The 116,821-nt window shown below is 47.3% G+C and overlaps 40 protein-coding genes, 1 long non-coding RNA gene and 1 other non-coding gene across 58 annotated transcripts in view; 17 read left to right on the top strand and 25 right to left on the bottom strand.

The window, feature by feature from the left end:
• The first annotated feature begins 8,395 nt into the window (after positions 1 to 8,395).
• On the top strand, positions 8,396 to 10,278 carry LOC9636893 (heptahelical transmembrane protein ADIPOR1). The gene is made up of 3 exons (XM_024679413.1): positions 8,396 to 9,133; positions 9,261 to 9,492; positions 9,562 to 10,278. The coding sequence occupies exons 1-3, from the start codon at positions 8,778 to 8,780 to the stop codon at positions 10,204 to 10,206; spliced, it is 1,233 nt and encodes a 410-aa protein (XP_024535181.1). The 5' UTR covers positions 8,396 to 8,777; the 3' UTR covers positions 10,207 to 10,278.
• On the bottom strand, positions 10,184 to 11,606 carry LOC9636892. 4 transcript variants are annotated; one of them, XM_024679418.1, is made up of 4 exons: positions 11,367 to 11,606; positions 10,426 to 11,312; positions 10,341 to 10,362; positions 10,184 to 10,279 (listed from the first exon to the last, which is right to left on the bottom strand). In XM_024679418.1, exons 1-2 carry the CDS (start codon positions 11,574 to 11,576, stop codon positions 10,497 to 10,499), a joined length of 1,026 nt encoding a protein of 341 aa, XP_024535186.1. In that variant the 5' UTR covers positions 11,577 to 11,606; the 3' UTR covers positions 10,184 to 10,279; positions 10,341 to 10,362; positions 10,426 to 10,496. The 4 variants fall into 4 exon arrangements, with proteins under 4 accessions (XP_024535186.1, XP_024535187.1, XP_024535185.1 ...); XM_024679419.1 differs by lacking the exon at positions 10,341 to 10,362 and having other exon boundaries at positions 10,199 to 10,279; XM_024679417.1 differs by lacking the exon at positions 10,341 to 10,362 and having other exon boundaries at positions 10,230 to 10,340.
• LOC112347873 (soluble starch synthase 1, chloroplastic/amyloplastic-like) lies at positions 11,591 to 14,588 on the bottom strand. 2 transcript variants are annotated; one of them, XM_024679411.1, is made up of 15 exons: positions 14,046 to 14,588; positions 13,635 to 13,993; positions 13,499 to 13,576; positions 13,303 to 13,427; positions 13,161 to 13,242; positions 12,927 to 13,100; positions 12,794 to 12,875; positions 12,650 to 12,741; positions 12,537 to 12,599; positions 12,381 to 12,470; positions 12,200 to 12,324; positions 12,026 to 12,134; positions 11,915 to 11,970; positions 11,822 to 11,861; positions 11,591 to 11,759 (listed from the first exon to the last, which is right to left on the bottom strand). In XM_024679411.1, the coding sequence occupies exons 1-15, from the start codon at positions 14,413 to 14,415 to the stop codon at positions 11,601 to 11,603; spliced, it is 2,004 nt and encodes a 667-aa protein (XP_024535179.1). In that variant the 5' UTR covers positions 14,416 to 14,588; the 3' UTR covers positions 11,591 to 11,600. The 2 variants fall into 2 exon arrangements, with proteins under 2 accessions (XP_024535179.1, XP_024535180.1); XM_024679412.1 differs by having other exon boundaries at positions 14,052 to 14,588.
• A 10-nt stretch (positions 14,589 to 14,598) lies between these two features.
• Positions 14,599 to 17,948, bottom strand: LOC9637425. 3 transcript variants are annotated; one of them, XM_024679409.1, is made up of 13 exons: positions 16,734 to 17,948; positions 16,442 to 16,558; positions 16,242 to 16,374; positions 16,095 to 16,191; positions 15,987 to 16,030; positions 15,780 to 15,936; positions 15,620 to 15,718; positions 15,478 to 15,561; positions 15,327 to 15,428; positions 15,192 to 15,239; positions 15,017 to 15,142; positions 14,867 to 14,959; positions 14,599 to 14,804 (listed from the first exon to the last, which is right to left on the bottom strand). In XM_024679409.1, the coding sequence occupies exons 1-13, from the start codon at positions 17,833 to 17,835 to the stop codon at positions 14,655 to 14,657; spliced, it is 2,352 nt and encodes a 783-aa protein (XP_024535177.1). In that variant the 5' UTR covers positions 17,836 to 17,948; the 3' UTR covers positions 14,599 to 14,654. The 3 variants fall into 3 exon arrangements, 2 of the variants coding, with proteins under 2 accessions (XP_024535177.1, XP_024535176.1); XR_002992885.1 differs by having other exon boundaries at positions 14,867 to 15,142; positions 15,192 to 15,254; XM_024679408.1 differs by having other exon boundaries at positions 14,867 to 15,142.
• A 1,015-nt stretch (positions 17,949 to 18,963) lies between these two features.
• LOC9637424 (30S ribosomal protein S17) lies at positions 18,964 to 19,888 on the top strand. Its single transcript, XM_002974811.2, has 2 exons — positions 18,964 to 19,442; positions 19,511 to 19,888. The coding sequence occupies exons 1-2, from the start codon at positions 19,005 to 19,007 to the stop codon at positions 19,541 to 19,543; spliced, it is 471 nt and encodes a 156-aa protein (XP_002974857.2). The 5' UTR covers positions 18,964 to 19,004; the 3' UTR covers positions 19,544 to 19,888.
• A 710-nt stretch (positions 19,889 to 20,598) lies between these two features.
• Positions 20,599 to 23,131, top strand: LOC9636891. The gene is made up of 7 exons (XM_002974810.2): positions 20,599 to 21,653; positions 21,716 to 21,802; positions 21,849 to 22,148; positions 22,207 to 22,368; positions 22,421 to 22,474; positions 22,531 to 22,677; positions 22,728 to 23,131. The coding sequence occupies exons 1-7, from the start codon at positions 21,420 to 21,422 to the stop codon at positions 23,103 to 23,105; spliced, it is 1,362 nt and encodes a 453-aa protein (XP_002974856.1). The 5' UTR covers positions 20,599 to 21,419; the 3' UTR covers positions 23,106 to 23,131.
• A 371-nt stretch (positions 23,132 to 23,502) lies between these two features.
• Positions 23,503 to 24,863, bottom strand: LOC9637423 (nitrile-specifier protein 5). Its single transcript, XM_002974612.2, has 3 exons — positions 24,719 to 24,863; positions 24,311 to 24,651; positions 23,503 to 24,255 (listed from the first exon to the last, which is right to left on the bottom strand). Exons 1-3 carry the CDS (start codon positions 24,746 to 24,748, stop codon positions 23,661 to 23,663), a joined length of 966 nt encoding a protein of 321 aa, XP_002974658.1. The 5' UTR covers positions 24,749 to 24,863; the 3' UTR covers positions 23,503 to 23,660.
• Positions 24,864 to 24,991: 128 nt separating this feature from the next.
• LOC9636890 lies at positions 24,992 to 25,865 on the top strand. Its single transcript, XM_002974809.2, has 2 exons — positions 24,992 to 25,086; positions 25,155 to 25,865. Exons 1-2 carry the CDS (start codon positions 25,006 to 25,008, stop codon positions 25,671 to 25,673), a joined length of 600 nt encoding a protein of 199 aa, XP_002974855.2. The 5' UTR covers positions 24,992 to 25,005; the 3' UTR covers positions 25,674 to 25,865.
• Positions 25,866 to 25,910: 45 nt separating this feature from the next.
• Positions 25,911 to 26,596, bottom strand: LOC9637422. The gene is made up of 2 exons (XM_002974611.2): positions 26,537 to 26,596; positions 25,911 to 26,459 (listed from the first exon to the last, which is right to left on the bottom strand). Exon 2 carries the CDS (start codon positions 26,439 to 26,441, stop codon positions 25,929 to 25,931), a length of 513 nt encoding a protein of 170 aa, XP_002974657.2. The 5' UTR covers positions 26,442 to 26,459; positions 26,537 to 26,596; the 3' UTR covers positions 25,911 to 25,928.
• A 66-nt stretch (positions 26,597 to 26,662) lies between these two features.
• Positions 26,663 to 26,735, bottom strand: TRNAA-CGC. The gene has a single exon. It is a non-coding gene; the product is annotated as a tRNA-Ala (tRNA).
• Positions 26,736 to 27,143: 408 nt separating this feature from the next.
• Positions 27,144 to 29,472, top strand: LOC9637421 (putative glucose-6-phosphate 1-epimerase). 2 transcript variants are annotated; one of them, XM_002974808.2, is made up of 9 exons: positions 27,144 to 27,472; positions 27,567 to 27,672; positions 27,782 to 27,856; positions 27,940 to 27,996; positions 28,056 to 28,228; positions 28,311 to 28,451; positions 28,500 to 28,602; positions 28,662 to 28,761; positions 28,869 to 29,472. In XM_002974808.2, exons 2-9 carry the CDS (start codon positions 27,595 to 27,597, stop codon positions 29,081 to 29,083), a joined length of 942 nt encoding a protein of 313 aa, XP_002974854.1. In that variant the 5' UTR covers positions 27,144 to 27,472; positions 27,567 to 27,594; the 3' UTR covers positions 29,084 to 29,472. The 2 variants fall into 2 exon arrangements, with proteins under 2 accessions (XP_002974854.1, XP_024535189.1); XM_024679421.1 differs by having other exon boundaries at positions 27,922 to 27,996.
• LOC9636889 (UDP-galactose/UDP-glucose transporter 5B) lies at positions 29,466 to 31,098 on the top strand. The gene is made up of 11 exons (XM_002974807.2): positions 29,466 to 29,597; positions 29,655 to 29,768; positions 29,834 to 29,926; positions 29,976 to 30,041; positions 30,100 to 30,198; positions 30,258 to 30,334; positions 30,391 to 30,503; positions 30,563 to 30,651; positions 30,699 to 30,785; positions 30,840 to 30,908; positions 30,973 to 31,098. The coding sequence occupies exons 1-11, from the start codon at positions 29,505 to 29,507 to the stop codon at positions 31,096 to 31,098; spliced, it is 1,026 nt and encodes a 341-aa protein (XP_002974853.2). The 5' UTR covers positions 29,466 to 29,504.
• Positions 30,739 to 34,633, bottom strand: LOC9637420. The gene is made up of 19 exons (XM_024679410.1): positions 34,189 to 34,633; positions 33,964 to 34,022; positions 33,825 to 33,906; positions 33,713 to 33,780; positions 33,594 to 33,663; positions 33,464 to 33,545; positions 33,344 to 33,408; positions 32,546 to 33,289; positions 32,438 to 32,500; positions 32,344 to 32,390; positions 32,237 to 32,285; positions 32,108 to 32,187; positions 31,944 to 32,060; positions 31,797 to 31,878; positions 31,630 to 31,740; positions 31,506 to 31,571; positions 31,326 to 31,451; positions 30,959 to 31,272; positions 30,739 to 30,886 (listed from the first exon to the last, which is right to left on the bottom strand). Exons 1-18 carry the CDS (start codon positions 34,588 to 34,590, stop codon positions 31,186 to 31,188), a joined length of 2,400 nt encoding a protein of 799 aa, XP_024535178.1. The 5' UTR covers positions 34,591 to 34,633; the 3' UTR covers positions 30,739 to 30,886; positions 30,959 to 31,185.
• A 1-nt stretch (position 34,634) lies between these two features.
• On the top strand, positions 34,635 to 36,256 carry LOC9636888 (trihelix transcription factor GT-3a). Its single transcript, XM_024679415.1, has 4 exons — positions 34,635 to 34,888; positions 34,961 to 35,494; positions 35,553 to 36,055; positions 36,140 to 36,256. Exons 1-3 carry the CDS (start codon positions 34,685 to 34,687, stop codon positions 36,033 to 36,035), a joined length of 1,221 nt encoding a protein of 406 aa, XP_024535183.1. The 5' UTR covers positions 34,635 to 34,684; the 3' UTR covers positions 36,036 to 36,055; positions 36,140 to 36,256.
• On the bottom strand, positions 36,042 to 37,808 carry LOC9636887 (trihelix transcription factor GT-3a). Its single transcript, XM_024679416.1, has 2 exons — positions 37,292 to 37,808; positions 36,042 to 37,013 (listed from the first exon to the last, which is right to left on the bottom strand). Exons 1-2 carry the CDS (start codon positions 37,634 to 37,636, stop codon positions 36,327 to 36,329), a joined length of 1,032 nt encoding a protein of 343 aa, XP_024535184.1. The 5' UTR covers positions 37,637 to 37,808; the 3' UTR covers positions 36,042 to 36,326.
• Positions 37,809 to 37,998: 190 nt separating this feature from the next.
• Positions 37,999 to 39,161, bottom strand: LOC9636886 (DNA-binding protein DDB_G0278111). Of its 2 annotated transcripts, none has more exons than XM_002974608.2 (7): positions 39,049 to 39,161; positions 38,891 to 38,959; positions 38,790 to 38,833; positions 38,633 to 38,697; positions 38,432 to 38,523; positions 38,302 to 38,373; positions 37,999 to 38,217 (listed from the first exon to the last, which is right to left on the bottom strand). In XM_002974608.2, exons 1-7 carry the CDS (start codon positions 39,049 to 39,051, stop codon positions 38,182 to 38,184), a joined length of 381 nt encoding a protein of 126 aa, XP_002974654.1. In that variant the 5' UTR covers positions 39,052 to 39,161; the 3' UTR covers positions 37,999 to 38,181. The 2 variants fall into 2 exon arrangements, with proteins under 2 accessions (XP_002974654.1, XP_024535190.1); XM_024679422.1 differs by having other exon boundaries at positions 38,891 to 38,981; positions 39,049 to 39,117.
• Positions 39,162 to 39,204: 43 nt separating this feature from the next.
• LOC9636885 lies at positions 39,205 to 40,458 on the bottom strand. Its single transcript, XM_002974607.2, has 2 exons — positions 40,076 to 40,458; positions 39,205 to 39,609 (listed from the first exon to the last, which is right to left on the bottom strand). Exons 1-2 carry the CDS (start codon positions 40,183 to 40,185, stop codon positions 39,405 to 39,407), a joined length of 315 nt encoding a protein of 104 aa, XP_002974653.1. The 5' UTR covers positions 40,186 to 40,458; the 3' UTR covers positions 39,205 to 39,404.
• Positions 40,459 to 40,596: 138 nt separating this feature from the next.
• Positions 40,597 to 42,573, bottom strand: LOC112347872 (N-acetylglucosaminyl-phosphatidylinositol de-N-acetylase-like). 5 transcript variants are annotated; one of them, XM_024679403.1, is made up of 12 exons: positions 42,374 to 42,573; positions 42,239 to 42,312; positions 42,121 to 42,185; positions 41,983 to 42,027; positions 41,824 to 41,904; positions 41,702 to 41,769; positions 41,582 to 41,639; positions 41,341 to 41,501; positions 41,199 to 41,253; positions 41,057 to 41,145; positions 40,793 to 40,958; positions 40,597 to 40,728 (listed from the first exon to the last, which is right to left on the bottom strand). In XM_024679403.1, the coding sequence occupies exons 1-12, from the start codon at positions 42,559 to 42,561 to the stop codon at positions 40,618 to 40,620; spliced, it is 1,161 nt and encodes a 386-aa protein (XP_024535171.1). In that variant the 5' UTR covers positions 42,562 to 42,573; the 3' UTR covers positions 40,597 to 40,617. The 5 variants fall into 5 exon arrangements, with proteins under 5 accessions (XP_024535171.1, XP_024535173.1, XP_024535172.1 ...); XM_024679405.1 differs by having other exon boundaries at positions 40,816 to 40,958; XM_024679404.1 differs by having other exon boundaries at positions 41,057 to 41,142.
• Positions 42,574 to 42,591: 18 nt separating this feature from the next.
• Positions 42,592 to 42,985, bottom strand: LOC9637419 (costars family protein WS02710_H03). Its single transcript, XM_002974606.2, has 2 exons — positions 42,845 to 42,985; positions 42,592 to 42,785 (listed from the first exon to the last, which is right to left on the bottom strand). Exons 1-2 carry the CDS (start codon positions 42,923 to 42,925, stop codon positions 42,612 to 42,614), a joined length of 255 nt encoding a protein of 84 aa, XP_002974652.2. The 5' UTR covers positions 42,926 to 42,985; the 3' UTR covers positions 42,592 to 42,611.
• Positions 42,986 to 66,596: 23,611 nt separating this feature from the next.
• On the bottom strand, positions 66,597 to 68,738 carry LOC9636883 (ALA-interacting subunit 3). Its single transcript, XM_002974605.2, has 9 exons — positions 68,591 to 68,738; positions 68,466 to 68,524; positions 68,261 to 68,335; positions 68,087 to 68,206; positions 67,919 to 67,989; positions 67,548 to 67,869; positions 67,179 to 67,468; positions 67,040 to 67,127; positions 66,597 to 66,980 (listed from the first exon to the last, which is right to left on the bottom strand). Exons 1-9 carry the CDS (start codon positions 68,691 to 68,693, stop codon positions 66,954 to 66,956), a joined length of 1,155 nt encoding a protein of 384 aa, XP_002974651.2. The 5' UTR covers positions 68,694 to 68,738; the 3' UTR covers positions 66,597 to 66,953.
• Positions 68,739 to 68,829: 91 nt separating this feature from the next.
• LOC112347903 lies at positions 68,830 to 70,314 on the bottom strand. The gene is made up of 8 exons (XM_024679570.1): positions 70,216 to 70,314; positions 70,074 to 70,157; positions 69,903 to 70,008; positions 69,649 to 69,807; positions 69,517 to 69,592; positions 69,147 to 69,457; positions 69,012 to 69,092; positions 68,830 to 68,953 (listed from the first exon to the last, which is right to left on the bottom strand). Exons 1-8 carry the CDS (start codon positions 70,276 to 70,278, stop codon positions 68,922 to 68,924), a joined length of 912 nt encoding a protein of 303 aa, XP_024535338.1. The 5' UTR covers positions 70,279 to 70,314; the 3' UTR covers positions 68,830 to 68,921.
• Positions 70,315 to 70,330: 16 nt separating this feature from the next.
• LOC9636882 (tRNA (guanine-N(7)-)-methyltransferase) lies at positions 70,331 to 71,164 on the bottom strand. The gene has a single exon (XM_002974604.2). The coding sequence runs from the start codon at positions 71,153 to 71,155 to the stop codon at positions 70,394 to 70,396; it is 762 nt and encodes a 253-aa protein (XP_002974650.1). The 5' UTR covers positions 71,156 to 71,164; the 3' UTR covers positions 70,331 to 70,393.
• A 9-nt stretch (positions 71,165 to 71,173) lies between these two features.
• On the top strand, positions 71,174 to 71,870 carry LOC112347902. The gene is made up of 4 exons (XM_024679568.1): positions 71,174 to 71,284; positions 71,335 to 71,467; positions 71,524 to 71,594; positions 71,650 to 71,870. The coding sequence occupies exons 1-4, from the start codon at positions 71,204 to 71,206 to the stop codon at positions 71,794 to 71,796; spliced, it is 432 nt and encodes a 143-aa protein (XP_024535336.1). The 5' UTR covers positions 71,174 to 71,203; the 3' UTR covers positions 71,797 to 71,870.
• Positions 71,784 to 74,134, bottom strand: LOC9636881 (protein misato homolog 1). Its single transcript, XM_024679567.1, has 9 exons — positions 74,037 to 74,134; positions 73,655 to 73,756; positions 73,545 to 73,590; positions 73,406 to 73,487; positions 73,032 to 73,356; positions 72,750 to 72,981; positions 72,489 to 72,695; positions 72,314 to 72,424; positions 71,784 to 72,264 (listed from the first exon to the last, which is right to left on the bottom strand). The coding sequence occupies exons 1-9, from the start codon at positions 74,106 to 74,108 to the stop codon at positions 71,840 to 71,842; spliced, it is 1,602 nt and encodes a 533-aa protein (XP_024535335.1). The 5' UTR covers positions 74,109 to 74,134; the 3' UTR covers positions 71,784 to 71,839.
• A 53-nt stretch (positions 74,135 to 74,187) lies between these two features.
• Positions 74,188 to 76,463, bottom strand: LOC9636880 (fatty acyl-CoA reductase 2). The gene is made up of 10 exons (XM_024679638.1): positions 76,224 to 76,463; positions 76,062 to 76,165; positions 75,801 to 76,000; positions 75,642 to 75,742; positions 75,375 to 75,591; positions 75,113 to 75,274; positions 74,978 to 75,059; positions 74,648 to 74,917; positions 74,451 to 74,578; positions 74,188 to 74,402 (listed from the first exon to the last, which is right to left on the bottom strand). Exons 1-10 carry the CDS (start codon positions 76,369 to 76,371, stop codon positions 74,234 to 74,236), a joined length of 1,581 nt encoding a protein of 526 aa, XP_024535406.1. The 5' UTR covers positions 76,372 to 76,463; the 3' UTR covers positions 74,188 to 74,233.
• Positions 76,464 to 79,488: 3,025 nt separating this feature from the next.
• LOC9636879 lies at positions 79,489 to 83,881 on the bottom strand. Of its 2 annotated transcripts, XM_024679427.1 has the most exons (16): positions 83,583 to 83,881; positions 83,245 to 83,510; positions 82,961 to 83,186; positions 82,639 to 82,887; positions 82,463 to 82,578; positions 82,318 to 82,410; positions 82,172 to 82,259; positions 81,892 to 82,118; positions 81,647 to 81,831; positions 81,388 to 81,587; positions 80,997 to 81,332; positions 80,835 to 80,936; positions 80,470 to 80,767; positions 80,245 to 80,393; positions 79,908 to 80,192; positions 79,489 to 79,860 (listed from the first exon to the last, which is right to left on the bottom strand). In XM_024679427.1, the coding sequence occupies exons 2-16, from the start codon at positions 83,496 to 83,498 to the stop codon at positions 79,702 to 79,704; spliced, it is 2,967 nt and encodes a 988-aa protein (XP_024535195.1). In that variant the 5' UTR covers positions 83,499 to 83,510; positions 83,583 to 83,881; the 3' UTR covers positions 79,489 to 79,701. The 2 variants fall into 2 exon arrangements, with proteins under 2 accessions (XP_024535195.1, XP_024535194.1); XM_024679426.1 differs by having other exon boundaries at positions 83,245 to 83,881.
• Positions 83,882 to 83,945: 64 nt separating this feature from the next.
• On the bottom strand, positions 83,946 to 86,511 carry LOC9636878 (transmembrane 9 superfamily member 2). Its single transcript, XM_002974600.2, has 9 exons — positions 86,159 to 86,511; positions 85,877 to 86,099; positions 85,414 to 85,808; positions 85,274 to 85,360; positions 85,020 to 85,221; positions 84,787 to 84,951; positions 84,611 to 84,727; positions 84,348 to 84,550; positions 83,946 to 84,286 (listed from the first exon to the last, which is right to left on the bottom strand). The coding sequence occupies exons 1-9, from the start codon at positions 86,332 to 86,334 to the stop codon at positions 84,067 to 84,069; spliced, it is 1,788 nt and encodes a 595-aa protein (XP_002974646.2). The 5' UTR covers positions 86,335 to 86,511; the 3' UTR covers positions 83,946 to 84,066.
• A 43-nt stretch (positions 86,512 to 86,554) lies between these two features.
• Positions 86,555 to 88,322, bottom strand: LOC9637417 (serine/threonine-protein phosphatase 1 regulatory subunit 10). The gene is made up of 6 exons (XM_002974599.2): positions 88,217 to 88,322; positions 88,087 to 88,152; positions 87,904 to 88,033; positions 87,732 to 87,843; positions 87,040 to 87,670; positions 86,555 to 86,980 (listed from the first exon to the last, which is right to left on the bottom strand). Exons 1-6 carry the CDS (start codon positions 88,284 to 88,286, stop codon positions 86,628 to 86,630), a joined length of 1,362 nt encoding a protein of 453 aa, XP_002974645.1. The 5' UTR covers positions 88,287 to 88,322; the 3' UTR covers positions 86,555 to 86,627.
• A 171-nt stretch (positions 88,323 to 88,493) lies between these two features.
• On the top strand, positions 88,494 to 90,986 carry LOC9636877 (MDIS1-interacting receptor like kinase 2). The gene is made up of 2 exons (XM_002974803.2): positions 88,494 to 89,621; positions 89,684 to 90,986. Exons 1-2 carry the CDS (start codon positions 89,123 to 89,125, stop codon positions 90,895 to 90,897), a joined length of 1,713 nt encoding a protein of 570 aa, XP_002974849.1. The 5' UTR covers positions 88,494 to 89,122; the 3' UTR covers positions 90,898 to 90,986.
• A 159-nt stretch (positions 90,987 to 91,145) lies between these two features.
• LOC9636875 (intersectin-1) lies at positions 91,146 to 95,187 on the bottom strand. The gene is made up of 13 exons (XM_002974597.2): positions 94,990 to 95,187; positions 93,947 to 94,868; positions 93,640 to 93,897; positions 93,384 to 93,583; positions 93,257 to 93,331; positions 93,127 to 93,198; positions 92,977 to 93,075; positions 92,743 to 92,926; positions 92,629 to 92,694; positions 92,326 to 92,578; positions 92,210 to 92,273; positions 91,583 to 92,155; positions 91,146 to 91,514 (listed from the first exon to the last, which is right to left on the bottom strand). Exons 1-12 carry the CDS (start codon positions 95,107 to 95,109, stop codon positions 91,814 to 91,816), a joined length of 2,655 nt encoding a protein of 884 aa, XP_002974643.2. The 5' UTR covers positions 95,110 to 95,187; the 3' UTR covers positions 91,146 to 91,514; positions 91,583 to 91,813.
• On the bottom strand, positions 91,257 to 91,702 carry LOC9636876 (biogenesis of lysosome-related organelles complex 1 subunit 2). Its single transcript, XM_002974598.2, has 2 exons — positions 91,583 to 91,702; positions 91,257 to 91,514 (listed from the first exon to the last, which is right to left on the bottom strand). Exons 1-2 carry the CDS (start codon positions 91,700 to 91,702, stop codon positions 91,257 to 91,259), a joined length of 378 nt encoding a protein of 125 aa, XP_002974644.1.
• Positions 95,188 to 95,220: 33 nt separating the features above from the next.
• On the bottom strand, positions 95,221 to 96,925 carry LOC9636874 (probable 2-oxoglutarate-dependent dioxygenase ANS). Its single transcript, XM_002974596.2, has 4 exons — positions 96,220 to 96,925; positions 95,734 to 95,983; positions 95,579 to 95,656; positions 95,221 to 95,520 (listed from the first exon to the last, which is right to left on the bottom strand). Exons 1-4 carry the CDS (start codon positions 96,768 to 96,770, stop codon positions 95,278 to 95,280), a joined length of 1,122 nt encoding a protein of 373 aa, XP_002974642.2. The 5' UTR covers positions 96,771 to 96,925; the 3' UTR covers positions 95,221 to 95,277.
• On the top strand, positions 95,743 to 96,355 carry LOC112347879. Its single transcript, XR_002992886.1, has 4 exons — positions 95,743 to 95,856; positions 95,905 to 96,008; positions 96,088 to 96,166; positions 96,242 to 96,355. It is a non-coding gene; the product is annotated as an uncharacterized LOC112347879 (long non-coding RNA).
• A 1,088-nt stretch (positions 96,926 to 98,013) lies between the features above and the next one.
• LOC9637415 (cytochrome P450 704B1) lies at positions 98,014 to 100,974 on the top strand. Its single transcript, XM_002974802.2, has 7 exons — positions 98,014 to 98,172; positions 98,251 to 98,941; positions 98,994 to 99,209; positions 99,267 to 99,551; positions 99,645 to 100,016; positions 100,143 to 100,346; positions 100,637 to 100,974. The coding sequence occupies exons 2-7, from the start codon at positions 98,594 to 98,596 to the stop codon at positions 100,811 to 100,813; spliced, it is 1,602 nt and encodes a 533-aa protein (XP_002974848.2). The 5' UTR covers positions 98,014 to 98,172; positions 98,251 to 98,593; the 3' UTR covers positions 100,814 to 100,974.
• Positions 100,975 to 101,005: 31 nt separating this feature from the next.
• LOC112347878 (EC protein homolog) lies at positions 101,006 to 101,579 on the top strand. The gene is made up of 3 exons (XM_024679441.1): positions 101,006 to 101,115; positions 101,190 to 101,240; positions 101,369 to 101,579. Exons 1-3 carry the CDS (start codon positions 101,036 to 101,038, stop codon positions 101,520 to 101,522), a joined length of 285 nt encoding a protein of 94 aa, XP_024535209.1. The 5' UTR covers positions 101,006 to 101,035; the 3' UTR covers positions 101,523 to 101,579.
• Positions 101,580 to 102,506: 927 nt separating this feature from the next.
• LOC9636873 (cytochrome P450 704B1) lies at positions 102,507 to 104,547 on the top strand. The gene is made up of 6 exons (XM_024679477.1): positions 102,507 to 102,894; positions 102,942 to 103,157; positions 103,228 to 103,515; positions 103,570 to 103,917; positions 103,964 to 104,173; positions 104,229 to 104,547. The coding sequence occupies exons 1-6, from the start codon at positions 102,601 to 102,603 to the stop codon at positions 104,403 to 104,405; spliced, it is 1,533 nt and encodes a 510-aa protein (XP_024535245.1). The 5' UTR covers positions 102,507 to 102,600; the 3' UTR covers positions 104,406 to 104,547.
• A 1,335-nt stretch (positions 104,548 to 105,882) lies between these two features.
• Positions 105,883 to 107,830, bottom strand: LOC9636871 (cytochrome P450 704B1). The gene is made up of 6 exons (XM_024679723.1): positions 107,501 to 107,830; positions 107,238 to 107,453; positions 106,894 to 107,181; positions 106,493 to 106,840; positions 106,230 to 106,439; positions 105,883 to 106,174 (listed from the first exon to the last, which is right to left on the bottom strand). The coding sequence occupies exons 1-6, from the start codon at positions 107,780 to 107,782 to the stop codon at positions 105,998 to 106,000; spliced, it is 1,521 nt and encodes a 506-aa protein (XP_024535491.1). The 5' UTR covers positions 107,783 to 107,830; the 3' UTR covers positions 105,883 to 105,997.
• Positions 107,831 to 107,950: 120 nt separating this feature from the next.
• On the bottom strand, positions 107,951 to 109,500 carry LOC9637414 (dolichyl-phosphate beta-glucosyltransferase ALG5D). Its single transcript, XM_002974592.2, has 8 exons — positions 109,404 to 109,500; positions 109,283 to 109,332; positions 109,170 to 109,221; positions 109,019 to 109,125; positions 108,803 to 108,968; positions 108,593 to 108,745; positions 108,367 to 108,515; positions 107,951 to 108,315 (listed from the first exon to the last, which is right to left on the bottom strand). Exons 1-8 carry the CDS (start codon positions 109,440 to 109,442, stop codon positions 108,132 to 108,134), a joined length of 900 nt encoding a protein of 299 aa, XP_002974638.1. The 5' UTR covers positions 109,443 to 109,500; the 3' UTR covers positions 107,951 to 108,131.
• A 116-nt stretch (positions 109,501 to 109,616) lies between these two features.
• On the top strand, positions 109,617 to 111,703 carry LOC9637413 (probable protein phosphatase 2C 55). Its single transcript, XM_002974800.2, has 5 exons — positions 109,617 to 109,752; positions 109,840 to 110,640; positions 110,708 to 111,032; positions 111,091 to 111,237; positions 111,294 to 111,703. Exons 2-5 carry the CDS (start codon positions 109,898 to 109,900, stop codon positions 111,582 to 111,584), a joined length of 1,506 nt encoding a protein of 501 aa, XP_002974846.2. The 5' UTR covers positions 109,617 to 109,752; positions 109,840 to 109,897; the 3' UTR covers positions 111,585 to 111,703.
• Positions 111,704 to 111,735: 32 nt separating this feature from the next.
• Positions 111,736 to 114,860, top strand: LOC112347897 (pentatricopeptide repeat-containing protein At3g09040, mitochondrial-like). 4 transcript variants are annotated; one of them, XM_024679528.1, is made up of 4 exons: positions 111,736 to 113,584; positions 113,642 to 113,804; positions 113,860 to 113,975; positions 114,032 to 114,140. In XM_024679528.1, exons 1-3 carry the CDS (start codon positions 111,810 to 111,812, stop codon positions 113,929 to 113,931), a joined length of 2,010 nt encoding a protein of 669 aa, XP_024535296.1. In that variant the 5' UTR covers positions 111,736 to 111,809; the 3' UTR covers positions 113,932 to 113,975; positions 114,032 to 114,140. The 4 variants fall into 4 exon arrangements, with proteins under 4 accessions (XP_024535296.1, XP_024535294.1, XP_024535295.1 ...); XM_024679526.1 differs by having other exon boundaries at positions 113,642 to 113,975; positions 114,032 to 114,860; XM_024679527.1 differs by having other exon boundaries at positions 113,860 to 114,042.
• On the top strand, positions 114,316 to 115,746 carry LOC112347971 (pentatricopeptide repeat-containing protein At4g02750-like). Its single transcript, XM_024679781.1, has one exon. The coding sequence runs from the start codon at positions 114,316 to 114,318 to the stop codon at positions 115,744 to 115,746; it is 1,431 nt and encodes a 476-aa protein (XP_024535549.1).
• A 390-nt stretch (positions 115,747 to 116,136) lies between these two features.
• LOC9637412 (lipase) overlaps positions 116,137 to 116,821 on the top strand; it is a 2,152-nt gene continuing 1,467 nt past the window's right edge. Inside the window, exons 1-2 of the mRNA XM_024679529.1 lie at positions 116,137 to 116,585; positions 116,696 to 116,790. Of these exons, the coding sequence (XP_024535297.1) occupies positions 116,208 to 116,585; positions 116,696 to 116,790 (473 nt within the window). The 5' untranslated portion in view covers positions 116,137 to 116,207. The remainder of the gene's footprint in view (positions 116,586 to 116,695; positions 116,791 to 116,821) is intronic.

Here is a 116,821-nt window from a genome sequence, read left to right as displayed (position 1 = left end):
ATGCAAACACTAATCTATTGATGTATTTTATAAACTTTATTTATGGAAATCAAATCCAAATGATAATTGACATAAGAGTTATATATACCATGATATCCAAAGAATTTATTAAATTGTTAGGCTTGAAAGATGAGTAAATGTCTCTCATGTAGTTTCAATTTACAAAAGGTGGATAAGTAGCCAAAAAATTTATGAATAGTGTACTAATAAATATATCAAAGTGGAAAGAAAAATTGAATTTAATTGTGTTAAAAATACCAAACTTTTAGATGGTGTTTAGTATGGATTTCTTTAACAAATATATCCTTAGAATATATTTGTTGAGTGGATTTAAATAGAGTTGAATCACATTGAGGTTAAAAGGTTATTCTCATATATCCTTTTAGTTGCAAATCACTCATTTAGAAATTAAAATACTAGGTTCTTGATTACAAAAGCAACTAAAAGAACATTTAAAAAAATATGTAAAATCTTTTAGGTTTAAATTCAAATAAGCATATGTTATAAAGTTGTTGTCAAGGAATCAAGATACTTTTTTAACAAATTTACCACCAAGGTTTTCTCTTAACTATAAAGTTAATCATTACATTGAGATTGTTTTAGATTCTAAATCACATACAAAGGTTCCATATTATTTACACATCAAGAAAATGGTTAAACTTAAAAAGCAACTCATGAAGGTTATTGCCAAAAGTTATATATGCATTTTTTACCTATTTGACTAACTCTTAAAGGTTAAGTACTTTATTTGACCTGATTTACAATCCAAGTATCATCAAATATGGATTATAGATCAAGATGTGGAAAAAATAACCTTTAAAATTCATTATAGATCCTATAATATAGCATATATGATCATGGGATAAAATTTTTGATATATTGTTGTTGTGGATCCTTGAGAACCTTAGTGGATAAATGGGGATAACTAAAGGTAAATAATTGTTTCTTTTCCAATTGGCTTAAGAGGAGAGAGATATGTTGAGATAAATGTGGTATTAGAGAAAATATAATATACCTTTAAATATGATATATTTATACCCCTAAAATTAAAATCATATGTATTGGCCATTCATGAGTACGTCCTTTGTTTTGTAAAGCATCCATAGACGAAGATATCCACTGTGGGATTGCAATATAGGTGGATAATTGATTGCTTCACATAGAATAATTGGTTTATATAATAGAAAGGTTGGTAGATTTAGTATGGCTTAGTAATAATCAATAAAAACATTAACACTTTGAAAAGGGGGGTGAGTGTAGCATATATAATCTTGAGATGAGATTCAAACATATTGTTATTCTAAGCAATTACCCCTTTTTCTAATTGGCTTTAGAGGAAAGAAACTCCCCACCTCCATCCCAAAGAGAAAGCCTAATCCCTTAAAAAGGGGTGAGGACCATTAAGCTTTATCATATTTAAGTGGGGTAATATTCCACTTAAGTTGGGAGCATTGTAGGTTTTCCCTTTTAGAAATAGGAATTGCTTTTAATCACTTATTTGAAGAGTATCTTTAGCACTCATGAAGTTCATGTTTACTCCCACCCAAGTACTAACCTTTAGTTAGTCTCAACCCTAACTCAATTTAAAAGCATCACTAAAAAATTCTTTCAAAACTAAGTTTATAACTTTATATTATACTTTTGGAACCTTTTGCAACACCCTTTCCGCCCCTTCTGCCCCCCCCCCCCTCTCTATAGTACTTTAACTATGACACTTTGGTGAGTTGGTTCTTTATAATTATATCAACGACAAACACACATAACACTAAAGCATACATACCTGCATAAAGTTCATTGAAATAATAGAGTACCTAACCCAACCAACTTGACCATCTCGAACTTCCTAAATAGTCTGAATAACCAAATTAAGTTGAAAAACACTTCTCAATCAATAATCTCATTTATTTATAATTTTGTTTCCTTAGGGCTTTGTCAAATCTTTGAGTTGAGCAACATAAGTATCATATATATGAACTTGAATAAGCTGTATTGAAAAACAAACACAAAATGATAGGGTGACATATTTATATGCAAAACTACTTGCAAGAGTACAATATTATCCTTAAATTAGATTACTGTTGCAAGTTAATATTGGGATTGTTTTAACAAGTTCATTATTCATAATTCCATTGCTATTATAAAAGCATGAAAAAACAGAAGTAAAAAAAGAAAGAGTTGTAAGGAAAAATGAAAAAGAAAAAGTAACAATATATAAAAAATGAAAAAACTAACAACCACCAAAAAAAGAAGAGAGAAAAAGAAGTAACTAATTTTTTCTTTTTAAATTAAAGCAACAAAGAAGAAAAAATTGAAAGTTAAAGAGTAAAGGAATAGGAAGTAATGAAGATAAAACTTAAGAAAGAAGCTAAAAGAAAGAATAATTCTTAAAATTTCCAATGCTAAGTTTATGATTCATTTAGTATTTTTTAATATGAACTTAAGCCTTTTACTTTAGTTCTAAAACTTGCAAAACTATGCCATCTTATTAGAATGGAATTTTTTTATTACTTACTATGATAATATAAGTAATTGAGAAAATGATATAGTGTTTGATATTACAAAGTTGTACTACATTTAGCATTAAGCATTGTTATATTTATTTATCAAAACTAATTTAAATGCAATATTTGTTGAAATAATATGTTGCAGACTAAAGAAATTTTGGAAAAAATAATTATGATAAAATTAAATCCATAGATAATGCTGGATTTAATTGATATAAATAAAAATAATATATAAACTTATTTAGTTTATTTATATCCTAAACCTTTTAAATTGTTTTATAAGAAATATTTGAAATTTTTATATTTGTTAAATTATTATTTTATGGAGTGCCATCAATTATTGTAAGTATAAACATAAGTTCACAATCAAGAGATTATGTTTGAATTTCATAGTAAAATTAAATTGCAATGTAAAATAGAGATGGATGATTATAAATGAGGTGTAATTGTAAATGTTTTTCTTTATAAAATTAAAAACTATTTAAAAAACAAAAAAACATTTATATATTTATACTTAAATCATTTGCTCCTATAAACTTTTGCATACATAGAAACCGTTTACTAATTTAGAAGATGCAGTGATGTCATACTCTGACATAATAAATTTAGTGAATAATTTTTTACTAAATAAAATTTTAGTGAATAATTTAATAAATAATTGTTTGATGATTTAGGTGGATTATTTGTCATTCATTCTTATGAATGTGTGGGACTGATTAACTAAATTAAATTCACATAAATCCATAATAAGACTTTTGTAACATTATGTTTTATTTCTCCATAAATAAATATTATAAAATTTATTTCATTTTGTGGGAAAGTTTTCCAAGAGAAATATTATATAAACTACTTAAACTATATCATATTTATTTTTAAAGAAAGTGATTGTTCTTAATAAAAACTTTTATTACTTCATATCAACTTTGTTAATTTTGTCCTTAATTTTAAAATTTGAATAAATAAATCAACAAATTTTAAAAATTGTGAAAATTAAAGCAGCAAATTGTGACTGGTTGTGGAACATCTACTATTGGATATAAACGTGATTTGAAGACATGGGAAATGCTTCGTGATGAATGTGCTAGTTTCCTTGACTCATGCAAGACATTATCTGCAGCTAAAGTTGCTCACGCTCGAGTCAAGCCCTTCCTCAAGCCCAACGATGTTTTCATGCACAACAAGCTGATCAAAATGTATGCGGAGTGCAAGGGAGCTGTTGAGGCACTCCAAATCTTCAATGCCATCCAACACAAGAATTCCTTCTCTTGGGAGTTCATGTTGTTGGCATACACACGCAGCGGCCATCTAGACCATGCTAAGAGATTCTTTGGTGCAATCCCAGAGCCGAGCTTGATCGCGTGGAACATTTTGGTCGTCGCGCTTACCCAAACAGGGAATTTGCTCGATGCCAAAGCAGTTTTTGACAAAATGCCCGAGAGGGATTTGATCTCGTGGGCGAGCCTAGTTATTTTACAGGCCAAGCACGGGCTTCTTGAAGAAGCCAGCGAAACGTTTTCCAAGATGCCAGAAAAGAATCTGGCATCTTGGACGGCCGTTCTCTTGGCATATGCCCAACAAGGATATATAGAGGAAGCTAGAGCAATCTTTGACGATATTCCCCAGCGTGACCTAGTAACATGGACTGCCATTCTAGCTGCATATTCTCAAAACAAAGACTTTGAGGAGGCCAAAGAAATTTTTGATGAGATGCCAGAGAGGGATTTGCCAGCATGGAACGCCATGCTAACAGCATATGCCCACAACGGGCATCTTGAAGATGCAAAAGGGATATTTTGTGAGATGCCACTCAGAAACATAGTGTCGTGGACTATGATGGTCACTGCGCTTGGTCAAAACGGGGACGTCGACGACGCCAAATCTACATTTGATTCTATGCCACAATGGAATCTCTTTACATGGAATGCGCTTCTTACAGCATATGCCCAAAACAGTCTTCTCGATGATGCCGAGCGAGTGTTTCACGACATGCCTGTACATAATCTGGTATCTCAAACTTCTATGGTATCGGCATATGCTGGGCAAGGCGACATGTCCCAGGCTAGGAAACATTTTGACAGCATGCCGGAAAGGAACCTTCTCTCGTGGAACTCACTTCTTTTCGGATATGCCCAGGTAGGGAATATTTCTCATGCCAAGCAAGTGTTCGACCAGATGCCTCAAAGGGACGTGATTTCGTGCACGGCTATGCTTTCCGCATATTCGTTAAACAATGACGTAAAGCTAGCAAAGGAAACCTTTGAGAAAATGCTCAGATGGAATTTAGTGTCCTTGAACATTATGCTGTCCGCATATACCCAAGCTGGGCAATTGGAAAATGCCAAGTGCTTGTTTGATTCTCTCCCCCAAAGAAATGTGGTATCCTGGGATACGATGCTGGCGGCATATTCTCAGGCCGGGTATCTGGAAGAGGCCCAGAGGATGTTCGATTCCATGCCCCAACACATCCAGGTCTCTTGGAACACGCTCCTTTCCTCGTTTACTCACTGTGGCCTTCTAGAGCGAGCACTCATCCTTCTCTATGAGATGCCGGAGCGCGATTCGATCACTTGGAACACCATGATCGTTGCATTCGCGCTGAGAGGAAATCTCCCGCGAGCTTGCAAGATCTTCAATGGAATGGAAGAGCAAAGCCTTGCGTCATGGAGCGCAATGCTGGTTGGATACTCGCACAGTGGAAATCTCTCCCAGGCAATCGACCTGAGCGACGAGATGAAGATCAGGGGCGTACCTTTCGACGAATCTTGCTTCGTGTCTCTCCTAGTTGCTTGCAGCCGCGCTGGGAAGCCAGATCTTGGGAAGTCCTACTTCTCAGCCATGGCGGCGGATTTCGATCTCCAGGCCGGGAAGCAACACTACAGCTGCCTGATCGATCTGCTGGGCCGATCGGGGCACCTGGAAGAATCGCTGGAGCTGGTGTCGCGAATGCCATTCGTGCCCGATCTGGTGGATTGGAGGAGCCTGCTCGCTGCTTGCCGGAGCCATTGCGATCGAGCGAGTGGATCTCGCGTGCTGGAACAAATGCTGGAAATTTGCCCTCGCGACTCCTCCGCCTACGTGCTCCTCTCGAACACCATCAAAGGCGGGATGGAATTGGCGCGAGATTTAAATTAGCGGTAAAAACCTGTTGAGTAAAAAGGATTTTTCACCTGGATTCGTGCAATCACGTTTTGGCATTGTCTCGAGATCTTGACGTCCATCTACCACCGGATCGCGGCTTTTTTGAAGGATATTCGTGGCCGAGCTGGCAGCATCCTAGCCACGAGCAAATGATCACTGTGCATTGGTCCACGTGTCTCTCGTACAGGCTTTTCACATTCTTACGAGGCATTGGGGTTTAGATAGCTCGCTCATTCCAGGGGAGGAGGAAGATCGATCCACAATCGCCATGGCTGCTGGGACTGGGCCATTCGAGGAGATCATCGACGGCGGCGTCTACAAGTACTACGCGGATGGCGAGTGGAGGACATCGTCGTCGGGCAAATCGGTCACGATTTACAACCCCTCCACCCGGGAGGCGCAGTACAAGGTCCAAGGTGGGATTATGGCTCTTGCTGGTGAGAATTTCGGTCGATCTGTGTGGGATCTCGCGCAGCATGCACGCAAGAAGAGGTAAACAAGGCGATTGACAGCGCCAAGGCGGCGCAAAAGCTGTGGGCAAAGGTACCGCTGTGGAAGCGCGCGGAGGCGCTCCACAAGGCGGCGGCGCTGCTCAAGGAGCTCAAGGATCCCATCGCCGAGTGCCTGGTGAAGGAAATCGCCAAGCCTGCCAAGGATGCGGTCTCGGAGGTATGAATCTATACTACTTTTACCTTTGTTTTTTGCTGGATCTCGTGGTACACATTTGTTTATATGAATACCATCCACATTGTTTTCGTGGCTACAGGTGGTTCGATCTGGAGATCTCATTTCATACACCGCGGAAGAGGGTGTGAGGATTTTGGCGGAGGGCAAGTTTCTAGTCTCTGACAGTTTCCCGGGCAATGACAGGACTAAGTTATGTCTCACTTCAAAGGTGGGAAATAGCTTTTTTTTCTTCCTTTGTTGTGTACTTATATGTTTAACTGGCAGATCCCTCTTGGAGTTGTCCTGGCCATCCCTCCATTTAATTATCCGGTGAATCTCGCAGTGTCTAAGATCGCTCCCGCTTTGATCGCTGGAAATGCTATCGTGCTGAAGCCGCCCACGCAAGGGGCTGTTGCCGGCTTGCACACCGTGCAATGCTTCCATCGAGCTGGATTCCCGAAGGGCTTGATAAGCTGTATAACAGGAAAGGGCTCGGAAATAGGCGACTTTTTAACAATGCATCCTGGGGTCCATTGTATAAGGTATGTCTTTGATACTGTCTTCGTGGTCTGGACTGAACGGTGTTCTTTTTTGTGTAAAGCTTTACAGGTGGTGACACTGGTATCGCCATTTCCAAAAAAGCCGGGATGATTCCACTCCAGATGGAGCTCGGTGGAAAAGATGCTTGCATTGTTCTAGATGATGCTGACATTGATCTTGCTGCTGCTAACGTTGTGAAAGGCGGCTTCTCTTACAGGTGTTCTTGACGTCGTCGACTTGTTTTTTACTAACTTTTTAACTCTCTGGCAGTGGCCAACGTTGTACCGCTGTGAAAGTAGTGCTCGTCATGGAATCCGTGGCCGACGATCTTGTCTCCAAGGTGAATGCGAAGATTGCAAAGCTGAAAGTAGGTGCGCCTGAAGATGACTGCGACATTACTGCTGTGGTGACCGAATCGTCTGCGAACTTTATCGAAGGACTCGTGAAGGATGCAAAAGAAAAGGGTGCAACGTTCTGTCAGGTTTGTTTGCATCTCTCCTTACCATTGCCAATTCTTAACCGAGTTCCTTCGTTTCTTTGCCTGTATAGGAATACAAGAGGGAAGGCAACCTCATATGGCCATTGCTGCTGGACCACGTTAGACCCGACATGCGAATAGCCTGGGAAGAGCCATTCGGTCCTATTGTGCCTGTCATCCGGATAAGCAGCGTGGAAGAAGGAATCCACCACTGCAATGCGAGCAACTTTGCGCTTCAGGTACCTACAGCTTTTCTACATTGATCTCACCCCAATCAACATGATTTATTTCCTTCGCAGGGATGCGTCTTCACCCGGGACGTAAACAAGGCGATGATGATAAGCGACGCAATGGAAACCGGAACCGTGCAAATCAATTCTGCCCCTGCCCGTGGTCCCGATCACTTCCCCTTCCAGGTAAGCAACAGGAGCCACGAAAGGAAGTTCAAAAAAAAAAACTCACACGACTTTTTGGCGTGGCAGGGACTCCGAGACAGTGGCATCGGCTCTCAAGGTGTCACAAACAGCATCGCGATGATGACCAAGATAAAGACCACGGTCATCAACCTCCCGGCTCCATCATACTCCATGGGTTGATCGATCGACTCGATCAACTCGAGCGAGCGAGCGAGCAAGGGGAGAGTCTGATCGATCCGAGATCTTGATATGGTGAGAGATACTCACATAACTCACTCAGGTTGCTAAATGTTGCCTAGATAATGATGAACAAAGTGTTGGTTTTCCTGGCCATGGAACGCGTTGACTATTTTTCTGGGCCATAACAGAACGCGCGTTGACATTTTCCAAGCCAGCGGATTTTTTTAAAGTTAAAAATCTCCGAGAGAATATTCTCGGGAATCTTTGGTGAATTCAAATGTTGCGTCGTTCTTGGATTGGTTGGTGATGACTCGCGGGCGGCGATTAGTGGTAGTGACAAACTTTGCAGGTAAGAAAAATCTGAGCGCATTGAATGGGGGAGTGAAAGGGGGCGGGAGACGGTCCACAACGATCAACGGGAAGAGTCAACGTGGAGGAGAGGGGAGAGTCAACGCCTGGATTTCCAAGCCCGTCTCGCAGCGCATCGCTTTGACGATAAATAGGGTTTCTTTCCAACGTGGATCCATACACGGCCAGCACAGAGCCTTGTTCTCGCGAATTGCATTGCATTGCCGTGCACTGTGCGCTTCTTCCCCCTTTTGCTGTGCTGGGCCTCGCTGTGCTTGCTTTGTTTTTTAATTTGGTGGGTCTACCACTCCACATTCTTCTCTCATCGATCACGTCTCTCCCTCTCTTTCCCTCTCTCTCTCGCGCGCCCGGCTCGCTCGCTCCCTTTCCATTCGGCCCTCTTCTCGGCCCCGTTTTCTTTCCTGGAGTTCTTGAGTTTTAACGCCCCGATCGTTGCCAGGAGAGTTCTTGGAGGAAAGCAGCGAGGACGCGCGAGAGTTTGCGTTGATGGGTTGCACGACCCACAAGCCCACCACGACCAATTCCCCTCTCCGGCAGCAGCAGAGGAGCGAATCGGTGCTGGAGAAGCGGGCAGTCGTCAAGGAGGTGACCGTGTCCACTGCTTCGGCTTCGTCTTCCGGCGATCACCCTTCTTCCTCGTCATCCACGCAAGCCGGCGATGGCAAGAAGAAGAAGATCTGGGTTACCATCAAGGAGCAGTACGAGCTCGTCGAGTACCAAGCATTGCCCGATTATCTGCGTGACAACGAGTACATCCTCAAGTACTATCGCGCCGACTGGCCGCTCAAGCACACGCTGCTCAGCATCTTCTCCGTCCACAACGAGACCCTCAACATCTGGACGTAAGTTTTCCCCCTCCTGTTCCTGTTCTTCCCGATGGTGGAAAAGGAGCATTTTGGTGGAGCTTCTCCACTTCTTCCGCTTTTTTCGATCGCTGTTGCTCAGAGCTTCCTCTCGACTGCGATGCAGGCACTTGGTCGGCTTCGCCATCTTCCTGGCCCTCACAATCTACGCAGCTGTCAACGTGAACGCGCCCAGCAGCAACTGGGAGAGGCTCCCTAGCGTGCCGAAGTTTAACAAGCTCCAGGAGGAACTCGTGATGAGCGGCAGCTCGTCTCTGTCGCTGCTCATGCCGAGAAGTAGCAGCAGCAGCAGCGTGTTCCACCAGCGGCCAGGACTTAATGCCTCACACGTAATCCTGGTAAGTTTCCAACTTCACGTGGCTCGATCCCGAATAGAACTGAACTGACCACCTTTGTCACTCTACCAGGACGAATCAATCGCGGCAGGCGTCCCAGTAGCACCAGCCGAGTTTGCGCGATGGCCATTCTTCGTCTTCCTCCTGGGAGCCATGACGTGCCTGCTAACCAGCAGCACCTCCCACCTCCTCTCCTGCCACTCGAGGAGCGTCTCCTCGCTAATGTGGAGGCTCGACTACGCCGGCATCGCAGTGATGATCGCTACGTCCTTCTATCCGCCAATCTACTACGTCTTCCACTGTCAGCCGCTCTGGCAATTCGTCTACCTCGCCGGGATCACCCTGTTTGGAATCGGCGCGGTCTTCGTTACCGTCATCCCCTGCCTCCACTCTCCCAAGTTCCGAATCTTTAGAACCATGCTCTTCGTCTCCATGGGACTGTCCGGAGTGATACCAGGAGCTCATGCGGTCGTCCAGAACTGGAACATGCCGATGTGCTTCGTCGTCCTGGGATACGAGCTCGCCATGGTGGTCTTCTACCTCTCCGGGACACTTGTCTACGCTGCCAGGATTCCCGAAAGGTGGAAGCCGGGGTTCTTCGACATTGCCGGACACAGCCACCAGATATTTCACGTCATGGTTATCCTGGGTGCTTATGCTCATTACAAGGCCGCGCTCGTTGTGATGGAGTGGCGAGCTAGCACCATTGGTTGCTGAGAGAGGACAAGTTTGTACACCACCGACAGCCACCATTCTTTTCAATACAAACGTATTGAGATTGCTCGTCAATCTGTCACAAACCAGAACCACATATGTCGAGAGAAAGATCTATGCAGTCGTTGTGATTTTACCTGTAAGTCAGTGCAGCAGCAACTAGCATTGCGTTTGTTAATGAAGCAAAGATAAAGCAAGAAAAGAAAAAAAAAGATATGTTACCAGAAAGAACTTTACGGCTGCCTGATTGAGGATCGCATAAGTTAGTGGATGCTTTGCCGTTTTCACACTGCTCACGTTTTGTTGGATTGGATTCCCTTCGAGCCATAGTACTGCCCTGTTGTCTGCTTTGAGAACTCAGCAAACGTACAACCTTTCTTCCATCTCGTCTCCAGAGGTGGTATCACACTGATCCTGTTATCCCCGCTGCCTGTTTCGTCACCGTCTTCCAGTGCTACTTGACAAGAGAGGGCCTTATCCCATGCAGGCTGCAAAAATACTACAAACGTCTCTCTGCTGGCTTCCGGGTCGAGCTGAGGCTTCACGACACAATGAGCGGTAGCGCGAAGCTTTCCACCAGAGAAAATCTGCGCAGCTTCTCCCACCTGGACCAAAACACTGCCATCCGGTATATTCACTGCAGTTACTGATCCCGTCCAACTATCCATCGCAACCAACGAGGAATGACTCTGTCCTACAGATCCGGAAGCGTTGATATACACCGGTGCTGTCAATACTGTCAACACTCCGTAGTCATAATGCCACTGTTGCCAAAACTCTGAGCCACTCAACTCCCTCTGAGCTGGATCCGGTCGAGGAAGCCTTTCACATTCAGAATGGTAGTGAATGAGCCGGCCTTTAGCTGTCTGAGAGCCCAGAATTGTTTTCTCAAGTTGCAGTCCCGGGAGAGCTGTGTCGCAGACCCGAGCAACTCTGACTCCCACGTCTATTAGCCTGTAGCCGAGATGCCTGAACAACTCACCCGTCTTGAGTACGAGCTGATCGGGTGTCCGGTCGATCTCGCTACGAGAAACTGGAAGCTGGGCGACAAAAGACGATACAAGTCTGTCCTTTCGCTTTAGTGGTACATCTGATCCCAGGAGATTCTCCTACGAAGGAAGGAAAACCAGAAGATCATAACGTTAGAAAATGAACGCTATTACCTTGAGCACTGACTTCCGATCTAAGTCGGGCATTAGCGCCAAAGTTCGAGCCTGAGGAAGAAGTACGCTGCGGAGGTACTCCAAGCCAGGAACGTTACGTACCGCAATCATCCCTGCACCTCCTAATGCTCTAACGACACGCTCCCTGACCCCTACATCACTTGCCGCAGCTTCCAGCATCACGTAGTCGACGATCTCGAGGGAGGCCATCAGAAGAACCCTAAGCCACAGCCTCTACGATGTGTATGGCCTATCTATCGTAGCCCATTCGAACAGCTGCTCGTACTTCGCCGCTGCTCGATCCCAAGAGTAGTCTTGAGACATAGCTCTGCGCATTATGCTCTTCCATGAATCTTTGTGGTGCCGGTATGTACCAATGGCCGTCCACAAAACCTGTAAAGTTGAGAAGTGTTGAGTTGCTTGTTTATCTTTGGAAGCGAAGCATGCTTACGTACCCCCAGCATTGCGTCCTTTGTGCAAGGATAGAACGTCCAGCTGCAACGGTGAATATAAGCACTTCTAAGTTTTAGACATAAACTAGAGCTTACCCCGTCCCAGCACCTTGGCCATTGTTTGCAAACGGATGGAAGTCTTCCACAGTATCCTGATAAAAAGGACAAGACAAGTTAGAGAGCTTAAAAACTGTAACGAGAGCTTACTCGCAGCCCGCCAGTACAATGCACAACAGGTATCGTGCCATATCTCATGGCATAGAGTTGAGTCAATCCACACGGCTCAAATCTTGAAGGCATCACAAGGATGTCGCACCTGCAAAAAGCCACGCACAAGAATACTGTTAGCTCCTGTAAGGAGACCGGGATGCTTTCAGGTACCCCGCGATAAGGCGATGAGTAAGAGGTACATTGAAGCCAACCCAGCCTCGAAACTTGTCCCTGTAATGCGACTCGGCCCATCGCATCCACGACTCCATGGCAGCATCGCCAGAACCAAGCATTACCTGATTTTAGATAGAAAAACATGAGTAGATTCTTAAAGAGAAATTAAACTAGCTACCATTTGTATATCGTCTGTCATCAATGCTGGTAGAGCTGCTTGTAGAAGATCAGGACCTTTTTGAAAGTCAAGCCGGCCAATGAATCCAATCTGGCAGCATTTGAAATTTTTATCAGAGATGCTACCGCAAAAACACTCAACGTAACACATACTTACAAGAGGAACATCGGGACGAACGGCCAGGCCCAGTTCCTTCTGAAAGCTTGCTTTGCACGCAGCCTATACAAACAATAGCTGAAATTAACGACTCCACAGACAAATCAATGTACCTTTCCAGAAAGATTTTGAAAGGAGTAGTGAGCAGCGATTTGTTTGTCACAAATAGGATCCCATTCCGCCATGTTAATGCCGTTGGTGATACCTGAATTGAACACAGTCTAAGAAAATGCACAAACATCACGTACAAACAGTACCGCTAATGACAATTTTTCGACTACGTAATAGCCCATCAAGACCATATCCTCCTTCAGACGTGGTTATTTCCCAGGCATAACCCTTCAACATGTGCTCCAGGCAAATTAGTCTCAAACAATGGAAATAACCAACCTCGCTAACGGTGACAATCCGATCAGCTGTCACAAGTCCACCTTTTAGATGATTTACAGCTTCCCCCTTGTCAAAGGCATGCTTTCTGGCCCAGGTTGGGAAAACCCACTCCAGAGCTCCATACCATTCAGGAGGAAGTCCGAGTTGAGCGTACGTCGTCCCTGGTTCACATCCCTATCATGACAAAAGCAAAGAAAAGATCGACTTAACAAGAATGCGACTTATAGACAACACCTGATGAGTAATGTTGTGAATAACCACTATCGAACGAGCTCCTAGATACACCCCGTGACGACGATATTTAGCAGCTAGCAGACTGAAAAGATAAATGCCTGTGAGAACTAACCAAAAATGTGGAAGTGAAGAAAATACATACACTGGCACAAGGCTTGCATGCCAATCGTTTGCAAGAAAAATGCAGTTGTCTCCGTAGATGTAGCCTCCCAACGGAAGAACAAGAGGAGCTTCACACGCGGCATAGCAAAGTAGCGTGTACCGAAACTGTATCAAGGCAACTGATACTCACTTCTTTAGTTTCGTGACATAAAAAACCAGCGAAAAGAACTGGAAACCTGGTTGTCTCCGAAAGCACCACGACCATCGCCGTATGGATTCCCTGGTCTGTGATAGCAACAATGGTCGACAAAGACCTGGAGAAGCACAAGCCAGGGAAGTTAGTTCATATGAGAAAAGAAAAGAATCGATTACCCAGTCAACACCGTCTTTGTACTCGTGAAAGAACGCAACTTCATGCTGTCCGCTGAAGCAGCCAATCCTGATACGACACTGAGCATCGTAAGCCCCAGAGTATCTATGATCCGTCACACCATTCATATAACGGGGAGAAACCACCATAACCCGATGGCCACGAGCAGCAAGTACCACAGGCAGTGAACCGCAGACATCACTCAAACCGCCAACCTTCGAGTAAGGAGCGACTTCGGCAGCAACAAAGACAATGTTATATGTCTTTCGAGCCTGTTGCTTGGATTTCCTGGTGCCGGCTTGAATTTGATGGCCTTTGTCATCCTTTGTTCCCTCGGAAGATGGTGGAACTAGATCGCTCACTGTTTGATCCATTGAGTCAGTATAGAAACCAGAAAAAGTCGTAAGTTCTACCTTTACCTGTGGCAGTCGTGGACGGATCGATGATCGTGATAGGGGGCAGATCTTCCTTCTGAAGAACCTGCTTGCTCTGCAGTAGCATCTTCAAGTCCGGTATATCTCCAGAAAGGAGATCGTTTTGGAGGATGGTGTCATTGGTTCCAAAGGAAAAAATCCGCTTGGACCTCCAGTTTGGCGAAGAATGAGCGCGCTGGGATTTCTTTCTCTCCTTCCTCGACCTGATGCTCCCAAACGCCGGCTGGTGCGTGACAAACGACACGGAAGAATCGGCGACCTTCCCATTCGTCACGGTCGAGCAAGACGATGCAAATCCGCTACTAGACGCTAGCAATGACTCGAGCGTCGACCAGTTCCAGAGAGCCATACCCTGTCAGGCCTCGATCCTCCTCTCTCCTTGCTCTACCTTCTTGCTAGCATTGCCCTCACCTTGGCGATCGCTCGGCGCGCATGTAGGATCGCAGCGCCGCGCTACAGCGATCAGTCGCCACGGATCAAGAAATATTGCCGCGCTCACAGAAAAGAGAGGCATCAAGGGTTTCTCTTTTGCTGAGGTGTAAGCATATCCTCCAATGCGGGGGGATCGTTTCATTTTATTCGTTAAAACTAGGCTGGCTTGCGCGTTGGCGACAGCCTCCGTCTATCCAAGCCATCACTATTGTTTTTCTTCAACATCGCGGTCTCGAGGCATGAAATCAGTGACTTTGGGTCGAAAATCGTACCTGATTTCTCGTCTTGAATCGAATCTACTACCACCTGCGAGAAAAAAAGAGAGAAAGTGAGCTCGAGTTCTAAGCAACATAAAATTTCCTTCTTACCACTTGGTTGATTCCCAAGGCCGCTAGTTGCTCTCTATCCACGGAAATGCTTCCATTCTCTGGCACCAGCAGAGTGTTGATATAAGCCGTCGGCTGCGAAACAAATACCAGGCTAGCATCGAAAAAACAGGAAGAAACTTGGAGACTTACTGGATTGTCGAGCGTGAACTGTGGATCACCGTATTTACGATTCAATGTGTCGCATATTGAGACGATGAAGTCCGAGGCGGACATGCCAGCGGTTTCTCGATCGTGAGAACCATTCAGCAAGAGAAGCTGTTCATCACGAATCAGAGAAACAAAAACTGTGTGTTTACAAACGGACCTTGGGACATGTCTGTTTCGCAATGCTTTCTCCTACGTTACGAAGAACCTAGTTCAAAGGTTACTAGATTAGCATTCCAGGCAGAGAACGCTGGGTTAGTCCAGACCATTAACAGTTTGAGGAAATGCGAGTTACCAGTAAGGGACATATTGACGTGTAGAGGGAACCCATGCCATACACAACTGCTTCTACATCGCTTATGCGCTTCAAAACTTCAGGATTTACGCAGGGAAATACCTGAAAGATATACTTGCGGTCCCAATCAGTGTCACCAGAGGCTATTTACCTCGTGTGAAGCGTTTGCGCCATCAGAAGACATGTAAAAAATACGTTTGATCGGGGAAGGAAGCGGAGGTGTGGAATCCCTGCCCTGCAAGCGTCATGAATTCACAAAATTGATGATCAAGTGAAAGAAGTGAGAGCCTCACCTTGTCAACAACATGACAGTCGTCCCCTCCACCTTCACCGACGCAATTTCTCTTGATTGGATGCGAAATTTCATTCTGTCCCCTCACAAACGTACCATCCTGCAACAAGAGTAAATTCAAAGAATCCAGCGGGAAGAACGTACTTAAAAGCAAAACTCACGTATAGCTCACATCCAAGAGTAACCCTGTCGTTGGTAGAAATCGCAGGCAGAACAATGCTATCCACGGGAATCTTCGAGACACGGGAATAAAGAAAAATAGCCGCGTCTAGGGACTGGATAAAAATTCTAGCCCCTGCAAAGAAAAAATTTCCTATGCTGCAAACAGCAAACAATTACGACAAGCTGTCTAAAAATCTTAAACATACCTTCCATTTCCAAAAGAGAACTTTTTTGTGGAATGCATGAGCAACTACAAGGTAGAAATGAGTCAGTCGTACAGAAGGAAATAAACCAATTTCACTCATAAGAGCTACCTGACTTTGAAAATACACAAGAAAAGCACGGATAGTTTCTCTGTACGGCTCCGACACTTCGTTCCACAGCTCATGCTCACCTTCAACTATTTTGTACCTGAAAAGATCAAATTTTTTTCGTCACAGACGGTAAGAAAATGGCCATACCACTCCGCTTTTGCGTCCGAGCTATTCACTGGCAAGCGGTAGCCAAGCAAACGCTTTACAGCCAATGCCTCAGAACAACTCTCATCGGAAAGCCTCAAGCACCTCGATCGGATATCACCAAGCGCCGGACCGCCTGAAACGCAATTGAATCATTCACTTAGCACAAACAGATTGCCCAAAACTCACATGCAAGAGCTAACCGAGTACACGAAGTATTTCGGACGTGCTCCCTCCATCGTCGGAGACTGGAAGTACGTGTGTGACATTGGTGGTCAGCCTCTTGAGCTCTTCTACAACACCATTGAACGCAGTGCCCCCTGGTATTCACAAAGAAGAGAAAATAGGAAGAACTCCTAAACTGCAGCTAATCAACTAAGTGACTTAAGATCAAAGCACGGCACAAGAAAACAAACCAAGCACAGCCACAAGCTAAAAGTTTGCTACTTGGCATCAACAGAGCAAAAGATCGAAAGAGAAAAGAGCGGATCATACCTGAGAAGACAAGCAGTGAAGGATTCTTTTTGCTCTCCTTGCTATCCAAGTTCCCATCCTCCATGGAATTGGAAGTAGCAGGCTCCAAGCTGCAAGCAATCACTGAAGGAGCCGGAGGATAGCCCCTCGCCGAATACAAGAGCCTGCCCTCTGGATTGGCATTGCTACGCGGGCCGGGCTCGCTGCGAGGCCGGATCTTGTTAGGCGCGCTCCTCCCCGGCGGCTGCTTACCGGAGGGGGATTGCTGCTCCAAGCTCCGCCTCACAGCCGCTACTGCCGCATACCCTAAAACCTGCTTTTTCCTCAAGTCCTGTGTCGTCGTTGCCTTGCCTGTCTTGGCTCTCGGCGGCGAAGAAGAATTCACTGGACCGATATTTCGCAACCCCCTGCTCACACTCCCGCCATGGGCAGCGCCACTAGGTCGAGCATCGCTGCTAAAGCCGCCGCCACTCCTCCTGCCGCCGCCGCTGTGAATCCTGGGACTGGGAGCAGCCGCATTCCCGGGCGCATCATTAGGGTTGGGGCTCCTGATCGCGGCGCCCAGCTTGAGCCCCACGCTGGCGCCGGGCATCGTTGGTGCCCGCGAAGAGATCATACATTCATCCTTTCGTCCACGCCTTGGGCGGCAACTAGATCCCGGAAAAGCCTCTTTAACCTCCGCCGTCGGATCCCCGAATCGGACGGTTGTCGCCGCGTCGCTGTCAGATGAATCAGACGGTTTTTTTGCTCGGATTCCGTTATGCCCAGCATATGCCATCCCCGGGAATATCCGAGAGCATCGTACAAAAACAAGTAGAATGCAAATCCATCCAAACCAAAGAACTATGAAAAAAGAAGAGAAAAACTTCCTCCTGTGTGTTCTCTCAATACGGTCGACTTCTGTGCCCTCCTCCACCGTCTCGTCTATCCGGGCCACCGCCACCGCCACCGCCGCCGCCACCTCTATATCCTCCGCCGCCACCACGACCGCTGCTTCTCTCGGGTCGCGGAGCGGATTTTTCCGCCATGGAGACTTTGATCTCGTTCCCTCTGAGGTTGTAGCCATTGAAGAAGCCACCGGCGGCATGGGCCGCGGATGGATCCTCGTAGCAAAGAACGCCATCGCCCTTGTTGTTTCCACCGTCGTCAGTGTAGAGCTTGATGTTCCAGGGCCACTGATCCTTGTAGCCGCGCCTTTGCTTTATCCTCGCGACCTGGCCGATGCCTCCAAACAGCGTTCTTAGCTCCTCGATCTGGACGTCCAGCGGGAGGTTCGAGATGTAAATCCGAGTGTTCTCGCACTTATCCCCGCAGTTCTCATCGCACTGCTTTACTTTCACTTCGTCGTTTCCCTGCTCTTCCGGATGGTGGTGCTGCCCGCCACCGCCGCCGCCACCACCTCTTCCACCACCACCGCCTCTATAGTTGTTATCGCCGCCATAGCCACGGCCTCTTCCACCACCACCGCCACCACCACCAAAGTCGCTCCCAGCATTTGCTGGCTTTGGACCTTTGCATTTGTTACACTCGGTCCTCTTCGCAAAGTTGACATTGCCACAGCTCGGGTTGGGACACAGCCAGTCTCCATCTCGGCCTCCCATGGGAGGACCTCGTGCGCCTCGGCCTCGGCCCCCATCTCCGCCACGGCCACCATATCCGCCTCCTCCTCCTCTTCCCCGTCCTTGCTCATACCCGCCTTCTTGCCTCCCAAATCCTCCTCCTCCTCCTCCCGGACCTCGTTGATCGTAGACTTCTTGTCGAGAAAATCCCCCTCCTCCTCCTCCACCCTGTCTTCCCTGGTCGTATGCTCCTGCGCCTCCTCCTCCTCCGTGCCTGCCCTGATCAAATCCTCCTCCTCTTCCTTGATCGAATCCCCCCTGTCTCCCCTGATCAAATCCTCCACCCCTTCCCTGCTGCTCGTACTGCCTTCCCTGCTCAAATCCCCCCTTTTGATCAAATCCACCTCTTCCTTCGTTTCGATTGCTAAATCCCCCGCCATAGCCACTGCTTTGGAAGCTCCCACCATAGCCCGGCGCCCCTCCTCCTCCTCCTCCACCTCCTCCTCCTCCCTGAGAAGAGAACGAACTGTTATCGTACCTCTCCGGGCGGGCGCCGCTGCCCCGGCGATCGTAGCCACCATCGCTGTAGCCGCGCTCGGGCGCCTCCATTCTCCGCTCCCGAAACCCTTGCCCTAGCTATAGAACCCTAAAGGATATTCCAGATCTGGGCGTTCATTTGCCCTAATATTTCCTTTTGCTTTCCCAAGAAAGAGAAGAAGATAAGCCTCCGGCCATGGCGACAACGCCTTGTTGGGCAGCGACGGCCCTCCCGAAATCGGGGCTGTGGGGATCTAGGGTTTCGATCGACGCTGCGCCGCCGAGGAATGCAGGTATTTCTTCGCGCCCGGGATTGGTAGTGGAGGCCCGGAAGAGAATCGAGGGGCGAGTGGTGTGCGCCAGCGACAATAAGACGGTGTCGGTGGAGGTGACCCGGCTGGTGGTGGATCCCAAGAGCAAGAAGCGGGTGCGGCGGTCCAAGAAGTATCACGCGCACGACGAGGACAACTCGTGCAAGCTCGGGGATTTCGTGACCCTCGCCATGTCTCGCCCCTACAGCAAGACCAAGAGGTTTATCGTGACGGACATCAAGGGCAAGACCATGGGCGGCGCCGCCACCACAGCGGCTACAGCGGTGGAACTGCCGCCAATGCAATCGCTAGTGGAAGGCGAGGTACTCTTCTTCGTCCATTAATTTTTTTTCGGGAAGCTTCGTCAACTAATGCGAGCTCGCATTTGCAGGGAGAACCACTGCAAGCGGCCGTGGCGAGTTGATGTACCCATGTAGAGAAAAGATGCTTTGGTATTGGCAAAGAATTCCAGGGTTTTGGGTTGACTGCCTTCGAGAAGAAATTCCAGGGTTTTGGGTTGACTGCCTTGACCTACTAGAATGCTGCTGCTGCTGCTGTCCTCTGTCTTTACCAGGTGTTTAATGACGATGAGTAAGTCAACTCATAGAAACACGAACCGGACGGGAACCTCTCCAAAAAGCCATACGGAAAAATCTTTATTATGTCCGAGAAGTTTTGTTCAGGGGTTAGAAACAATGTCGAATCTCGCTTTAGGTGAGGTCTCGAGTTGGGTGGCCAATTCGCTCAAAGAGTATCAACATTTGTTCGACTAGCAAAGAAGTCTCGGAGTGTAAGTCGCTCCCGACCTAATTCGATCGTTGTTCCCAACATAAAAGAAGCGTTTTTTGGGGCTACCTAACTTCGTAGTCGCGCCACCGTTTTTGCGAAGTTCAAAGCGGCGATCATGTGGGCTGGGCTCCGAGTTAAGGCACGAAGAAATCTGTACCCAAAAGAGGAATAAAATACGTATTCCTTGCGTACCAGAAGGTTCGACAAGTGATGCTTGTGGTTTTAGGCCTGCATTCTTTGCCTTGTATAAACTAATCCCCAGGAAAGGGAGTTACACCTTGACATTAAGCTACACATTTGCTTTGCTAAAATAAAGGTCGAGCGAGGATCATGGAAGTCAATGCAGTGAGTTAATGTCAACTTTGTGTCCATGTCCCATTCAATGCCAGCAGTTAAAGGTGCCCAAAAACGATCCTGCGTTGCGCCTTCATTGTTGCAGTTTTCGCAGCAGGCCAATGCCGCAAAAATGCCGCAATGCTTTTCAAAAATTCGAAACTGAAGCATATTCTCATGGCTCTAGGGCTGGAGGGCATTCCACAGAAGAGACAAAATGGATGATGCAACTATAAGGACGCGAACATCTCCATCAAATTCCCTGGAATCTCTTCTGCGCACTGCAGCGTTCCACCTTTGGGCCACCAAGGTACGGTTTCAATCGAGGAGAAAAGCGCGGTGTACGGACTGACCCTACCCTCCGCCTTTAAGGTGGTGGGGGTAGACGGACAAGCAGCGGCTCTGTTCTAGGGCTCACGGATCGTTTTGCCCGTTGACAGCGATGTTGTGGGCGATTCGCGCCGGGAAAATGTGGCTGCCGACCACGATTGCGCTAGCGCTGCGTAAAATCGAGCAGTAGAATGGGCAGTAGGGGAGAATGAGGACGCAGCGAGCGACTAGAGGACGAAATAGAACAGGGGGACTGTCGGCGAGGACGAAGAACGAGTGGTAGATGGAGTGATGCTGTCGCGCTTGCAATTCGATCCATCCATCGAACTTCTGGATCATAGCGCGCAGGAATTATGTGAGAGAGCTCCAGCGGTTCGCAGCTGGATTGGCAGAAAGAGGGCGGGCACGAGACGGTAGCAGAGGGGGGCCTTTCTTTGTCTGTCCGTCTCGTGCATTTGTATCAGGGATCAGGGAGAGAAGAAGAGGAAAGAGTTGGATTGATTGGAGAGAAATTTTCATGGCTTTCTTAGCGAGAGATGGGGACCCAGTGCAATAAAAGCTTCCAAGGGCGAGCTTTGCTTGTATTCTCAGTCTCTCTCGTTTGATCATCCTGTTAAGTTGGATTGGGAGAGCTAAGAGAGAGGAGGAGCTTACAATCGGTGATGGGGGATTAGTTTTTGGTCATCAATCTTTCCACCACCGCTAGCAACTGCTCCACAGAGAGAATGTTAGCTGGAGGAGATCGTTCTATGGCCCTATCCATCTCCAATTCTATGATCTCTCGCGATCAATCAATGCGCGCGGCGAGGGATTGATCCAGAAGAGCGAGAGCTGAGGTGACGATCTTGATGGCGAGAAGAAGAAGATCGCCATGGCCGGGGCTCTTGCTAGCGGTGGTGCTGTTGGTTCTTTCTCTGGGGCTGGAGGCGAGCAATCCCAATGGCACCGCGATTCGGGGCAATCTCGTCAAGCTCGGCGGCAATGCCAGATCTTTCCGGGGGAGAGGAAGGGGAAGCTCGCGGCTTCTCAAGATCCAGAAGCAAATCAACGCGATGAACAAGCAGCCGGTGAAAACGATTCGGGTGAGTGAGAAAATAGTGCTCATTCGCGGAGATCGAAATTTTTGTGAAATCTGTGCGTGTAGAGCCCGGATGGAGATTTAATCGACTGCGTGCTGCTGCGAAATCAGCCTGCATTTGATCATCCTAAGCTCAAGCATCACCAGCTCCAGGTAACCCGAGATTTTCTCTCCCCCTTTTCATCAATAATTTTTCCAGGAAGAACCGATGATATGGCCAAACAATCTGGCCAAGGAAACCAGCACCGAGCAAGACGACGTCAGCATCCGAGTGACACAAATGTGGCATCAATCCGGCAAGCAATGCCCTCGAGGAACAGTGCCGATTCGAAGAACAACGATCGACGACATCCTTCGCGCGGGATCGGTGAGGAGATACGGCAGGAAATTCCACAAGCCTCCCAATCCGAGCCGATCCAACTCGTCCGGCGCAGCTGCGAGCTTCCAGGCCAGCTCCCTGATGGCGATGCCCGAGGCAATGGATTCAAACGGCCACGAGGTAGAGAAATATCCCCAATTTCGCCAAGAACCCTAAATCTCCTTGTGTGTGTGTGTAGCATGCAATCGCCTACACGACTGGGCAGTTCTATGGCGCCCAGGCATCGCTCAATGTGTGGCGCCCGGACATCGATGTGCCCAACGAGTTTAGCCTCTCGCAGATCTGGCTGCTGGGAGGCTCCTTCGCGGACGATCTCAACAGCATCGAAGCTGGATGGCAGGTAATCTGGCTAGGTCGAATTTCCTTGTGATCGCGGATGATCTGTTTGACAGGTGAGCCCGGAGCTCTACGGCGACAGCAATCCCAGGTTGTTCACGTACTGGACGGTAATTCGCGAAATCTCGAGCAAGAAAGCATCGCGTGACGATTTTCTTTTATCCAGAGCGATTCCTACCAAGCCACCGGCTGCTACAATCTTTTGTGCTCGGGATTCATCCAAACCGGCAGCGACATTGCCATCGGCGCATCGATCTCCCCGGTTTCCTCCTACGACGGGCCACAATACGATATAAGAATCCTTGTCTGGAAGGTAACTTGGATCATATACGTTCCTTGGATCTTTGTGTGTTCTTCCTCTAGGATCCAAGAACTGGCAATTGGTGGATGAGGCTGGGCGATCGAACGCTCGTCGGCTACTGGCCGGCGGAGATCTTCTCACACCTCACGGACTACGCCTCCATGGTGGAGTTTGGAGGTGAGGTGGTGAACACCCAGCCGGATGGATCCCACACCGCCACACAGATGGGAAGCGGGAGATTTCCCTCTCGGGGATTTGCCGAGGCGAGCTACTTCAGGAACATTGGAGTGGTGGATTCGGACAACGAGCTGCAATCCCATCCTGTTCTTCAGACGCTGGCCGAGCATCCCAATTGCTATGGGATCGTCAAGGCTGGCAGCAGCGACTGGGGGCAGTATTTTTACTACGGTGGTCCTGGGAGCAATCCCACTTGCCGATGAAATTCATTCCTTCCTTCGCTCCTTTTTTTTTTTGCTTTCTCACTCTTTCGGTGTTGACGATTGTTTTGTTTGCACTTGGAGCTACTTACTCTATGTAGGAAGGATCCACAAATTTTTGCTGGTACGTCTTGTTTTTCCTCTTTATTTCTCTTTTTCAGTAGTCGTCTTCGCCATCTAATGGCTTCACTGCCTTTTGCAGTGGCAGTGGCAGTGGCAGTGGCAGTGGCAGCGGCTGCAGCCATAGCTGAGTTATAAGCAAGGACGCACACACCAAACCGAACCCTGTCACTGTAAGAACAACGCACAGGCTTAGCGAGAATCGACCAAACAAAAAGGCAAACTCGCCAGCAACGCCGTGCTATGCTACAGATTCTTCTTTTCTTCCCCTCGAAGAACACACACTCAACACCTTCGACAGGGAGAGACTCCATTCCAAAGAAGAGTCATAACGGTACATCCACTTTCTGCTGGCTACAAAGACTCATACTAAGCTGGTTATCAAGCAAAGCAACAGCAGACGAAACTTCATTATTCACAACCAACAAACCTGAACTATCACGCTCGGACGGAAAGAAGGAACATGTCATCCAGCCGATCGTTCGTTGCCGAGTTCCCTCCGTAAACAAGCATCGAATTCTCGAATCCAGCAGCAGCATACCATCCTCTGGCTCCAGGATGCTTTCCTTCCAGTCTCGGCTTCTCCCACACCAGCTTCTCCGTGTCAAGTACTAGCAGCTCGTCGGTGAACGCTCCAGCTCCAAGGTGTCCCAAGTCACTCGGATCCACTTCGCCTCCGTAGAGGAAGATCTTGTTTCCAACGCACGAAGTTCCAAAGACGCTCCGGCCGATCGGCTTCTGCAAAGAAGAGCAGGAAACCTGAACTTCTTCCCAGGTCTGGCTGGCGATGTCGAAACGATGGACGTCTGTAAGCTCGTCCCCGCAGAAGCCGAAGATGACCCACACAGCTCCATTGACGATTGCCAAGCCGGGACCTCCTCTCGGTGCCAGGGTCGACGACTCCGGGAGTTTCTTCCAGGTGCTCGACTCGATGTTAAACACCCAGAGATCGTTCAAACGGCCAGCTTTTCCGCAACCTCCAAAGGTATAGATGTTTTCGCCTTGTTTGTCCGCCGCTAAAGTGTGATAGCTCCTGGCAGGCAATCGAGCGAGAAGTCGTGAATCGAGAAAAGAAAAGATATGCAAACCTGTGAGGAGGACTCGTCTCTTCGGCTGACAAGAGCCTCCACTCGCCGGTCACGGTATCAAACGAGAAGAACTCGTTAAGTTCCTGGTGCTGCTCGTCCCGACCTCCAAACACGAAGATGGTGTTGCCAGCGGCGGTCATTGCGACGCCAACTCTGGCGCTGGGGATTTCTCCCCGCGACTCCGCCACTGCCCAGCTCCTCTGGCGAAGATCAAAGACATGGACCTTGTTATCGATGGGAACGCGAGGCTCAAACTCGCCGCCAAACACATAGGCCTTGGATCCCACCACAGCCACCGCGTGAGAGCTGCGAGCCTTGGGCGCTCCCTCCTGCTGTGTGATCTGGAAAGAGAGAAAGAAAAAATCCATTCATTCGATCTGCGAAAAGAAGAAAATGCCATCGCCTCACTTCTTCGCTCGAGACGGCTAAGCACGACATGGCCCCAAAACTTACTCGAGCGCCAGATAAACCCTCCCCTGCTTAAAATACTGCGGAAGAGAATATTCTCTTGGCTCCCTCTGTTAAACTTTCTAAACAACTTTAAAGCAGGGGAGGATTTATCTGGCCCTTGAGATAAACCCTTCCCTGCTTAAAAGGTGTTTTAAAACCTTAAAACAAAAGGAGCATATTCTAGAGTAATATTCTGTTTAAGAATAGTCTCCAGATTCTAAAATGCCCTAGACCTTTTGTTGGCTATGGCGGGGAGGATCGCTCGGCGATGCCTTGTCCCGCAACGCAATGCCGGCTTCGATCACCAGCAATGGCGCGGCGCCGCGGTGAGTCTAGCAATCTCCTCCCTCTCTGATCGCTTGCGCTGATGATAATCTCTCTCCGATTTCTCCAGATGCTCAAGCCGCCACAGGTGGACAAATACGAGGTCCTGGATCCCGACGAGGCGCAGCGCCTCCGCCAGAAGATGGAGCGCCGCAAGGAGGGCATCGTGGATCGCTACAACCGATCGCTCAGCGAGGACCGCAGCAGCAATGTGGGCTCCTTCCGCCAGCGCTCCGACAAGTACATGAGGCCCTTCTGCCTCGACGTCCATCTCTCGTCCAAGTATGTCAACGCCACGATCATGCACAGGTCGAGGGGGAGAGTGGTCGCGGCGGTGTCCACCAATTCCAAGGACATGCGCGCGATGCTGCCGTCGCGGTCGGACCTCTCGGCGTGCCGGATCGTCGGCGAGACGCTGGCGGATCGCGCGAAGGAGGCGGACTGCTACTCGGTGATCTACATCCCGCGGAAGTTGGAGCGGCTGGAAGGGAAGCTGGCCGCGGTGGTGGAGGCGGTGGCCAACTGCGGGATCAGTGTCTACCACGCGGACAAGGGGATCATGCTGGCCAGGAACTCGAGCCAAAAGTGACGATCGATTGAGCTGCGAAAGCTTTCCTTTATCAAAAGCTGGAGAGGTGGATCAAGATCATTAAGTTAGAAAGTCATCCCATCCGATTACTTGATCAAGAACACTTGGGTGAGAAACTGGGAGCTCGAGGAGCGATCGATCCTGTTATGAGAAACACCAAGTAAAGTAGGACGATCGAAACTTTCAAGGTTACGTACCAGTGTGAGAGGAAAACCTCGCTGGGATATCGCAAAGAGCACTTGCTACTTTTTGATCCTACCTAGAACTAAAAGAAGAATTTTTACCCGGCTCTCTGCTCAGCAAAATCTCTCGATCCATGCGGTAGACACTGATCCCACAGTCCACCAGCGAGTCGATCACCACTGCCAGCCTCCCCTCCACCCGCGATCCATTGAAGGCCACAGCGTAGCAATCCGCCTCCTTGGCGCGGCGAGCCAGGAGCTCGCCCGTGAAGCGGCACGCCGCCAGATCGGTCTTGTCCGGCAGGAACGCCTTCAAATCCCGGGAATTGGTGCCCACGGATGCCACCGTCGTGTGCTGCGCCCTGTGGACGATCTTGGCGTGGATGGATCGCTTGGGGAAGTCGATGATTAAGAAGTAGGGCCTCATGTACTTGTCGGACTCACGCCGGAAGGACATTCGAGTGCCCTGCGCGGCGGATCTGGCGTAATCCCTGGCGATCCTCTCCTTCTCCCTGGCCAAGCGATCGAGGCGCCGCTCCAGCTGCGTGTCGATCGCGCAGCCACCGTAGGGCGGATCAATGTCCATGTCGGGGGAGAGGATTTGCTGCGGCAGCGGCGGCGATCAAGCTGTGAGAATCTCTTGCGCTGAGAATGCGATCGGGGAGAGAGGGGAGCGCTCACCGCATTGCGCCGTTGCTGGAGAATGGGCGTCGCCGCGGCGTTGAGCAGCGAGCTTCTCCTCCAAACCGCCATAGCTTAAAACAAGAGCCCTAAAAAACGGTCAAGTCAATGTATCCGGAAAAGAAATGGAGGTGAGGGGCATCGATCCCCTTACCTATCGCATGCGAAGCGATCGCTCTACCATCTGAGCTACACCCCCTTAGGTTGCAAAAGATTAGCGAAATAACCTGTGCCAGCTTTTATAAAAAATTATCCCACCAGGTACGCAAGCTTCTAGAATGATGATCCAACACCATAGAAAATTTATCCCCACTCTCAAGACAAAAAGTACCTCCTACTCCTCCTTTTTTTACTTTTCCAGTGATTTTTTTTCCAAATGGCAGAAACAACAACCACAAGAAAATCTCCATCCACTTAGCAAAGATCTCGCAAATGAAGATTTGGCCTTTGACATGCACGGGTCAATCAATCCAACTGGAGCTGGCCGTTGGATGTGTCCCTTTCGAAATCCCGCCGCGTGGGAGTTCTCCGCCCGCCGGATGCGAAGGCACCCTACGGGCCAGATGCGTCGATACAGCCCAAATCTAAAATGCTGCCCTGCCAGCCTTTTCCTCCCTGTGCGCGTGTGTGTGTTTTGTGCGCGCTCGCATTTTTCCCTCTCTTCTGGCAGCCCTGCCTGGCCCGGAGCTGTGCGCCATCGCCTCTATTTTCTTGTTGCGATCGATCGGCCAAGCCGCGCGCGCGCGCGCTCTAGGTAATCGCGAATCCGATCGGATTCCCTCTGGCGACGCGCTGCAGCAGCAGGAAATTGACGCAGCAAAGCCGGAGGGGGATTGATTGCTTCGTAAATTGATCCATCCCATTGGTCGATTGATGGGAGCGCGTCCTTGACGAAGAATCGGCGCTCTTTCTCTGCCTGGCGCTAGCGATCGACAGGTATATTTTTCCCACGCCATAATCGCTTCCTAGGTTGAAATATTTCTTGGTTTCTTTGTTCTTTCCCTCTTCTCCTCTTTCTCGATTTTTCAAGGCTGCATTGAATCGATGATCTTGTTGCGATGACAACATCCCTGGTCAAGGATGCGGCTGGCATGGACAAAGTCGTTCTTCGCGAACCACTGGGCGCTACTGCTCAGGTTAGTTCCATTCTTCTTGTAGGAGAGGTTCTCTGTTTTAATTTTTCTTCCTTCCATTTTCTTTGGGAGTGTTTGCGTTTGCTGCTGGGTCTCATCACTGTTTGCACAGGTCCATCTCTATGGAGGTCAGGTGACATCATGGAAAAACGAACGGGGTGAAGAACTCCTGTTTTTAAGTTGCAAGGTTTCTTTTCTTTTCTGTTTTTTTTTTCATTCTTTACACAAAGGTGCTGCGGGACTTCTGAAAAGCTTCTTCGGTCGGTGCAGGCGATTTTTAAGCCACCAAAGGCCATTCGTGGTGGAATCCCCGTTTGCTTTCCACAGGTTTGTGCTTGAGTTGTAATAAGTTGCTCTAAACGTTTTCTCCTATAATTTGTTTGTAGTTCTCAAACTTGGGAACGCTGGAGCAGCATGGTTTCGCGAGGAACAGAGTATGGGCAATCGACACGGATCCGCCTCCCATTCTAAACTCGAGCGGTAGCGGGAGCTGTAGCAGCAACAAAAACAGTACAGTCGATCTTATCCTTAAATCCAGCGAAGATGCTTGGCCGCACAGGTACTCAAAAACTCCGCTTTATTCTATTTGTCTTTTGTCGAGAGCTGTCGACTCAAACAAACGTATGTGTGTGTGTCAACAGCTTTGAAGTGAGAATGCGTGTTACTCTAAAACGCGGGGGAGATTTGGCTCAAACTATTCGCGTCAGAAACACCAACACGGACAACAAATCTTTCAGCTTCACGATTGCTCTCCATACATACTTTTCCGTTTCTGACATCAAGTGAGGTCTTGTCTAGTTAAAGACTTCTAAACCGTAACGTAATTCCAGTGAAGTACGCATCGAAGGGCTGGAAACACTGGAATATATGGACAACTTGCAACAACGGAAACGCTTCACCGAGCAAGGGGATTCCATCACTTTTGACGGCGAGGTACCACATCTTTGCATCTTGAGGCTCTTGTCTCCGTCGACTAAATGTTTTGTTTATAGGTGGACAAAGTTTACTTGGGAGCTCCGACGAAAATCGCTATAGTCGATCACGAGAAGAAGAGAACTATTGTGGTGAAGAAGGAAGGCTTTCCCGATGCAGGTGCGCATTTCGTTTATCATTCTTTTAGATTTCTTGTAGATCTTTCTTTAGTTATGATCTACTGGGACAAGGAACAGCTAACAAGCGCTCATAATTCTCTGGTGCAGTTGTGTGGAATCCTTGGGACAAGAGGGCGAAAGCCATGTCGGACTTTGGCGACGACGAGTACTTACACATGGTTTGCGTGGAACCCGCGGTCATCGAGACTCCCATAACTCTCAAACCGGGCGAGGAATGGAGGGGCCGTCAAGAACTCTCGGCTGTTCCTTCGAGCTACTGCAGCGGCCAATTGGATCCTGGCAAGGTACTGCAGGGAAAGTGATCTTCTAACTGGTGGAATGGAAAGAAGTATCGACAACCAAATAGATCAGTACCTACATCGAAAACGAAAAAAAGAAGAAAAAAACACAAAAGGTGAGCAGGTTCTAAAAGTTTTTTTGCAGGCAAGTTACGCCTTCTTCTGAGCGATGAATCGATCGATCGATCGTACTTCCAACACTGAAAAGCCAAAGAAAAAAGAAAAAGAGTGAAGAGAGTTTGGTGCACTGCCACTACTGACGAAAGAGAGGGAAACGTATATTCGCAAAGAGGTCTTGTTCTTGTCCAGAATATTTTTCAACTTTTTTAGGTTTGTAGGAAGATATCGTGCCAACTTAAGTTACCCTTAGAGCTATTTTTTACACGACGACAAATATATCCTTTGCCACGTCATCATCGTTTGGATTTTAGGGTTTTGGGCGCAAATGGAGCTTGTGTTGTTTCGAAGGCGATGGATGGAGCTGGCGGCTTGCGTCGTGTGCATCATGGCCACGCTGCTCGTCTATGGCGTGATGCAGGTAGTGCGCTGCTAGATCCATCTCCAGTGAGACGCCTCCCTTGGAAATTTCTCGCAGGAGAGGATAATCCGGGTTCCCTACGGCTCCAGCGGCGAATTCTTCCAGTACTCGCTTTTTCTCGTCTTTTGCAACCGGATTTTGACGTGCGCCTTCGCGATAACCGTAATGCTGGTGAGGAACATCGATCGGGATTTTTTTCTTCTCAGAGGAGAGAGTTTTCATCGCTTTGGCTGTAGGTTCTTAAGAAGGATCTCTCTCCCGTTGCCCCGATTTACAAGTATGGCGGTGTCTCCTTGTCAAATATTTTGGCAACCACTTGCCAGTATGAGGTTTGTGTGGCGCTCTTCACTGGGACTTTTAAAGTTTTCCTTTGTCCAGGCTTTGAAGTACGTTAGCTTTCCTGTGCAAACGCTGGGAAAGTCTGCCAAGATGATCCCTGTGATGGTAAGTGATCCTTCTTTTTTTAACTCTGGATGAGTTGCTTCTTTTAGCTGTTTCACAGATTTGGGGAACTTTGATCATGCAAAAGAGATACGGTTTGCGGGATTACTTGCTGGCGCTTTGCATCACAGCAGGTGCTGCAGTCTTTCTCCTGTATGGTGTATGAGCTCTCTTTTCTCCTCCCGAGATCGTTGCTCTGATCGGGTTTTTCTTTTCCAGGACGGGGCTCAAACGAAAAGCTTGAGTGGAGGAGAGAATTCTATCTGGGGACTCGCTCTCATGGCCGGCTATTTGGGGTACTGCCGCTAATGCGCATTTCATGATACCAAGTTGGTTCGTTCGTGATGTGCAGTTTTGACGGGTTTACGAGCACATTCCAGGACAAGCTTTTCAAAGGCTATAGTATGGAAGTGTTCAACCAGATTTTGTACGTGACGCTATGCTCCTGTGCTCTGAGTACTTTTGGTAAATGCTCGCTTTTCCACGCATTTCGCTTAGACTAAAGTGGTGTGGTGGAAATGCAGGACTCTTGACCCAAGGAAACTTGTTCCCAGCTCTTTCCTTTATTAGCCGCCACAGGGATTGCTTCTTCCATGTTTTCCTTCTGTCTTTGGTATGTTACCGCTCTTTCACGTCTAGACTTTTGGTCTCCTTTGACAGGCGGCCACCGCCAGCCAGTTCTTCATCAATCACACCATTAAGACGTTTGGAGCGCTCACGTTTGCCATTATCATGACCACCAGACAGGTGCACTATCTCACATTTAATGATCTCTATGAAATCATTCTTCCTCCCTTGCAGCTGGTGAGCATCTTGTTATCGTGCTTGTGGTTTGCTCATCCCTTGAGCTGGAAGCAATGGTTAGGCACGGTAAGTCAGCCTTTTTTCGTTACCGGCAGAGCCTTTTATTTACTTCTTACTTTTTCGTGTGCAGCTTTTGGTGTTTGGATCGCTGTACTACAAGTCGTACGCTGGAGCGACTGATCGAACGAAACAAGCGGTCAAAGAGCCAGAGAGTGTGGAACTACAAGGCAAAACGGACACTGCTCAACAAGTATAGCATCTCTCAAGAGAACTTACATTTTTCGCGGGAGTAATATTTTACAAGGCTGTAACGCACAGGACAAGAGCTCCTGATGTTGTTCAGCTACACGGCTTTGGTATCCTCCTGGTTCGTGGAGAGAGCGGCACAAATCTCAGTGACATTACAATTTGTACCGGCGGTTCGAGCCCTCTAAGATATATGACCAGTTTAGCATACATAACGAGAACGAAGAAAATTTATACCTCCAGCAGTGAAATGTAGTAGAAATCTTCCATGTGTTGCATCAGGGCGGTTCCATCCCTGAGAGTTCTCAGCATCGCAATCTCGGTCTGGATGAGCTTGTTGATTAGCTGCTTCTCTCCTTTCAGCTGGATCAAGCGAAAACCTTTCAGGCAAAGTTGAGAAAAACGATAGTTGCTTACGAACTCTCCTACGATTCCACCGGGTGTGGCTTCTCCAATGACATCCTCCTCGAGCTCGCTTGTCTTCTGTGAAAACAATCAAACTTTAAGTTTTGTAGTTTTCAAGATGGAAGAATGCGTCTACCTCTAAACTGGACAAGTAGATTGCCTGAGCAACATGGCAGTAACCCATGAGCCGAGGCACAGTGGGAATAATATCACGATGGTTGACAATGCGCCAGCTATCCTTGATAACCTGGTAGGATTTCGAGTTCCAAGTGATTGAGTTTACAGTACCAAGCTGTGACGCACCTTGTTGTACTGGTCAGCGAATGCTCTGTTTCCCACCCGTGGAGAACCGAAGTTGTACATTGAGAGATTCACTTCCTTCTGTCTGATGTATAGCATAAAAACGAAGACCGGATATGAGTTTCCATGAAAAAAAACGATAAGAAGTACTTGAACATCGTCTTAGAAAGATCCTTCGCCAAAAGTGTTGCCAGAGCGCCGCCCAGGCTATGCCCGGTGATATAGATATGCCATTTTGATAGCTCTGCATCACCAGCTTCGTCATTCCTGCGCAACACAAGAGATAACACTTAAGGATGAAGCTTGCAGAAAACCTGCTAGTGATGGATGCCTTGATAATAGACAAAAGCCGATGCCTGACAGAGTCGTAGGCTGTTAGAAAACCAGTATGCACCTGTTATAGAAAAGATGAAGCCTTGTTCTATAAAATACAGCCACCTTACCATTATCTCATCGTCCGAACCACCATCAGCAACACGTTCTGGATTAAAGCTGCAGGAAGGACCATCAATCCAGGCACTTCCGTAAAGGAGAAAGAAAATCAGCTCACCCGGTGGGGGCTAGCATCAGATCTGTTGCCAAGTCTCTCCACTTATCCTGAAAAGGAATAAAGTTGATAGACAGCGACTTAATGAAAGAAAAACCTGCTCAGTCCCGCGGAAAGCTACGACGAGTCTTTTGCCACGAAGATCACGCCATACTGCAACCTGTACAGAAAGTTACGCTTCTTTTCAAGTTCAACAGAGGCTTGCCTGCGTGTCTGTGTTCTTGCTTTCTAGGAAGCAGATCTTCTCGAATTCGGATCTGACAAAACTCGTCCGCCCGAGCGACGTCGACAAGATTGCCCAAGCTTCCATCGCGGTCTCTGCTCGTTTAAACATCTTTCGCATTTTTTCCCGTTGAGAAACATCTAGTAGAGGCGAATTCTGAATGACTTCTGCGGCATCATTTGGCTTATCACTTCCAGTACTTCGTCCGATAGCCAGCATCAACAACGAACCGAGAGTTTCCTCCACACGTCCTGAAATGTTCAGCAACGTCTCCTTAACCTCGGGAAGGACCGCCTCTGCGATACTTTCGGACTCCTCACTGCTCGGATGAACTAAACGTTTCTCTAAGTAGTGCGCTTCAGCTCTAGCCTGTAGCTCTAATCCCGACTCCTTCAACGTGTCATGGTCTTCACCATGAAAATTCCAGAGACTTGAAGGGTGCAAGTCAAAACCACCCAGGCAGTTCTTCATAGCATTTGCTACGCTGTTGATCAAGTCTGCCCCGTTGGATGATGCTTCTTGGTATGTTTCATTAGCAGCTGATGTAGAAGGCAAGAGGTGTAACGAACCGATCGTTGAGCCTACGAAGTCCTGGACCTTTATCCCGTCCGGGCCAAGGACCGACGTCAAAACGTTTCCGATGCCTCCTTTGATCAAGTCGGACAGAAAAGGAACTTCCCACACGCTATTCTCTCCATCTATATCAGCAAAACTCTTGTACTGGACCTGGATATACATATTCAATAGTCAGGCACTAATTCGAGAAAAGAAACATCTGACCTTGAGATAAAGTGACCCACCACCTCCCATGCCTTCCAATTGCATTTCGATGTCATGAGCCGTTCCTGTACGCATTACGCATTACAAAACAAAAAGAGAAAACAGTAGAATGACTCCTACCATCACACAAAGTGCTGAGCTCAACTTCATAGTTTCCTAATCGTTTGTGCACGCTTAGAATATTAGCATCCCACACAGCAACCTGCGAATAAGCTGCAACATTAGCCGACATCGTTTTTGAAAATTCTACCTTCAAGGACTGCGTCAAAGGATCAGCAACATTTAGAACATGTGTTTCATTCCAAACAGGGTCTTTTGTTCTGCGCGGACAAACATACTTAACAATATTTCGAGGAAGTTTTCACTTACGCCCATGCCGTTTTGCTCTGCTTAGCACAATTTCCTATTCGAAGCCACACGTAAGGATCACTTGTTCCCTGCACTTTCATTGTCGATCAAAAAGAACCCAAGTACACCATACCCAAAGATCAAGCCCTGGAAGACTGACACCTTTTTCCAGTTTAACCGTAAGTTGTCCGTGATACAGTTCACGCATGAGACCACTGCATCACACAGCTCAAATGAAGAAACGTCCAAGAACAATTCGATAAGTTACGTACTCGGACATGTAAGTAGTCTCGCAGCTCTGTCCATCCGTCTCGCGAATCCCAACGTTTGGCTGGAAGAACGGTGCCGAGAAGTTCAAGTTAGAACAGGAGAGAACATATACTTGCAAGCTTACAAAGGAGCAAGAGAAAAACAAATTCGCAGGCTTACAAAGGAGAAAAGAAAAATCGCAAGCCTCCAAAGGAGCAAGAGAAAGAACAAAGAACTCGCAAGCTTACAGGAGGAGAATTGTAGGACTCGAATGCGAATCCAGCCAGCATCACCGCGAGGTCGAGGTTAAATTTGGCACGATCGTCCTCGACGAGAGAGCCGCCGGATTCCTCAGCGTCATCGATCCCGATCAAGCGCTTGCGATGCTCAAACCTATCTTGGATCCAGGACTTGATGTGTTCCAGCTGAATCCCTTGGACGAAAACCACAGGGCCGCAACATCGCAGCGCGCTCCTGGGGCGATATTGCGATGCCTTCGCGCTCCAGATCGAAGAGCGCTGCCGCAGATTGATCAATGCCGTGCATTGCGCCTCGAGCGCCATAGCCATGGCGCTTTCCAGAGACGGGAACGAGTACCTGATCAACCTTGTCGACTCTCCCGGGCACGTGGATTTCTCCTCCGAGGTCATCGCTAGGCCCACGCCGCCAAAGAATTTTCTCGATGCAAGGATTTACATACGTGGATATTCTCTCTAACGGGCCTGGAATTTAGGGCTCCTCGTGATGGCGATGGCGCCTGGCTGGGGCGTGGCAAATTCCAGACAGCTGCTCTGCGCGAGGGCGCAGCTAGATTACGATTTCGCCGCCAGCGAAGGGAATGCGATGCGCGAGGCCAGGCTCTGGGATCTGGTGGCGTCGCGGATGAGCTTCCAGTGCAGCGGCCGCGAATGCGAGCGCGAGTGGAGGGCGCTGGTGTCGCGGTACGAGGTCAGTTATATCTCTAGCTCTAGGAATCTCGCGCTGGATTGATCGTTCTTAGAGGATTTCTTTTCAGTGTAGGAGAAAGGATTGCAAGAAGGAAATGCTTCCCTGTTTGAGGAAATCGACGCCATATTTAAGTCACGCGGAGAAGAGGTTATGGTTTTCACGCATTCCGAGGAGGAATCCGTGAGCATCGACAGTCACGAAGACGGTGAGAGCGAGGCCGAGAGAGACGTCCAGCAGGTCTTGGAGGATATGTTCCATCGAATGCCTTGCGTGCCTCCGGGGTGGCTGTGGCAAGAAGGAATGATGGCGAAGGAAAAAAATGGAGATACAGGTCTGGACGACGAGGAGCACCATCCAGCTCTCTCCTCCAGCGCTGAAGCATCGACCCAGTGTAAGCAAGAGGGCGTGGAAGAACGCATGCCTCGCTGGGGACACACCGAGACCAAGGACTTCATTTCCATCAGAGCGGACATGGAGGAGGATCCATCGCTTTCTTCTCAGAAGAATTGGTGGGATCCGATCGCGGGGAAGATGAGAGAAAGAGGCTACGCGAGAACCAGCGAGCAATGCAAGCGCAAGTGGAAGAAGCTAGTCAGTCGTTATAAGGTGAGTGAGAGTATGCAGAGATTTGCTGCGCTTCGCAAACTTATGCACGCAATTCCAGGAGAAAAGAACGACCGGTTTGGAGCACGGGCGGAAGTTCCTCTTCTTTCCGGACATGGACGAACTGTTCAAGGCGAGGCTACAGAGGACCGAGACAGCAGAGAAGGGACCAAAGGAATCTCTCGAGGAGAACCAAGCGGACTCAGACCAGCTGAGCGAGGACGCCGATAGTGCGGAGGTGGTAGAATTTCCGAGGAAGAAACGGAGAACGGATGGGATGCATCAGGTGCTGTCCGACTTCGTCGCCAAGCAGCAAGCCGTGGAGAGGCGGTGGCAGGAGTTGCTACAGAGAAAGCAGCGAGAGTGGCAGCAGCGGGAGCACGAGTGGATGAGTGGAATGGAGAAGCTACAGCAGCAGCGGATGGCAAGAGAGGCGGCCTGGAGGGACCGCGAGGAGCAGCGCCGCGCTCGCGACGAGATTCGTGCACAGAAATGGGACAAGCTGTTCGCGGTACTGGCAGACAGGCTACAAGCGGACGACTGACCTTTCTCAAAGCAGAAAAGGTATTTTTTTCTATCTTTTCTCCTGTTCTTCGTACATTGCAAAAGTCTATACATGCGGGCTTGAGCTGGAACAACTCATCGCAGGTCACCAACGCGGAAAAATCTGTCAGGGAAGCATATCTTTTCGGGCGGAGTCAAAAAGTATCCGTGGCTCCCTCCGACCCCGAAGAAAGAAAGCGAAGCTATGACATGGAAGTCTCGTCAAGTGGGGCTCGAAGAAGTTACAGCTCTTTCAGCAGAGGAAAAAAATACAGAGAAGTTTGGTCCGGGATCAGCAGTCGTCGCGTATCACCTTTCTCAGCACAGCTTCGACCAGCTCGTCTCGCTTCCGGGACCGTACCTCGTCCCGCAGTCGCCGCTGTTCTTCGCGTTCCCACCACGCCTGCTCCCGCAGCGCGCGCTCCTGCTCCAGCTTCTCCATGCACTCCCGCCACTCGTGCTCGCGGGCTCGCCTCTCCATCTCCCGCTGCTCCAGCGACACCCGCCACTGCTCCTCGTTGCGCTGCTGCTGCTGGAAAAACTCCTCCAGCACCTCTTGCATGCTGCTCGCCCTCGACTTCTCGGCGGTGGCTCGCTGCCTGTCCTTGTCAACTTTGCGCTTCCTCGGCCGCTGCTGTTGCTGCTGCTGCTGCTGCGACTGGCTTGCTGCTGCTACTTGGATTTGCTGCTGGAGCTGATGTTGTTGCTGCTGCTGCTGCTGCTGCTGCTCTTGATGGTGGTGCTGGAATGGCTGGAGCTGCTGCAAGTTCCTGTTGTCGTCGTCGCTCTCTTCATCGTCATCTTCGTCGTCGGTTTCCTCGTCGGACAGCAGGCCTTTGAGCTTCTTGAGACGCTTCTTGGGCCTCAAGCCGTCGGACTCGAGCATGAGCATGCTCTTGGACCGCTCCTTGAAGATGGCGTCGAGCTCCTCGTAGAACGGGCATTGCCTCCCATTGTCGGGCTCGGATATCTCCTTTCCCTGCAGCAAAGAGTGGTTTTCAAGATCCGAGAAGTTGGCAACGAAGCGAGACAAAATCGAAGAACCTTAAAACTCGAGAAGGGAGATCGAAGAAGACTAGAACGATCGAAGAAGACTAGCAAAGAAACACTTGACAAGATCCAGAGAAGATCGTCACTGGAAGAGAACGAAGAACAAAGAAGAGGAGAAATCCAAAAACGCGGCGCGAGAGTGGAAGAGAAAGAGAAAAACAAATCCCAAGAGATGGATGGATTGAGGAGAAAACGAGAGGAACCGACCTTGTAGCGATTGACGAGGTTCTTCCACTTGCACTTGCACTGATCGGCGCTCCGGCGGAAGCCCTTGTCCTTCATCCGCCCGGCAATGAGCTCCCACAGCGTCTTGTTGCGCTTGGTCTGCGTGAACTCCCTCTCAAACTCGGCCCTAATTGCAATGAATTCCTTCGTCTCGTGGAATCCCCACTGTGGGATCCGCTCCTCCTTCCTCCGCCCGCCCCTCATCATCGCAGCTCCTCCTCCTCCACCACCACCGCCGCCGCCTCCATCGAGAATGCCGCCGCCCACAGCGATGGACGGTGGCTGCTGCAAGGGAATCACGATGCCATCGCCGAGCAGGCTCGACATTGCCTGGTGGAACGCCAGCTTTGAATCAATCACGCCACTCCTCTGCCCGGGCTTCCTCGTGCCCTAAGTTATTTTACCGTGGGGAGGGAGGAGGCCAAATATTCCGTCGCAGCCGCGTGGCACATTCCGCCGCGCCGCCGCCACGGCACCGACGGAATATGCCCCCACGGTGACAACCGTACGATGCGCTCGTGGGACCACGGTACGGTGGCGGCCACAGGCAGCGTTTTTCCGGTTACCAGTCTGTATCGCGTCGATCTTCTGGTAGGAAAGCTCGCGATTTTATTCTCTCCTCTGAGAACACACTTGAATGGCGTCTTAAAATCTCCATCCACATAAACCATTCGCTTGCTTGCATCGGATAATCCATCACGCAACGCGCGCAGGTGGTCACTAACATTTCTTTCGTCCAATCGTCGTCACAATGGAATGCTGAGAGTTTGATGAGAGACGAGGAATGGGGCAATTAAAGTTCCGCCCAGGCCGCAGAGAGAGATTACCCTCGTTGGTTTTTCACAGTCCTACCTAGATGATAGTTTTAATTTTCAGTCGTCATCCAACACGTTCCTGCGTCGTTGTATCTGGAAGAGATGCGCGGAACCGAGTTAGAAAATCTCTGGTTTTATCAAGAAAATACTGTGTCTTTGAGGGAGGGAGGGACTTACAGTGACTTTGGTTGTTTTCTTAGTTTGCTCGTTGATTTGCTCCAGCAGTTGGATGAGTCTCTCCTCGGAAACCTGGCAATGCAGAGTGGAAGAAAAAATACCTTTTTGAGTAGTTTTGATATGTAGTTACCTTCTCGGTGATCTGGCCCCGCTGAGCGCTGTGAAGAATCAAGTCCTCCACGCCTTTTGCCTTCTCCGGCTTGACGAGTGCAATTCGCGAAACTAGAAGAACACGAACAGGTTTTAAACGCAAACAAAATGGAAGTTTCTTTTTCTTTTCTTTATTTTCTGTTTTTCTTTTTGTTTTTTTTTTTTTTTTTTGACAACTTACGTCGTTCGCGAGCCTCTGGGAGAAGCACTCGAGCTAGCATCATTTGTCTCCGCTCGGCTGCTTCTCTGGAACACAACTCTCGCCAATGAGCAGCAGCAAAAAGAGAGAGACACACACACAAAAAAAAAAAAAAAGATTTTTGAGAATGTAACTTTACCTCTTTTGCTCCTCTTGAGCTTCCTGCTGCTCCGCGGATTGTTGCTGGACAAAGAACAACGCAAATCATACAAATGGCATCAGTAAATCTAGAAAACTCACGCCTCCTCCTCTCTGGGCCATTAACTCTTGCATCCTCTTCCTCTTGATCGCCTCCAGCTCCGGATCGTCCTGCAAATGAGCCATAAGAACCCTAGATTGGCAAAACCCAGAAACGATATCCCGGATTCATGGCCAATTCGCGCGAGAGAAAAACTCACCATTGCTGCAAAACCACGAACAACTCCAACCCCGCTCCAACGCAGGAGTTTTTACAAGCTACCTAAGAAGTGAGCACTATTTAAGTAGAGCGCGCTAGAGCCGTCGGATGCATCTAGATGAGCGCCCCAGATCACTTCTAGTTTCTAGTGACCAGATTTGCACAAACGTACTTGCACTTTCTTCACACAGAGCTTAGAAAGAAATAAAAACATCCAGGGATGGCGCTCGAATCCCCGGCTTGGGCGGGAGCTTCTTTGATCGCCTGCATTGCATGAAAGTAGAGAGCTTTTCTATGGGAAAATCTGTCGCGGATCACACAGATATTAGATTATATCGATGTGTGTGTGACGATCGATCAATCGAACTTGTAATGCTTGTCAACTGGCGAGTAGACTTCCCAGGTGCAACTCATCCCTTTGGGGAAGACGACCAGGTTCCCGGCGCCAAACTCCACAAAGTCGGAGGATCCCTCGGGGAAGACGCGGACTTTGCCTTTGAGGAGGTAGCACGTCTCCTCCGCGTCGTACGTCCAGGGCAGCTTGCTCGGAGGGCATCCCCATCTGGAAAACGAAACCGCAAGATCGTCGTATGTTTCTCAACCAGTAGATAGAAGAACAAGAACAAGAAGAACGGAAGAAGAAGAAGAGAAGAATGTTTTCAACTTGGATCGTTTAGGCGGAAGAGGACGGCAGATTAAACTCAGTTTGTGAGAACTTGCTGGAGCGAGAGACTATAGCGGAAACGCGCAGGAGAGAGTCTCTGGAGCTTGGTTTTTTTCTGGGACACGACTGCAGGCTGTCCTGCAGAAAGAAGTAACAAGAGAATGAGAGTGCAGGAGATCGATATAAGCTCTCGGTTTTCCAAGAAAGTTGGAAGAACCCCGGTGCCAGGGGAGAAAACACACAGCAGCAACAAGTGGTTGCTTCATGTTGGCTCTCTGGTTAGTGTGATGCTTTTAGACACTCCTACTGGCATTGAAATGGAATCCAAGCATTGAAAGGCGGAGAAGAAAAGAAAGTAGCTTACTTCGGCCACGACTTGACGCCCAGCTCCAGCAATCGCTGCTCGGATGGCTTCCGCTCGATCCGAATTCCCAGCTTCTCCTCCACCGCGCTTGTTTGCACGCTGCTTTCCATCCAAAACGATCACTCTCGCACACACACACGCGAACGCGAATAAAAAACGCTTGCAAATCCAAACGCACTCGAGACACAATCTTAGAAATGCGCTCTCCAAAGAATCAGGAAGTATCGCAGCGCAAGATCGAGCAAAGCAGCGAAGCCATAGCTCCCACCGCGAGGATCTTTTATTTTTGCAGCTACCCACAAACAACCTCCCTCCCTTGCGTCTCGTCTTTGACTAGGCGCCAACGCGAGCCGGGATCGACGCCTCCGGCGGGGCCACGTGTCACGCGCGCACACGCGTCCACCTCGCACTGGGGGCCACCCCACACCCGCCTGTGGCCGCAAAGCTTGTGGCATTTTCACGTTTATCACTGCCTAGATCCTTCCAGTATCTTATCCCATTGACCAGTCAAAGCCAGACCGTTAGTCAAAAGAAGGGGATTTTTACTTTATGGACGGGCGACCGTACAGGCCCTGACAGCCACAGGCACCAGTGCCGTGTTCGATTCCCATCCACTCTCTCCTTCCTTTCCAGAAATACGCGTATTTTCTCGTCTGGAAGAGCAAAAGAAAGAAAAAAGCCTTGAAAAAAGACGGGAGTGAGAGATGTAAGAGGTACCTCGCTACGGAGCTTACACACACCAAGCTTTTTTTTTTTGGTTGTTTCCAACTTCGTAGGATTGCGCTTGGAGCAATCACTCTTCAGTGGTGACCACTCATGATCAATCATTTTCCGGGTGATTGTTTTGAAATGACCACTGCGCGCACTGCTCCCCGAAAGCGTCCTGCGGAGTAAACAGTCCAACATGTGAGTGACCTCATAGTTTAAGAGCGCTGGGCCGAGAAAACAATCACTGAAAATGAGAATTCCTTCCAAAAGTACCTCCAGTGCGATTGCCGAGGCGAGAATTCATGCACAAACAAATCCCTCCCCAATGCAAAGCACCTGAGTTTCGTTTTGGTAACTTCCTGCTGGAAATCATTCCACAGGTTTTCTTATCCTTCGGCCACTAGTATTTTAACACCTTCAAACTGTTGACATAAGTGTACCTCGAGAAGATGACAAAAAGCTTGCGGTACCTGTGGAAAACACAAAAAGAAGTTACTAGTAATACTAGAAAACTAAGAGGAAGGGAAGGAAGGATTCACAAATATTTGCTCGCCTACCATATCCACTGGCTCCTGTGCTGTCGCATGGCTCTAGCGTTTGTCCACGGCCTCTGGCTATAAAAGCAGTGGTGCTTGGAAGGATCCCGTAGGTGCTGCTCTATTAGCGAAATGCATACATCCAGAGGACCGAGAAACTTTCGCAGCAAAGATGAACTTGCCTGCCAGGAAGGAAAGGGAAAACAATAACAAAATAAAAAGTATTCAGCAAAGATGAAGAGGACCAAAGAGAAACGCTTACGAGCTGCCAAGCTTCCACAACAGGATCTTTGTTGGACTCTAGTTGCAGCAGCAAAGCACTGAAAAAGAAACAAAGAGCGGTCGTAGAAATTTGTTGGAAGGAGGCAGAATTTCCACCCACCAAATAGCATGATGCACTGAGCGATGGTTGGGGTGTCCCGAAATACCATACGAGTCAAAAGTAATAAGCTGAGAAAAAAACAAAGATAGTCGCACCTTTGAGAAAAGAATATGATCGCTTACTGTTGTGATCTTGTGATCCATAATGCGCTGTTGTACAACACGCCTGATCAATTCTATATCCCAACGCTCCGCAAAACCATCCTAGTAAACCAAAAAGCCCATCTCAGCAAACAAAACTCTTTCAGCAAATCAAAATCTTATGGTTCAATCGAGACTTACTTGAAGCTCCGGTACGTCCATCACTTCAACGTTTCCGAGCGGCACCTAGACAAAAATTCTATCAGCTCCCTTTCAAACATACAACAAGACATGGCAGCAGAAAAAATAAATAAGCAAAGATGAAAAGAAGAACCTTACTTTCAGCACCAAACACGCAGCAAGAATTTCTTCCTTTCGCTGCCAGCCTCTGCCGTCCACATTCCCTACAACACACACAAACCCGTCAAAGTATAGAAGATTTTCCAAGCCGCCAAACCTGAGGAGAGGCAAAGGACTCTAACATTATAAGCCCCAGTGGACGCCAAACCCAAAAGCGTGGGTCCAAAGAACCTGCCAAGGATCTCCGCATTAGCACAAATCCCAAGTATCAAACAATCTAGCGAGATCTTACATCGATTCATCATCCGGATGAGCAATCACAAGCAAAACATTTCTTTTCCTAGCCGCATTGGTACCTTGGGGCAGCGAGCGCGGCGAAAAGAAATAGCCAGCGACCGGCAAGCTCAGCAGCACTAGCAGCAGCACCGATCCGGACAAGATCGCCAGCGCCACGCCACCAGCAACGTCCAAGAGCGCCATACTTCTTGAAAACCCTAGAACTCTGTGATCTAAAGAAAAGTTTGCATTGATCAATTGGAGACAGGCTTGAAGAGAACTATGTCCACATTGTCATGCACTCCCTGCAAGAGGAGCTCTCCATCGTACGTAAGGAGCTTCCTCTTCTTGGCGGCCCTCAGGGTTCCAACCAGCGCCTCGAAGAGATTGGCACACCGATCGTCGTTGAAGAGGATTCCAAATTTCACCTGGGCATAGATCCAGAGGAATTCCAAGCTATAGCGAAATCAAAGATTGGAATGCTTACGACGGTGGATCCATCGGGCAGGACCGTTCCCAGGCGCTCGATCTCCAGTCGCAAGCGACCCACCTCTTCCTCCACATTCATCTCGCGAGAATGCCGGTGACCTAGGGAAAGTTTCCCTCTTTCTTTTTTGGAGCTCTGCAAGAGCACTCCAGTGGCTATACTGGACTCAAAGTTGAAGTCGCGTCGAAGTTGGCGACTTGTTCCTGAGCGAGAGTCGATTTCCACAATCTCATCCTTGATAGATGTGTTTGTTCTTGTCTGGTTTCTCTGGCGATGTGCTCTCCTTGGACAAATTGGACGAATGAAAAGCACGCCAACAGCCATGAAAATTGATATCACCCAAGACATGAGAAAATCAGCCTACTTCACAAGAAACAAAAGAAAAAAGACGATCTTGCCGTAAATACAGCAACTCAACGGTCTAAGATCTCGCCACGTCATTAAGCCACCAGAGGGCAAAGATTGTGCCACGTCATGAGGGTTGAGATTTTTGCCTTTTTTTTTGAAAAGAAAAATGGCTCGTCCGCGCCAAATGCTTACAAACACGCCATGGTTTCTTCGTTCGTGTGAAGAACCCTAGGAAAGAAGGGGCGCGTGCGCGCGCGCTGGATCTCTCCCTCGCTCTCCCTCAAGGTATGGCTCCCCAGATGCGGCTCCACTGCCGGTGCCAGAAATGCACGCTCGGGGGATTGATCCCGGAGGGCACGATCGTGTGCCTCAGCACATACAGGAACCACGAGAAGGGCAAGGGGGTGACACGCAAGAAGACTCACAGGCTTCCCTGCCACAATGGCCAGGAGATTATCCACTGCAAGTGCCCGCTGTGCGCCATCGACTTTGGCGCCGCGGGGCGCCCCTTCACCACATCGGGATTGCTCCTGCACCTCCGCCGCAACCAGGCACGGATCGACTGCTCCAAGGAGAGGAGCGCTGCCAATCGTAGCAGCGATCCGCGCGCCACTGCCACTGCTGCTGTTGTTGCTCCAACGATTGCCGCGGCAACACTAGATCATGATCTTGGTGATTCGCTCGACAAGCCCGACGAGCGGGAGATCAATCGGTTCGAGGAGAAGCGGTTGCTTCGTCCCAGTAGCCCAGAATCGTCCTGCGGGTCTAATTGATTTTTGCCTAGGTAGCTCAGTCCAGGCAAAAACTTTTGGCCTAGGCTAGAGTTTCTCTGTCCATTAGAGTGTTTATTGTCTCATAAGGTCTTGTTAGCTTTCTTTTGATATAAATAACAATTCTTTGTCCAGGATAGCCTCTGGTTATGGCGGTGGCCGCTTCTTCCCTGCCGTTCTCGTCGCACAGGGCACCCGGCGCAATGCCTCAATATTCTTGCAGCGCCAGTGCTCCAGTTCCATTTTCCCGCCCCCCATCCTACATCGAAATTTCTGGCGAAGATCTTGCTCTAGCAGTGGACAATGAGCAGGAGCTAGGGCTTTCTAGCTGCTCTAAACTCCACCGGCGATTGCTTCTTGAATCTGGATGAGTCGATCATGGTGGACATCAGCTCGCTGTCGAGCTGGTTGCCAGAGGATGCTCCCGCGCAGGGATTGCTAAAGCAGCTGTCGGAATTCATGGTCTACGAGGCTGGGAGAAGATTATCCTCGCAATCGAGTGGCTCTTGTACGAAGTGGTGGTAGGTGGAGGTAAGTTCTTCTTTCACTAGTTCTTACTTCCTTGGCATTCTCTGTCTTCTATGATTCTTCAGACTTTTCATCGCTTTCATTGTTCTTGCTTACTTATGCTAAAGATTTCCTGGCGGGCTCCACTCTAGGCCTTTTGAGAGTTAGTTTATTTAGCTAAAAGAGGTATACAAAATTGAATGATATATGTTATGATCGTCATAAATAAATCCACACATCACATGGCCGCATGAGCTATAAATTTTGTATGCCAAAGAAAATAAGCTCAAGCATGGATCACACGTCAAATAGTAAGCCCATATAGAACTTTACAAGTTGAACTTGTTAATGGGATTGAAATAGCCGGACAAGATAGACAAAATAGTTAAGAAAGATGTAGTTAGCATACGAGCTTTACCTCGCGCTCGGCAACTTAGGTAGTATATAACGAGAGCACTAACACAGCATTGGTGTTGTTTGTTCCTGGATCGAATTCTTTGTTTCTGATCTCCGTTAGTAAGAAGGTAAGAAGGCTTCCACTAAGCTTGCTCACAAACTAATCCATATAGCACTGCAGGAGGAGGATGGACGATGCGTACATCAATGTGCCGAAACTTGCCAACAAGCAAGTCTATGGCTATAAAGCTGAAAGAGGAAGTGCCAGCAGCGCATCTGAGATGGAAATCATCGATACATGACGCTGCTCAGTGACAATGGTAACTACGTGCGTGTTCACTACACAAATGGTTGCAGCTCAACAGCAAAACTGCAAACCAAGACACCATGTTCGAGGTAACCCAACGTGAGCATTCAAATGGTTAAGGTTGGGAAGTTCTGGAGGGAGATTCGAGCCTGGAGAATGCCAAAAAAAGCAAGAGTTCTCACTTCGAGCCTGTGAAGATTGGAAAGAACGTTCTGGCTTTAAGATCGATCGAGAACAGAAGGTTCGTCAACAGGCACACTGACTACTGGAAGGACTCTCTAAACACAGCAGTTGCAAATCTGAACAGAGAACAGAGTGCTAGGTTTACTGTGAGCAAGCCAGTGGGAGCCCGGAACTTGACGAACATCAAGTACCTCCTTGAGCTAGCTGAGATGTCAGAAGCAAGTTCAAGACTGCCATGCGAGTGCTTGTGAACGTCCAGAGAATGGAAGAGACCTGGGGTCAGTGGTCAGTGGACCTATGGTGAGTTCCATATTACCCTCAATCCGTACTACTAAAACAGACAATGGGAAGAAGGTTGTAAAGGCTGTACAAGTCCAGACATCTTACACAGCCAAGGATGTGCCAGGATCAGGAACTAAGGTAATTATTGTTCAGATTACCACTAATTGATAATTCATTGCTTTGGATTGTGATTATCCAGGTAAAGGTGGAAGTTCGGTGCCAAATGAAAGTGTAAAGTGCCTTTCACTTACATCGAGAGGAGTGCTTTGAAGGATGGAGTTGAGGTGCCTGCAGTTTATATAGCAATCAATTTGGAACCCAGCACCCATAGTTGCTTTTTTAACTGGTTTATCCAGTATGAGTTTTGTACAAATTTGTAGAATTTTGTATGTTTTTGCTAGAATTTACTGTCTGTTCAATATATATGCAATATGCACCATCTGATCAAATTTGGAAATCTAACAAATATTTTCATTGAATGGATGAAAATTTTCTATAGCCGCATTAGTCTTTGAAATAGGCAATTTTGACAATGCAAAGAACTAATGAAAACTTTTATTCCCCTCAAATAGTTTTCCCTCCAAAAAAATATTATTCTTGAAGGGTTAGAATTTTTTCCATGTTAGCAAACTTCAAAATTCTTGAGAAGCACAGTTTATGATCTTTTTGCTGTAAACTCCTCTTCTCTAAACTATATATTTGCTGCCATTTTCTAATGAGGCAAACTATGAAAGTTTTTATAATCCTGACAAATTACTTTAAATAGTAACACTAATGGAGAAACAACAATCTTAGATATATTGTGGTGGAGATATTAAGGAAGTTGTACCTTTTCTCTTTAATGTGTCTTTACCTTTTTTCCTTATAACTATACTTCATTTGCATAAAGTAGGTATGGTTACAAAGGAAAAAAGTAAAGATATATAAAAGAAAAGTGGTACAATTTCCCTAACATCTCCATTATAAGTTTTGGCTTTTTTGAGAAAACCCTTGCCATAACTCTTAATTGTCATTTTTAGATGGTATGCTATTTTGTGGTGGAAATATTGAGGAAGTTATAATCTCAATATAAAATGTGATTTCCGTAACGAACCAACAAAGTTGAATTTGAGATTAAATATAAGCTTTTGATGTTTTAGGAAGTCATTTAACTTAGTAGTACTCAAACCCAATAATGCTTAATCACAAGTATTTCAATTACATTCTTCAAGAAAAATATTTACTTCAATCAATATATAACCTTTGAGTTGGATTATTCATATCAATTATCTCCTCATTAATATTAATCAGGTCATCAACCTCTATTTGCACTATATATAGACCCTCTTCCTACTCCTCATTTGTGTTTTCATCCTCTTGTTTTGCCTATTTTAAAAAATCTAATAAATTTATTATAATCTTTTAAATTACTTACCTAGTATTGTCCTTTCCTAGTGAGTATGAATAATCACTTTTAAAGCCTTTATTAAATTTTTTTCTACATCTTTTGCTTGTATCCTCTTTTCCATAGTATCTTGGAAAGTTTACTAGTTAACATTGTTATTAATTTATTCCCTCACATACCCCCTAGCAATAGTAACTACCACTTTTTTATTCATCTTTTTGTAAAAAAATTAATTCAAATGTACTAGATATGGAATCCACTTTTCATATCACACCTAATTTATTGCTCTTTTGAAGCTTATGTCCTAAAGAAGGTTTATAATGTTGTCAACTATTTCATTACTTTTTGCTTTCATATTCCTATGGTTAATTCCATCACATTGAGATGGCTTTTCAAGGTTTGTGGTGGAGGCTTAAACATTATCTTGTCTAATATAGTTCTAAAAGTAACCAACTTAAAAGATAAGCCATTAGATGTTGCACATATGACCATCACAGTCAAATTGTGACAGCCACATCAGCAATTTGAAGTGATGTTGCCCTAGTACATGTCACCATCATTGTCATTTTTTTTATGGTGGCCTTATAACGCTGAAATCAATTTAAATGTTTTTCAAAATCATCTTAGCTAGTTAACCACTATCAAACCTGCAATAGCAAGTTAAAATGCTAATATGGTAATTATTTCCTCTTGCCACTATTGCTGATTTGTCAATTTTTGGTTTTAGGGTTGAGTAGAATGGGAGAGTAGCAATTAAACAACTTGGAGATCATGTTTTCCACAATTTTAACAAAAGTTTTTATATGATGGTTATCAATTCAGTAGGGGGAATTTTACTGCTCCCACTCCACTAAAGCCTTCAAAACCAACTAGAAATCAAGGGCATTGGTCTTTGAATGAATTGTTGGTTTTGAATGAAGCAAAGAAGTACAACTTGTTTTTATAGTAGTGAGGCAACATTCAAAAGAGGCACAAGATTACAATTGTTTGTTGGTAGCAAGTCTTTGAGTAAGTTTTGGAATTTTCAGACTTTTTGTCATTCATTAAGTTTTCAACTACTACTTGACACATGGTGCCAACTATATGCTTGGGCAATACTAAGCTCAATAAGAGTATATCTATAAAGAGTTCAATAAAATCAAGTTATATAAACATTATGTTCTTACTAGTAGAAGCAATTACTGAAATATAACAATGGTCAATGACGATGGTCGTGAAGTTGATTTACCACCGAAGTTCTATGATCAACTCTATGCAATGATGGATGAGTGGCTTCAAGACCATCTAACTATGAATTCACAGGGACAGACTCAGGAATCAATGTCTTCACCACCTATATCCCAACAATCACCATTACCAACACTAAGAGCTTCACAACAATGATCACCATCACCTCCATATGGAGAATTAGAGCCTAAATGTATGTTTTGTAGTTTTTGTTTATAATTATTTCTGGCAATAATAGGAAATAACAACAATCTTGAAAAACATAATTCAGGCTAGTTGAGGAAGAAGTCTTGCACACAACTCACAAAACAACTTGCAAGAGCACTGCATAACAACAATGTGAGCCTCATTGATACAATGGAAGAAAGCCAGAAGGAAATTTATCATCATAATCTGAATAAGGAAGAATTCATCAAGCTTACTCTAGTTGTGGATAACTAGATGATGAAGAGTGTGGAGCAAGTAGCTCAAGCCTTATTTATAATTATTGATTCTTTGGTAAGTCAATTCATGTTCTTATTCATGAACTTCACTTGTATAGTTTACAGCATTACTAAAGTAACAAGAGAGATGATGAACTAATGAAGATGTGATGATTTACTAGAAAATAGATCAGTTTCAAGAACAAGTGATTGAGGATACCATCAATTGGCAGTTTGTGTTTAATCAACTTATCATTTGGACTCAAAGCCTTCTATTCTGGCATTTGGTCTACAATCAGTTCGTCACTCAAATCATCAGTTGGGCCTGTTTTCACACACACAAAAAAAAAATAAAAAATAAAAAAAATTACAATCTGTTTAGGACTATATACCATTTGTTTACTCTTGCTTATCATTTTCGGATCCATCCACAATAAAATTTCCAATCACTATAGCGTAGGATCCAATTGCCAAATTTCTTTAGACACAAAGCAAACAAAATATAATATATCAGTAAGAATGCAAATCAATATGCTAGAGATACTTGTAGCTTTCTATTTTCAAACCGTGGCACTCTATTGATAGCTGAACATACTAAATAAAAAAATTCATGACCTTCAAATGGATTTGTTTGAGTCTATTACATAAGTAGTGAAAATGTTTCTAAGCTCCATAGCAACAAGATGAGGCTCCAGTCACCAGCTTTGTGATCAATTAGTCACTGGCTCAAGTTCAATGTTTATTTCCCCTATGTCACCTGTACCAATAATGAGGTTATGCAAAATGTAAGCTATTTTTATGGTAATTGTTAACTAAGTGATGGTCTCAACTTCAACTAGCTTCCCAAACATCCTCCAATGACCTTTAAGCAATCCAAAACTTCTCTCACATACCATCCTCAAAGATGATAAGTGAAAGTTGAATGTTTCCCTCAATTTAGTTACATTTGCACTTGGAAATGATATAACCAACCCTAGAAACTCATAGTATCCTGAGTCTCCAATGATGTACTTCTGAAACTGGTATTGGCCTCTTGAGACTGTTAGTCTGTTAAGAATTGCAACTAATTGAGCTCTTCCTCAAAATGGTTATGTCATTGCAACTTTCAGGATCTTCAGCTTGAATATCCAAGAACTTTGCTTTACTATCCATGACTTCTTGCATGATAATTGAGTAATCCTTGTCCTTGTTGTAATAATCACTTGCAAAAGCATTTCTAGGAAGCTCAACTTTGAAATGCATGCAGTCAATTGGACCACAATAATTTGAAAAGCCACAAAGACTCTTGAAACTTATTTTTACTACTGACAGATCTTCTGGTCATACAAGAAATTGTTCTAGATGCTGGAATGTTGTGTTGGAGAACTTTTAATAATACTTCTGGATAGTTGATGAAGAAACACCGAAATGCTCCACCAAACTAGCAAAAGAATCACTTGAAGCTAAAACAATGAAACCTTACTTACCAATAGAAACATATCTAGATGAAATGTTTTTCAAACTTGAAGGCAATGCTATTTACATTGATGGAGCAACAAGTTTGCAAATTGTCATGAACTGCTCCTTAGAAACTCTAAAGAACTTTCTCCACCTTGTTGGAACTTGCATTCTAACTTCCTCCACCCAATGACAAAACCAATGAAGAGATCCCTCTTGAAAAAGGTTCAGCTGCAACCAACTCCCAACTATTGCCAAGCATATTTGATGATACAATTGATTGTTGGTGAAAAATAGTGTAAGGAACCAACTCCCCGAGGTGTCGTAAGCTAAAAGGATCCCCAAAAGCATGACCGAAATAATAAAGAGTTCATCAGATGGGACTGAGTTTGAGATCGAGTCCAAGACCGACTCTAAGACTGAGTTCGAGATAGAGTCCGGGATCAAGTCTGAGGCCGACTCCGAGACCGAGTTCGAGACCAAGTTTGAGACGGAGTCCGAGATCCGAGATTGGGTCCAAGACCAAGTCCGAGGTCGAGTCCAAGATTGGGTTCGAGGTTGAGTCCGAGATTGAGTCCGAGACCGAGTCCGAGGTCGGGTCCGAGATCAAGTTCAAGACTGAGTCCGAGGTCGGGTCCAAGATCGAGTCTGAGACCAAGTTCGAGTACTAATACAAGTCGAGGGGTGAAATTCCAAAGCATGTGTTTCCCGGGGGGGCAGGGGGTTCCAAAAGTATAGTAGGGATAGAGAGGTCCAGGAACTAGTCTTGAAGGAACTCTCCAATGGTGCTTCCAAACTAACTTGAGGTTGAGATTGGGGCCGAGGGTGTCGCAAATGTGACTTTGGGTATCAAAAGTTACCTATTGGCTAGTCCTTACGAACACTCTTTCCTTACTGTCACGATGGCAGGAAGTCAGTATTGCTAGACTCTTTATCAATCCCTCTTGTGCTAGTGGAGTTAACTAGGCATTTCGAGTGTACTTAGACCGGATGAGCATAAGGATAGAATTCCTACATGTTATTAGCTAAGCATACTTAGCCCGGTAAGGAGTTCCCGTCTCATTTTGTCTTGCACTTGCTAGTGACAAGAACCCTCGCGTATTGAGATTAGTCCCTCAATATTGCTGGATGATAGCTTACCATGTCTGCCAAACACCCTCGCTATCATGCCCTCTGTGTTAGTCTCATTTCGGTCTCAAATGCTATTTATAGAAAGTGTCTAGATTTGCTCATTTGGTATATCTATAGAATGTAGAGATTGGTCTGAACACAATGGTGTTCGTCCCATGTCCAAATTCGCATTCTAGTGCTATTCTATATTTAGTAAGTTTCAAACTTGTTTCAGAGACTAACTCCTAATACTAAGGGAGGCTTGTGGTGAAAGCCCAAAGCATGTGTTCCTCAAGGGAAGGGGGGGGGGGGGGGGGGCTATGAGGGGTTCCAAATGTATAGTAGGGATAGTGGGTAGGTGGGGCATGGCTGACCAACCTGAAGTATAGTTTAACTCCCGCTTGCGTGCTTGTCCTTGTTCTACGTATCTGGCACTATTTTGGCATACTGGTGGCCTAACATGAGGATATGGGTACTCCACCAGCTAGCATGGAATGGAACTTGGGCTTAGATCTAAGCCGGTCTGTTTGGCTCCTTTTGCGTGCTAGTCCTGGCATTGGGATGCTAGTTGCTCTAGGACTATTCCAAGTCGCTCTGGGCTCCTGTCCCTTCGCTCCTTGGGTTGTATGCTCGAGAGTTACTTCGTGGTCCGGTTCCATCACTCTTTGGCTCCATGCTTGGGGGTTTGGCACCGTTCCTTCGTTCAGTGGCCCAAGGCCCTGAACCTCGGGTTCCACACCACATTCCTTTGGACACATGGCATGTGACATGTGGCATCTATCACGTGGCACATGAAGGGTTTAGGTTCCGCTTCGTGGTGTTATTCTATGATAAATCATCATAGGATAAAGGGTCAAAACCACGTGCACTACATTTGGTATTAGAGGATGAGTCTCGGTGAGTACTATCCAATGAGATTGAGCAATTGGTCTCGTTGCATACGCAGAGATGAAAACGATGATCCAAATGGGTACACGTTTGGGTGCAAAGGCTTCGCAATTGTTCCTTGGGTATGAATTTAGTTACCATTTTGTATCAAATTATGTGAGCTTGCTCTTGGGCTCATAAGATGGATGTAAGATGTTTCATTTACACGAGTTTATGCTTGGGCTCGTGAGTGAGGCACATTAGTAACTCGAGATTACACGTTGAGTTGGCAGGATTAATGTTAGCTTATCGGTGGTTCCTTAAATTGTTCCATGTACCATGGGTGAAAGTAAACCTTCCCTGGGTTTACTATGAGTGGCAAATAGGCTGATCTGTAGCTGTTTAGTATGGCACTAGTGGATCCTTCCTAGACATGATTATGAGTGGATTAATCAAGACTATAGGGATTAGTCTATTGGTTCAAGTAGTTATTGCCATACTCTCTTATAAACTTTTTTTGGATTAGACTGAAGGCAGTGCAAAAGCAAGCTTGAGGTTTAGTCAAAGATGAAACCGAAAAGAGAGTTGTTAGGGATGAAGGATCAAACACGTAAATCATTTTCTCTTTGAAATATGATTTGCAACAAGGTGTTAACTCATTGCTTATATTCACAGTATGTAATCAAGGGTCTCTATCTTGATGCATGTTGGAAATGATTGTTTTGCAAGTGGTGAATTGTGGGATGGATAGCGGTGAAGTGATATACCATTTTGTCTAGGCTTGTTATTGGAAGATTTAGGTTACAATGCTTAATTCTTTTCTGAGGAACCTTGCTATTACTCCTTGAGTAACTTAGTGTTGGATTAATGTTGAGTTTGGTTAGAAAGAGAGTGGTATAAGCTTGTTCGTGTTGTAAACAAAAGTTAGTGGTGTTAAGTGTTGTAAATCTCCATCGGTGGGGTGTGACATTTATGTTGCATTTTGTCAAGTCGAGTTGACACTTGATACTCACATAAACCTTTGTAGTAGTGACATGTGCATTGCTCATAGTGTTGCTCAATTGATGATCAAGTCATTGTGATACTTACATCATATCCATGTGATAGTGAGCAATGTGTTTACGAAGTTGCTTGGTCAAACGATGATCAATCCCAAAGTGGTTGATAGTGAAGCTAGTCTATTTACATATAGTAGCATTGTAATGGCTTTGACTGGATTCTCGATAGTGGTCCATTATGCTAATCTTAAGTTGGTTCCTTATTCCGTGAGAGTTTGCCCATTAATGTGTTGGAAAAGGGTTATAGCATTCACTTCCTATGACTTGTTGGTTGATCCGTTAGCACTTGGAGTAGATTGTTGGATGGAGAAGATGTGTAATTGAAGCATTGACATTGCTAGCACTTGTGTTAATGGAAGTGGTATTGTTATTTCGAGTGATGAGGAGTTCTCCTTAAACCTTGATTTTCCATATCATTTTTCTTGTTAGTGTTTTGGCTTCATATTGGATCTTGAAGATGATTGAAGAAAAGTGTTAATGCAATGTGGATATCCAAAGATGTGGTCTTCCTGATCAAGCTTTAGATGTTCATTTAGCACTTTGCGGATGTCGGTGTTGGATTCGGAAAATGGGCAAAGTTGTTCAATGCTTAGACATATTATGGGTCATAAGAATTTGTGTTGAGGTGAACCTATGTGAAATTGTTTATAGGAGGAAGTTGGTTGAGTCTTGAAAGTTTGCAATCCTGGACTGAGAGACATTCTTTTTCTAAGATGGAAGATTTTTCCATAAATTTTCTTAGACTTTTCCAATGGTTAATCTATTGATCATTTTGCTCAAAAACCATTTTGTTTTCATAAGCCAATACAAACTAATGAAAGGGTTGGAGTTGACTTTGGTTAGCTTAGATTTTAGTAGGTAGTTTGTATGATGCAGCTCGAAAGGGATGCTAACTTTTGGGGCTAAAGCAATTGAGTTGGATAGAGTCTGAAGTTGGTATAGAAAAGTGGCCGTTGCGCTTTTCTAAGAAGGGTGACCCTTGTGCCTTTCTTTTATTGCGTTATGCTTGGTGGCAAATTGCACTTTGCATTTCATTTAGACTCTATGAGAGTAGTGAGCTCTCACTGATCCTGACTTGGTCTTGGTGGCCCTACACCTTGGCTAAGGATGGTGATGTTCACCTTAGTTGTTTGAGTTTAAGATATTGGTACCCATACTATAGCTTTGTCTAAAAGGAGGTTGTGTACTAATATGAGTCCATCTCATGGTTTTCACTTTAGTTTCAACTAAGTGTAGATCATGTATAGCTAGCCTCTTCAAAGCATGCTCAGAGCTATTGGCTAAACAAATTGGTGAGCTTATTGCGGTTGAGTTGGATTCGAATGGTCATTTAGTTCGTGCTTGTCCATGAACCTTTATCTCATACCTAGGGTATCACGTTCATGTTAGACAAGTATATAACTTGATGACAAAAGGTGGTGTTTGGGTCATGAGAAGGCAAGTTGAGGAGTGATTCTAGTGATTAATTGTAGACTTAGTCGAGGACTATTGACACTTGCTTTACTCGATAATGATTTAGTAGTGATGGGCTTGCTTTACTGGATAGTGTTGCGGACGATCGTATCGTTAGACTTACATGGGTTTTCCATGTTGGCATATCAATTTTATCTCTATCGATATCATTTGGTGACGTTTAGTTTATGGTGTTGGATTCCATTGAATCTTAGATGTGGTGATTCACTCCTTGAGGAAGTGTTATCTGTAACTAAGTTTTGCTGAAGGATTGATTCACTTTTGCTTTTTTCTAGCTTTGTTTTAGTGTTGATGGCATTGAAGTGATGCCTTGTCATTAACATTGTTGATGTTGAGATTTGAGGGAAATGAGATGTCTCTCTACAGGATTGATACTGAGTTTCATTAGTCTCAATAGAGATAGTGTTAATGATTTGGTTGTAATTTTGTGTTATTGGCATTTGGTGCATTTGCTAGTTAACAACTATATTGACGTTCAAATAAGCTGAATGGCAAGTTGAGTTAGTTGTGTTCTAGACGAAATTGTTTAGTAGGAGTTGAGCCATAACTTTTCCTTGAAAAGTGATTTAGTCATAGACTATGCTAACTCTACAAGTGGAAGAGTTAGTGATCGATATTAAAATGTTTGGATCTTTATTGGATTTGAGTTGAAATATATTAATCATTGATGATTCCTCTTATACTTGTTATAATGTGCGTTACGTCTTGCTATAGATGGATTCAAGGAGGATTGTTTGGTGATCACTTGTTGAACATAGCTTCATTGTGCTTAGTTTTTGGATTAATATAGACATGCTCTCCATTAGCTTTGTATTATGAAGTTTGACTTCTAGATGTATTAAGAAGGATATTGTGGGTTATACCATAATTTCTTCTTTAGCATTGAAGTTAGTTCATGCAAAACTCGTGATCATTATTAAGCAAGACTTAGCTATAGACTTCTTCAAACTTTTGGTTTTTTGAGTTTTTATGCTCATTGTTTCATTTATTTGAAGTTGTTGGGGAAGGCATTTTGGCTCATTACCTTCGATGTTGAAGTTGGTTTTTGCATCTAACAATCATAGGTGACGATTGACTATCATTTAGGATGGTTGATTATTCTTATCAAAAAGTTTTACTTGATTATTATTGGTATAGAATGATTTGCCGTTTTTCGTGATGGTAGATTCCTTCTTAGATGATGATTATGCATCTCTTTATTAATGGGATGATTGATGATCTTTCATGATGGTTAGTTGTTCTCTTTGATGGCTTATGGCTTTTTGCATTAACACATGTTCTTTGTGGTTTGCTCTAGATTGGTCTATCAATAGGATGTGGCTGACACTTGCTTAAGCAACTCTGGTTCCTTGGTATTATTGACTGGGATCTATTCAAATTGACTTGTGTGATGCTTGGCATGACTAAGTGTTTATTGGTCTTACCACATTCATTCTGTTTTGTTGATTGTTGCTCGAGTTAGTCCTGATAGATTAGGATGTTATTTCCTTCGAATAATACATTTGCGAGCATTGTGCTTGTCAGTTAAGGATACTTTGTGTTCTTTGAGGTATCTTTTGTAAGTTGTTTGGCATTCTGTCGGCAATCTTTGATAGTTACGTTTTATCATTGAGTTTTTCTTGATGATAATTTGGCTATTGAATTTTGTTCGAAGGTGAATCCTATGTTTTCCAATGATAGTGATCTTGGTGGTTCCTATACTCAAATATTGGTTTATCGAACGATAACTTACTTGGAATACTTTTGTGTTCTAATATAAGATTTAATCATTGATAATTAAGTCTCTGAGAATCATTGTCTATGACTTTGATATTGTCTATATATTGATCTTTGAGTTTGGGCCAATATAGGCAGACTGGCTTTGGCACTTCGTGTGTATGGTGAAATCTCTAGTCATGGGGTAGCTATTGTCGACTGGTCACATAATCTGTCTCTTTGTCGATATTGCTTATTCTGTTCAAAGGGCGTGACCGTGTAAACAACTCTAACTGCTTGTTTACAGTAGTCTATTTAAACCTTACCAACAGGTTTGGTTTCTTTGCTCAGAAGGGCTGGGGCCTTTGGCTTCTCTCTCTATATCCCTGTGGGCAGGGCGTATTACACTTTTGTAAGTTGGATAACTCCCAGAGTAGCAAGGGTGGCTGACTCCATTGGTCATTTCCTTGTCGGCGATGGCCGAAAGGTGTCTGAGCTGGTAGCGCATCTGCATTAGACATTGAGGTTGCCTCTTAACTCATTTAAGTTGGTGCATTTCTCACATAGTGTGAATCCCCTAAATTTTTTCTGGAGTTGTTTCCTTGGTGGTATTCTAGACTCGAGTGTGCATCGACGAGGACGTTGATCTTCCCTAGGGGGGGAGAGTGTCGTGAATGTGACTTTGGGTATTGAAAGTTACCTGTCGGCCAGTCCTTACGGACACTCTTTCCTTACTACCATGATGGCAGGAGGTTGGTATTGCTGGACCCTTTATCAGTCCCTCTTGTGCTAGTGGAGTTAACTAGGCATTTCGAGTGTATTTAGACCGGATAAGCATAAGGATAGAATTCCTACATGTTATTAGCTAAGCATACTTAGCCCGGTAAGGAGTTCCCGTCTCATTTTGTCTTGCACTTGCTAGTGACAAGAACCCTCATGTATTGAGATTAGTCCCTCAATATCGCTGGATGATAGCTTACCATGTCTGCCAAACACCCTCGCTATCATGCCCTCTATGTTAGTCTCATTTCGGTCCCAAATGCTATTTATGGAAAGTGTCTAGATTTGCTCATTTGGCATATTTATGGAATGTAGAGATTGGTCTAAACACAATGGTGTTCGTCCCATGTCCAAATTCGCATTCTAGTGCTATTCTATATTTAGTAAGTTTCAAGTTTGTCTCAAAGACTAACTCCTGATACTAAGGGAGGCTTGGGGTGTGCCACGTGTCCAAAGGAATGTGGTGTGGAGAGGTTCAGTGCCTTGGGCCACTGAATGAAAGAATGGTGCCAAATCCCCAAGCATGGAGCCAAGGAGTGATGGAACTGGACCACAGAGTAACTCTTGAGCATACAGCCCAAGGAGCGAAGGAACAGGAGCCTGGAGCGACTTGGAACAGTCTTAGAACAATTAGCATCCCAATGCCAGGACCAACACGCAAAACAGAGCCAAATAGAGTTTGGCGCTATTTCGGCATATCAGTGGCCTAACGTGAGGATATGGGTACTCCACTAGCTAGCATGGAATGGAACTTGGGCTTAGACCCAAGCTGGACACAGAACAAGGACAGGCACGCAAGCGGGAGCTAAATTATGCCTCAGGTTGGTTAAACATACCCAACCTACCCATTATCCCTATTATATATTTGGAACCCCCCATATCCCCCCCCCTGATGAACACACGCTTTGGGCTTTTGTGACACATGGCATCTGTCATATGGCACATGAAGGGTTTAGGTTCCGCTTTGTGGTGTTATCTTATGGTAAATCACCATAGAATAAAGGGTCAAAACCACGTGCGCTACAGAGGGGCTTTGGGTGGGAGTGAGCATGGATTCGGGTGCTGCCGAAGGGGCCACCCAAGGAAGTGCTCAAGAGCAACTCCCACTCCCGGAAGGGAAACCGACTACGGTGCTCCTGGCTCATATGGAGTGGTGCCTCATTTGAGTACCTTGCGGCTCATTGGTCCTCACCCTTTCTAGGGGATTGGGCCTTCCCTTCGGGATGGAAGTGGGGGCGTAGAGGTACCCATACCGTGTCAGGAATCCCCCAATTCTTGCCACATTCCTGACTCTCGCCGGATTCCTGACCTGCAGACCACATTCCTGACTCTCGAGACACTTCCCTATTCCTGACTCTCGAGACACTTTCCTATTCCTGACTCTCGAGACACTTCCCGATTCCTGAGTCTCGAGCCACATTCCTGATGATGATGTGGCACCTCCTCGACCTCAGCTATATTTAGGCCGTCCTCGATCCAAGAGTGGTGGAGCTTCATCAACCTATAGTATATATAGGTTAGCCTTGTTCCATTTCTCCACAATCTGAATCAACGCCAGTCTAAGGCCTCTTCTTTGTTTCCACTAGCTTTTCTCTTTGTCTTTTTGCATTTTCCAATCTTGATCTTGTCAGGGGTCTTGATAGTTTGATTCAGATTGTGTTTTTTCGTTTTTTGATTTAGCTCGTTTTGATTGTTTGATTACCTTTGCCTTTTTTTCACCCTTTTTCCTTTCTTCTTGCCAATGGAGTCTCCAAGCCATCCTGATTTCTTTGCTGAAGTCCTTGCAAAAATCCAGTCTGAGAATACCGAGCTGAAGGCGATCCTTCTTCGCATGCAGCAGGAGCTTGCTTCACTTTCGGCTCAAGGATCCAGCAAAGTTCCTGAACCGAAGGTGAGCTTCCCGGTGAAATTTTCAGGCAAGCGTTCGGAGCTTCGCGGATTCCTGAACCAGATGGAGTTGATCTTCGCACTTCAACATCGGCGGTACCCTACTCCCAAGTCTCAAATCGGCGCGATTGGGACGTTGCTCGAAGGTGCAACTTTGTCATGGTTTTCTCCTCTTCTGGAGAAGAGCATGAAAGGGGTCGTGGTTCCAGAGCTGATGGATTTTCAATTGTTCAAAGAGAAGCTCGAAGCATGTTTTGGCGAGACGGATCGGGTTCGGGTTGCTACCACAAAGATGAGACGTCTCTCTCAGGGGTCTCGTCCTGCCTCGATCTACGCTGCAGAGTTCCAACTCCTTGCTTTGGACACTCAGTGGGATGAGCGGGCCCTGATTGACCAATTTCGTTTTGGCCTCAACAACGGTGTCAAGGATTTGTTGCTCACCATGGAGGATCCCAAGGACCTATCGGATGCCATCAACAAAGCTGTTTGATGTGACAATCGTCTCTTTGAACGTCGTCAGGAAAGTCGCCGCGCCGCTATTTTTCCGTCCCAGACTCAGGAATCCCAGCTTGAGTCTTCGGGGCATACTCCTGAACCTACTGCTCCGGTTCCGATGGATATTTCTGGTACTCCCCGACTCATTAGAGGGAAGTTGAGTCTTGCTGAGAAGCAACGTCGAATATCTCATAATCTTTGCCTCTATTGTGCTGATCCTAATCACAAAGCAGTTGTATGTCCCAAGAAGCCTCCTCGACTGCTCGAGTTCACTCTGCCTCAAAGTCCACCTCTATTGTAGTCGGGAAACGACCCTGTCCAAACAGAGTAGGAGCTGTCTGTTTGGACTCCCCAAATAAAAATCACTTTTCTTCTTTATCAAGCTCCTCACCACCTTTCATCAAAGCCACCACCAATTCCCGCAACTTCCATGTCCCATGTCTCCTTTCTTTCACCGGACAATCAGGACTCAAGGCTCTGGCATTACTGGACTCGGGTGCAACTTCCTGCTTCATGGACACGGACTTTGCTGCCCGACATCACGTTCCTCTTTCTCCTACCATACGGGATTTGAGGGTTGAAGGCATCGGCAGGCATTTTGTGTCTCCATCTTCTGGACTTAGGGAAACGTTGCCCGTTCGAGTACACATCGGGTCCACCGTCACCGATATCGCCTTCAACATCATCAACAGCAAGTCCTCCTCTGTGGTGCTCGGTCTTCCTTGGTTCCAACTACATCAGCCTCAGATCTGTTGGAAGGAATTACAGCTCATCTCTCCCACGGCTTCCCCTGCTGTTCATCGAGTCCGAATCAGGAAAAGTTCCCTAAACTCAAATCGGGGTTCTGTTCCTGACTCTATAAAGTTTTCACCCTCTTCTTTTTCCTCTCTTCCATCTTACACTGGACCGTATCCTCGTCTCATCATTCCATTTAGTCGTACGCCTCCTCCTATCTCCACAATCACTATGAAAGAACTCCTTCATGAAGAACCTCTTTTTCTTTTTGCTTTGCATGTTTCTCCTGTCAGTCTTCCTGAGAAGTATCATGTTTTTGGGGATGTGTTTGACATGAAAAAAGCTAGTGTACTGCCTGTTCATCGGCCTTATGATTGTCCCATTGATTTACAGGAAGGAGCGTCACCTCCGTGGGGGCCTATCTATGGGTTATCCCCGTCCGAGCTTAAGGCCCTCAAAGAGTACGTGGATGAGAACCTTGCCTCGGGCTACATTCAGCATTCGCAGTGCCTGGCTGGAGCGCCTGTCTTCTTTGTCAAGAAGAAGGATGGGAGCTTGCGGCTAGTCATCGACTACCAAGGTTTGAACAAGGTGACTGTTTGGAACCGTTATCCGCTGCCCCTAATCTCGGACCTGTTGGAACGCCTCGGCGGTGCCCGCTTCTTCACCAAGATTGACCTCCGTGGAGCATATAACCTGATCCGGATCCGGCCTAGTGATGAATGGAAGACTGCGTTCCGAACCCGCTATGGCCACTTCGAGTACACTGTCATGCCATTTGGCTTGACAAATGCTCCAACAGTTTTCCAACACATGGCGAACGACGTCTTTCGGGAGTTTCTTGATCAGATGGTGATCGTCTATCTCGATGACATCCTCATCTACTCAAAAACTCAGGAGGAGCATGACGAACATGTTCGCAAGGTGCTAGTGAAGCTGCGAGAACACGGCCTATACGCGAAGCTTGAGAAATGTTCCTTTGATCAGCAGTCTGTGGAGTTCCTTGGGTACATTGTCACTCCTGATGGTATCACGATGGATCCTGCCAAAGTCAAGACTATTCTCGAATGGGAGCCTCCACAATCAATGTCGGACGTTCAGGTTTTCCTTGGTTTTGCCAACTTCTATCGCAAATTCATTGATCACTACTCTGACATTGTCCTTCCTCTCACACATCTCACTCACAAGGATGTTCCCTTCTCTTGGTCTGTTGCTGCCCAACAGGCCTTCGACACACTCAAGGCGGCCTTCAGTTCTACTCCTGTCTTGATCCATGCTGATTCCTCACAACCTTTCTTCATCGAGGCTGACGCCTCCAACTTTGCCATTGGTGCTGTGCTGTCTCAACGCGGAGCGGATCACGAACTTCATCCGGTCGCTTTCCATTCTCAGAAATTCCAGCCTGCGGAGATCAATTACGAAATCCACGACAAGGAGCTCCTTGCCATCGTGGATTCCTTTGGAGAGTGGCGCCGTTTCTTGGAGGGGGCGAGCCATCAAACAACAGTCTGGACGGATCACAAAAATCTCGAGTACTTTGCCACTTCCCGAGTTTTAAGCCGTCGTCAAGCAAGGTGGGCACAATTCCTGAGTCGGTTTGACTTTGTTATCAAGTACAGACCTGGAAAGTTTCAAGGCCTTCCTGATGCTCTTTCAAGGCGCTCCTATCTCAGTCTCAGGCCTGGTAATCCTGCCTTCGATCAACAGGATCAAGTTATCCTCGGTCCTGATCGGCTTCAAGTTATGGCAATTTCCCTGGCCCCTCAGGACTCCTCCTTGATGGATGCAATCAGAAACGATCTTCAATCCGATGATCTCGCTAGTGACATTTTCCCCCATCTTCAGGCTAGACACCCAGTGACTCCCGACTGCCGGTGATTTGACGAGTTCGAGTTCTTAGATGGCTTATTGTACCGTGGGGAGCAGCTTTACGTTCCTGAAGGTGATGCTCGAAGGTTGGTCCTGATGGCGTGCCACGATAGCCCGACTGCTAGTCACTTCGGCATTGCGAAAACCTATGAGCTAGTTGCACGGGACTTTTGGTGGCCTCACATGGACGACTACATCAAAGCTTTTGTTACCTCCTGTGACACTTGTGCCCGGAATAAGGTACCTCGCCACCTTCCTTCAGGTTTGCTTCGTTCCCTTCCGGTCCCTTCAGGTCCTTGGGAATCCATCTCCATGGATTTCTTGATTTATCTTCCGAGTTCTTGAGGCTTCAATAGCATTTTAGTCGTGGTGGATCGCTTCACAAAGATGGCGCACTTCTTGCCATGTACCAAGGAGTTTTCGGGCGAGGACATGGCAAAACTGGTATTCAGGGAAATTTTCCGACTTCATGGGATTCCTACAGATGTGGTTTCGGATCGGGGGCCTCAGTTCATCTCTCATTTCTGGCAACAGTTTTTGCAGCTGCTTGGAGTGAAGGCCAACCTCTCTTCGGCATATCATCCTCAAACTGATGGGCAGTCTGAGCGAACGATTCAGACGTTGGAACAATTCTTGAGGTGCTTCATCAACTATCATCAGGATAACTGGTTCGATATCCTTCGCCTTGCTGAGTTCTCCTATAACAACTCTGTTCACTCCTCTCTTCGAGTTTCCCCCTTCTTTGCGAACTCTGGCCAAAATCCCCGATTCAATCTCTCACTTCCTTCTCTATCTAAATCCTCTTGTTCAAATCCCCGCTCTGAGGCATTTATCTCCAACCTCCAGGAACTCCACAACTCCATCTCCTTCCACCTCCATCGTGCTCAGGAATTTCATAAAACATTTGCCAATGTCCATCGTCAGGATTGTCCCCCTTACAATATCGGGGATAAAGTCTGGCTCCTCAGGCGAAATATCTCCACCACCAGGCCCTGTCCAAAACTCGATTTCAAACGCCTTGGTCCTTTCCCTATCACTGCCATCATTAATCCTGTCACTTATCGCCTTGCACTTCCCTCCTCATATCAAATTCACCCCGTTTTTCACTCCTCTCTCCTTGAGCCTTATATTCCCAGTCCTATTCCAAATCGGGTCATTCCTCCGCCTCCACCAGTGCAGCTCGAGGATGGGTCTGAGTACGAGGTTTAGGACATCCTTGATTCCAAGATTTCACGGTCTAAACTCTACTATCTGGTGGACTGGAAGTGTTACGGACCTGAGGAACGCACTTGGGAAACTGCAGACAACCTGCTTCATTCTCCTGACCTTGTTCAGGACTTCCACCGCCGCTATCCTTCTCGTCCCAGTCCTCATTCTTTTTCTCCATCTCCCATCCCTCGCCGCTCATCTCATCCTCCTCTTCGTTCTCGTTCACATCCTCATTCCACTCGTTCTTGAGGAGGGGGTGCTGTCAGGAATCCCCCAATTCTTGCCACATTCCTGACTCTCACCGGATTCCTGACCTGCAGACCACATTCCTGACTCTCGAGACACTTCCCTATTCCTGACTCTCGAGACACTTTCCTATTCCTGACTCTCGAGACACTTCCCGATTCCTGAGTCTCGAGCCACATTCCTGATGATGATGTGGCACCTCCTCGACCTCAGCTATATTTAGGCCGTCCTCGATCCAAGAGTGGTGGAGCTTCATCAACCTATAGTATATATAGGTTAGCCTTGTTCCATTTCTCCACAATCTGAATCAACGCCAGTCTAAGGCCTCTTCTTTGTTTCCACTAGCTTTTCTCTTTGTCTTTTTGCATTTTCCAATCTTGATCTTGTTAGGGGTCTTGACATACCGGGCCATTAGGCCACAGTGTTTCCCCCTGGTATCTCGAAGCAAGTGTTGCACCTAAGGCTTGGGATTTAGGGGGTCCTATGATCAAGCCTTGTTGTAGTAAGGGATGCTAGAAACCTAGAGGCTTAATGTGCTTGGCTGCTTATGCCTATGGGGTGTGTAGCCGAACTTTAAGTCCAGTTTAACTTGGGGAGGGGGATTTGGAGAGATTTAGGAATCCATGGATAGATGGCTAACGCTCTGTTGCTCGTGCAATGAGTAACTGAAACCAAGTAGGACCAAGTAGGAACTGGTATAATATGCAGGAACCTTGGCGAAGGAACTTAGCAAAGGCCAAGGCGGTGTTAGTCGGATAGACGAGGTAAGTTGGCAAATTGAAAAGGAAAAATTTGTGGCTTACAAGTAACTTCAAACCTCTTGTCCTCAAGATCTTTTCTGAAACACCTTCTAAATCTTCTATAAGTAACAACCAACTAATCAACTATAGCAACAGCTGTAGCAACTATAGAAACCACAATCATTGCCATGTTCATCCCATATGAACCCTAATGATATGACATTAATCAATGACAAGTCAACACTAATTTTAGAATAATCTAGGATAATTTGACATGGATGATGATTATATGTATAGTGCCATTGTCATTTTATCACCGTCACCATTAACAAAATGACGGTGATGGTCATATATGTGATGTCTATTAAGGTAAATATAGAGAGAAATTAACAACAATTCACTCTTTTTTTAATCAATTAAAATTTTTGGGATATATAGAGTTAAGCATCTTTGGGTTTGAGAGGTACTAGATGGCCTTTCGAATTCATGAGTTTATATTTTAATTTCAGGGCAAATAAGCATGGTGGATTGTAAATAACTAATGAAAATTCATATTTGACTTTGTTGAAATTGTTGAGATGTCAATTGAGATTGAAATCTAATAGCTTTTATTCACAAGGGTATGAATTTGTAGGAAATCCTAGTGGATTATAAGAAACTAAAGGAAACTTAAATCTAATTTTGTTGATGTTAATTAAGATTGACATTTAGCAACTTTTATTCAAAAAGGCATAAACTTGTATAGAAGTATGATAAATTATTAGCAATCAAAGAAAATGGCTTGAAAAGTAGTTTTTTAGGATTTAAATAAAAAGGAAAATGACTTTTAATGATTTTTCTTATATAGATTCTTATTTTGGGGTTTCTTTTACATCTTGTTACTTCACTTTTTTTAGTTTTTTAGTTTTTATAATTTCAGCTACTAATATGTTTTTTTTTTTTTTGTGTTCCTCTCTAAAAGTATCTTTTTCTTAAGCCTTTTTTAAAATTAATTTTTGACTTAGCTCTAAAACATATAGATGAGTTAAAAAGGAAGCTTGATTTATCTATAAAATTGTTTAATTTGATGATGTAGCAATATGCACTATTTTGCTTATTTCTTGGACTCTAGAATACTTTTATAGATATTGTATTGACAGCTAAAAGACAATACTCTCCAAAAAACCACATGTGTTGGTGCTTAAACACATCAGTCATGTCATGACTTATATAAAAAATTGTGCTGTTATGCATGGTTGTAAAAGAAATTAAATAGATTAACTCTACATCAATGTTATCTCATTACACGTCATCATAAATCCATAAGAATGATTGAGTTTTATATTGACAACTTGATCAATTGCTTGTGGTTTTCTTTTGATTCAATTAGAAAGAAATAATTGACTTGAAATAGCATAACTACTAAAATATACATAAACTACATTGATTTGTTTGATAATAAAAAATATTGTTGTGAGTGCTCCGGATATGGGATAAAAATCATTTTTAAAAAATATGTCACCTATACTACAACATTGCTATGTGTACTGCCATGTTGTAAAAAATTTAAATTGCTTCTCCAAGTATAATGCATTGAATCACACCAAAGAAAAATTTCTTAAGGTTTTTCTTTTAAATGTTATACAGTGGTGTAGGGCAAAACAATAATATTTTGTTGGCACAATAATGCTATAGTGGTGCTATGCAATACAGCAATGTAACAACTTTGAAACAACAATATTATATAGCAACATATTAGTGTTATGGTGGTGTTCTGTGGTGTAGCAATGCAACAATAGTGTTATATGGTGTAAAAATGCAACAATGTTAAACAATGAGTAATAATATTATCTCACAAAATGACTTTTTAATATTGTTTGACTTGTATTATTCATTGTATCATGTAATAATGTTTTATGTTTTTATTCATGCCTTTTAGTGTGTGCAATGATTATTAATATATTGGGTTTCAATTAGGCTCAACTACCATCTATTAATTCAAGAAGTTACTTAATGAGATTCAAGATAAGTTTTTGCAACAAATAATCTAAGAATATATATATTCATTATGTTAAAGCCTATAGGACTTTATAATTTATCATATGACTGTTGAATATGTATTAAAATATTGACTATTGTCAATGACATAAATAACATCTAAAGTGTCTTAAATAATAACAATCATTTGGAGCAAGTGAGGAGGAAGAAGCACTATGGATGAAATGCAATAAAGTGGTATGATTTTACAAGCAAGACATTACATGGATAAAAGAGTGGTTTGAAAATGAGTTTGTTTGTGGGTGTAATGTTGAGCTATATAAACTCTATACATTAGTAACATGGATAAACTACTTTTCTCTTTATTGTACCTTGTGCTAAAACCATCATTCAAACACAACAGTATTTCAACCCTCCCATACTTCTGAGGAGACAAATGAGGAAGAAGAAATTGCTTTTACGCATCACAACATTTGGACCCATGAAAGTCGCATAATTCATCCTTCTGGACTTCCACCAGCTGATAGATCTGGTAGTGGCTTTGCAAAAGGAACTACCTGCGGTAATTGCTCACTCTAGAGGATCGAGCCTCAAATTTCCCGCTCGTCGCAATCTAGCTCACTCATGCGAGCAACCCCACCACGAAAAGGTTCCAACTGAGAAAGATTTGCGTTACTCCAACTAGCAAATAAAGGATTTAATCACTCAATTTCCTGTTGCAAGCGACCGCTCCTGGAAGAAAATCAAGAACAAAGAACTTTGACCTCTAAAAACATGAAAGTTTCGCAAACCTCAAAGTGCACTCCAGTGGCTGGACTCGTGTTTAAGTCGCGACCCTTGTTCTTGTTCCATGACAAGTAGCTCGGATCACCGAGAGGCCTGGAATCCAAACAACGAGTCATCCACAAGCAATAAACCACGAGATCATACCTTGGACACTTTATCTGAATTCCTACAAATACCATCGCCATCGCAATGCTCAAGCCACCAACAACGAGATAAGCGATTCCCAGAAAATGGTTCTTGCCTCCCAGCCAGCTTGTGGTTGCCAAGACCAGCTTCTTCTTACCGTGGAAGCTGTAGACATTGTAGACGTTGTTTATGTCCACGGTGATCAAGTCCCCGGCATAGAGATCGCGCTCAATCTTCCCCCACAGCTTCCTAAACACCGGAAGTGCTGCAGTTCGCATCCACACAATGAGATCCTCATTCGCATTTAGCTGGAGTAGAAACAAAAATCTAGCATCAGTATGTATGTAAACGAGAATGAGAGGGAGAGATCTCACGTTTGTTACTTACTGGAGTATTGGGATCTAAGCTTGCTCCACCAATGATGCTACCGTTTGTAGCCGCGGGATAATTGTTTGGAAAGTTGGAAGGATAAACACTGCCACCAAACTTGTCTTTGCGATCGCTGTCCCAGGCGATGCCCTTCCTGTTGATTGCGAGAGCCACACTGTTGAGCTTGAACGAGTATGTATCGTTGAACAGGCTCCAGGCGATGAGCCCGCACGGCACAATGGGCTTCCCAGCGAGGAGCCTCTGTGGATCGCAGTTGGCCATGCTGCTCTCGCTTGCATTTCCATATAAAAGCTGCTGATCACTCCTGCTCTTTACATATCTGCAGGGAAGAATGAGTCCTGCTAGGATTCTCAGGCAAGGACAAGTACCTCCGATGGTTTTGGAAGAAGTTGTGAAGCTCGTAGTAGACATAAATCGGCTGGGCCATGTTCTTAGTGACCTACAACGGTGGCAGTGAAAGATCTTGAAACGAAACCAAAAAAGAAAAAGAGGTGTGAATTACTGCTTGTGTTCATCCAAAGAAAAAAATTGCCTACCAGGAGCTGTCTAGTGCAAGCTTTGGCGGTGGAGATGTCCTGGATGTATTGGACCCGTGCTTCTTTTGTTCCAGCAGAAGGGATGCAAACAGTCTCGTACTGATCGACGATCTCCACAACCTGGTAGTTTTCTTCTACTCTTTTTTTCTAAGGAGACTGAGCTATATATCTCACCTTCTTGGACGAATTCAAAGCGCAGGCTCCAAGTGGAATAAACAGTACACCAACAGCCATGAAAATCGATATCACCTGTAAGACAAGAAAAAAAAAAAAATGAAGAAAATCAGCCAGGAATTCGAGAAATGGAGAAACGAAGAAACACAAGAACCAGATTGTAATTCCACCAAAGAAGACGAGATTTAAGTCTAGGGGCTCTTACCCATCCCGTCGTGAGCATGGGCTTGCAAGCTGGAAGCTCTTGCTGCGTGAATCTAGAATCTAGAAGAAAGAACAAAATAAAAAACAAAAGAAACATTGTGATCTCTGTACTTCACCACTACTCACATTTCGGCCGCCTGGATTTCAACGATGACGGCAGAGACGCCGTCGCGGCTGTGGACGTACTCGCGGACGACGTCGGGCTCTCGGAACTACTCACCACCTCCATCGCCACAAAATCCCTAACGACATTGTTGGAAAAAAGAGCGGGAGGATTTTTTTTGTCTCTCGTCTCTCCGGGGGCGAAAGAAGCCCTAAAATTTCTTCTCTATCCAAGTGAGAGCGCGAAGACGCATATTCTAGAGAACAAAAAAAATCAAACCTTTCTATACAAACCAGGAATTGTGGTGGATGATATGGTCTACACATGTTACATTCGTACAATTCAAGAGTAAAATCAATCTCCAAATTCCAGCATTGGTTCTTCGTCTGTCGTCACAGAAAATTAGAGGAAAAAAATAAAAAACCACTCACGAAAAAATCTTACCGAAGCCCCCACTCTTTGGAGAGTGGAGATAAGCTTCGTCCGAGACAAATGGTGAAGTGTAGTTCCCTAAAGCTCCAAAATCTGCGACGTAAAAGCTCCCCAAAGTTATGTTTCAAGAGAACAAGATAATCTTACCCGTTCCTAAATCAGCCGTAAGATCCGATAGACTGAAGTTCCTGGGAAACCGGCTGTTCGGTCCCAAGTCGGCTGTCAAGTCTGACAAGCTAAAGTTCCGTGGCAACTGAGAGAGCGACGAGAGAGAGTCTCGGGTGCTCATTCCATCTCCATCACTTTGCAAGCTTTCCATGGGCTGTGGCTCTTGGTGCACAAAGCTGGAGTCGAGTCCCATGCCTGGCAGCTCCGCCGACGTCCCAAAAGAGAAGAGAACGTCTGCCGTAGAGTTGAGCTCGCCAGGAGCAGTAGCCAGCTCCATAGCCGATGAATCCCTTCCATTCAAGCTCGAGTTTAGCAACCGCAGTATCAGGATGGAGCTGGCATTGCTCACCTGTGTGTCGAATGTTCTAAGTTTTGCGAGGCCGGGTGTCCTAAGTGTGATGGCTGCGTTGGTATCATCTGAGAAACTGGAGAGGAAAGAACAAACTTTAGACTGAGTTCGCAGATATATGAGGAAAGCCACCTTGTGATGGATAAACTTGAGGAAGCAGACCCAGTTTCCTCCTCAGCTCGGCCTGTTGGTCCAACAAATGATTAAAAGTCGCAATGTGCAGCTTCAATTTCAACCTAGTGTAGTATGCTTTGAAGAAGTCGGGATTTTGTTCTTCTAGTTTCATCCAGACTGTGAAGAGGGAAAGAACACAGAAAAAGGAAAAAAACAAAAAACAAAAAAGAGGAGTTTTTTTCTCTCACGTTGTGCACGGCTTTTGAGCTTACCAAGGCTCGTGAAACCAGGTTCCACTTTTGCTTGGGCGTGGAGAGTGTGTACAACCTCCTTTCGATTCATGTAAAGTAGCAAGCACCGCTCTATAAGATTCTGGACCTGTGACGAAAGAAAAGGAAACCCACACTCTCGATCGATACGTGATCTAGCTTTGAGAAATTTACCAGTTGGATGTCCTCGGAGGAGATTTTCCTCCCCTCGGAAGAGCCATTTCTCTGAGCCGATTGCTCCGTAGCAGCACCGGGCGACTGCCAAGGAAAATTTAATCCATCAGACAAAGAAAACGCGGCCACAGCGATCACGCACCCTAGCCCCGGTGGGAGGAGACGATGCCACATCCGGCGATCCCTGCTTCTTTGGCTGCGGCATAATCTCCCGCCCAGGAAAACTAGCAAACCCTAAACCCTTAGAACCCTAGAAATCGGGAGCACTTTTTATCCTTTAACAAAACGAAAGAAGCATCAAATGGGGAATATGCTTCCGGCTATGGCGGCGATGGAACTCTCCGGTACACAGCGACGAACGTGTCGCCTCGATTCCTCGCGACCTTCTGGCCCTCCTCCGACGTCGCCACTAGAAATTCCACCACCGGATCGCTACTTTGCTCCTCCAGATTGATCCTCTCAAACAGGGGATGCGCATCGAGGTTGGATTTCATCCACTCCCCGAGCTCCTGGACGTCCGTGACGGTGTAGAGGATCCCCCCCTCGGCCATCACGTACGCGTACTCGGCCAGCAATCCCTGGCTGATGATCCTCCTGCGGTGATTCTTCTCCTTGAAGTGTGGATCCGGGAAGAGGAAGAACATCTTCTCCAGCTGCCCCTTGTCGAAGTAATTGGGCAGGAACTTCATCGCGTTGGTCCGGATGACCGAGATATTCCCGTAGCGACCGGGATTGTTCTTGCGCAGCGCCGCGATCCTCTCCTTGACGTACTCGGTCACTTTGTCCCGGAGCTCCATCCCGATCATCAGCGTCTCCGGGTAGAGATCCGAGAGGCGGACGAGCAGGCCCCCAAATCCACACCCCACGTCCGCAAATCGGACCTTGGGAGCTTGCTGCTGCTGCTGCCCTGATGCAGATCCATCGCCCGCCGCGGCTAGAACAGGGAAGTGCTCCGACCAGTCGCAGTGCGCGGGGCTCACTGGAACTGGAAAATGCGAGTCGCTGAGAGGATTGCTGTGGGCGCGAGCGCGGTAGAATCGCTTCCTGGGGTGCGCGCACGCAGCGCCCTTCTTGTTCCCCATCCTTCTGCGATAAACCCTAAACCTAGGAAACCCTAATTTCTGGGCGATATGGAGGTCGTGGAATTCGTCGATCCGGCGAGGCGCCGGGGCAGCCGCGACGATCACAGGAGGAATCGCAAGCTTTTCATGGTATCTGTGTCGAAATGCGCTGCTCGCGAGTTCTAAATGGTTGCGTGCAGTCGTCCAAAGCGACGGATGTGCTCAAGGAGGCCCCTTCTTCCAAGAGGCCTCCCACGCAAGATGGAAACGAGGAGTTCTTCCTTCGAGATTTCGATCTGAGCAGCATCTTTCGGGGAGTGGAGAGGATTGTTGGTAGGAGCTTCCATCGTTTCCTCGATTCTTTTCTTACGGGTTTTGCTACACATCAGGGAATTCACATCTCAACTGGAAACAGAAGAAGAAACTGGAACAGGAAAGAGCAGAGACACTAGGAGCCAAGGTATGTTTTTTTCTTTTTTTTCTCTCTCCCACTGAGAACTTTGGAACTCTTCTAGCCTGTCAAAAAGTTCAAAGTCCCGATCGAAGAAGCAAAGAAAATCCAGAGGAAAAGACAACGAGAAGAGGCTAGCAAACCCGATCTAGAAATTCCGAGGAAGAAGAAAGCTCTCAAACGTAAGAACAAAAGAGAGAAGAAAAGATAAGCTCTTTCAAAGTTTTGCAACTCACTACTTGTAGACTATCCAATTACGAGGAATCAAACTCAGTCTCGTCGGCATACCTCGCAAGAGTGTTGGCAAGAACTTCTCTCAACTCCTCCACGTCTTCTCTTGCCAGATCCCAGTCTTGCAGCACAGGAGACTGCCTCTTCAATCCCAGCTGCTCGATATCGCTCAGTCGCCGTCTCAAGTATGGTTCTATCCCCTTATCGGTCCGCAAGCTCGTAGCGACTGGAACGCTAAAAACGTCCAAGGCACCCCTTCCCGTAGCTGACGATGGAGAAGTTTCGAGTAGAATATCACCATATCGGCCGACTGAAGAGCGAAAGATGGAAGGGAAAGGAAGGGGCACCGGCAAGGGACATGGCGAACAAGCGACGTGACTTGAAAACTTCTGCTTCCCGTAGTTCATGGACTTCATGACATCGGTAACAGTAGCAAGTCCTTTGGATCCTGCTTTCGGCGTATCAGAAAGATCTATTAGATTATAAGCTTGTCATACCTGCGAGGCGAGCACCTTGTATGACATAGCTTTCTGCAGCGTAGTCCTGTGAAGAAGCTAGTGCAACCTCCGGAGTGAGAGCTGACAAATCCAAGCCTCTTGTAATGCCATCTACGGACGGAGAGAAAAAAAACCAAAGGTTCTCGCAAATCTTGCTTAAAAATCGATGACATACCTGAAGGCAAGGCAGCGGATAGATTAGCAACGTTCCTGGTGGCGTACGTGAGGCCCTTCACTAGAACTCCCATATCACAGCCTCCAACCTGTGTAGAGGAAGCCAGCATCCTGAACGGAAGAGTCGCATTATGTAAAGCTCCCGCATAAACAGCGCTTGTTTGGAAAACCTTTGCATCGTCAATCGTCAAGTGTCTCGCAAACGCACCTGAAGAACAGAAAAAATGTTAAGCGCAAGAAATAAGCATCCCCTGATACTTACTTCGAGATAGCTGAGGAAGACCAAGAGGAACGACGATGTCTCCAATCGATGATAAAGACGCAAACGAAACAGCATCATGGAGCGAGCGTACGACAGGACGCGGTTCCTCCTCGGGAGGCCGAACCGTGAAGAGCATGAAAGGTATGCCCCCGTACTCGTCTTCAAAGTTTGTCAATATGTCACTTGCAACTCCCGAAAAGCCTCCAGAATCATCTACAAGAGCTTGAACACCCTGAAAAGACCGTGGTGATTATCCATGAAACGTTTGCAGCTAAAAAGCACCTGCAAATGATCGCATTCTTCGACGAAAAACCGGAAGCGCTCTTGGAACTCTTCAAGGCGAAAGGATTGCGTAAACAACCCCTTCCCATGGCAAAAGCTGTCGAAAGGCGTCACTGTGTTCCAAATACCCTCGATCTCGTAGACACTGCGAGGATGTAACTGTACTTTAGAGTAGTCCGTCCACGATTGAACTCTTTCATCGAGCCCCTGCACAATCGTCTCGTCTGTTGCGTTCGACTGCTGGCCAGCTTCTTCTGCCTCCAACCGTTTCAAAAATTCACTCTTTTCCGGCGGTTCCTCTTTGTGCAACGACACAGGCCCAGTCCTGTATTACAACAATGTCATCCCTGTCCACGAAAAAACAAAGCTCATACCAAGTATGAAGTTGCGTTCCATGCAATACCCCTTGCCCTTCATCATAAAGCGACCCAGACGAGCGCACAGCTCCTAGGCTTCCTGCATAGACACTGTATAGAGAAATAACACAACATTGTCTAGCACGAGAGAGATTACCTCGTAGATCGATCGCTACCAGTCGCGGGGTATAGGTCGCGACACCCTGGTAGATAAACGAAAGTATCAAGTTGAAAACCAACAGGACGAAAATCCTAGAAAAGATTTACCTGACGAGTTTCGCCAGTCCGGTAGAGCACGTCCATGTCCAGGCCCGATCGCTGGAACACGGGATCTGCTTCATGGTCGGCCGCGAGGCCAAGCAATTCATCCTAAGAAACAAACAAGACTTAAGAAGGAAACAAAGAACAAAGCGAAAGAAGAATGCTAAAGAATGGATGCAAATGTGAGGCATGTCGTCAATGCAATGTGACTTCACATTCCACCAACAAGACTCGCCCGCCGCTTCGATCTAAGCCCATCACACGAAATCGTGCGCCGCGTTGAAACCTCTCTCGCGGAATACCACGCTGCCTCTGTTTGCTACCGAGGTCATCGCTCGGCCTAGGGCTAGCTCTCGAGAACCCAGATCGATGCAAGCCGATCACGAACCTGGAAGTTCCAGAAATGCGCGCCAACGAAATTCGCGTAAGCGCCAATCTGTAGAGTCGCAATCTCCCGCATCGCTGCGCATAAACCCTAAACCCTAATCTAGAACACGCTGCGCATAAACCTTAAACCCTAATCTAGAACACAATGAAAATTTGGACAAAAGAATCATCCTTTATTCAGCATTGAGAGGAGATGGATCATAGACGAAACGCGGTGTTTCCATCGAGCGTGTACTTCCTGAGGCCCGGGAGATGGACGTCTTTTATGTACTTGTCCCAATCGATGCTCCACACCGCGAACCCAAACTCGTCGCGCTCCTCGGCCGATAGCTCCTTGTACAGCCTCTCCAGATTGGAGATGTCGAATCTGCGAGCTGCGATTCAGCTAGACGAGCAAAGAGAAGACGAAGATCACCTTCCTTTGTAGAATGTGTACGCCGCGTACGTATCGATCAGCTGGTTCACTCTCTGCGAGGCATACGAGAGGTATTTCAGCCGTCTTTGAGTGTCCTCCCGTTGGAACCATGGAAACAATCTGGAGATCTGCGGCAGCAAACGAAGAAACCAGCGTCAAAATCCATGGGAAAACGAAGAGTCTAGAGCTCGGCTTACTAGAACGGGGAGATTGAACTGCAAGTAGTTGTAGAGGAACAAGGTGTATTTGTTGGTGATGAAGGTCATCTTTGGGATCATGACGGGGTTCCCCTTCTGATCCACGAAAGGCTGCGACCGAAAGTGCTCGTACGTGTACTTTGCGAGCTTGTCAAACGTTAGCGGGTTCACGACGGATGATCCCACCTGGTAGACGTTGAGGCAGCCTTTCTTGCCTGCGTGCTTGGCCATGCTCGCCAGGATCGTGTTGACGACCATGTCCGCGGGAACCTTGCCAAATTCCACGCAAGTTTTTCCAGCAAAGCAAAGTAGGAACTTGGACGAACTTACCACGTCGAGAACTCCGTTTGGATCAACGTAGAAGCTCGACGTCTGACCTTTGCCGTAAGTTAGCAGTATGGGATCCATCATGCTTGAAGAAGGAAGAGTGTGACGGATTCTACATGGAAAAAGCGAAAGGCTTACCGGATGCCTTCCATCCATCCCGAGAAGGGCTGGTTGAAAGTCCCCTCGACCACCGTCGGCCTTACTATCACCACTGGCACGTCTTGGCGGTTCTCACAGACGAGCATTTCTCCCATGGCTTTTGTGAAGACGTAAGTGTCTTGCCATCCATGCAAAGCTGCCCTGTGAGCAGCACAGAAAACTCAAGTCAGCCTTGCAAAACTAGAAAGTTTTCGCAAAAGAAACGTAAGAAAAGAGTCGGGAGTTCCATGATTGGACCGACCTCTTGAGCCCGAGCTCTTTCATGAAGGCGGTTTGCTGGGCAACCTCGTCTTTGTCGTGGGCCGGAGCCAACAACGACAGCTTGCACACGGACTCGATCTCCTGGGCCACGCTCAGCGGCGGGGCGCTCTCGTTGCCCAAGCTCTCCCGCGCAATGCTCTCGTCCATTCGAAACGGTTTCTCCAGAGCTCGCCCAACGCGCTTCCCATTGACATAGGCTGCGAAAACAAAGATCATCCTTGTTTTCTTCTTTTTCTGTTTATCCTACCTGTGGATACATGAAGAAAAAGCTTGAGGCGATGGCACCTCTTGGCAAACTCGAGGAGATGGAAGGGACCTTTTGTGTTGATATCCAAAGCAGTGTCGTACCTTGGAGAGAAGAGAAAACCCCTCTTGAGAAGAGAAAAATAGGAAAAAATCGCTCTACCTTTCTATGAAATTGGTGGTCGCGGCCGAGTTTACTATGACGTCGATTTCGCTGGCCAGAGCTTGCGCAACATCCTTGTCAATCCCGACGTCCTCCTTGGCCACATTCCCGGCGACCGCAGTAAGCTTGGCCTGGATGAAATCTTCGTACTCGTCCCCGTGCTTGTCCTGGAGCACTTGGAATAGCCTCGAGCATTGGACCTGCATTTACGATGTCAAAACCAATGGAGCGTCCATCACAAATAAAGTTTTTGTACTATACTTCTTTTCGGAGTCTCTCGCTGGCACTCTGACTCGACTTTGCGTTGATGAGGAGGAAGAGATGGCCGACGTCGGGTTGTGTTCTTAGAATCTTCTCCACGAGAACTATGACAACAAAAATTTTTTGAGAAAAATCTATAAAAGTGGCTCAGGAAGTTTGAACCTTTGGCGAGGAAGCCAGTAGCACCGGTGATGAGGATGTTTTTGTCCTTGAGGAAATGCTTGATCCCCAGCCCTTCCCTGTCCATATTCTCGCTCCCAATCAGCGACGATGATCCCTCCGGCACCCAGGACGGGAATGCACTCATCATGTTAGCAGTGATCGTCGTGGTCGAGGACGGCGATTCTTGGCTAGCTTGGCCGCCATCTCCATTGATGACAAGCTTTGCGTTCCCGATGCTGGATGAACTCCTCGGCTTTTCCTGGTGGGAGGCTGCTGTAGCTGCTGCTGGATGTTCGCTCGCTTCCATTCTCAGGCGACACCTCCTGGGTTGTTTATGTTGTCTCCGCGTTTGCAGCAACGAGGATCGCGATCGCGTGGCTGAGTTTGCAGTGATCAACTTGGCAGAAGATCTCTTCCCAGCTGAAACCGGCTTGGAAGAATGGCGGAGGATCGAGCACGAGAAAGACGAAGAAGAAGATGGAGAAAATTGTGGGACCAGCTGCGTGATGCAACCCATGCTCAGCCTCGAGAGTCGAGAATTTGGAGAAGTCAGCAGCTCAAAAAAGCTCCAACTCTCTCAACTGATTCCAGCCCAAAATCCCGCGTTATAAAAATGGCAAAAGTTCGGGCGTCTTATTGATGGGATGGAATGGAATCGGCCACCTTCTTTCCATGGGCGGAAGGACTCGGAGCGCCCCAAGAGCGTGTATAGGTGTTATGCGAAATTATGCACAAAATGCAGACTTCTTTGCGTTAGAGGAGCTCGCAACTCGGATTTTTTTTCTAGAAGTTGAACCCAAAGGCTTTTGTTTAGAATTGCCTAAGCGAAAATATTTCATTTTTCTCTTTCTACCAGAATCCAGGCACTGGATCCTGGTCTCAAGGCAGTCAAACTCAGCACCGTAGTCGAACAGCGACCAATTAAATGACTCGTACAGGCTCCTTTAGTTAAGAAGATAATTATTAAGATAATAAGATAATTAAGATAGATATTTAAATATTATTACTTTATCAAATCGTTTTATTTTTATGTTTTATTTTCTAATGATTGTCTACTTTGGCCTTTTATGTATTTTTATGTATTTATTAAAGTGCTAATTCAAAGTTTTTCAAATGTTATTTTTTTATGAATATTAAAGCTGCCCTTATTATTGTCAGAAGTTTTGTATAACTTGTCAATTGATTTATAATTTTATGACAATGAATATGTGATTGTATGTATAAATTATTTTTTTAAAATAAAAATATTTAAATTTAATAAGTAAATTCTAACCATAAAATTTGATAAGCTATGCAATGGATAATACTTTAACAACATTTCTATCATTTCTACATGAAATCAAATATTACAAAACCTTTAAACAACAAAACTATTACAATTAGCACTCTTACTTAAGTAAGCAAACAATGTTAAGTGTTTATGGTAAAATTTGTAAATTCACATTGTTAATTATTAATATAAATCAAATGTACAATTTATTTAGTCACCAAGGTACTAGAATCAAAACATAAAAGTTCGTTATCCCAATCCAAATTTTTCAATTATAAGAAACATAAAAGTATAGTGGAGGTTTTAGCTAATCAACATTTTTTTTTTCTGCATATATATGACTCTTGATTCTAGTTTTAGAATGCAACGAAGTAGCAAAACTCTCCCTTCTCACATAGCAACAAGGTACTCTCTGATGTACATAATATCAAAGTGTTCCTTGCTTCATTTACCGTATCTCTGTTGAGAAATAAGAAAAGCAAAATGATGAAGGGATTATGACATAGAAACACAGTTGTACATGCTAACCAGAATCAGAACTTGAACTATCCATCGTGTTTAAAGGTCGACTGGGCTTGGGACTAGTCATTGCCAGGGCGTGGTATGGCCGCTGTGGCGTGAGGACGTTCTGGACAGTCCGAGAACTGCTACCCCATTCACAAGAATTGCGAAAGGCACAAGAAAAGCTGCCACAAACCTTGAGCAATCCCCTCATTCTCAATTGTGTCACATGATGCAAGTGTTAATATCTGTGGTGCCATGCCTTGGCTTGGCCCTGGAATTGCAATGCGTCTTGATGGTTGCCATGGCACAACCCAGCCATGGCCGCCACAGCCTGTGGCGCTTTGCCCTGCCTTCGTGGCGGAGAACAAGATCTTAGCATGTTGTTTTTTTATTGCAAGTCATGGTCTAGCTTACTGAAAAACAGTCTTGAGCGATACTGACACAGGAAAAGAAGGAGGATGAATCCATTCTTTCCAGCTCCATTGAGAAAGTCGCCAGCTAGTTGAAAGGAGGTAGACTTTCACACTACTTCGACTTTATATTTTTTAGCCAGTACAGCCAGGCCTACGCATGTCAACCATAAAGGAGCTGCAAAAACTGCTACTTTGCAATGTTTGTGGTCCTTTCTCTCTCACGAATCTAGATCTAATAAGAACTGTCATGCGGGCTATGGCTGTGCGGGAAAGATTTAAGCACGAGACAAAGTGAATGGTTTTTCCTTTTTTTTCCTCTCCGCATTCAATTTTTTTCCCAGGTCTTTCCCTCAAGTCCATTGACTTGAGGCGTGGTTCGCTAGAAAAAAAGAAAAGAGAAGTATAGACAAGCCGGTAAGTTTAATGAGCTCTAGCCACCTCAGAGCTCGCTTGTACAGGCACAAGCCAAGAAGAGGTGGAGAAGTCGCAAATATCATACCCAGTCCCATCTAATGAACACTCTCGAACGTATGTTTGCTGCTTGTCTAAAAGAAAAGTAACGTCTATTTAAATGCGCTCTCCAATGCTAGATACCAAGATCGCAATGGCTTTGATCGCTTTTGTCGACCAACAAAATGCTGCTGCGCTCGCAAGACTGAGAGTCCTATCAGGGAAGACCAAAGTATACCTTGTTATTGGATGTGTCAAATCTCCTGATTAGAATATGGAAGGGTAGGGACGGCAATTACTTTACTTTCCACGTATTCTTGCGCAAGCTGAAAAACTGGACGCTAGCTCGTGAAGATGAAAATTATAGCAACAGATATAAATCTGAATAGTTGAGGGTCCACTATAACTCGGAAAGTATCCCAGTGTTGCAGCTCAGAAAGTTTCTCTGCTTTCCATGAGTTCCATTGCATTACAAGTTTCATGGGAAACTTTGGATGATCCAAAATCTAAGTTGTTCTACTTCAGACAGTTACTCATCAGCAAAGACTAGTAGCAATGACAATTGTGAAATGTGAAGTCATGTACTAGGTGAGTTTGAGAGGGTTTGCTTCTATAAAGCAAATTACAGTGTAGGAATGACCATGGTGTTAAAGACAAACGCAAGTGCTGTTTGCATCTAGCAATAACGAAGCAAAGTCCACGACGGGTAAATCGCACAAGCTTTCAAGCTGGTATTCGCTCAAAAATCTTTAAACCCAATCCAGTGGCTTCCCAACTCGGGCTTACTTGTGTCCTAGGCCATTCTCGAGCCTGTCATTCTATAAACAAGTCTGTTTCCCTTTTACTTGCTTACAACAAAGTGGTCGATCACCCGGACGTTGCAATTGGCATCCCTGTAAGGTGGAAGAGGTATCCACTGACTCGGATACTTCCTGCTGTAAGAGGGAGACACTGATTGCTCCTCGTCCCAGAGTGGATCCAACATCCACTCCTTTGGAACCTGCATGAAAGGTGACGTTGTCACCAGAAAGTAAGAAGCTTGTTTACCTTGTCAACTGCAAGAGTATAGACTTCCAAATCGCCGGTCTTTGTCACATGGCACCGCAGAAAGGATTTGTAGTTTGCAATGCGCAATGACGAGAACGCCTCGTCAAAGTGTAAGTTCAGCCAGTTGATGCAAGTATATAAGTAGCTTCCAAAGATAAACGATACCACCGGCGTAGAGAAAACCCAAAAGTAGAGGAAGACCGAGGAGTAATAGATGAGTTTGAAGCCTCGGGACATAGAATCCAATCCTGTCCTGCAAATATTACTTCTTGTCACAGCCATCACCTGCACAATCCAGTTCAGAAACCGCCACTGCAAACGGAATGTTTTTCCTTACCTCTGGAACATCAAAAGCTGACATCAAATACTTTAAGCACGCGGGATACAAGCCCAAAGTCCAACGCTCCATACGAGCACGTAAACCCGTAGGGTCAGGAAAATGCTCGTTTTCAACTGATCGATACCACTCGTACAAGGTATGGTAGCCTACGAATCCAACAAAAGAAACCGGTGTTCAGATTACAATGGAAACATAAAAAGAAAAGAAAAGAAATCGACGTACCTGCATTGCCCAGCAGACCATGTCGAACGCAAGTCTCGATCCCAAGCTCCAACAGAAGCAGGAGGCCGATCGCAACGATTAAATGTACACAGCAGTGTAGGAATCCTATAAGAAATTTCTTCTTGCGAGAAACTTTTCCAGGGACAAAGAGCACCGCTAGAATAAGCATCCCAAATAGTCCCCCCAGCGAAACATATGAATCCTCTAGTAGAAAGTATATTACCTGTCCAACTGTATTGAAGAACTGCCGAGTATGTCCAAAGAATGTGTTTTTCTGAAAAAATTTATCCAGATCGCACTACAGGAAATAAAAGAGAAATAGAATTGATGAATCGAATCCGGCAGAATTTAGAACTGCAGAGTACCTGAGGAAACATGGAAAAAACGAGGACGAAATACAAAACTCCTCCAATGATATCAAATCTCCAGTTTTTCTTTCGAAACTTCAGAATGTTTCCCAATGCAATCTGAAAAGAGCACGAGTCAGAAAGGAGAAACAAATTAAGAAAAGCACCAAAACGGGATACCTTTCTGGAGTCTACAGGCAAAGGGTACGAGGCTTTGTTTTGGTACGTTGTGCCTTCAAACTGAGAAAACTTTGTGAAGACGTGAGTTGGGTGAAGAAAAGCTCCGCCACAGCCATTCACTATCAAATGCTGCACACTGGCTGGATTCTCGGCTGCTGGGCCTGCCGTGTGACGCATATAAAAATGTAGATCACCCGATAAGCGTAGACGACAGCGGCCTTTCAGGTGATCCTTGATTAGATGAGAAACATTGTTTCCTGTTGACCCTTCCCAGTACCAATCTAGTAACCAGGTCGGTTCATGAGTAATAATAATCACCGAGTCCTTTGATCCCACCTGTGCCATTAGAAACACCTTAACACACCTAGGTAATTGATTCAAGGATAAGTACCTGCTCTTTGGCAATCTCGGAAAAATATTTAAACTGGAATAAGTCTATGTCTCCATGTAAAGCTTGGTCCAGACCGAACACCCACCATCCGTGTGGCAGCTGCAAGGCAAAGTAGCTCTTCTCTTGAGGCAGTAACCAGCCTCCAAGCCAGCTTTTGTGACATATGTATCGCATAAATGTTTCGAGTCCATCAAACCAATCTGAAACGATAATACATGTATAAGAAGAACTGCAAGTGAACTGAATAGTAAGCACCAACCGTGATTTCCTGGAATTGCAAAACACTGAGGACCAACATAAGCTTGAAGCTTCTCCACATTATCAGGAAGCTCTGGTTTCGTAGCAGCGATATGCTCCGGCCTGTAAAACTTTGGGGGCTGCATTGCATATTCAAATGGTCGAAAAAGACGCTGCTCATAAGACGTTGGAGAAGGATTTGGATAGCTGCAAAACATAGAAGGCAAAACAATCTGTTTGATGCATGAGAACAATATTGAAGCTTACGCAAGATCGCCTCCAAGAAGAAGTAAACTACTACGCTGGAGAACAGTTTCTCGGCCGCCAACATTAACTTTGAGAAATGGTTGAGCGAGAAGACGGGCTACAGTATATGTAGAGTTACCCCCGTCTCCAGTATCAGCCATAAAATCGAACCACATTTCTTCTTTTTTATGAAAATGTGTATATAGGAACCCGTCCTTTTCAGTTTGTTGTGCTTTACTAATGGCAGCCTGGAGCCAAAGCATATTAGATACAAAAGAACAAACTAAGAAAAGAACGTTACCTGCATAGTGCGTAAATCGAATCGACCAAGAAACAGCGTCACAGATATCACAAGATCAAACGCTGTTTTAAACAGGTCGGCTGACGTTCTGCAAAAGTTAGAACCAGCGTCAGGAAATCAGCGTCCTCAAGGTTCTTTCACTGTACCCTGAGTACCATGGAACCATATCGAGAAACTCTGGAGCCGTAACAATTTTTCGTCGTCGTGCACCGGACGGCTGAGGATGTGTCAAGGCCCACCTGCACAAAAGGGTTTTGTTACTCAGTTTACATGGTGAAAGTCTCCACTCACCCCGTGGAGCGTTCAACGATATAGTTCGCAATGTAGAGTCCGATAAACGTCGCCCATAAGGAAAATATGGGAGAAATGTTTTCCGATGTTTTAACGCAAGCATCATGACAAACCATCTAGAAATCACAAGGCTGTTAATCATATCCCACCGACATATTGCAATTAGCGCTTCATACCTCGCCATAAACAACCCACTTTGAGAAAACGGGATAGTCGGCCGCCGACCCAACCGGACCAAGCCAGTTGTGACACACTTGTTCTTTTACTTCGTGCATTGGAGGCCAGTTGTTTATCCATTTTGTTAGATTCGAGTGTAATAAGTTCTCGAACAGCACCGTGGACGACAGTTGCCTTCCCAAAGGTTTACCTTTAGGCCCACGATTTCCACAGTGACTGTAGAAAACGCAGCATGCAATGCTCAGCACCTACAAAAAGAAGAGACGACGGAAGAAACAAGTGAGAAGGAATTTTAAAATGGAAACTAAAGGAGAAACAAACCGTGCTGTTCTGCAAAATTGTGAGGATCTCCGGGCGATTTCCAGCAAGACGAGCAACAAGGCCCAGATACCACAATCCCAGATAGCTGATATGAAAGAGGACGAGGATGAGCACCGATGCCATAAATAACGTAAGGAAGAGGGATAAGTTCATCCGAATGTCAACTCCCATGGATTGGAAGCTTGGAAGATGATATACTGCCGCAACAAGCAACCAAAGAACATACCTGAGATAAAGCAAAAAGAAAGAAAAATCATAATTTTCAATCTAACAAGAAAGAGTACCATCGATTGAAATTCGAGTAGCTCGGCTCGATCGTCCTGACGAGAAAAGGCGATGAGAAGAAGTAGAAGAATCCCAGCAGGAACGCATAGATGGACCACCACTTGATATTGTTGTCAAACCGATGAATCAGCGTGTGGAAATTGTCCGTGGAAATGAAGAAGAGGCAGCCGGCCAGCACCGCGAGCATCGCATGGCGCGAGTGCTCGTGAGGATACGAGTACTGGTGGGTGAGAATCTCCTTCACCCGGTCCATTTCGATCAGCAGCTTCAAATCAGAGCGCATTTCAGCAGCGCAATCAGCCCAGCCCGTAGCTTCACCGCATTCTAGAATTTCTACCTCGATCGCGGAGCGGCCGATCCAAACCCTGGTGCGCAGCAGCGAGCTCGCCCCGCCCTAAGCCGCAATCTCGACTGCTCGGCTCCCTTTTTTCCCTTCTGCCCCCTGTTAGGGTTCCAGACTTTAGGATTTTGCGAGGGATATGGAAGCATATTCGCCCCCCTCCAATGACGAAAGCACAGCGAACCTCACCCAAAGACTTCCACAAATCTCTGGAGAGGCAAGAGCTCCATCGTCAATCCACGCAACAAAGTCCAAATGGGCAACCCAAAGGAGTTGGTGATCGAATCTAGCGCCCGGCAAATACCCACAATGGATATCACAGCTTCTCGCAAATCCCGGATGATAAATGCTAGCTCCCGATTGGTCGATTCGAAGTATATCCTTTATAGTTTGCTTTCTATGATACCATAGAAGTTTTTCTTTCTAACAAAATGCAAGAACGATCTCAAGTCCAGCCGAGCAATCACCTCTCTGGTTTTCTTTATTCGCATTTGATCGCTCTGTAGATGTGGCGGACGAAGAGGAGCGAGGCCCTGTATCCCACGGAGCCAAGCATCAAAAAGAAACCATAGCACACGCACGCCATGTAGCCGAAGAAGAAGGAAGTTTGCATCAGGCCGGTCATGTCCGATCTCGCAAAGTAGTAGTAGTAACAGTAGCCGTAGACAAACAGGCCAGTGGATCCACCACAAAAGACCGACCTGCGAGCGAGCGATTGATTTGAGTTCTTCCATCAGAAAGAGAGAACGAGAAAAAGCTCACCTCCACCACCATTCGTGATCTTCGATTGCGAGCTGGAAATACGTGAGAGCGATGGTGATGAACGCAGTCACGATGATCAGAATGATGAAGACGATGAATAGAATGCTGTAAATTGTATAGATCTTGTGCCCCCAGACACTGGCGAAAATATAGTACAGCTCGATATAGATGGCGCTGAAAGGAAGGAAACCGGCCATGCACATCTGCGGCAAAGCGTGCGTTGTGAGCAACTAACTGGAACCAAGTAGAGAAGTTTCAATCACCTGAGGGATGGTTTTCCGATACCACGGAAGCGCAGGAATCTCTCTCGGGAACTTTTTGGTCCTGCAAGGTGCGTAAAATTCATTCTTGTTGTTCTTGCCAGCAATTCCTCCAAGAACCTTTACAAGGAAAGCAAAAAGATGAATAAACGCAAGGCAGGACGCCCGAGTATACTTACTGTCAAGGGGAACGTGACGAGCGCCCAGATAATGAAGATGATCACGATAGTTCCAAACGGAAGTGCAGCCGTAGACCGGTATGATATAGCAACGGTGTTGTTGAAGCAAAATACCAAAAACAAAGGACCGCAAAAAAGTGATGCCGTGAGCAGGAGATTTCGAACCTGAAAGGTTTAGTCCAGAGTTGAGTGAGATACCAAACACCTGGAAGTCAAGTGGAAACTATTCTTACCCAGGCTTCACCTCCCATTTGACGGTACAAGTGTGCAGAGACGTACCCAGAAATACCAGCTGTCAGAGCATAAATTACGAGGCATGCTGTGTTGAGCGCTCCTCTGTTATACGGATAGAACACTCCCACCAGAGCCAAGCCAAAGATACATAACGCAAGAACTAGAAGCTGCGTTCCACTTCCAATAACAGCCGCAAACATACTGCCAAGCCACACACATGAGACAAGAGAACTATCTCTTGAAAAGTTCTTACTTTGGATGGTTTGGAAACCGGAAAACGTCTCCATGGATATATTTCCACCCGGTTTCCTCTGGATCCTCCTCATCCTCTTTAGTATACCTGAAAAGCTAGAGGCGTTAGTAAAGCTCAAAGTGAAGAGGTAAGATCCAAACTTGATAAAGTCGTTCTTCAGGACGCGCATGAGAATCGTTGCCAGAAACCCCGTCAATAGAAGCACTGTCACACAGGAGTTGATAATCGAGAACCAGTGGATCTCCAAATGCTGCGGCAGAAAAGAATACTTTTGATACTTTTCCATCCTTCGGTCGAAGGTGATCGGTGTCTTCTTCCATTTCACGGAGTAAGTGAACTTCACATCGGTGGGCTCATCATCGGTGATATCCACGGCGTGATCCGGATCGGTTGACACAGTGACCTCGATCACCCGATTGTCATTAAATGCGATCTCGAAATGGACATGCGTGAAAAGCATGTAGCGCTCCTCCTTTTTCTCGTCGGTCTGGAGCTTTCCAACAAAGCCCCATAAGGGGAGATCATCGAAAAACATCTGCCAAATCCAGAGAAAAAAAGTGAGCGAATGGTACTAGACGTCAACAGAAGGGGGAAAAAGCAAACCTGGAAGTAGTAGTCTTGCTCAATAGCACTCCGGAACTTGCGTTTCGTCTCCGGCTCGAGCTTGAAAGAGCAAAGCTCTTCCGTCTCTTTGTCAGTCTTGAAAGTGATGTTATACCGAGTGGTCACCATTCGGTCGCCCTCAAGAACCTCACCCAAATCTTCACTCTTGTGCTTGAGATTTGATGGCTCGCAGAAGGGCAGATCGAAATACTGGTACGTCTCACTGCGAGCAACAGAAAAAAATCCTTAAGAGGAAAATCCCCAAAATCCGTCCAATCCTACCTGGGATTGTGGAATGGCCCGACTTTGTTCGCGTAGAGAGGGACCTTGTCATTCTCGCCATAAGTGTGATCTCGGGCGCTGAGAATCGATCGATGCAGGGAGCCACTCGCAGCAGTGGCGAGCGCGAGCAGGATCCAAGCGGCGAGGCAGCGCCGCATTCCTCCCAGCTGGACCATCTCCCCCTTGCTCTCCCTCTCTGCCGAATCTAAAACCCTAGACGCGCAGCTCAGATCTTACCCTACAACGAGCGGCCGGCCAGCGGAATTGGCATCCGATCGCGAATGTGGATCCCAGATCGCGGCGCGCGCCGAGGAGGACGCGCTCGCTCTCTCGCAGTCGCCTCGGCAAGCGTGTAGAAACACAATCCAGCGCGAGAGCAAGGGGTAAAATATAATATATTTACACGATGGCATTTTTATTAAAGTAGAATAACAACGATTAGAGTTAAGCATAATGCTACGAGCAACTTTTACTTCCATTTGCCGTACTTGCCGCCCTTGTGCTTGCCAAACATCCCGTGCTTGCCGCCAAACTTCTTACCATGGTGACCACCATAGTGACCACCGCCATGGCCAACCATGTATCCACCGCCGTAGTGCCCGTGCTTACCGTGCTTACCATGCTTACCATGCTTACCGTGGCCGTGGCCGTGTCCATACCCAAAGGGGGCGGGGGCGTGTCCATAGCCGGGGGCGTGACCATAACCAGGGGCGTGACCATAACCGGGAGTGTGACCATAGCCATACCCGCCGTGAGCTCCATGAGCTCCACCGCCGAGCATATTCGCGGCGGCACCAGCGATAGCTCCAGCTATTCCATGGCCTGTGAGTTCATACAATGTTAATTTCATGAAAGTTTGGGTAAACCAGCAAACTTCTTACCTCCCAAGCGAGAGTCCGAGGACGATGGATACCCGGCTGGAGGATATCCAGCGGCGCCACCGTGAGGAGGAGCCGGAGGATACCCGGCCGGGGGATAGCCGCCGCCACCGTGAGGAGCCGGGGGGTAACCCCCTGGAGCCGGGGGATAGCCACCGGGAGCGGGAGGATAGCCACCAGGATAGCCGTAAGGATCTTGCGGAGGATAGCCGGATGGAGGATAGCCGTGCTTGCCTTTGTCTTGCTTGTCACCCAGGCCTCGGCTCGTTATTTCTTCCGTGAGTGGAGCGTAAGTTGGCGATGGAAACGCTGGAACTGGAGGTGGCGGAGGATAGTCACTGGCGTGGTACGGTGGAGGATGGAGTGAGATCGATCCCCCTTCCGGGGGATAGATTGGATCGCTGCTGTAAGGAGGATAAGTGTCTGGAGCTTTCTTTCCGGATGCTGGAGGATAGCTTGGAGGGTATGGCGGGGACTCGACTGTGGAGGCGGGAGGAGCGTAGGATGGTGGTGGCGGATATGGAGCTTCACCAGGCTGTTCTTGAGACTTGGAGAGTTTCAAGTCGGAGAATGCTGTCTCGATTCCTGCTGGATATGGAGCGCTGGGGTGGAAAGCCTTGGTGGTCTCGCTATCCTGTGGAGATCACGAAAGTTGGCATGAAAACTCGATCAAGGACGAAAGGAAAATTGCTTACCTTGGAAGGAATCCAGTTGAAGTTAACTTTGATCTGACCAGACTCGCCACCTCCTGGCTTTGTCAATGCGAGCAATTCCCTGTCGGATGAAACGGCCTTGGAGATCGGTATCCTGCGTTTCAGTTTTTCAATCAAGTGTCGGAAACCACAAGAAGGAAAAACTTTTTCTTACCTGACAAGACCGATGAGCTCATCCAGCTCGGGCTTGACACCGAAAACCTCCACAAGAATAGTCTCGGCTTCGTTTTCATCATCGAGTTTAAACTTGAAAACCTTGTTCCAGCTAGGGAGACCTCCCTGATCTGGATAGAAACCTCAAAGCTAAAAAATTTCTGGAGCTAGAAAACGAGCATACCTTTGGCGGTGTGAGTAGTAGACTGATGCGTTCCACATCGCACAGTCGCGTAAGTATCTAGCGAATCTGGGGCAAAAACAAGAGAAAAGATCTCAAAACCTTTCCACTCCCGAGATCGATGCGATCTTACCTTCGGATCGTAGCAGCGTGGCCGAGACCAGCGTCACTTCCAGGCTGCCGCTCAATCTCCCGGCTCCCATAGTTCTCACAAGAAACCTATCGAAAGCTCCCTCAATATAGTGCTCGGGACCGCCGTACGGTATGCGTACGAAACGCGTCGTGACGCGCCACGCGGAGAAATCGAGCCTACGTGCTTGCTTCTAAGTGGCTTCTGAGGAGCCCTAAGTTCCTGACTGATGTGCGTGTCAATCTCGAACGGATTGTTGGCCCATGAATTTACAGATCGATGAAAGAATCCCAGACCCACCCAAGATTTTCAGAGATGGCTTCCAGTGCCGGACCTCATCGTTGATCTCCAAGGTTCAGGAGCGTCAGGAGCACCATCGCCCGCCTCTTTCGCAACGGATCCAACCTTTGCTGGTAGTGACCGCAGCATACTAAATTTTTCACTAAGTTTGTCCTCACACTTACTACATCTCTCTTGAGGGCTGACTGCAATTAGGCCTGCGTTCCTACATGTCTTTGAGGTACTTTGCCGCATCTTCAGATGTTAAGGTGGGCAAGTCGTGCGTGTGAACGTTGAGTAGAGGCGCACCCGTAGTTGACGGCAAAGCGAGCAAGAGTCACTGCTGGAGTTGATGGTGACTTGAGCTGATCCGTCGCAACCTGGAGATGGTGTGCTTAGGACAATTCGGCACGCCTCCTTTTAGCGGGACAGTGTGAACTCATTTTCCTTTCAAGAACACGTATTTTGTTTGGAAACTTCTTTCTCTGTGACGCTCTCTGTAATCCATTCCAAATTTTCCATTCATCCAATTTGCCTGTTCCTAAATCTTCAGGTGTTTGTCCAATTCTTCCTTCACTATATATAGTTGGTTTCGGTTTCTTGAGCAGAATAGACTCCACCGTTCTTGCAATGGCGCATTTGATGTTGCTGGTTCTGGTGCTTAGTGCACTGCAGTGGCCCCGATCCTGCAAACCTGAGCACGTTTGTTCAAAAGCATCTGGAGATAAGTCATTGCTGCTCTGTTTCAAGGATACACTGGATGAGCAAACACGAGCTACACTATCGAGCTGGAATGATTCAGGGCATCCAAGTTCCTGGAGAGGAATTGTCTGGAACAAGCGGAGCGATCTTGTGCTCAAGTTGAACCTGACGGGTGCCGGTCTGAGCGGAAAGTTGTGGCCTGTTTGGTGTAGACTCCCTTTGCTTCAGTTTGCAGATTTCTCCAACAACAATCTCAGTGGACACCTCACCTTTGATGGCTGTCAGTACAATGCCTCCTCCCGTCTTCAGGTGCTCAATCTGCGCAATAATTCTTTGTCTGGCAGCATACCCCAAAGCATTTCGACCATCCGGGCGCTCAAGTACCTTAATCTGGGGCAAAACGATCTGACAGGCTCCATTCCTCAAGGTCTAGGGGCTTTTCTGCACAATGGCTTCTCTCGTATGTTGATCGTTAAGTTCATTTTGCAGGCCTTTGGAATCTCGTGCAACTCCGGGAACTTGATCTGGGAGGCAACGCTTTGAGTGGCTCTATACCGCCTGAGCTTGGCTATCTCACAAATCTTCAGCATTTGATTCTCGCATCTAATCAGCTCAGCGGTTCTATCCCACCCGAGATTTCCAACTGCACCCTCTTGCGCAAGATGGCTCTTATGAGGAACGTCCTCAGTGGTGAAATATCCAGCAGCATAGGCAACCTGTCCAACCTCAGGATTCTTGCCCTCACTGCAAACAATCTCACAGGTAATCTGCCTCCAAGCTTCAGTGGACTCACGTCACTGAAGATGCTGGATGTTGGCTACAACTCGCTTAGCGGTCCATTTCCAGACGCAGTGAAGAACATGGCCTCGCTCAGGTATCTCTCAGTGTCAACAAATCGGATGGAAGGTCCCATACCTCCCTGGCTTGGAAACTTCACGAATCTCAGGCACCTTATTCTGTACCGAAACAGATTCACTGGAAGCATTCCTCCACAGCTGGGAAGTCTCAATTATCTGAAGTTTCCCATGAAACCTCAATTTGATCCCGACCTTAGCGGTGTGCAACTTCAAAACAATCTATCTCCTTCAGGTGGTGATGCAGCGAAGATACTTTCCTACTCTTATGATTTCTTCCCCACGGTGCTGGACCTGTGCGAGAACAAGCTAAGCGGATCCATACCACCCGAGCTTGGACAGCTGCAAAACCTTCAACACCTTTGGCTGTGTGACAACATGCTGTCCGGCCCCATTCCGTCCACTTTAGCGGATGCAACTCGCCTCATACTCCTCCAGCTCTACGATAATCAGCTCAGCGGTCAGATTCCTCCCCAGCTCACTAGTTTGACATCCCTGTCATACTTCAATGTCTCCAACAACAACCTTTCTGGACCGATCCCGACATCAGCACAATTCAGCACATTCAATGACATTTCAGCCTTTGCTGGAAACCCAGGATTGTGTGGCAGTCTTCTGAACAAGGCATGCACGGTTGAACCTGAAGATTCATCGTCACTGTCCAAGGAACATGAGAATGGCAATTTTGTTGATGGTAAAGCATTTGCGGTCGGTGTAGCTGTTGGATTATGTGGCGGCTTCTGGGCTGTTATGTCTCTTGTGTCAGAGTCGTCCGTGATTTGGCTAACCAAGCGGATCAGGTATTATCTGCAAACTGTTGGGTTGCTAAAGCAAAAAGAGGTTATATGACATATGATTGTCAGTCTTATGCTCCTTGTGGGGTATTATGGCATTGTAAAACTTTGTAAATAATATATGAATAAATGAATATATATATTGGGTGGATTTCATTCTTGGAATGCTATAGTTAGTGAAAGTGGATCTAGAAATAAAATGGAATATTAAAGATGTCTGAATTTCATCTACTCGCAAATTTAATTGCAAACAAACAAATAAATTTTCAGTGCTCAAGGTTCCATATTGCGTTTTTGAAAGAATGAGAATTACCCACAAGATTTTCATAGATAGATAAACATGTTATAGTCCCCTTTAGCCCGGAAAAAAGAGGAGATAGGAGGTGATATAGATCATAGATCTACAAGTAACTCTCAAGCGTTGTAAGCGTTTTTAATTTTGGTCTCGAGAGTGGCAGTGTAGCCGTCGAGCGTGGAGACGATGGCTTCCAGGTGCCGGACCTCGTCGTCGATCTCCTGGATGACCTTGAGGTTGCTGCACAGCGACTCGTTCTGCTGCTTGAGCCGCTCCACAAACACGAGCAGCCCCGACGCGAAATCGGCGTAGTCGTCGTACTCGGTGCCCACCTTGAGATTGAGTTTCTCGATCAGCTCCGCGTGGGTGCCGGCGCCCTGCCAGGACAAACCTAAGAAATCTCTCGCAAAATCTCGCGATTCCTCGCCGCCGGCATTCCACGCACCTGGAGCTCCCCGCGCGCGACGCTGGCGAGGTTGAGCGCCAAGCCCCCCATCGCCTTCGCCAGAGAAGAAGAATCAACAAGGGAATGAGGAGGAGGAGGAGGAGGAGGAGAATCCTCCATCGTCTCGAAGAACCCTAAAATCCTCCATCGTGCCCACTTGTAACAGTCAAATTTTTTAAACGCAAAAAAGCTCACTGTATTCCATGAATGAATGGCGGGTAAAAACCTTTCCTAAAATGTGCTCCACTGGTTCGTGCCATCGAACGAGGTGCCCGGATCGTCAAAACTGCCGTGGTGGCCGAACGAGTCGAATCTCGCGAACGAACTCCGGCTGCCCTGTTGATCCGGGGACTTGAAGAGCGGTGTCTCGGGGACGGATTCATCGCCCCCTCTCACGCTCCGTTGATCGTCCAGCGTCGGAGGTGACAGAGTGCTGAAGAGCGGCGTCTCTGGGACTGATGCATCGCCGGCTATGCTCGTCGCAGCAGAGGTGGAAGTTTTGATGGATCTCAGACCCATGAAACCTCCCGACGAGGATACTTGTCCGTCCACAGCAGCATTCTTCCCGAAGTCCTGGAGAAAACAAAGCTCGAATGCTTGTTGTAAGTTTTCGCGAAGGAGATTTACCTGGCTCAAGTTCCAAGCGGGCTCGTCGCCAAACACGCTCGACCAGTCCGGCACCGAGTTCTTTCTGCTGGACGAAAACATGTTAAGTTCTCCTTACCACGATCCAAAATGTTTACCTTTCAGGGGGAACTTGCTCGTGTTCTACTGGTTTCTCCTCTGGTTTTTCCGGAGCATTCTCTTCCGGTTTCTCTTCGAGTGTGTTAGCGTCTGGACTCTTCTCTTCCACGTGGTTCTCCTTGAGAGTTTCAGTAGAACCATTTTCTGAAGGACTATCTTCCGCTTTCTTGTCGGCAGCTTTCTTTTCTTCGGCCACCTTCTTCTCTTCGGCAGGCTTCTTCGTTTCTTCGACTTGTTGAAAATAAGAAAAGCCTATAAAACCAAATTATTCAACGCTTTATGTCTTCACGCAGAACACGAACCTTCATCGTCGAATTTGTCCCAATCATCCCAATCCACAGCGTTTTCTTGAATACCTGGCTGCCATCCTGGAAAAGCCAGTCTTAAAAATCCAAATAACTAGCATAAAATTTTACCAAATGGCAGCTCCATAGCAGAGGAAGGTCTCGCACGCAAGCCAAGCTTCTTTGCTCGTTGATTCAGCAACGTCTTTAGCTCATTCAAATCGCCAGATATTTCTTCTGCACGCTCCTGAAGCCCCTCCTTCTTTGCGCTTTGGTCGATCTTTGCTATGGCGGTGTAAAGTTCCATTTTTCTTCTCTGGTGAAAAGGGATTAGTATAAAAAGAATGTAAGACTTGAAAGCTAAACCTGTATATCATGAAATGCAGCCTCTTCAGCTAAAAGCCGCGAGTTGGATTCACCAGCTTGCTGGAACTTTTGATCATATTTTTTGCGCAACGCCTCAACCTGCACTTTATCTATCAGTGAGCAAAAACAAGTGCGGCCACACCTACAAACCTCACGCTTGTCGGAAGCTACTCTCTCAGTGATCTCCAGCAGGTGATTATCAGTTCTAGTTTTGAACAGTATCTAGAAGATGAAAAAACACGCGTAAGTCTTACTACGAGTAGAGCTTTAAAGTCTCAACTATTTCTTGCAATTTCGCTCGATAAAAATCGATCATTTCGGTAGCGTGTTTTATGTCTTTGTCGAGATCGAACACCTATATACAAGGAAAGAAATGTAAAGAAACAAGTTGATACAAGAAACAATACCTTTCTGTCCAAAATTTCCGCCTCCTGATATTTTGACTTCAAATTCCCCTGATCGTCCCTATTGAGCTGCGTTACAAGCTCCGGTTCCAGTGGAGGAGCTCTAGACTTATATTGAATAGTTTGCGCAGGTGGAGCAGAATCTGCAGTTGCTTGCAAAGGCATCAGACCTGCACCTTGGCTTCCTGGTAGCGTCACTGGACCTGCAACGATGTAACTTAGAAAGATAGATTAGAATAAAAATCAATGAACTACGCACCTGTCTCCTGAGGAATGACTGGAACACCAGGTCCCAAAGATCGTTGTGGAGGAAGAACAGGAGGTCTAACAGGAGTAGGGACAAACTGCTGTGGAGAAGGAGATGGATTTTCGGGTAAGAAGCCTGCAGGCAAGACTGAAGGCGGAGGTCGACCTTCTCGATAGCGCTCCATAAAATATAATGCAATACAGAATTCTCTTAAAGACAGCATACTATCTCCATCTTGGTCGGACAAATCCCATATCTTCTTCAGCACGTCTGTAAAAACAAGCACTTCACTTCCATTGAAATAAGAACACAAACTTACCTCTGGGAAGACCCCAGCTCAAGAACACGTCCCGCGCTTGATCCCCACGAACTTTCCCATCTCTATCAGAGTCCACACTGGCAAATGCTTGGCTGTAGCGTTCGATATCTCCTTGTGTCATCTTCGGCCAGGTATGATGGATATTTTGAACCGGTGGCGCATAAGGCCTTGCAGGAGAACTCGGAACGTCAACTGGTTGGCCGAAAGTCTGCACCGGAGGAGGCGTCGGAGCTAGCGCTGTAACTGGAACAATGGCCGTACCGAGACCAACGGTCGGGCTAGGACCAAGTGTTGCGACTGGAACGATTGCCTGGCTAGAATCCGCAGAAAATGAATCACCTCCAAAGTCATCGGGAAGCACAGGCCGCGGGGATGGAGAAGCTTTGAATGATTCACCTCCAAAGCCATCGGCAGCAAAGGACGTTGGAGTCGAAGAAGCCGCTGGAGCACTAGACACACTAGTTGGAGTCGTGCTCGAGCTCGGGGTTGCTCCAAGAATCGAGGACGTGGAAACTTGGCTGACCAGAGGCTTTGGAGCTTCCGGGAATGCCTGGAACGATGGAGCACCGAAAGCATCTGGAGTGGCGGCGCTGGTGGTAGCAACTGGAACTGGAGGTGGTGGCTGGAACGGGCGAGCCGGAGGCTCTGGAGTGAGGCCCGGCTGCTGCCCAGTATAACTTACTCGTTGGTTTTGCAAAGGTGGTCTATACGCTGGCGGTGGCGAAGGCGAGGACACTGGCGCTTGAGCTGGAATTATTCTTGGAGGTGGGATTTGCGTAGACGCTGGCCCTAGCAATGCGGCTCTGGAGATCTCCGGAGTTAATTCTCTCCCAGACTGCGCGACAGTGACGAGCTTCAACGCGTGGAAGAACTCTGGCTTTGTGAGGAACCCTCGCTGCGCTTGATCCGCGAGCTGCCAGATCTGTCAAGAATGCGCAAAGAAATCGATTCAGCCGCCCGGGAAAACCATCGTCCAGCTCGTCCGGAGAATGCAGGCATTTCCAAAGACCTAAATCCGGGACAAAGCGAGCGCGAATTCATACCTTGGCCAAGACGATCTGCGGCAATCCGGCGCCCCGGAAGAAGGCGATAGCTTCCATCCCGCTGATCCTGCCGTCGCCGTCCACATCCGCCTGGCGGAAGAAACTCTCGAAAGGATCCATCGCCGCTCCGGGCGAACCCTTTCTCCTTCCTCCTCTCGAGCAAAATAAAATGGAATATCCAGCCAAAACAAAATTAGATTCTTAGTGTCCAGGGTGAGATTCGAACCTCCGTTCGCAATGAAAATATGATGATATAGAGTTTCGAACCCCCGCATCAACACAAAACTCTCATCTCCGGAAGGACTCCACATAGTCCTTCCCTTTCAATCCATCCCTACAGAGCGACTCCAAAAATTCGCCATAGGTCATGGCTCTGTAGAGCGCGGGATTATCATCGTTCACGAGATCCTCGGCTGGAGCGATGATCGTGTCCACATCTGGATTGCAAAACGTCGCCAGGGACATTCGCACGGTGTCCTTGTTCACCGCTACGCGATGCTCCACGCTCTTGAATCGCCCATTGCTGAGAATCTGGCAGGAAAATGTTGCTGAAATCCCTCAAAATTTCGCTCGGAATCGTGGATCACACCTGCAATTGGTCCGCGATGTTCACCACGATCGCGTTGGGGATCGGCTCCAGCAGCAGCCAGCGATCTCCCTTGCGAACCTGGAAGAGAAAAATTCCCCCAAATTTTTAAAAGACTGCTTTTGGCGCCAAAACTCAAGTTTAGGGTTTAAGATAACCTGGAGGCCGGGGACGTTGTCGTGGAGGAGGAATGTGATAACACCGCCGTCGGAGTGAGAGCCGACGCCAAGCGTGAGATCTGGCGACGGGCACGGCGGGTAGTAGTTGATGCGCAGCACCAGGTTTGTGTCCGGCCATCCAAAGATCTCGCCAATGTAATCCTTTCGCAGCCCTAGGCTCTCGGATAGAGCTTCCAGCAAGCGGCTACAAAGATTGTGGAGCGCGTGAGTGTATTCGTCCAGGGTCTCCCTGCGCAGCAAAAGGAAAGATCCAAGTAAGTGTTTTGCTAAGTTTTTTTGTGAAATTTCCGGCAATCTTTGCGGCTAAAGCTATGAGGCGCCTGATGTTTATAGCTGGAAATCGAGAAAGGATGATTGAATTTTTGGTGCTGAGAGATGGCAACCAAATGGACAACTTTGGACTCAAATGCTGGTAAGTGTCATTCTGTTTTTCCTTCCAAAGCATGAACAGGGTGAAGAACTTACACGTATGAAGCTGGTTTTCTAGGCCATTCCTGATCAACGTCTCGCTTGTCCAGAGGCCAGAGATAATGGAGAAAGTAATCGCCCCAGTCGAGGATGGCTCCCTCCGTCACTCCTATGCGGCTCCCGTAGCCTACCAACGACCAAGGCTTGTTAGCATATACCTGTTTCTCCTCGAGTGGAAGATCAAAGAACTCTCTGGCTGCTGCAACGGTGCGGTCCATGACGGGTACAGGAACACAGTGGTTGATCAGCTGGAAGAACCCCCATTCCTCACAGGCACGCGAGATTTGATCCATGGTATCCTCTCTTCGGTGATCTTCCAGGCCAGAGAAATCAATAACCGGGATTGAACCATCGTCACCGAGATGGATCTGCTTATCCAGACAGGGGCGCTCTGATACAGGCCGTATATAAGATGGAGGAACTTCCTTGAGACCTTTCTCTGCAAGTGCTTGCACTCTTTGGACGGGCTCTTTCCAGGTCAGCTCTTCCTCCACCATTATTGGGATTGGTGTTTCTAACTCTTGATGGATCAGGAAATCAGCATTCATACCTGATACATCAGAAGAGCAAGCGCTTGGAGGATCCTAGATGCCGAGGTGGGATACTTGGACCTTATCTACTGAAGTTTTTTGCAGGAAAGATTCGTTCTAGCCTTCAAAAGCTGGCAACCCACGGTGTAGTGGTGCTTGTGATGCGTTAAAGGACTTCAGGCAATCAATCAGCGCTGGCCTCCGCTTTCGACAAGGTACAAGCAGTTTTCTTTTAATAAAAGAAACTTTAGCAACTGGGGCCACTTTGGAGACGTAAGCGGCCCATCTGCCATAGTTTGTTTTATCTCGTGCCGTTGCATCGGAAGCCAAAAGTTTGAGATCAAGTAAAAAGTAGATCATACGGTTCAAACTTCTTCGAAACTAAAAGGTGCTTCTCTCTTTTTCACAGATTTAAAACAAACTACAACAAAAACAACACATGCTAAATAAGTTTTTTCACCAAGTTCTTCATGTTTGACCGGACTGCCCACCTTTACTGCGGCCTTTGGCGAGATTTTCCTGAGCTTCCAGCGACTTGCCACCGGTTCCTCCCTTGATCACCGTCTCACCTTGTTCGCTCCTTTTCTTCAGTTCTTCCCTGGAGGCATCCTGATCAACTGGAGCCCCCGCATCCGAGCGTTTCTTGGTTTCCTGCTGCGCACTCTCTCTCTCTCTCTCTCTCTCTCTCTCATGGTAAACCGCTGCGACACGTATCGGCATGCAAGTGAGCTTCGTTGGCGGAATCTCCAGGCGTCAAGCCGAAAGGTATAATCTCGGTTCTCAAACACTTGCTGACATCGTTACTTTGTCATACAGCGTATAACTCACTCGAGACCGCTCTTTCTCGAAAGAGGAAGTTGCGACTTGCAGGACTGTAACTTGATGCGGGAAGAGAGACTTTGGTATTTGTTCATACCAACTTAACTATGATGGACCGAGGCTGGCCGTCAACGTCTCCGCGATCGTTTCAAGAAACAAACAAATCGGCTCGACGACAAAATCAAATTTCCGCTGGTAGATATATGTGCCATCAATGGACCGATTCTATGAAGCATCGCGAAGGAAGAAACTTGGCACAACGTTGACCTTCGCTCCGGTTTTAATTCCGTGCAAGGATGTTTTTGAGGACCATCGTGTAGACCTTTGATCGTCACAGTTGCGAAGGATCAGATTCACTCCATAGTCAATAAGGTAGGTGTTTTTTATCTCAAAATTGATATGTCACCCGACTCACTTTCTTTTTTTTATACAGCAAAAATTTCTACCGCTCTCTTTCAAACAGGCGCTTCACGGTTCAAAGTGTTCTCAGTCGTCTGGCACCATGCCCACTCCCAAAGGCAGGCTTCTTTGCAGGAAGTCCACCAAAGTTGAATATATGTAATGCGGGCGGACGGGAACCCATATATATTCTAGGGACGAGGTATGCAATCGCAACTTCAGCTTTCAAGCTTGTTCTTGGTAGAGTTCAAACACTTCGGGAACTAAAACTCATATGCAGGTCGGTGTCTAGTGCTCTTTCAGCTGCTTATTACTTATCCTCGCCGGGTGCTTCTCGTATGATCTTCCAAAGAATTATTTTTATAATCACACTCGCTGTAGCAATTCTTTTGGTGTGGGTACCGCTTCTTCTGACCACTTCTGCTTAAGACGCTTAATCCGCTGCCCGGGGAACGATATCACGCACAACGTCTTCGTCCTCGAGAAAAAGTTTCAGCATAAACAGAGCTGCGAAACGATTGGAGAGTTTTCAAAAGGCTCGACGACTTCTCCTTCAACTTGGCGTGCTCCTCTGCTCTTCTTCAGCGGGAAAGGTCTGGTTTGGGGCGCGGCTCAGCACCGCTATGTCGTCCACAGCAAGCAGCGACATGAATTCAAGCTTTAGCTCGAGCTGGGGACTTACGGCCGTGTTTCTAGTAGCGACGCTGGGCTGGTTTTTGGCAATCTACGCACGACAACGAAGAAATTATCCTTCCTTCCTCACGATTTTTCCTATCTTCGGTTCTTCGTTGCAACTGGCTAAGCACTATGATCACATGCACGATTTCCTACTCGAAAAGTTTTTGCGCAACGAGAAGCTCTACAATTCCAAGACATTCAGAGCGCCAATGCCGACCTTCGACTACTACTACACAGTCGACCCCGACGTGGTGGAGCACATTCTCAAGAACAACTTCGCGAACTATCCAAAGGTAATGGATGCGCCGCGGTTTCTTTTCCGAGCTCTCAGAATTTTCTTTGCAGGGTGACAAATTTCACGATATCATGGAAGTTCTTCTCGGAGACGGGATATTCAACTCGGATGGCGAGGTGTGGAAACGGCAGAGGAAGACCGCAAGCTTTGAGTTCGCCTCCAAAATTCTGAGGGACTTCAGCACGGTGGTGTTTAGAGACTACGCCGTCAAACTGGCGGATATCGTATCGGGGTGCACGAGCAGAGGACAAAGCTTCGATATGCAGGTGACTTCGTCTCGCTCTAATCTTCTTTGTGCTGATTCAAGCGATACACGTGCGCAGGACTTGTTCATGCGGATGACACTGGATTCGATTTGCAAGCTAGGATTTGGAGTGGAGATTGGAACGCTGTCCGCTTCCCTGCCGGAGAACAAATTTGCGATAGCGTTCGACAACGCCAACGCTTGGGTCACCAACAGGTTCGTCGATCCCTTCTGGAAGGTCGGCAGCCTTCTTAAACTCGGCCGCGAGGCTCAGCTCGCAAAGAATGCCAAGATTGTAGACGACTTCACATACAACGTGATAAAGACAAGGCGCGCTGAGCTACAGGGAAAGTGCGCAGACGAAGTAAGACGAATTTTTCTTCTTCGAGGAATTTGAGGAATGAAGAGAAACTCGGTTTCGTGACTTGTTGCTGACGCGCTCTCTGCTGTTTTGCAGAAGAAGGCAGACATTCTATCTCGATTTATGCTGCTCAGTGACGATCCTAAGAACCAGATCAACGACAAGACATTGCGCGACATTGTGCTGAATTTTGTAATCGCCGGCCGCGATACCACCGCTGTTACGCTCTCGTGGTTTGTCTACATGCTGGCCACTCATCCAGACTGCGGGGACAAGATCTACGCGGAGCTTTGCAAGCTAGAGACCGATGAGATGTCAACGGCAGCAATTAAAGCCAGCGAAGACACTACGGCCGGGTCTCAAATTTCAAGCTTCGCCAAGCTCCTGACGTATGACTCTTTGGCAAAGCTGGCCTACCTTCACGCGGCCATCACCGAGACACTCCGGCTATTCCCAGCCGTGCCAGAGGTAAACTTTTCTCCTCGTCTCTCTCCTTTGCGTTAGTCAGTTTGGCAGGCACTTATTTTGGTAGATGTATGACTGTTTGTATAGCGTGCACCTAACTGTGACCACCTTTGTGTGTGTGTGTCCCAGGACATTAAAGGCGTGCTGGCCGACGATACGCTTCCAGACGGAAAGAAAGTGAAAGCCGGGGACCAGATCAACTTTGTTCCGTGGTGCATGGGACGGATGGAGTCGCTCTGGGGAGAAGACGCTCGCGAGTACAAGCCCGAGAGATGGCTCTCCAAGGACGGAGTCTTCCAGCCCGTCTCGCCATTCAAATTCACCGCATTCCAGGTACTCCCTCCTTTCAGTGCTCTCTGAGAAGCATGCGAGTGGTGTGGAAACTTTCCTTCTCTTTCCTGAGCTGCTGCGAGAGAGTAAAAAAAAAAGAAAGCGAAAGTTCGATGCTAAAGTTCTTTGGTCTCTCCTTGGTCCTTGTGATCATATTCTTGGCGTGGGGTCTGCCACTTCCTCTCTCTCGTGTTCCGTGTTCTTCTTATTCCTTCCACACACTAGCAGCTCTTGATCGTTTCAACAGGAAAGGATATCTAAATTCTCGTCGTGTTTTCGTTTTGTTCATGCAGGCGGGTCCTCGAATTTGCCTTGGAAAGGACAGTGCTTATCTCCAGATGAAGATGACCGCCGCGACGCTCTGCCGATTCTTCCGCTTCGAGCTCGTCCCGGGCCACCAAGTCAAGTACCGGATGATGGCAATTCTCTCCATGGCAAACGGCCTTTGCGTCACAGCGTCCGAAAGATAGAAACCAAACAATGCACAGAAGCTTATATACTTGTTTTGAGGGTTAGCTCCAAAAAAAGAAGGAATCGGACAATTGGCGGTGGCTGCGCGCGCCACGCGGGCTCTCCATTTGCATGGGGTTGTTTTATAAAATGGAGGGCTCGTTTGAAACGAATCACTCGATCCATCTCTCTCGCAATCTCTTTTTCCTCTCTCTTTTCTTTTTCTTTGTTTGATCTGCGTGATGGCCACCACTGTCAACACCTGTGACTGCACTGCCGGTTGCGCTTCCGGGTCTCCCTGCCCCTGCGGGGACGATTGCAAGTAAGATTCCCTTGCTTCTTTTGCAAATCTGTATCGGTTTTTGCTAACTCGATGGTGGTTTGCGATGCTTGCAGATGTGCTGCCACTGCGACCAGTGGTGGTGCAACCTCCGCAACCGGACGAGGGTAAGTTGAGATAATCCCTTGAATTATTCTTGGAAGGGTATCTTGGATTCGAAAGTTTGATCTTTTGAAATCATATAATTCTTGCATTTATTTTGTTCTATTTGGGTTCCTGTGTTTTTTCTTTTCAGTGGTCACGAGGGGGTGTTTTGTGAGTGCGGCGCAAATTGCAACTGCGAGACGTGTACCTGCGCCAAGATGACGGCATCCGGCGAGCCATTCTGCAAGTGCGGCAGGACCTGCAGCTGCGAGACGTGCACTTGCCCTAAGCCAGTGCAAGGTTGAGCAGAAGTAGTACTGTGGTTGCCATAAAATCAATATAATAAACGAAGAGCTCTATTTTAGGTTCGGGACCACATGGTTGTATGGGTGTTTTCGTGGGCAAATGAGTTGTGGCCAGGGAGCGAAGGCAGAGGTGCAACAACTGTTTTCTGCCATGCAAGTCTATCCATTGCAATTTTGGGTTTGACATTTTCACTCAAAAAGATAAGCTCAAACTCAGACTCAAGTCACCAGGTGCTGGCCGAAGGACAGCATTCTTTTCTTCCTTAACGAAGGGAATATGATTCTTACTGGTACAAAAGGTTGCTCCTAAAGCATTCAAGCTTTGTGAGACTGACAGAAGTGGGGAATGCGGCACTTACATGCACGGCCGAGGCTCTCTCCTCGGCATATTATCGCTCGCTCTCTTGATTCCAACTGGCTTGGCGCTCATGGCAGGCAGCTGGAGCTGCGCAGATCCGGACACTTGCTGCTGCTTGGCAGTGAGTGAGAAGGCGAACGAGTTCCTTGGCGACCTGGGATTGCACGGATCTCACAGCCCTGGCTCTAGGGCTGTATCTCACAGTTGGCAGCAGTAGAAAGAACCTAAGTTTCAAATCCAAATAGGTTCAAATTCAAGCATTCCTGAGTAATGCAACTTAGCAGTGCAATATGCTTGCTACCTGTCTCATGAATGTGATGAGAATCTTGACGATCCGAGCGAGGTTTACTGTGGCTAGAGAAAATTCAATCTGGGAGGTTTTGCTGTGACGTACTTCTATTGCTAAGTCTACGGGTGATTCAAGTAAGTGTGTCCCTTATACGATGCCGATGCTGACGATCGGTGTATTGTGTATGGCAAATCTGGGTGTATGCCAATCTGGGCATAGGCATCGGAAACTTGAGAGTGGTGAGGTGCTAGAAATGGTGAGATGTTAATCCTTCCCCTCTTTTTACTTTTCATGGAACAATCGTCCGGTCCAATTCCAGATTGTTGCAAATGGTGGGAAATGAAATCTTGACATCAACTGTCCAGCATTTAGGCTTCGCCAGTATACTGATATCCTGGAAAAGAACGTGAGCCAAGGATAAGGCAAAAGAAATGGAAATGTTGCAGCTGGAAATCCTACTGGGATTGCTGCTGCTGGTGCTAGCGCTGCTCTCAATCCACCGCTTCTCGCGAGGTGGAGGACGCGATGGAGGATTGCCACTGATTGGCCACACGGTGGAAGTTCTAGCCAATTACCACCGGATCTTCGACTTGCTCCTGGAGAAATTCCAGAGCCAGGGCACGAGCACCGTGCCACTGTGGATTCCTGGCCAGTCCTACGTCTTCACGGTGGATCCAGCCAATGTAGAGTACATTCTCAAGACAAGATTCCAGAACTTCCCAAAGGTATCTTGTATGATCTCCAAATGGAGGGAGTGTGTGAATGATCGCAGGGCGAGCGCTTCCGGGAGAAATTCCAGCCTCTGCTGGGCGCCGGGATCTTCAACGCCGATGGCGCGGCGTGGAAGAGCCAGCGCAAGACGGCCAGCTTCGAGTTCGCGTCCAGGGTTTTGCGGGAGTGGAGCGGCAGCGTGTTCCGGGATCACGCGCTGGAGCTCGCCCGGATTGTGCGTGCCGCGGCATCCAACAAGACCTCCCTGGAAATGCAGGCAAGGAAGATCTCTCCTCTCGCTCTCTGTTCTTAGATAATCGCGAAATATTTCTTTCTTTGGATCACAGGATCTCTTCCTGCGAATGACGCTCGACACGATTTGTAACCTGGGATTTGGCGTACACCTCGGCCTCCTCTCCTCGACGCTCCCGCACAACGATTTCGCGGCCGCTTTCGACCGATGCAACGCCATAGTCTCCTTTCGCTTTGCGGATCCTTTCTGGAAGCTCAAGAGGCTGCTGCGAATCGGCGAGGAGGGGGATCTCCCGAAGAACCTGGCCACGGTCGACGAATTCACGTACAATATCATTCGCAAGAGGAGGATCCAGCTCTCCAAAGAGAACGAGGATCTTCGCGTAAGAAACTTTCTCTTTGCCCTTCTGTTTCATGCAATGCTTTCTTTGTTCCAGGCTCGCAAGAAAGATCTTCTTTCGCGATTCATGCTACTGGACGAGAGTTCCTCCGACGCTTATCTCCGCGACATTGTCCTCAACTTCGTCATCGCTGGGAGGGACACCACCGCCGCGACGCTCTCGTATTTCATCTACATGGTTGCCTCTCACCCCGATTGCCAGGCCAGGCTCCATTCGGAGCTTCTCGACTTTGATCACTCCAGCCGGCAACACGAACACCATGACGATGACCCAAGCTCCATGGAAAGTTTTGCAAAGCTCCTCACGCTCGAGGCGCTGGCCAAGCTCCCCTACCTCCACGCCGCAGTAAACGAGACCCTGCGCCTCTATCCATCCGTGCCACTGGTACGTAAAGTTGCTTCAGAATCTCGTTTTTTAACTTGATCTCCAGAACTTTAAAGGCGTCGCCAGCGACGACGTTCTTCCGGATGGCACGCGCGTCCGAAGAGGTGAGATCGTGTCTTACGTGCCATACTGCATGGGCCGGATGGAATCACTGTGGGGGCCCGATGCCGCGGACTTCCGCCCGGAGAGATGGCGCGCCGTCGATGGATCCGACTGGGATTTCAACTCGTCACCTTTCAAGTTCACAGCATTCCAGGTTCTTGAAATCTTCGCTATAGCCATCTTAAATCTTAAAACCTCTCCTCTCACAGGCAGGGCCTCGCGTTTGCCTTGGCAAAGACAGCGCTTATCTCCAGATAAAGATCACCGCGGCGCTTCTCTGTCGCTTCTTTGAGTTTCGTCTCGTTCCCAACCAGAATCTCCACTACCGCGTGATGGCTACGATTTCTCTGGCTTCTGGCATTAAAGTCGTGCCACTGAGAAGGTGACGGGATAATGACTAGAAACAAAAATGGGTAAAGACCGGAGTGGCCGATCTTTGTCGCCATCTTCGATTCAACTAAACATTGTAAGGAGCTGCTCATATTGAGAACACACAGCTCTCTTGATTTTAAAGTTGAAGCCTATGCATGCCAGTTCGTAGATGGTATGGATGAAGCTTAATGTGGTGATCTTGGAGCCCGGAATGTCTGTGAAATCAACTGGAACTTCAGTGATTGGGATGCCATAAACATTGCAAAGCATGATTAGTTCCACGTCGAAAGACCACCTACTGGTTGAGAGCTCTTTGAATAATTTTTTAGCTGCTGATTTAGTAAATAATTTAAACCCACACTATTGAAATAAAACCAGAATTAGTAAAGCACAAAAAAGTTTCTATAATTCTAATACCTGAGTGTCTTTGATATCATGCTTTCCAATGAACATCCTTGTGAGATAATGAAAGCCTTGGGACAGTATGCTCCGGTACCATTGTCTCTGGAAGCACATGTATAGAGGTTTTCTAAAGTATCAAATTCAACTAATAGACCTTTTCACGCAGGCGAGAACCAAACCATACCATTGGCTTGTTGTTCCGAAATCTCTCAATCTGTTATTGAACCAACATTAGTATATGTATTATTGTAAAATTTTCACTAATTAAATATACCTTTGGCTCAAAAGTTTCAAAAGCGGTGATGTCAACCGCACCATCCGCATCAACCATTAATATCAATTCACCACGTGAATCTAAAACTCCCTGCAGAATAGAAGAGGAAGAAGAAAAAACTATTAGAGATTATTCTAAACCATGGGCTTGTTTTTCACAAACCTCTTTGACTGCTCCACCTTTGCCCAGATTGCAATCAAGCTGTATCAACCGCAGGCAAGGGTACCGTTTAGTCATCTCCCAGACAATGTCAGGTGTTAAATCTTTGCTGCAGCCATCCACGACAATAACCTCGTATGTGAAGTGGCGATTCCTTTTGGCTCTCTGGGCTAGGTATCTATGAAAAACATGCATATAAACATATATGCTACTAAGGTTTCAATCAAGACATACCTTAAGGTGTGATCCAGGGGTTCTGCGATGCGCAACGCTTCATTGTACGCGGGAATAACAACCGAAAGATACATCGTTAGCTTCTTCTTTAGGTATGCCCTAGTAACCAAAACTCTATATAGTAAAGAAGAAGGGCAAAGTTTCCTTTTTCTTTCTATTTGGTTTAAAGTATCCACCGAGGAAAAAGAATAGAGGATATTCCACCATGGTGAAGCCAAGTCCATAGGCATGGTAGGATCTGGCAAGCGCAAGAAGAAGAAACTGTGCCATGCCGGATCGCTCGCAGCACATAAGCAGCCAAGATTCTTCAAGGAACTCTCAGCTCGTGATTTGCAACCTGTATATAACATCCCCATCACTAAAGTTCCAGTAGTTTTATGGACTCCAAGATCACCACATTAAGCTTCATCGGCACAAAAGTGTCAACTTTAAAGTTGTGCAAGCAGCTCCTTGTTATTTTTAGTTGAACGATGGCGACAAACATCGGCTCCCACTTTTGTTTCTAGTCATTAAATTTTACCAGTTGGCAAGATGCCGTCACCTTTTCAGTGGCACCACTTTAATCCCAGAAGCCAGAGAAATCGTGGCCATGACTCGATAGTGGAAAGTCTGGTTCGGAACGAGACGAAACTCGAAGAAGCGGCAGAGAAGCGCCGCGGTGATCTTTATCTGGAGATAAGCGCTGTCCTTGCCAAGGCAAACGCGAGGCCCTGCCTGTGAGAGGAGAGGTTTTCGGATCTAAGATGGCTATAGCGAACATTTCAAGAACCTGGAATGCTGTGAACTTGAAGGGCGACGGGTTGAAATCCCAGTTGGATCCATCGGCAGTGCGCCATCTCTCGGGGCGGAAGTCCGCAGCATCGGGTCCCCACAGCGATTCCATCCGGCCCATGCAGTATGCCGCGTAAGACACGATCTCGCCTCTTCGGACGGGCGTGCCATCCGGAAGAACGTCGTCGCTGGCAACGCCTTTAAAGTTCTGGAGATCCCCACGCTATAAACAAAAAGAGATTCTCAATAAACTTTACGTACCAGTGGCAGGGTCGGGTAGAGGCGGAGGGTCTCGTTTACTGCGGCGTGGAGATAGGGGAGCTTGGCCAGAGCCTCGAACTTGAGGAGATTTGCAAAGCTTTCTATGGAGCTTGGATCGTCGTCATGGCCTGGATGTTGGCGACTGGAGCGCTCGAAGTCGAGAAGCTCCGAATGGATCCTGCCCTGGCAATCGGGGTGAGAGGCAACCATGTAGATGAAATACGAGAGGGTCGCGGCGGTGGTGTCCCTCCCAGCTATCACGAAGTTGAGGACCATGTCGCGGAGATAAACGTCGGAGGAACTCTCGTCCAGTAGCATGAACCGCGAAAGAAGATCTTTCTTGCGAGCCTGGAAGGAAGAAAGCACCACGTCAAGATCAATGTTTACGAGAAATCTCTTACGCGAAGATCCTCGTTCTCTTTGGAGAGCTGGATCCTCCTCTTGCGAATGATATTGTACGTGAATTCGTCGACCGTGGCCAGGTTCTTTGGGAGATCGCGCTCCTCGCCGATGCGCAGCAGCCTCTTAAGCTTCCAAAAGGGATCCGCGAAGCGAAAGGAGACGATCGCGTTGCATCGGTCGCAAGCGGCCGCGAAATCGTTGTGCGGGAGCGTCGGAGAGAGGAGGCCGAGGCGCACGCCAAATCCCAGGCTACAAATCGTGTCCAGCGTCATCCGCTGGAAGAGGTCCTATGTGCAAAGAAGGAAAGAAGTGACTCTCGGTAAGAGCGAGAGATCTTTCTTGCCTGCATTTCCAGGGAGCTCTGCTTGGACGCCGCGGCGTCCACAATCCGGGCGAGCTCCAGCGCGTGATCCCGGAACACGCTGCCGCTCCACTCCCGCAAAACCCTGGACGCGAACTCGAAGCTGGCCGCCTTGCGCTGGCTCTTCCACGCCGCGCCATCGGCGTTGAAGATCCCGCCGCCCAGCAGCGGCTGGAATTTCTCCCGGAAGCGCTCACCCTGCGATCATTCACGCACTCCCTCCATTTGGAGATCATATAAGATACCTTTGGGAAGTTCTGGAATCTTGTCTTGAGAATGTACTCTACATTGGCTGGATCCACCGTGAAGACGTAGGATTGGCCAGGAATCCACAGCGGCACGGTGCTCGTGCCCTGGCTCTGGAATTTCTCCAGGAGCAAGTCGAAGATCCGGTGGTAATTGGCTAGAATTTCCACCGTGTGGCCAATCAGTGGCAATCCTCCATCGCGTCCTCCACCTCGCGAGAAGCGGTGGATTGAGAGCAGCGCTAGCAGCAGCAGCAGCAGCAATCCCAGTAGCTCCAGCATTTGCTTTTCTTTCGGGCTCACGTTCTCTTCCGGGATATATATGCTTGATTTTTCCTCGGTTTTAATCACCAGACAGAAAAAATAAAAAGACCATGGAACCAAAATTTTTAATGTCTCTCTCCATCACAGCACCTCTGCTCTGCTACCACATCGGCACACTTAGTGAGCTGCAATTAAAGATCATCAAGGTGGTTCATATTATTTATTTTTAATGTCTCTCTCCCTGCTCTGCAGCATTTACCACTTTGCTATTTAGTTTACGACAATCACCGAAAGATTTGGTTTATAGTAAAACGCGGCAAAATTTACTTACTCCACCGAGGAAAAAGAATGGATCTTCCGATCTTCCCTACCGAATCTCCCAGAAGCCAAGTCCATAGGCTATGACCACCATCGTGATCTCGTACAGCGCGTGGCAGACGCTGGAAGCGCGAAGCTTGGATCCGGTAACGTCCACGGCGTTCACGGCCACCTCGTACACTGGGATTCCCAGGCGTCTGGCGAGATAGATCAGCTCCACGTCGAAAGCCCACCTGAGAGAACACTGCTTGTGAGAACTTCCGAGAGAAGAGAAGAAACTCTACCTCTGGAGCCTCAGGTTCGTAAACAGTCTGGCCGCTGCGGGCCTCGTAAAGAGCTTGAGCCCGCACTGGGTGTCGGCCACGTCGGTCCCGGTTATTAAGACCGCGAGAGCGTGAAAGACCTTCGACATGATGCTTCGAAGAAGAGGTTGCTGAAGAGATCAAAATCATGACGAGTTAAGTCTTGGAGCGAGCTCCATGCCAATGCAAAGTAGCGAGGCTCGTTTACCTTTACTTTGCAGCGCGAGCCAAACACAGCTATGGGATCTCCTGATGCAGTCAGGTTCAGTGCTTTCTCTTCCAGTTTCCCCATATCTCGTATGAAGATTGCTGAATCAGCGTCTGCTGTGATCACGAGCTGACCGCGAGAGCAGAGAACTCCCTGGAAAGCGCAGGTTAAAAGCACAATGGAGGATGGCAAGGCATGGACGGGACATACCTTGCGAATCGCAGCACCCTTTCCGAGATTTGGTGTTTGCTTGATCACTCTCAACCGCGACGCATGATCCAGTGTCACATTGTACGTCAAATCTTCGCTTCCATCGTCGATGATTGTCACCTCGTATGTAAAGTTTGCATCGTCAAAGCTTCGCTCGTCCAGGTACCTGTAAAACCGAGCGCGGCAGTTCTTTCGGAATTTGTACTGAGGTGTTACCTTAGAGTCTCATTTATCGTAGAAGGAAGCCCCTTTTCCTCGTTGTACGCAGGTATCACCACGGAGAGATACTTGGAGGGAGCTTCATGGATCGACGGGCACAAAACCTGCAAGAAATTTCAATCGAGGAGAGGAATGCTGCGGGAAAAACCTGCGTGCTCCATGTAGACGCGGTATCTTCCATCCAGAATATCTCATCCCTCCTGAAAATATCACAAAAGACGAGCGCTTTTCGATCCAAGTTGTGCGATTCCAGCGGCAGACCTGCTCTGTACATCCAGATCGAGCATATTGAGCCGAAATCTCCACACGATCTTCATCACAGAACACACAAATCGTTGATTCTTTGGAAGATCGCTCGCCGGGAGAAGAAGCGAGGTCTTACCGCGAGAGCGAGAGTCACTACAAGCGCTAATTCAGCCATGGCACCTCCAATGCGGGATCCCTCAAGAACACGTATCGCTGCGCCGCAAGACCCTAGCTCGGACAAACACAAAAGAGCTCTTCCCGCCTCGAGCCAAATACAGTGAAGAATCTATTTGACACGTGTCACAAATGTACCCGTGACACGCGTCACCTTTCTAGCCATGTCATTTGCTCGTGAGAAGAGAGGGTGGAGCACGGAAGAAAACTAAGCCCTCTTTCTTGCCTAGGTCAGCGACAATCTAGGGCAATCGATCCACACGATCGATCGGTCACTCCACTGCCCGGCTCCCGGGAGCTCCAACAGCCAGGTAAAGACTTTGGAACAGGAAAAACCCTAGGGTTCTTCCGTGCGTGGGACTGATTCGCTCTCTTTCTCTCTCCTTTCTCTTCTCCAGCTCCATGGGAAGGCGGCGATGGTGAGGGATTGCTGATTCGCAGGCGGGCGGCCGAATCATGCAGTGCTCGCCCTCTTGCGAGCTGAGGATGCCGACCCCCCAGATCGTGTGGAAGTTGAAAGCAGGTACTAGCAGTAGCTATAGGCAATCACAGCATCGGCTCAACGTTTTGTTTGGAAGGGCCAAGGCCGCCGCAGCCTATCCCGTCTATTCTTCGGCCAAGACCGCCATTGGTGGCGCTGCTCGGGGTACGCGAAGAGTGCCACCATCGTCTTCGTCTTCCTCGAGTTCTTCCAGCGCCGATTCTTCCAATTTCGAAGAGGGCGCTCCGCTTTCGGTGTCCGAGGCATTCTCTCGGGCATTCGCCACTCCCTCGGTGTTTGGTCCGGCTTGGCAGAGCTGTAGCTACCAGTCGTGGCAACTTTTGGTCGATGGAAGGTTGCCGGTCTCTTTCTCGGGGAAGAACTCCGGGGGTAGTTCGTCGTGCGTGGCGAGAGGGGGCGGGGCAGTGTGTGAGTTCCAACTGGACGGTGGTGGAGGTGGCAAGGAAGGGAGAGATTCCTGGTCCAAGTGGATCGAGAATACTTTCTCCTCCTCGAGAGGGACAGGGGGTCGTGGCCTTCTCCATGACACTGCTGCGTATCATTGCTTCCGGCTTGGCCAGGGAGCTTTCGACAAGGACGCCGCAAGCTCGCGGAGATTGTCTCAGCACAACTCCAGCTCCAAGGAGGCTGATCTTCTCTCGCCAGGGATAGTTTTGGACTCCGACACTGAGGGGAATGTTTCAGGCTGCTCGGAGGGGTAACAAAGATTCTTTCTCCTGTCGCTTCTTTCTTTGTTTCTTTGTGTTTGATCCGGTTTGATGCAGGACTGCTGGACAAAGTAGACCACTGACGCTGGTCTCGGGTGCGTGCTATCTTCCTCATCCAGACAAACAAGCCAAGGGTGGCGAAGATGCGCATTTCATCTGCGACAACGAAAAAGTCGTGGGTGTTGCCGACGGTGTTGGCGGCTGGGCCGACGTTGGAGTGGACGCTGGCCAGTACGCGAGGGAACTTATGGTGCAGTCCATCATAGCCGCGCAGCAAGAGCCTCACGGGCTGGTCGACCCTGTCAGGATTCTCGTTAGAGCTCACTCGAAGACGAAGTGTAAGGGGTCATCCACAGCATGCATTCTAGCTCTCTCGGACAATGTGAGAACTTTCCTTCTCGTTTTTTATCTTCTTTACTGATAGTGTTCCTGTTTTGCAGGGACTTCAAGCAGCAAACCTTGGTGACAGTGGCTTCATCGTGCTGAGAAACGGGAAAACAGTGTTTAAGTCGCCAGTTCAACAACACCTCTTCAACATCCCGTATCAACTCGAGCACGGCGGCAGCGATCCACCGACTTGCGCACAGGTTCGCCAGACATCTCTCGCTAGAAAACTCTTTAAGTTCTTCCGGTTTCTACGCAGGTGTTCTCGGTGCAAGTTGCTGCCGGAGATGTTATAGTCGTGGGAACGGACGGCCTGTTCGACAACGTGTATGATACAGAAGTAGCCAGCGTCGTCGTTCATTCGACTCGATCGGGATTTGGGCCGCAGCTTACAGCGGAGAAACTGGCGACTCTTGCCAGGTCGAGCGCTCTGGACAGGAATCGCCAGACTCCATTCGCGGCGGCGGCCCAAGACGCTGGATATCGCTTCCATGGTGGCAAAATGGACGACATCACGGTGGTGGTCTCGTACATAGCCAGCCGGGGGTAAGGAAAATTCCTTTGTGTTTGTATGAATAGCTAGCAACGAGGCCGCGCAGTGGCCTGGACAAGTTTTCTAAACGATGGTGCCGATACACGAATAAAATTCGAGCTTTTGGCTATTTATAATGGCGGGAATGTATGTGTTCTAGGGTTCTTAGCTCGTTCTCTAGGGTTCTTGGCTCTGGCGCTCGTCGATTCCTGTGAGTAGGTTCTTTCCAGCTAGCGGCGATGCATGACAGAGGTCGCGGCGAGCATCGCCGTCCAGCAGCGCCTTGGATCGGGCATTTTTGCCTTGCTCGGCGCTTGCGGCAGCGCCAGGGATTTGCAGAGCGCGGAGAGAGTCCACGCGATCGTGATCCGGGCTGGGATCGAGCAGGGGATTCTGGTGGCGAATTCCATTGTCAGCATGTATGGGAAATGTGGGAGCCCGGAGAACGCGAGGAGGGTGTTTGATGCGTTACAGTGGCCGGATCTCGTGTCGTGGAACTGTTTGATTCTGGGATACGCGGAGAATGGGCAGGAAGAGACTGCGCTGGAGATGCTCTTTCGGATGGAAGAGTATGGCTGTGCTCCAGATTCGCGATCGTTCGTAGCTGGTCTAAGAGCTTGCGTCAATCTGGCAAGAAAGGAGGATTGGAACGCTGGAACTAAGCTAAAATCGCTGGAAAAGGCGAAGCTCGTCCACGGCTATGCGGCCTCGATTGGAGCTCACAGGAACGACTTTGTTGGCAGTTCTCTTGTCGACCTCTACGCAAAGTGTGGAAGCATGGCGGATTCCAGACGGGTGTTTGACGCGATGGCTCATCCAACAGCGGTGGCTTGGAACTCTTTGCTGGCTGGATATGTCTACAATGGAGAAGAGAAGGAAGCACTCGAGATGTTCCAGCTCTTGCGACGTGTTGGTCGACCGGATGCTCTAGCTTTTGCCGCTGCTCTACGTGCTTGCGCTGGTATTGGTGCGAAAGGAAACAAGTTGGATGCTCTGAGCAAAGGCATGGCCATTCACAGCGACGCGGAGAAGAATGGTTTCGAGCCGAATCTAGTTCTCTCGAACATCCTGGTGGACATGTATGCCAAGTGTGGGAGCATGGTGGATTCGAGCAGGGTGTTCTACAAGATGCCATTTCGTGATCTCGTTTCCTGGAATTCGTTGATTCTGGGATACGTGGAGAACCAGGAAGCCGAGCTGGCTCTAAGCTTGTTCACAGATATGATGCGGTTTCAAATTCGATCCGACAGTAGAACCTTGGTCGCTGCACTAAAGGCTTGTGGCATTTTGGCATCGAAGGAAAAGCTTAAAGAGCTTGGCAACGAGAAGATGGTCAAGGTGGAAGCTCTTGAGAAAGGAATGCTTTTTCACTCTATAGCTGAAAAGGCTGGCAACTTCAACAGTTTCGTTGGGAACACTTTGGTGGACTTCTACGCAAAGTGTGGAAGTATGGTGGATTCTCAGAGGGTGTTTGACGGCATGAAGCATCGTGATGTTCGTTCCTGGACCGCCTTGATACTTGGATATGTGGAAAACGGGGACGAGCAACAGGCTCTACAGGCTTTTGACCTCCAGGACTGTCCTGTTGATGCTCTTAGCTTCGTCGTGGCGTTGAAGGCGTGCAGTGGTCTAGCTGTGAAAGTGTTGAAACCAGAAGATCGAGCTCAAGTGCTGGAGAAAGGAATGGCTGTGCACAGCTATGCTCGGAAGGATGGTTATGGCTCCAACTGGCTGATTGTGAGTACGCTGGTGGACATGTACTCAAGCCTCGGTAGTATGGTGGACGCCAAAAGAGCCTTCGACGGTATCGAACTAGTTCGTCACGACGTGGTATCCTGGAACGCATTGATCCTTGCGTACATTGACAACGGGGAGAGTGAAATAGCACTGGAGTACTTCGCTGATTTGCGATCTCGAAGTATCACCACAAATGCTTCGACTTTGGCGGTGGCACTCAAAGCCTGCGGATCCCTGACGGAGCTGGCGACTGGGAAGTCGATCCATGGCGACATTCTGAGGTATGGATTTGAAAGTTCCACAGCCTTGACGAATTCTCTGGTGGATTTTTATGGCAGATGCGCGAGAACGCTCGATGCTACTTACGTTTTTGACTCGTTTCCCACGAACGAGACGGTAACTTGGAACGCGTTGATGGTTGGCTACAGCCGCGCCGGACAGACAGACAGTCTGTTGGATGCCTTCGGCCGAATGCAGCAGCAATCCGTGAATCCCGACTCGGTAACTCTACTCTTGGCTTTAAACGCATGTAGTCACGCTGGGCTTGTGGATGCAGGCAGCGAGATCTTCCGGAGCATGGGCTCCAAGTTTAAAGTCGAGCCTCGCCTCGAGCACTACCACTGCCTGATCGACTTGCTCGGACGTGGCAACCAGGTGAACCGAGCTATAGAGGTGGCGCTTTCCATGCCTTACGAGCCAAACGGACTGACTTGGCGGATCATTCTCAGTGCTTGCTCAAAGGTGGCGGACTTGGCGGTAGCAAGGAGCACATTCCAGTCGCTACTTCAACGGGGCGATGAGGTACAAGGGTCAGATTACTCGCTGATGGCGAACGTTTTGCAGCCGCGTGGAGGAGAAGATGGTTGACAGGGCTGGCTGCATTCATCTGATAAGATCCACGCGGACGATCCACGCCGCCAGGGAGGCCCATCTTCAAGTTTTGCGTCTCCTCGAGGCTGGCGACTTGTTCGTCTCCAACATCGTGATCGAGATGTATGGAAGATGCGGCAGCATGGTCGATGCACAGGAAGTTTTCGATTCCATGCGGCAGAAGAACCTCTTCACTTGGGCTTTGCTACTCTCGGTGTATGCCCGGAACGGGCATCTCCAGGAGGCCAAGTCACTGTTCGACAAGATGCCGGGAAGAAATCTCGTGGCCTGGACAGGAATGCTGGTCGCCTACACAGATCGAAGCCACCTCGAGGAAGCAAAGACGCTGTTCGACTGGATGCCAGAAAGGGACCTGGTTTGCTGGACGGCTATGCTCACCGCGTTTGCGGAGAATGGTCACTTGCAACTAGCAGAGGCGTTGTTCGACGAGATGCCAGAGAGAGATCTCATCTCGTGGAGTGCGATGCTTTCGGTTTACGCTCGGCACGGGAAGCTGGACAAAGCCAAGTCAGTGTTTGACGAGATGGAGGAGAGGAACCTGGTTTCATGGACTGCGATGTTAGCGGCGTATGCTCAAAATGGTCAGGTGGAAAAGGCTAAGCAGGTGTTTGACAAGATGCCCGAGAGGAACCTCGTCTCCTGGACAGCCATGCTCGTAGCTCTTGCGCAGTCTGGCCAAGCGAGCAGAGCCAAGCGAGTCTTCGAGACAATGGACGAGAAGAACCTCCTCACTTGCACGGCGATGCTGGGACTTTTGACAAACAGTGGAAAACTGCAAGAGGCCAAGCTAGTCTTCGACCAAATGCCGGAGCTGGACCTTGTTTCATGGACTGCGATGCTCTCAGCCTACGCAAAGAGCGGTCGGCTGGAAGAAGCCAAGCACATCTTCGACGGCATGGAGGAGAAAAACCAGGTGTCTCTCAACGCCATGCTAGCTGCGTACAACCACGACGGCCAGCACCTCGTCGATACGAAGCTTCTCTTCGATCGAATGCCGGAGCGTGACCAAGTTTCCTGGAACACGATGCTCTCGGCGTATACTCGAGACGGGCAGCTGCGAGCGGCAAAGCAGACGTTCGAGCAGATGTTTTCCAGGGATCTCGTCTCGTGGACGGCTCTGCTAGCGGCATTTGCTCGAGATGGTCGTCACGAGGAGGTGATCGAGCTCTTCCACCGGATGAACACGACCATCGTCCCGGACGGAGTTTGTCTCATCAGCGTGCTGCTGGCTTTCAGCCACACGGGCGGAGTGGAGGCTGGCTGGAGCTGCTTTGCGTCGATCAGCCGCGACTTTGAACTGCGGCCGACAAGAGAGCACTACTGCGGCATCGTCGACCTCCTCGGGCGCGCCGGTCACTTGGCAGACGCACAGGAGCTGGTGAGCAGCATGCCGTTCGTGCCGGACGCTCTCGACTGGACGTGCTTGTTGGGCGCTTGCGGGAGTCACAGAGATCTGAGACGCGGGTCCTGTGCGAGCAAGGAGGCGCTGGATGTGAATCCGGGGAACGATGCTGCGTACGTGCTGCTCGCCAACTTGTGCACACGAATGTGATTCAAACTTCAGCGAATCGAAGGTACGTACCTTTGCTTCACAAGATCTTGATCATACTTGCATTGGAAGATCATACTTTCCTTTGTGTCGATCAAGGTCCAGGAAAAGTATGATCTTCCAATACTAGTTCTTACCTCCAGGTCGTTGTAAAAGGCTGCTAGTCGATGGTCAGCCTTCTCTTGACTTTGTCAAAGCGGTCGTGCGTGGTCAACCCATGGTCCTCGATGAAAGAGATAAAAACATTAATCCCTTTGCCAAGTCAAAACGCGCGATTCCATTCTCAGTTAAAATTTAAAATCCAGCTCACAACAAAAACCGCGCGAAAACGAGGCCGTGGTGTGTCTAATCCCTTGAATGATGGCTGAATTGGATGCGCGCTACTAGCTAGGGCAAATTCACTCTCCCTCGTCTCTCTTAGATCGCGCTCGATCCAGCCATCCGGATTCTCGATTTCTCTAGTCATGGCTTGCGGCCGATCATCGCCGTGCCGCCGCTGGCTGATAATGCGCGGTCTCTTCCACTACTGGTGGCTCTTCGCCGAGCTGGGGCTGAGCGTGGCGGTACATTTCACGTACGCGATGACGATCGTGAGCACGGTGCTGCTAGGTGACGCGATCCAGCTATGCTGCAGTAGCTTCCGGCGGCGAATCAGGGCTTCCAGGGTTGTGGCGTTGCAGCCCGAGGACGAATCGGAGGAAGAGACTCACATGTTCTTGGCTAACAAGGAGGTGAGATCGCCGCAGGAGAGCAGCGCCACGACGCACCACGGGACATTTCTCGACGGCCACGAGAAGGCCCCCATTGTTCTTGTCCATGGGATCTTTGGATTTGGCAAAGGGGTAAGTTTCTTTTCTTTCTCCATTCTTCCTTCTTCATCCTCGTCCTCGTCTCCTCCTCGCTCATCGTCAACAGAGGAGGACAAGCTCAAGCTTCTTTGTTTGTTCTTTAGAAACTTGGGAACATTTCTTACTGGGCTGGAGCGGAAGAGAAGGACGAGAGAGTGCTTGTTCCGGACCTTGGTTCGCTGACAAGCATCCATGACAGGTAAGGTTGCGCATAAGTTCTTCGTGAAAAA

This window comes from Selaginella moellendorffii, unplaced genomic scaffold (assembly GCF_000143415.4).
Source record: "Selaginella moellendorffii unplaced genomic scaffold, v1.0 SELMOscaffold_25, whole genome shotgun sequence".
In the NCBI taxonomy this organism is placed as follows: domain Eukaryota; kingdom Viridiplantae; phylum Streptophyta; class Lycopodiopsida; order Selaginellales; family Selaginellaceae; genus Selaginella; species Selaginella moellendorffii.
The sequence above is the reverse complement of the archived record's forward strand: the minus strand, read 5'-3'. Positions and strand labels throughout refer to the sequence as shown.

What these genes read in the sequence shown, in the direction of transcription:
- LOC112347971 (XM_024679781.1), top strand. Translation starts at nt 114,316, where the DNA reads ATGGTCGATGCACAGGAAGTTTTCGATTCCATGCGGCAGAAGAACCTC.
- LOC9636880 (XM_024679638.1), bottom strand. Translation starts at nt 76,371, where the DNA reads ATGATGAGTGCATTCCCGTCCTGGGTGCCGGAGGGATCATCGTCGCTG. An exon ending in GCGAGAGACTCCGAAAAGAA is followed by an intron (nt 76,001 to 76,061) that starts GTATAGTACAAA and finishes TCGTAAATGCAG; the next exon opens with GTCCAATGCTCGAGGCTATT. An exon ending in AAAGAGCTCGGGCTCAAGAG is followed by an intron (nt 75,275 to 75,374) that starts GTCGGTCCAATC and finishes TGCTGCTCACAG; the next exon opens with GGCAGCTTTGCATGGATGGC.
- LOC9636885 (XM_002974607.2), bottom strand. Translation starts at nt 40,185, where the DNA reads ATGGAAAGCAGCGTGCAAACAAGCGCGGTGGAGGAGAAGCTGGGAATT. An exon ending in GGCGTCAAGTCGTGGCCGAA is followed by an intron (nt 39,610 to 40,075) that starts GTAAGCTACTTT and finishes TTCGTTTTCCAG; the next exon opens with ATGGGGATGCCCTCCGAGCA.
- LOC9636879 (XM_024679426.1), bottom strand. Translation starts at nt 83,528, where the DNA reads ATGCGCTCTGATTTGAAGCTGCTGATCGAAATGGACCGGGTGAAGGAG. An exon ending in CTTCTTGGAGGCGATCTTGC is followed by an intron (nt 81,832 to 81,891) that starts GTAAGCTTCAAT and finishes TATGTTTTGCAG; the next exon opens with CTATCCAAATCCTTCTCCAA. An exon ending in TGCAATTCCAGGAAATCACG is followed by an intron (nt 81,588 to 81,646) that starts GTTGGTGCTTAC and finishes TTATCGTTTCAG; the next exon opens with ATTGGTTTGATGGACTCGAA.
- LOC9636892 (XM_024679418.1), bottom strand. Translation starts at nt 11,576, where the DNA reads ATGGCCTCCCTCGAGATCGTCGACTACGTGATGCTGGAAGCTGCGGCA. An exon ending in ATCGGAAGTCAGTGCTCAAG is followed by an intron (nt 11,313 to 11,366) that starts GTAATAGCGTTC and finishes CTTCCTTCGTAG; the next exon opens with GAGAATCTCCTGGGATCAGA.
- LOC9637424 (XM_002974811.2), top strand. Translation starts at nt 19,005, where the DNA reads ATGGCGACAACGCCTTGTTGGGCAGCGACGGCCCTCCCGAAATCGGGG. An exon ending in AATCGCTAGTGGAAGGCGAG is followed by an intron (nt 19,443 to 19,510) that starts GTACTCTTCTTC and finishes TCGCATTTGCAG; the next exon opens with GGAGAACCACTGCAAGCGGC.
- LOC112347873 (XM_024679411.1), bottom strand. Translation starts at nt 14,415, where the DNA reads ATGGCTCTCTGGAACTGGTCGACGCTCGAGTCATTGCTAGCGTCTAGT. An exon ending in ACTCATCGCCTTATCGCGGG is followed by an intron (nt 12,135 to 12,199) that starts GTACCTGAAAGC and finishes GGCTTTTTGCAG; the next exon opens with GTGCGACATCCTTGTGATGC. An exon ending in ATTGTACTGGCGGGCTGCGA is followed by an intron (nt 11,971 to 12,025) that starts GTAAGCTCTCGT and finishes CCTTTTTATCAG; the next exon opens with GATACTGTGGAAGACTTCCA.
- LOC112347872 (XM_024679403.1), bottom strand. Translation starts at nt 42,561, where the DNA reads ATGGCGCTCTTGGACGTTGCTGGTGGCGTGGCGCTGGCGATCTTGTCC. An exon ending in AGTCCTTTGCCTCTCCTCAG is followed by an intron (nt 42,186 to 42,238) that starts GTTTGGCGGCTT and finishes TGTGTGTTGTAG; the next exon opens with GGAATGTGGACGGCAGAGGC. An exon ending in TGTGTAAGCTCCGTAGCGAG is followed by an intron (nt 40,729 to 40,792) that starts GTACCTCTTACA and finishes TTGCTCTTCCAG; the next exon opens with ACGAGAAAATACGCGTATTT.
- LOC9636890 (XM_002974809.2), top strand. Translation starts at nt 25,006, where the DNA reads ATGGCGGGGAGGATCGCTCGGCGATGCCTTGTCCCGCAACGCAATGCC. An exon ending in AGCAATGGCGCGGCGCCGCG is followed by an intron (nt 25,087 to 25,154) that starts GTGAGTCTAGCA and finishes CGATTTCTCCAG; the next exon opens with ATGCTCAAGCCGCCACAGGT.
- LOC9637419 (XM_002974606.2), bottom strand. Translation starts at nt 42,925, where the DNA reads ATGAATGTGGAGGAAGAGGTGGGTCGCTTGCGACTGGAGATCGAGCGC. An exon ending in TGCCCGATGGATCCACCGTC is followed by an intron (nt 42,786 to 42,844) that starts GTAAGCATTCCA and finishes ATCTATGCCCAG; the next exon opens with GTGAAATTTGGAATCCTCTT.
- LOC9636874 (XM_002974596.2), bottom strand. Translation starts at nt 96,770, where the DNA reads ATGAATGCTGATTTCCTGATCCATCAAGAGTTAGAAACACCAATCCCA. An exon ending in ACAACGTCCCCGGCCTCCAG is followed by an intron (nt 95,657 to 95,733) that starts GTTATCTTAAAC and finishes TTTCTCTTCCAG; the next exon opens with GTTCGCAAGGGAGATCGCTG. An exon ending in ACATCGCGGACCAATTGCAG is followed by an intron (nt 95,521 to 95,578) that starts GTGTGATCCACG and finishes TTTTCCTGCCAG; the next exon opens with ATTCTCAGCAATGGGCGATT.
- LOC9636876 (XM_002974598.2), bottom strand. Translation starts at nt 91,702, where the DNA reads ATGGAGGATTCTCCTCCTCCTCCTCCTCCTCCTCATTCCCTTGTTGAT. An exon ending in TCGCGCGCGGGGAGCTCCAG is followed by an intron (nt 91,515 to 91,582) that starts GTGCGTGGAATG and finishes TTGTCCTGGCAG; the next exon opens with GGCGCCGGCACCCACGCGGA.
- LOC9637422 (XM_002974611.2), bottom strand. Translation starts at nt 26,441, where the DNA reads ATGGACATTGATCCGCCCTACGGTGGCTGCGCGATCGACACGCAGCTG.
- LOC9637421 (XM_024679421.1), top strand. Translation starts at nt 27,595, where the DNA reads ATGACAACATCCCTGGTCAAGGATGCGGCTGGCATGGACAAAGTCGTT. An exon ending in TCCCCGTTTGCTTTCCACAG is followed by an intron (nt 27,997 to 28,055) that starts GTTTGTGCTTGA and finishes ATTTGTTTGTAG; the next exon opens with TTCTCAAACTTGGGAACGCT. An exon ending in GGAAGGCTTTCCCGATGCAG is followed by an intron (nt 28,762 to 28,868) that starts GTGCGCATTTCG and finishes TCTCTGGTGCAG; the next exon opens with TTGTGTGGAATCCTTGGGAC.
- LOC9636891 (XM_002974810.2), top strand. Translation starts at nt 21,420, where the DNA reads ATGGCGAGAAGAAGAAGATCGCCATGGCCGGGGCTCTTGCTAGCGGTG. An exon ending in TGGATTCAAACGGCCACGAG is followed by an intron (nt 22,149 to 22,206) that starts GTAGAGAAATAT and finishes GTGTGTGTGTAG; the next exon opens with CATGCAATCGCCTACACGAC. An exon ending in TAAGAATCCTTGTCTGGAAG is followed by an intron (nt 22,678 to 22,727) that starts GTAACTTGGATC and finishes TTCTTCCTCTAG; the next exon opens with GATCCAAGAACTGGCAATTG.
- LOC9636873 (XM_024679477.1), top strand. Translation starts at nt 102,601, where the DNA reads ATGGAAATGTTGCAGCTGGAAATCCTACTGGGATTGCTGCTGCTGGTG. An exon ending in GATTCCAGAACTTCCCAAAG is followed by an intron (nt 102,895 to 102,941) that starts GTATCTTGTATG and finishes GAATGATCGCAG; the next exon opens with GGCGAGCGCTTCCGGGAGAA. An exon ending in TCAAGTTCACAGCATTCCAG is followed by an intron (nt 104,174 to 104,228) that starts GTTCTTGAAATC and finishes CTCCTCTCACAG; the next exon opens with GCAGGGCCTCGCGTTTGCCT.
- LOC112347897 (XM_024679525.1), top strand. Translation starts at nt 111,810, where the DNA reads ATGACAGAGGTCGCGGCGAGCATCGCCGTCCAGCAGCGCCTTGGATCG. An exon ending in ATCCATGGCGACATTCTGAG is followed by an intron (nt 113,585 to 113,641) that starts GTATGGATTTGA and finishes TTTTTATGGCAG; the next exon opens with ATGCGCGAGAACGCTCGATG.
- LOC9637425 (XM_024679408.1), bottom strand. Translation starts at nt 17,835, where the DNA reads ATGGCGTTCTTTGCTACGAGGATCCATCCGCGGCCCATGCCGCCGGTG. An exon ending in CTCTTGGATGTGAGCTATAC is followed by an intron (nt 15,719 to 15,779) that starts GTGAGTTTTGCT and finishes CTCTTGTTGCAG; the next exon opens with GATGGTACGTTTGTGAGGGG. An exon ending in ACTGTCATGTTGTTGACAAG is followed by an intron (nt 15,562 to 15,619) that starts GTGAGGCTCTCA and finishes TGACGCTTGCAG; the next exon opens with GGCAGGGATTCCACACCTCC.
- LOC9636887 (XM_024679416.1), bottom strand. Translation starts at nt 37,636, where the DNA reads ATGTCGAGCCTGCTCGGCGATGGCATCGTGATTCCCTTGCAGCAGCCA. An exon ending in ACCTCGTCAATCGCTACAAG is followed by an intron (nt 37,014 to 37,291) that starts GTCGGTTCCTCT and finishes TCTTTGCTGCAG; the next exon opens with GGAAAGGAGATATCCGAGCC.
- LOC9636886 (XM_024679422.1), bottom strand. Translation starts at nt 38,974, where the DNA reads ATGGCTCATTTGCAGGACGATCCGGAGCTGGAGGCGATCAAGAGGAAG. An exon ending in GGGGCCAGATCACCGAGAAG is followed by an intron (nt 38,374 to 38,431) that starts GTAACTACATAT and finishes CTGCATTGCCAG; the next exon opens with GTTTCCGAGGAGAGACTCAT. An exon ending in AGAAAACAACCAAAGTCACT is followed by an intron (nt 38,218 to 38,301) that starts GTAAGTCCCTCC and finishes CATCTCTTCCAG; the next exon opens with ATACAACGACGCAGGAACGT.
- LOC9637414 (XM_002974592.2), bottom strand. Translation starts at nt 109,442, where the DNA reads ATGGCTGAATTAGCGCTTGTAGTGACTCTCGCTCTCGCG. An exon ending in AGGGTGCTGCGATTCGCAAG is followed by an intron (nt 108,746 to 108,802) that starts GTATGTCCCGTC and finishes TGCGCTTTCCAG; the next exon opens with GGAGTTCTCTGCTCTCGCGG. An exon ending in ACGAACCTGAGGCTCCAGAG is followed by an intron (nt 108,316 to 108,366) that starts GTAGAGTTTCTT and finishes GTGTTCTCTCAG; the next exon opens with GTGGGCTTTCGACGTGGAGC.
- LOC9636871 (XM_024679723.1), bottom strand. Translation starts at nt 107,782, where the DNA reads ATGCTGGAGCTACTGGGATTGCTGCTGCTGCTGCTGCTAGCGCTGCTC. An exon ending in AGAGCTCCCTGGAAATGCAG is followed by an intron (nt 107,182 to 107,237) that starts GCAAGAAAGATC and finishes CTTTGCACATAG; the next exon opens with GACCTCTTCCAGCGGATGAC. An exon ending in TCTACCCGACCCTGCCACTG is followed by an intron (nt 106,440 to 106,492) that starts GTACGTAAAGTT and finishes GGGGATCTCCAG; the next exon opens with AACTTTAAAGGCGTTGCCAG.
- LOC9636881 (XM_024679567.1), bottom strand. Translation starts at nt 74,108, where the DNA reads ATGCGGGAGATTGCGACTCTACAGATTGGCGCTTACGCGAATTTCGTT. An exon ending in GGACTGGCGAAACTCGTCAG is followed by an intron (nt 73,591 to 73,654) that starts GTAAATCTTTTC and finishes TTTATCTACCAG; the next exon opens with GGTGTCGCGACCTATACCCC. An exon ending in TCTTCCTCAGCTATCTCGAA is followed by an intron (nt 72,696 to 72,749) that starts GTAAGTATCAGG and finishes TCTGTTCTTCAG; the next exon opens with GTGCGTTTGCGAGACACTTG.
- LOC9637413 (XM_002974800.2), top strand. Translation starts at nt 109,898, where the DNA reads ATGCAGTGCTCGCCCTCTTGCGAGCTGAGGATGCCGACCCCCCAGATC. An exon ending in TTCTAGCTCTCTCGGACAAT is followed by an intron (nt 111,033 to 111,090) that starts GTGAGAACTTTC and finishes CCTGTTTTGCAG; the next exon opens with GGACTTCAAGCAGCAAACCT. An exon ending in ATCCACCGACTTGCGCACAG is followed by an intron (nt 111,238 to 111,293) that starts GTTCGCCAGACA and finishes GTTTCTACGCAG; the next exon opens with GTGTTCTCGGTGCAAGTTGC.
- LOC9636893 (XM_024679413.1), top strand. Translation starts at nt 8,778, where the DNA reads ATGGGTTGCACGACCCACAAGCCCACCACGACCAATTCCCCTCTCCGG. An exon ending in GAGACCCTCAACATCTGGAC is followed by an intron (nt 9,134 to 9,260) that starts GTAAGTTTTCCC and finishes ACTGCGATGCAG; the next exon opens with GCACTTGGTCGGCTTCGCCA. An exon ending in ATGCCTCACACGTAATCCTG is followed by an intron (nt 9,493 to 9,561) that starts GTAAGTTTCCAA and finishes TCACTCTACCAG; the next exon opens with GACGAATCAATCGCGGCAGG.
- LOC9636889 (XM_002974807.2), top strand. Translation starts at nt 29,505, where the DNA reads ATGGAGCTTGTGTTGTTTCGAAGGCGATGGATGGAGCTGGCGGCTTGC. An exon ending in CAGTCTTTCTCCTGTATGGT is followed by an intron (nt 30,199 to 30,257) that starts GTATGAGCTCTC and finishes TTTCTTTTCCAG; the next exon opens with GACGGGGCTCAAACGAAAAG. An exon ending in CTCATGGCCGGCTATTTGGG is followed by an intron (nt 30,335 to 30,390) that starts GTACTGCCGCTA and finishes CGTGATGTGCAG; the next exon opens with TTTTGACGGGTTTACGAGCA.
- LOC9636888 (XM_024679415.1), top strand. Translation starts at nt 34,685, where the DNA reads ATGGCGATGGCGCCTGGCTGGGGCGTGGCAAATTCCAGACAGCTGCTC. An exon ending in CGCTGGTGTCGCGGTACGAG is followed by an intron (nt 34,889 to 34,960) that starts GTCAGTTATATC and finishes TTTTCAGTGTAG; the next exon opens with GAGAAAGGATTGCAAGAAGG. An exon ending in AGCTAGTCAGTCGTTATAAG is followed by an intron (nt 35,495 to 35,552) that starts GTGAGTGAGAGT and finishes ACGCAATTCCAG; the next exon opens with GAGAAAAGAACGACCGGTTT.
- LOC9637417 (XM_002974599.2), bottom strand. Translation starts at nt 88,286, where the DNA reads ATGGGAGCCGGGAGATTGAGCGGCAGCCTGGAAGTGACGCTGGTCTCG. An exon ending in CACGCTGCTACGATCCGAAG is followed by an intron (nt 88,153 to 88,216) that starts GTAAGATCGCAT and finishes TTTTTGCCCCAG; the next exon opens with ATTCGCTAGATACTTACGCG. An exon ending in TACTACTCACACCGCCAAAG is followed by an intron (nt 88,034 to 88,086) that starts GTATGCTCGTTT and finishes GTTTCTATCCAG; the next exon opens with ATCAGGGAGGTCTCCCTAGC.
- LOC112347878 (XM_024679441.1), top strand. Translation starts at nt 101,036, where the DNA reads ATGGCCACCACTGTCAACACCTGTGACTGCACTGCCGGTTGCGCTTCC. An exon ending in CCCTGCGGGGACGATTGCAA is followed by an intron (nt 101,116 to 101,189) that starts GTAAGATTCCCT and finishes CGATGCTTGCAG; the next exon opens with ATGTGCTGCCACTGCGACCA. An exon ending in ACCTCCGCAACCGGACGAGG is followed by an intron (nt 101,241 to 101,368) that starts GTAAGTTGAGAT and finishes TTTTCTTTTCAG; the next exon opens with TGGTCACGAGGGGGTGTTTT.
- LOC9637423 (XM_002974612.2), bottom strand. Translation starts at nt 24,748, where the DNA reads ATGTCGTGCTTAGCCGTCTCGAGCGAAGAA. An exon ending in TAGCCGTCTCGAGCGAAGAA is followed by an intron (nt 24,652 to 24,718) that starts GTGAGGCGATGG and finishes CTCTCTTTCCAG; the next exon opens with ATCACACAGCAGGAGGGAGC. An exon ending in GAGACGAGTCCTCCTCACAG is followed by an intron (nt 24,256 to 24,310) that starts GTTTGCATATCT and finishes ATTGCCTGCCAG; the next exon opens with GAGCTATCACACTTTAGCGG.
- LOC9636875 (XM_002974597.2), bottom strand. Translation starts at nt 95,109, where the DNA reads ATGGATCCTTTCGAGAGTTTCTTCCGCCAGGCGGATGTGGACGGCGAC. An exon ending in CGGAAATTTTGGACAGAAAG is followed by an intron (nt 93,332 to 93,383) that starts GTATTGTTTCTT and finishes CCTTGTATATAG; the next exon opens with GTGTTCGATCTCGACAAAGA. An exon ending in GAGCAAGTTCCCCCTGAAAG is followed by an intron (nt 92,274 to 92,325) that starts GTAAACATTTTG and finishes TTCGTCCAGCAG; the next exon opens with AAAGAACTCGGTGCCGGACT.
- LOC9636877 (XM_002974803.2), top strand. Translation starts at nt 89,123, where the DNA reads ATGGCGCATTTGATGTTGCTGGTTCTGGTGCTTAGTGCACTGCAGTGG. An exon ending in GACAGGCTCCATTCCTCAAG is followed by an intron (nt 89,622 to 89,683) that starts GTCTAGGGGCTT and finishes TTCATTTTGCAG; the next exon opens with GCCTTTGGAATCTCGTGCAA.
- LOC9637415 (XM_002974802.2), top strand. Translation starts at nt 98,594, where the DNA reads ATGTCGTCCACAGCAAGCAGCGACATGAATTCAAGCTTTAGCTCGAGC. An exon ending in AGGGAAAGTGCGCAGACGAA is followed by an intron (nt 99,552 to 99,644) that starts GTAAGACGAATT and finishes GCTGTTTTGCAG; the next exon opens with AAGAAGGCAGACATTCTATC. An exon ending in TATTCCCAGCCGTGCCAGAG is followed by an intron (nt 100,017 to 100,142) that starts GTAAACTTTTCT and finishes TGTGTGTCCCAG; the next exon opens with GACATTAAAGGCGTGCTGGC.
- LOC9637420 (XM_024679410.1), bottom strand. Translation starts at nt 34,590, where the DNA reads ATGACCTCGGAGGAGAAATCCACGTGCCCGGGAGAGTCGACAAGGTTG. An exon ending in AGTCCTACAATTCTCCTCCT is followed by an intron (nt 34,023 to 34,188) that starts GTAAGCTTGCGA and finishes CCGTTCTTCCAG; the next exon opens with CCAAACGTTGGGATTCGCGA. An exon ending in ACTACATTTCACTGCTGGAG is followed by an intron (nt 31,273 to 31,325) that starts GTATAAATTTTC and finishes CATATATCTTAG; the next exon opens with AGGGCTCGAACCGCCGGTAC.
- LOC112347902 (XM_024679568.1), top strand. Translation starts at nt 71,204, where the DNA reads ATGGAGGTCGTGGAATTCGTCGATCCGGCGAGGCGCCGGGGCAGCCGC. An exon ending in GGAATCGCAAGCTTTTCATG is followed by an intron (nt 71,285 to 71,334) that starts GTATCTGTGTCG and finishes GGTTGCGTGCAG; the next exon opens with TCGTCCAAAGCGACGGATGT. An exon ending in GGGAGTGGAGAGGATTGTTG is followed by an intron (nt 71,468 to 71,523) that starts GTAGGAGCTTCC and finishes GCTACACATCAG; the next exon opens with GGAATTCACATCTCAACTGG.
- LOC9636883 (XM_002974605.2), bottom strand. Translation starts at nt 68,693, where the DNA reads ATGGAGGTGGTGAGTAGTTCCGAGAGCCCGACGTCGTCCGCGAGTACG. An exon ending in CTTGCACTAGACAGCTCCTG is followed by an intron (nt 67,990 to 68,086) that starts GTAGGCAATTTT and finishes CCACCGTTGTAG; the next exon opens with GTCACTAAGAACATGGCCCA. An exon ending in GCTTAGATCCCAATACTCCA is followed by an intron (nt 67,469 to 67,547) that starts GTAAGTAACAAA and finishes TTTCTACTCCAG; the next exon opens with CTAAATGCGAATGAGGATCT.
- LOC9636878 (XM_002974600.2), bottom strand. Translation starts at nt 86,334, where the DNA reads ATGGTCCAGCTGGGAGGAATGCGGCGCTGCCTCGCCGCTTGGATCCTG. An exon ending in GGGCCATTCCACAATCCCAG is followed by an intron (nt 86,100 to 86,158) that starts GTAGGATTGGAC and finishes TGTTGCTCGCAG; the next exon opens with TGAGACGTACCAGTATTTCG. An exon ending in AAATGGGAGGTGAAGCCTGG is followed by an intron (nt 84,952 to 85,019) that starts GTAAGAATAGTT and finishes TAAACCTTTCAG; the next exon opens with GTTCGAAATCTCCTGCTCAC.
- LOC9636882 (XM_002974604.2), bottom strand. Translation starts at nt 71,155, where the DNA reads ATGGGGAACAAGAAGGGCGCTGCGTGCGCGCACCCCAGGAAGCGATTC.
- LOC112347903 (XM_024679570.1), bottom strand. Translation starts at nt 70,278, where the DNA reads ATGCCGCAGCCAAAGAAGCAGGGATCGCCGGATGTGGCATCGTCTCCT. An exon ending in CTCCTCCCACCGGGGCTAGG is followed by an intron (nt 70,158 to 70,215) that starts GTGCGTGATCGC and finishes TTTCCTTGGCAG; the next exon opens with TCGCCCGGTGCTGCTACGGA. An exon ending in TACGGCTGATTTAGGAACGG is followed by an intron (nt 69,093 to 69,146) that starts GTAAGATTATCT and finishes TTTACGTCGCAG; the next exon opens with ATTTTGGAGCTTTAGGGAAC.